Here is a 144179-nt window from a genome sequence, read left to right on the forward strand (position 1 = left end):
GCCATGCTCTGCCCCACCCCACACCCACTCCCCCATCCCCGTCCCTCACAATGGATAATGGAGTAAACCTCTAGAACTGTTAAATGCTTTCTTTCATAGGCGTTGCCTTGGATGAGGGGTCAATTCACAGCAATAGAACAATGACTAAGACAGTATTGACTGTCAACTTGATGTAACCTAGAGTCACCTATCACAACCTCTGGGCATATCTGTGAGGAAGTTCCTAGTGTTGGTTAATCTAGTGTGGGAAGACCCACCCTAAAAGTGAGCAGTACCATTCTCTTCCTGATAAGAGCCGCAGTGCTATCGGCTGCCTCTGTCCCCATGACAGACCCTGAAACTATGTGCCAAAATAAATACTCCCTTAAGTTGCATCTGTCAAGTATTTGATCATAGCTAAGAGAAAAGTAACACCAGCTGGGTAGTGGTTGCTGCAGCTGTGGGCCTTCCATCCCAGCACTTGGGCGGCAGAGGGATCTGTTTGTGAGTTTGAGGCCAGCCTGGTCTACAGAGCCAGTTCTGCACAGAGAAACTGTATCTCAAAAAAAAAAAAAAAAAAAAAGGAAAGAAACTTTTATCTAAGGTAACTTGGTATTTTTCTTGTTGTTTTGTGGTTGCTATTTTTGTTGTTCTAGTTTGGTCTTTGTTTTGTTAAGACGGGTTTTTTTTTTTCATCCTTTGTAAATATTTATCTGAAAATGAGATATTTTTATCAGTTAGTCTTTTTCCCCCAATTTTTATTAAATTGTGTATTTCTTATTTACATTTCAAATGTTATTCCCTTTCTCAGTTTCCTGTCCATAAGCCTCCTAACTCCTTCTCCTCCCCATCCACCCCCGGCGTTTCTTTATATGTAGCCCTGGGTGTCCTAGAACTTAAGCTGTAGACCAGGCTAGCCTCGAACTCACAGAGATCTGCCTGCCTCTGCCCCCTGAGTGCTGGAATTGAAAGGCCTGTACCACCTCCACCCAGCTCTGACTTGACTGTTTTTTTTTTTTTTTTTTTTTTTTTTTTTTGGTTCTTTTTTTTGGAGCTGGGGACCAAACCCAGGGCCTTGCGCCTTCCTAGGGCAAGCGCTCTACCACTGAGCTAAATCCCCAACCCCTGACTTGACTGTTTTAATTGACTTGTCGAGGATGGATACCCGAACCTGACTTGGAGCACTGATTGTGGCCCACGAGTTCAGTAACACTGTTCTGAGAACAAACAAACAGTTTAAAAAAAAAAATAAATGTTTTTAAACAGCAAACTCCTTCTTGGGCAGCCCTCCTGGACTATAAAAAGAAAAGTGTGCAGGGGAACATGGAAATCCTGTTTCAGGGCACATTTCCTTTGGGGTCTAAATAAGCAACGTGCAGAGGAAGGGAACCAGCCCTGTACGCTAGACCTCAAAGCCTGGGCTGCTCTGCTTTCTACACAGGAACGTACAGCTTTGGCAATGAAGGATGTGATGCGCCCCAGGGAGGCAGTGTTCCTGTTGACAGCTGTTTCCATGGTAACAACAGGCCTGGCTGCAAAAACAGGTAGAAACAGCTGGTCTTACTCACCTTGGAGCTCGCAGGGAAGCTGATTACATTTCCTCAGACTTGCAGTCTAGAGGGAGAGGCTTTATTCTCCTGAGACAACTGATTTTCAAAGCTGCCATGTTGGACTAGAGACTTAAGGTCTGGCTCTCCAGGCTGCGCTGACATTGTCTGTGTTCCTCCTCAGGGATCTCGGTTCCTCTTTTCCAGCTGCAACTGGAAGGGTTCATAGAACCGTGGAAAAGCCCTTCCAGGATATCATATGGTGTCCTTCAGAGGACAACTTGAGTATTCAGTTAATATTGACCACCACTGCCACCACCCCCTACACCACCCCTGCGAAGGTGTGTGTGTGTGTGTGTGTGTGTGTGTGTGTGTGTGTGTGTGTGTGTGTGTGAGAGAGAGAGAGAGAGAGAGAGAGAGAGAGAGAGAGAGAGACTTTTTATTTTGATCACATAAAATATAAGTTTCGGGCTGGAGAGATGGCTCAGTGGTTAAAAGCACTAACTGCTCTTCCAAAGGTCCTGAGTTCAAATCCCAGCAACCACATGGTGGCTCACAACCATCTGTAATGGGATCTGATGCCCTCTTCTGGGGTGTGTGAAGACAGTGACAGTGTACACACATATATAAAAAATAAATAATATATATATATATATATATATATATATATATATATATATATATATATATGGTTTCAACCAACCAAGAATATCACAGGAAAATGGCAAAAAGTGAGTGGACCAGGTCTGGGGGTGCATGCCTATAGTCCCAGCACCACAGAGGCAGAGACATGAGGATCTTGGCTCAACATAAAACAGAGAGGAAGGGGAAGGCTGGAGAGGCACTCATTGGGTAGGGTGCTGCATAAAGGCAGCTGGGTGCGGGGCACCTTACTTGTTAGGTGAGATCAGAGGGTCAGATACTCAAGGTCATTTCTTCTACACCTAGAGTCTGAGGACAGCTTGGGCTACGTGAGTCAGCAGGCAGAAGGCATGGTGACCTCAGTTTGATCCCCAGAGTCCATATAAAGGTGGAATGAGAGAGCCAGCTCCACAGGGGAGGTCCTCTGACCTCCTTCTACACAGACTCAGCGGAATGTGCAACCACACATGAACACGCGTGCACACACACGTAATTAAAAAAAACATTAATACTGTGTGCAGGTAAAAGCAAATGCGTGTGGCGTCTTGAAAAGGCTGTCTTGTCTTGGCGCTGCAGCGCTTGTGGTTCTCTGTGTATCTCTGGCTGTCCTGGAACTTAATCTGTAGACCAGGTTGGAATACTTTCTTTCTTTTTTTTTTTAAGAATAAAAACATCATCTTGGCAAATGCTAGCAAAATTCCTCGTGGCAAAGCGAAGGACAGCTATGTTTGAGAAAAGACCCAGACTGCCCTGCTATGGGTGACAGGCCAAGGCACCGAGGCACTTGGAGGGGTTTAAGGGGGTCCTAGGAGTTACTCTTTGCTCAAAGGGGGCCCTTACTACTTTAGTCCTGATCAGAGGAGGGAAAGGCGGCCTGATAAGCTTGGGGGCAGGGCAGAGTGAAAGGCCAGAGGGAAGTGGAGGCAGCTGAGTGGAAGATTGGGAACCCCCTCACTTTCGGGGGGTGGCTGAGTCCACTGTGCCAGGTCTGTGCTACCCCAGGGAGTTTGCTCGCCAGAGTTCCTCAGCTAGCACATATTTGCACAGGGGTGGAATTCCCCAGGGCATGGGATCCCAGAAGTCTTGGGAACACAGATCTCAGATAAACCCTTCAGCTTCCCCAGGCCTTGGAGCCAAGCGCTAGAGAGGGAGGGGGAGGGGTGTAGGAAGACACTGTCAAGGCTTTGGGAACCTGGAAGGCCATCTGGCATCTGAGTCACCTGAAACTGTCCCAGTGCCTGGGCTTGCCAAGGGATTGACCTTTCACAGAAGTTGCTGGAGGGACACTTCAGCCTGCTTTCAGGATGTGCGGGCCACGGGGGAGCTGAGATCTTGTTCCCACAAAGGAAAATCTGACCCTCACCTGGGCACTTCCAGAGTGGAGAGAGGGACCACCTTCCACTAGGCGTCTCCCTAGCTCTCCTGAGCCAGAGATCTAATTATTCCTCTAGTCAGGGGCTCCTCATGCTGCGGCGACCCGGCACCATGAAATTATTTTGTTGCTACTTCATTACTATAACCTTGCTACTGTTATGAATCATAACATAAATATCCATGTTTTCCTGACAGTTTTAGGTGACCCCTGTGAAAGGGTTGTTTGACCCTCAAAGGGGTCATGACCTACAGCTCGATAACTAGCTACAACAAGCTACCAGAACAGCACAACCGTAGTGAACTCAAAATAAACTTGCTGCAAGACTGCCGGAGCCTCCTCAGCTAAAAATAACCAGAACAGAGCAAAGGGGACCTGGGGGCCACTCGTCCCACTCAGGGATAAAAGCCTCAGAAGAGGTGGCAGAGGCTCAGAGAGGTTTATTAACCAGACCACAGCAACTCAGCCAGGGCCGGCTTAGCTAAGGTTCTATCCTGAGAAGTCTGGCCCCTTCACTGTCCCAGATGGTACCTGTTCTAGCCGGGAAAGTAGTGAGAGCTAAGCCCTTTGCCTCCGAGAAAGATCATGGCTTATATAAGAAAGAGAAGCTAGGGGAAGGAAGCCCATGAGCTGGAGAAGTTTACGGTGGGGGTAGGGCAAGAGGAGCTGAGAAGAGGCAGCATATAGCATGGGCTCTGTAACAGGCACCTGTGATGCTGAGAGAGCCTTGAGGGGCAAGCATGGGCCTTGGAATACCGTTTCTTTTGGATCCGACATGCAGGTTCTCTTGTGCATGCACATCGAGCCCACAGAGGTCAATTTCAAGTGTCTTTCCTCAGGAGCCATCCACCTTGCTTTGCAAGACAGGCCTCTCACCGGCCGCAGTTCACTAAGTAGGCTAAGCTAGCTGGCCAATGAGCCCCGGGGGTTTGCCTATCTCTATCTTATAGGAATTACAAGTGTGTACTCCCATGACCAGCTTTTTCCACACACATTTGGGGCACTGAATTCAAGACCTCATGTTCCTATGGCAAGCACTTTACCAAACGGGGCAATCTCCTGATTCCCTCCTGCATTTGCTTTTCTTGAAGTTCTTAGATCCTAGACCTCATTCAGGGTCCACACAGAGTCAGTCACTTCTACAAGATACCCAGATTTCCCCACTTAGAGAGGGATGGAGCTCAGGACGATGGGGAATAACCTTCCAAGACAGAGCTGCCTCCGGATGCCTTCCTGTCTAATTGCAGGTATGATGACCAAGAACATGGGGGAGAGATAGCCCTCTAGTGGTCCACCAAGTCCAAGGTTAAAACTCTGCTTTTTGACTTCTGAGTAAAACAATCTATGCATAATCAGAACAGCCACAGCCATCTACAGCTATTTTTAAAAAAACGACCCCATTGTAGTCAATCCTATGTTTTTTGTGGATTAGGATCTCAGGTGGAAATCAACTGAGAGTAACTTGGCTGATGGACAGGCCTGCTGGAAGGTCCCAAAGAGCTTCATTCACAGCTGGCACCCTGCAGGGTGACAATGCTACCAGACCCTTCTCAGTCTTTATGGGCTCTTGTCACCTTTCCACACTTGGGGGTTGGACTCCGCTTCAATGGCCTTGGACTGATGCCTCCAGTTTTCATCAAGTCTAACCCCAGGGCTGGCACAGTGACTTCTGCCATCTGTACAAATCACAGCAACCCAGGGTCAAAAGAAGAACTAGACCTCACCCCCTAAGGCATAGATCATCCCCCTTGGACAGCTCAGAGACTTGAGCGTCTAGGGCCTTAGAAAGGATGAGACAGAACCAAGATTGGCCAAGACTACAGCTTGGACCCTGAGTAAGCCAGCGCTCCCCTCCCCCACCCCACCTCACCTGCCCCAGCTGCTTCAAAACAAGCTGTAACAAAGTGGACAGGCAGGGACGGACGAGCCAGCCTCAACCCGGATCCCAGCTGAGGTGCATACTCGTTTGTGTAGCCCTGGCCATCAGTGCTTTCATACCCTGCCTGCAGGGGGCGACGTCCCTCATTCATTAGACTCTAACATGTGGAGGAATTTGTAGGTGATCTTCATTGCAGCCACAAGACCAGACCCCTGATTTCAGCCCAAAAACAACAGTTCCCTTGTTTGTTTCTGCCTACTCCCTCAGTGGTTGTGAGCACATCAACTCTGGGCCCTCCCTTCCTCAGTCACTTAAGAGGGAGGTGGGACCCCATCATGGGGTTTCCCAAGGGTAGCTGGGATAAGCATAGGGTTTGGGGGATTGGAGGTTCCCTTTCTAGCTCCACCACTTATGTCCTGAGGACTTCTTAAGCTCCAGTTTTCTGATCTATAAAGCACGGCGAATAATCACCATGATACTTCACAGATGGCTTTTAAGATCTATGGAGGGAAAATATATAAAACGAAACACTTGGGGCTGGGGAAATAGCTCAGTCAGTTCACACGCTTGGCAGATGAGCACGAGGACCTGCACCTGATCCCCAGTACCTACATGAAGGGCCAGGCACAGTGGCATGCATTTGTAGCCCCAGTGCAGAGAGAGACAGGAGAATTCCTGGCATTCGCTCACCAGCCAACCTCGCCTGACTGTCATGTGCCAGACTTAATGAGAGGCCCTGACTCAGAAATCAAGGTGAACAGCTCCTGAAGAATGATACCCGTGGCCTCCAAGTGCATGTGCACACACATGTACCTGAGAGTGTGCACACAGGCACATGCACGCATGCACGTATGTGTAGAGAAAGGCAAGGCTTTTACGTGGAAGAGCCCAAAACATCATTGATGGAAATCATGTAAATACCTAAACTAATAAAAAGACATCTTGTGTTCATGGATTGGAAAATCTGATACCATAGGGTTTTAGCCATTACCATAGCTGTCTTCAAACACACCAGAAGAGGACGTCGGATCCCATTACAGAAGGTTCTCTGTGGAGAGCTGGCTGTCCTGGAATTTGCTCTGTGGACCAGGCTGGCTTTAAACTCACAGAGATCCACCTGCCTCTGCCTTCCTAGGGTTGGGATTAAAGGCATGCTCCACCATTGCACAGCTAAAAATATTCTTATTTATTATTACTTTTTTTTTCTTTTTTCTTTTTTTCGGAACTGGGGACCGAACCCAGGGCCTTGCGCTAGCTAGGCAAGTGCTCTACCACTGAGCTAAATCCCCAACCCCTTATTATTACTTTTAATGTCTGTGAGCGTTCTGCTTTCATGTATGTCACACATACATGCCTGTTATTCATGGAGGTCAGAACAGGGTGTTGAATCTCCTAGAACTGGACTTGCAGGATTGCAGAGATCACGCGGGTACTGATACTAGGTCCTCTGTGAGCCACCACATGGGTACTGATACTAGGTCCTCTGCTAGAACTACACATGCTCTTAACCACTGCATCATCTGTAGCCCCAGGGCTTTAATGTCATTAACACACCCAAACTGTGACAGGGTCTCACTGCTGAACCCTTCCCACGAGGAGAGGACTGTATTCTCCCAGAGTCTCACCCCCGTCTCCATACCCAGGAGACTTTTCCAAGGGTCTGTCTTCCTGACCTAGGGGCAGCATATATGGAGACTGAGCCAATATAGCTTGTATACATGCCTGATGTGTGAAGTGTAGGAGGTATGTATGTGTGCTGTATGTATGTATGTATGCATGCATGCATGTGTCCCAGTGATTAACAATGTGGGGGTGGGAGCAGACAGGAAACACACAGAAGCTGACCACCTCCCACATTGCTGTGGTACAGTGAACACCACCCAGGAATCCAAGTTCTAAATCCTAACCAGGTCCTTCAGGCCCCTTAGAAGGTATATTTGTCAAGGAAGAAGAGCGGAACACATTTTTTTCATGGCGTGAGTTTGATGTATCACTTTCAAATATTCAGACACATAGTGTGTCAGCCTTAAACTATATGCTTGCCCTGAGCCCTGAGACTGTCTCAGGAAGGTTAACTACATTCTGACAAACTTTCTTCTTTCAAGGATACCCCATATGTCTGCCGGGTCCACCCAGTTCCCCTCAAATTCAGCTGAGATTCCCAATTCCCCTAGACAGATATAGGCCCTATTGTGTCTTCTTAACTCCGCTGCCCAGGAGAAACCAAGGGCTCCTTGGAGGCTCTGAGTTCTCCAGATTTGCTCCAGTCTCCCCTCAACGTCCCACTATGAGGATGGAACTGGGTTGGTTTACACCCAAGGGTATTGGGACCAGTGGAGACGCACTTCCAGATCTTGCCACCAGAGGGCAGGCACACACAGCACCTGGAATATAGCTACTCTCCTGAGGAAAGTGGGGCTTTGTAGGCACTTGAGCGTCTAGCTCCAGTGCATGTGTGGGCCAGGAAGAGAAGAGAAAAGAGTAGAGGACTATGGTAGCTTCTGCAGGCTCCGTGAGGCTCCAGTTTGGGCTGGAGAGAGCTCCTCTTCTTACTCTGCTATCCTCCCTCCCATCTTCCTTCCCTTCCTGCTATTTAGAGGCTGGGATGTAGATTCAATCCTGACTTTGTTAGTCTTAGATAGGTTTCTCTCTAAACCTTAAATTACCCATCTGCAAAATGGGAGGGACAATATATCTAATTTAGTGCACATCCCCTTTCCCTTTTCCTTGGGTGGCAGGGAGTGGATTGGGACATTTTATATAGGACAACCCATTCCTGCTGTCAGGAAGGAGCTCCGGGCTATGTCATGAGCAAACCAGTCCCTCCCTCTACCCCGGTGTGAGCTGGCTCATCAGGCCTCTGTTTCTGGTAGAGGATGCCACAAGGTTCTGTTCAGTGGTGCAGGGCAGGCTGGCTGAACTAGTCTGACTGGAGTGACTTCTACCCCAGCCTGGGAACTTTAGCAACGTTGGGATGTACCCTGAATCTCTGTAGGTCCTGCTACATGTCAGCATAGATATTCAGGTGTACAGGAAGGATGGATGGGTGGGTGGGTAGGCAGAAGTGTGGGGAGGAGGAAGGATAGAAGGAACAAGGGGAGGGTGGATGGGTGGGAGGGAGGAAATAGATTAGTTCGAGTATTACTTCAGAGCGCTGTAGCAAAGAGATTTCCATGCGTGGTTCTAGCAGAACCCTAAGGACTTCTTAGAGAACCAAGGTCTTGGCAGTCAATTGAGGGGTGTCCCATTTTGAGGGTCCTTGTCTCTTAGAGTCAGCCCTGATAGTAGGTGTAGGGGTTTCGTTCTAAGCTTTCAGATTCTTCCAGACTGTGGGGCTTGGGTTATGTTCACATTTATTTCTTCATCCAGCAAATACACACCAGGTCCTTCCCACCAGGGGTCCCAGTGACACAGGAGGACACCCCAGGAATGTCTGAGCAGGCAGCTCTGAGGAAATGGTCTTAAGCATGAAGTTGGTGCATAGAGGACCCAGGATAAGGTAAAGACACACTTGCTGAAAGTCCAGCTCTGGGGTCCTGAGCTCCTGTTTTCCCCGCTGCATAGCTTCCAGGGAAAGGGTTTCTGGGAGGGCCCGGAAACGGGGATGTGTCATACGCGTGGGTGCTCTCTCCCCAGCTGGCCTGGCCTTCTCTCCTGGCACTGGGTCACACCTGCAGGGCCTCACCCACTACTGACCTAGATTTCCTTGCCACTCTGTCAACAGTTCCAGGGTGGAGCAAAGCGTGGCTTCAATGGCCCAAACAGAGTCCGTGACCAGCATCACAGAGACCTAACCCCACCTCCTCACCGGGGTGGAGTTAGAGCTGCATTTGTCATGGTAGGAGCGAGTCTTCCGGGAGGCTGCTTGGACTCAGTCCTGGTTCTGACCTTCCCAGCAAGGCCATGCTCTGGTTGACAGGGCCTCCCAGTGGGTGGGAGTGGGTGGAGCTTGGTTTAGGGACAGGGACCACTAAACACCTAGAGCAAAGGTGCAGTGTAATTGAGGTCATTGCTTCTTTAGAAGTCTTCTAGTTTGCTGCTTATAGATTTACAAATCTGCCCAGGCCAGGGTAACAGCAGGATTCTCTAGAGATGCCCAGGCCCCTATCTGCTAGAGTCTGGTCCTTGAGAGACCCAACCTCTCCATATCAGATACCACCCCACCCTCAGCACCTGTTGTGTTCTTGGGATGGTTGCTCTTGTGGTCACGTAGCCTAGAAAATTCCGGTGTGAGGCCTGGGTCTCTGTCTTTGGAGCCAAGAGGACCCGTGAAACCCTGGCTGCGGCAAAGCACCTGTGGACTCACAGGCTGGTGGGATCCTGTAGGCCTTGAAGCTTCCACCCAGGCTAAGCCCTCATCCAGGGGTGAGAACATTGCCGCCAGCTCCTCTCGGCTCTTCTCTTCCTAACCTGCAATAGTTAAAGTGGCCCCAGTTGGGCTGTCAGAGCACAACCAGACTGACAGCCCCAGCGGTTCCTGGGGTCAGGGGTTTACGATAATGATCCAAACTAGAAAGTACGATTCTTTCTAGATCGTTCTCAGACTGAAAACTCCCAATTAAAGATCTTTCTAAGGAACCCCAGGACTTTTAGGTTGTTGGAATGTGTTCCCATAGTCCTGGCACTTGGGAGGTGGAGACAGGGGAGTGGGCGTTCAAGGTTATGAGTAAGGCTAGCCTGGGCTACTTCGCCTTGGAAGAGAGAAAAGAGGAAAGAGGAAAAGGAAAAGGGAAAGGAAAGGATCTCAGGACTCTCAAATAACCACCTGCTTACCTAGGGGAACACGATTTGAAAATGGCTAAGAACTGAGGCCATGGGGTAGGACTCACTTGCTGTTGCTCTCCTGACCCCAGTGTGAGGGCCCTGCCTGTGAGCCTTGCTTCCTAATCTGAAGTTCTTGGAAGTGATGACATCGTTGCCTCTGATTCTTCAGAGATGGCCCAGGCCTGTGGCCTGTCAGATATGGAGCTTGTGTCTGAGCTCAGAGGAGGGTGCGTGACAATGTGAGGCAGCAAGTGGTTCTGAAGAACATGCGGGGTTCCCATCAGGGACAGGGCAGGGGTCTAAGTTGTAGAGGGTGCTGGCTTCATTGGGAGCCCTAGCCCAGGTTTCCAGGTACAAGAGCATCCCACTGTTTATAGAAAGATACCAGCTGGATCCTCTTGGTCCTGGTAGAGAATCCTAAACCTTGCATATTTCCCTGGCATACCTGAAATTGGATCTGGCTTCCTCTGAAGCCAAGGAGAGGACTGGCCTTGGTCCCTTCTCCCTGTGGGGAGAGGATGCTATAAGGAGATTTTGAACGGGAGAGTGCACTTTGGAGGCCAAGTCCAGCGTTCTCTCTGCAATCTGCCAGTATGGACATCTGGACTGGAGGGCTGAGAGCACACCTGCTCCAAACGCTCCAGGTAAAGAGGGCTGGCCCGTGCCCAGGACTTGACCAGAGGTGTCCGGGACACCTGGGCCTCCTGGATCCCTGCCAGACCTGGCAGCGGCTTCTATACCTGTGGAGCCTGCTGCTCCCAGCTGGGAAAGGTCTCTGGGCCAGGACACCACACTTGAGTACCTCGACAGGTAGGACAGCCACTTGAGAGAGAGCTGGGCACATTTTTCATTGGCTTCTACTCCCTCTTCTCAGCCATTCGCCAGTGTGTAGATCAAGAGTCAACATTTCCACACAGTCTACTGGAATCATGGTTAAGGAGGCTCTGCTATCCCTGTCTAGACAAAAGGACAGGCCCCTGGCTCAACCAGGCCATACAAGGGCTCCCTCAGGAATGTGAGCAATAAAGAGGGGATCAAGATGCTAGCCATGCATGGCACCCCAGTCCTCTGGAGAAGCGAAGAGTTAGTTGCATTGGCTTCTTGCTTGCTGATCATAATCAAGCCTGTTTCTTCCCTCCTCTGAGCCCATCTCTGTTGTTAGCCTGTGAACTGCATTCCTATTATAAACTGAACGGGTGCCTTTCTCATTTATATGTTGAAACCCCAACCCTAAGGTTAATGATGGTAGGAGGCAGAACTTTGAGAATTAAAGATGGTGGTGCCCGTGTGCTGCGGTCAGTAGCCCTGTGAAGGATTCTCAGCCTGGCATGGTAATAGAGATCTGTAATCCCAGTGCTCAGGACGCAGAGGCAGGGAGATCAGAATAAATGTGAGGTCACACTGGTGTGCATAGTGAATTCCTGGCTAGTCAGATTTACAAAGGAAACTGCCTCAAAAACACCAAAAAAGATCATCATATGAGCACACAGGAAGATACCATCCGTGACACCCTGATTCTGAACTTCTCAGCCCCCAGAACTATGGGGAATGACTTCATTGTTTACAACCATCCAGTGTATGGAAGCTCTTTAAAGCAGCGCCCCAGAACGAGTGAGCTTATGATCCATTAGTCCTGGCTTTCTGTTACGAATGGGAAATGTGGTCAGGGCATCTGTCTACTCAGGGAACCATCTGGGCTGAGGACACTACCTACAAGACAAGGAGGGAGTTGTGACAGAACCCTGTTATGACAGAAGGGTTTTTATAGCCTCAGAGCAGCCACATGCCAGCAGGTTCTGGACTTCTAAACTCCGCAGCTTAAAATTCCAGTTGAGAAACACTGAAGAATTCTCAAGACTGCATCCCAGAAACCCAGCCTGGGTTCCCAGCCTGTCACCTTGAAGCTCAAGCATCCATGTCATCTGTTGCCCCCCTTGTCACTTGCCAGACTGCCTTGAAAATTATGGGCTCGCCAACCACTGTCAAGAGAGACAATTCGTTAGGATCAGTCTCTGTTCCTCGTGACAGCTCTCAGCCAGGCTCCAAATAGCTTTCAGATCAGCTTTCCTTAACATACCCTGAATTTCATCTGCTCTCCACAAAGAAGAGAGAAAAAGAAGTAAAAAGGAAAAATGAAAATTTCTGTTTTTTAAAACGATTTATTTTATTGTTTTTAAAGTATATGTAAGATGTGTGTGTGTGTGTGTGTGTGTGTGTGTGTGTGTGTGTGTGTGTGTGTGTATCAATGTGAATGCAGCCTGCAGAGACCAGATTTATTGGGTCCTCTGGAGCTAGAGGTACTGGTTGTTGTGAGCCACTGGACAGCGATTCTGGGAACCAAATTCAGGTCCTCTGTAGGAACAGTAGAAGTCTTAACCACTGAACCATCCCTCTAGCACGAAAGCTTTCCTATTTTAATTGAATTTATTAACACAGCTTTAGAAGTACCAATTTACAAGAGAGAGGTGCCTCATGGGAGTGGAAAAAGGAGGATATGAAGGTGAAGGGACTGAGTCAGTGACACTGAAGGGCAGTTGGTTGTCAAGGTAACCCACTGGCAATGACCGTAGCACCCAGAACAGTCTGATGCCTTAGATACCCAAGTGGTTCAATTTTAATATGCAGCTTCATTTCACTAAGTAGATGTTGCTTACTAGAAAGGAAAATGGACCCCTGGATGCTAAATGTGGGTCCATGTGACATGGGTTTCCCACTAGGAATCCATATGTTGACATTTTGTATCATGTGAGTCTGACATTTTGTATCACTTGAGCCAGGGGGTCCTCCCTAGATCAGTGGCTCCCTCCATCTTGTCAAGTTAACAGATCGGCTTCTCAGGCTGCAAGTCTGACATGCACGGCTCTGCTGATAAAAACCCTTTAGGATTCAGTGTGCTGGGCCCTGTACCAGCCTGCCGGCTCCTGGCTGACAACCGGCCCTCCCTGGTCTGCCTTGCTGGTCACTAGCCGAAAGGTCTCTGCTGAAGAAAGCACTAAGAATGGGTTGTAGTCTAGTGCACTACCACTGCAATAATGGATCCCTGAGACTGAGCAACTGTCTTAGAGTTACCATTGCTGTGATGAACCCCAATGACTGAAGCCACCTGGGGCGTGGCTTACTTCTGCTACATTGTAGTCCATCAGGACAGGAACTCAAACAGGGCAGGAACCTGGAGGCAGGAGCTGATGCAGAGGCTATGGAGGGGTGCTGCTTACTGACTTGCTCCTCGTGGCTTGCTCAGCCTGCTTTTGTACAGAACACAGGACCGCCCACAGTGGACTGGACCCTCCCCCATCAATCACTAATTAAGGAAATTCTACAGCTGGATCTTATGGAGGAATTCCCCTCCTTTCCCCGCAACTCTAGCTGTGTAACATCCAAATAAGACTAACTAGCACGGCAACAAACAGTGAGCAGAAACTTAGTGGCCCACAGTGTTAGAACCTGGGAGTTCAGGGGCCACATCTGGTGAGAGCTTTCATGATGTAACATCGCACGGTGGAAAGCAGAGGGGTAAGACAGGACACTTGCAGTAGGCACACGCAAGAAGGGGAGGGGCAAACAAGGTAAAAAAAAAATCCTAACTCTCATACTTAATCCACACCACAGGCAACAGCATCAATCCACACACGAAAGGCAGGATCTTCAAAAGTCCCATGTATTGGGCTAAGGAGATGATGGGTCAGTGGCAAACCTGATGATCTGGGTTTGGATCCCTGGAACTCACATCTACAATAGTGCAAGCATCTGCACTCCTAGGTTTTCCCACAGGGATATGGGAGGCAGAGACAGAACACGTGACATCCATAGTGACAAAGAGATCCTATTACAAACAAGGAAAGCTGTCCTTTGATATCCATGTGTGCATGCTTGCGCACAACATCCATGAACAAGCATGATGCACGTACATGTACACACACACACACACACACACACACACACACACACACACACACAGAGCCACCTCTTGATTTGCAATTTAGGGCTGTGGCCACTTACTCCTGTGTGTCTGTGAGCTTCTGAGAAGCAAAGGTCCATCCTTCCCATGATGAATCCCCAGTTACAGGTCAGGTGCCAGTAAGTGCTTGCTTCTGTGTGGGTAAATGGGTGTGGACAGATCAATACAATAGGCCGCCTCCCTATTCATTCCACTGTAAGTCATTCCTCTTAGAGATGTTCAAAGTCCTGGCTGGAAGCCACACTCCCTTTAAGAAAAAAAAAAGCCACTGAACTGACTTTTAAAATAAAGAGCGCAGAGCAAATATCACAGCTATGTGCCACCTACAGGCACTTCTGTCACTGTCACATGGCATGCATACTGGTGTTCCCACGTGGTTCCGTCGCCCAGTGGCATTCATGGCTGTTATGGTTTTTGCGAATACACACTACAGAACAGATTGCCTAACAATGCAGGTCTTAGAGATGTGCCTGTCCCTCCCCCACTCCCACATGAAAGCTGAAGGCCACGTGCCTTTCAGTGTTTGGGTATGGCACATCTGAGCATGCTCCAAGTGGGCTTTCTTTGGTATCGTGGCAAATTGCTAGTTTCAGAAGTCACTGATTTCATAACAGCCACCAAACAGACAAACAAACAACCATTCCTGTCCACATTTGAGGGTGTGGGAGGGGACATGATGCTCTCTCCTGAATTTCCCTTATCCTATGCCTCCGGTACAGAATCTGACCAAGCGGCTTGAAGAATTGAGCTCCTGCTCTGGCTATGGGATAAACGTGGACTTTTCCTCCACAGAGTCAAGGCATTGAAGACACGGTTCTCATATAAAGACTAACGTAATAGAGAATAATCCAAATACACAAAAACCTTTACAATAGAGCTTAGTGTTGCCTGTGCCCGGATAGCTCAGTCAGTAGAGCATGAGACTCTTAATCACAGGGTCGTGGGTTTGAGCCCCATGTGGTCGCCAGACGTTGCCCGTGCCCTGGACTGCTCGCTGCCTAACCCTACCTGCCCTCGTGGGTTGGAGGTGAGGTGGCACAGAGTCAATGACACAGACTCCAGGAGCAGGTGAGAAACAGTCCAGCAAGCTCAGCTGAGCACTGCTCCAAGCTCCTTTAATACCCTCCACCCACGCCCACATTGGTCCCAAGAAAGCATCTCTTCTAAATAGCAGTTCTCAAATGACTGGCATGTCTACACCGCAATCCTTGGTCTCTCAGAGAGTCCTCCATTAGGTCCTCCTGCAGGAGATGATTTTGTGGCTGCGCAGCCCCCAGAGTTTACATAGAGGCAGCCCGGCCGTTCCTGCTATAACTTAGGAGCTGGAACTCGGCTCCTAATACCTCTTAAGCTCAGTGTTCCCCATTGTGAGGTGCATTGTGATCCCCTAGAGAGATGTATGACTCTATGGCCTTGTGTAAAAGATGAGGCCATCCAGATGTACCCTATGGGGTGACTGTGCCTTCACCAGAAGGAAATGACACATAAAGGCAAAGTCACAGGAAGGATGACACGCAGGACAGAGGCCAGGCCTGAAGTGATGCAGAGCTGGCCAAGGAGCACCCAATGACTGATGGCCACAGAAGCTTGAGGGATGACGAAGGGTTCCAGCTAACCACCGACGGCCATGTCCCTTCTGACCCCTTGATTGTGAACTTCTAGACTCAGAACTGTGAGGAGTACTGCAGATTAAACTCATCCCACCTGTGGCTCTTTGTAACAGAAACCAGAGGGAACTAGCATGTCGCCTGACAGAATGAGAGAGCCTGGGGCTGGCTAGAGGGAACACGGAGAAGCCCTGGGAGGGTTTTAATTCCTAACTCGGGCCTCAGTTCTTCTGCGCTTGGGCCTGGCCCAGACCCATTTCTGGTTGACACTTTCTCTTGTTGTCCTCCCACTAGTGTGCTGTAACAAGGACCCATGCCTAGCCATCACCCAAGGGTGCTAGACCTCAGCTGGTAGGCTCTACCCTCTGTACTTTGATACACTGGAGAGGGGACAATGTCCGGCAAGAAGCTATGGGATCATATAGCCCCTGAGCTCAGAGGAACTACTCAGATTCTCACAGCCCACATCTACTTCAGACACCTGGGCCTGAGGCAAGCAAGAGGCACCCATGGCCTGCATTTAGGGCCGTGTTCTAGTGTTGCTCTAAAGATAGCAGGGGACACGCACCTCTAGCTGGAGCGCCAATCACTGCAGCCTTGTTGAGCAGCCCATGATATCCTGGGTCTCCCTGTCAGGATGGTGGCAAGGGACGGGGGAAGCAGGAAGGTGTCCTGGAGGAAGTGGGGTTTAGGCTGCCCCAGGGAGGGTTGGTTTAGCCAATAGAAATGTTTGCCTGCCTGTGTTCTCTGCATCTGTCCCTATGATGGGATGCCATGACCAAAGTAATGTGGGGAGGAAAGGGTTTATTTGGCTTATGCTTCCCCATTCATCAAAGGAAGCCAGGAAATCAAAGCGGCAGGATCCTGGAGGCAGGAGATGATGCAGAGGCCGTGGAGGGATGCTGCTTATTGGCTTGCTCCTCGGGGCTTGCTCAGCCAGCTTTCTTAAAGAACCAGGACCACCAATCCAAGGATGGAACCTCCTGTAATGGACTGGGCCCTCCCCCATCAATCACTAAGTAAGGCAATGCTTTACAGTTAGGTCTGATGGAGGCATCTTCTCAACTGAGGTTTCTTCCTCTCAGATGAGCGGCTCAACCTGTGTCAAGTTGACATAAACTATCCAGCACGACAACAGCTGTGTATAAACTTTCACAAACAGACTCAGGATGCCCAGCCCTGCACCAGATTCAGGTGACTCTAGTCCTAGTGCAGAGCAGCTCATCAGGAAGGGGAAGGCAAGGGAGCCAGGCCTGGGACTGAGAATTAGGTGCAGAGCCCAGGCAGAGGGTTTTGCCTAGTTACTAGGGTAGGAGGAGGTAGCAGGGACCTCCTTTCCTCATCTTGATGGAGACCCAAAGGTGTCTTGAAACAAATGTTCTCCTCCCGCAGTGCAGTGAAGGTCCCGAGGGATAATCCAGAATATTTGTGGTTCCAGAAGAGAAGCACACCTCCCAAACACAGAGACAGCTTTGCCATATCTCCTCACCTGACCAGGAGGACACACACACACACACACACACACACACACACACACACACACGCACACACGCACACGCACACATGCACACACATACACAAATACATGCATACACACATATGCACACGCATGCACACACATGTGCACACACATGCACACACATGTACACACATGCATGCACACACATGTACACACGCATGTACACACGCATACACATATGCACACACATGCACACCCATGCACGCACACAGACACACACACATATGCACACACACACATGCACACACACACATGCACACACACACACCCCACAGTTAATTTTGATATACCTTGACTAGCTCAATGGCCTGGCACTCCTAAACCTTCCCCTGCTAGCAAACTCTCCCCTCCAGTACTCCTGAGTTAACATCTTTTAAAATATAGATTTCACCTCTGCTACCTAGGCCCAGTCGGGGAGTGACCTGTAGCCACTTACATTGATTCTCACGTGTCAGAGCGCCTTTAGATCTGGTCTTTCTTCTTCCTCATTATGGCGAGCTCTGCTTCCTTCTTCTCTCCTAGTTCCTAGCCCTTATAAATCTCAAAGTCGGGCACACAGAGTGGGGCCAGACTATTCAAAGCATTAGAACCAATTCCCAACATCAGAGCAGCGAGGGCAGCCCTGGTCCTGGCCCTTATCCTAAGGAGGGTAGTACATGCAGGGAAGCTGCAGGCTTTTCTCCTGGCAGCAAGATTGTCACTGTCTGGCCTGGCTCTCCCTCCCCAGGAATTCCTCCTTCCTGAGTGTTACCTATCATGCTGCTAGGTACCTAGAATTATCCAGGAATCCTGGTGAGGGCAAAGGTAGGCCCCATTCTCCTGGTATGGCCTTCTTTCAGGGGCCACCAAGGTCTGGAAGTTTCACTGAGCCTTATGTAAAAATGGTGGGGTTACCTATTAGATCTCCAGCCTATGAATTCTTCTGTTCTCTTGCCTTTCTCCTTCCAACCATCCGGAGTTGGAGGGTCATGTGGAGGAAATCAAGGAAAAAGACTGGTATGTATGATGAATGTGTGTGTGTGTGTGTGTGTGTGTGTGTGTGTGTGTGTAAGCTCATATGCACATGGAGGACAGAGGTGGACATTAGGTGTTTTTGTCAATCCCATTGAACCCAGAGCTCATGGGTGCAGCTAGAGGAGCTGACCACTGAGCTTCTCTGCCTCTCTCTACCTCCCATCCTCGTGCTTGGGTCACAGCTACTGCTCCTGGCTTTTTATATGGGAGCCGGAGATCCAGACTCACAGTGTGAGCACAGCAGGCACTTTACTATCTCCTTAGGCCCGAGTGCCTTCTTCTCCAGAAAACCCTAGAAGCAATCCCAGTCTACTGGCCTACACAGACCAACGCTCTTTCCCAGCTGGTTCTCAGCAACCCAGTGGCTGACATGGTAGATCCGGTGTGTTCTCTGCGTCGTTACTGTAGTGACACCCAGGATACTTCTGTCCCTCTAACTGCTCAGTCAACACCTAGGGTGTCTCGAGAGAAAAATGGGGAAGCCTCCCAATACCCTCCTTTGGGATTCTTAGAATGCCTCAGGTGACCTGATGTACCTTACATTGGGATAACAGCTCCTGGGGCAGGATCTCCCCACCCCCAATTAACCACCTACCCCAGACCCTAATCCATTGAGTCCACACGGTCCTTTCAAAGGGCTGAAAACTTCTCCCTGAAGAAGAGTATGGCATATCCATTGTCTCTCCTGGTAGGGATGCACATCAGGAACGGGGTGAGTGTTGTTCGTAAAGCCAGGAGAGCGGCTGGGACTGTAGGCTGTTTCCATTGAAGTACCACTAGGTGGCACTCTCAACCCTCACTTAGGACTAAGCAGTAAGATGGGGGAATCAGCTTGTTAAAAGGGGCAACCAGGCATTTCAGGAAGACAGTCGCTGAGCGGTGACCAGGAAGCACCCTCAAAGCTGAGGAAGCCTTGTGTTTCACAGACACAGCACCTCGTCCCCCTGCTTTTGACCTTTAAAGCTCCTAGAATCAACACATTTCTTGGTGATCAGGATCAGTCTTGAACTCAACGGGCACAGTAGCTCTGACGTATCATCCCAGCATTTTGGGTTCCGAGGCAGGAGGATAGCTACAAGTTTAAGGACAGCCAGAGCTACATAGTGAGTTGCTGCCGCCCTGGGTTATGTAGTGAAGAGTCTCATTCCACTCCCCGCCTCCCGCTCTTGTCAGTTTGTTCATTTCAGTACTGGTGTTCAGAAAGGTCGGTCCGTTGACAGTGCTGGAGAGACGGGCCTTGACTGAGTAAGTGCGGGACTTCATGACTCGCTCTGTGTCAAGGATGCCTTAGGGCTAGCCCCACTAGAAAAAGGATGGGAAAGGAAAGAGGAGTCAGGAAGACCAGCAAAGAAAGTGCTACATCCTCCCTGGGAGTGTATCCCGGTCTGAGCCAGGAGGAGGAAGTGAGGTAAGAGGGACAGTTCCCAGACACCAGGCTATCACGCATTCCCTGAAGGGGGCTAGCCCATGACCTTCTACTAATGTCTGTACTTTCTGACCCATATCCTTCCTCGATGGCCACACAAGGGCCGGCCCTCCCTCAGCGAAGTCTGCTCTTGTTTTGTTCTTAGACCCTGTCAAGACCCTGTCATCTGATCAACCTTCCTGTGTGTCATTTTGCTGTTGATACTTCTATATATTTTTAATTCTTTCACACATGTAATATTGGTATTACACTCTTATGTATAACTCTGTACGGTTTATATCAAGTTTTATATTTATACCTTTTTCGAGGACATGGATGTTGTCTTTGAAATATACAAAGACGTATATTCAGTACTTGGGAAACTGTAGACTTTCTGATCTAACCTTTGGGTTTCTTAGCTCATGGATGATATATCTGGGATCGTCAGCATCAGTTCTGCCTCTTTAGAAAGACATGGTCTTCTCTGAGCACCTACTATCAGTTTTATTTACAAGGAAGCTCTTTCAGTCAATTTTTTGGTTTTTTTTTTTTTTGTTTTGTTTTTTTTTTTTTTTTGACACGGGGTTTCTGTATGTAGGCCCTGGCTGTCCTGGAACTCTCTCTGTAGACCAGGCTGGCCTAGAACTCAGAGACCCACTTGGCTCTGCCTCCTGAGTGCTGGGATCCAAGGCATGTGCCACCAACATCACCGGGTTCCCTCAATCATCTTTTTCCTTGTAATTGATTGTCGTACAATCGTTTCTGCTTCTTATCCACAGTGGGATGAAACTGAAAGACCCCGTGATGTCTTTTAGTCTTCTCCTTGACCCTACGCTACCGTTCTGCCTGGCTGCTTCAGGGCTTTGATAAGCGAGTGGGCTCCTCTCGAGGCAACAGTGAGAACGGAGGCAGCCATCTTTTGCAACCACACTGGGCTTACCACATTATATTCCAACTTTCCAAACCTCCGAGGGAAATCCAGAGACGCTTACAAGGCCACGGGGCTCTTGAGTTGCAAACCTGCCTAGCCGCATGAGTCATTCAACATCTTAGTTCAAAGGAGTGGCCAATGGGGATGGTGATGGCAAACCCAGCTGTCGAGACACCACAGTGAAGAGAGTCCAACAATGCCTGAAAACGGTACATATTCAGGACCAACAGACAGGAGCTGTGAGTTTGTGTGTGCCTAACCCAAGGTGTTCACCGAACAAGAGATGTTCTCTGCACTGGGGGGTCACACACTGGAGTTCACTCCTGACTTTTCCTTCCCATGACAGGCTGGGCAGAGGAGCCCATCTAAACAGGAAGCTTGCTTTCTTAGGAAGGCAGATGGGCATGTGAACAACACCAGGTGACAGACACAGCAGGAGTTTCAGTTGGTCAGTGGTAGCTACCTGGGGTTCCACTATCTATAGATTCCAGACTATCTCCATTATAGCAGGGACCACTGGAAGTTTTTCCTTGGATCTCAGGACACCATACACATCTGTGTCCTAGACAGAGGTCCTCTTCGGCCATCGGCTTTGTGGAGGCAACAGAAGAGACAGAGCAAGTTTGGGGACTGGGGTATTCCGAGCATCGACTCTACGACTGAGACAGGCAGCTCCCTCTGATGCCCACAGAGGAATATCTCAGTGGTGAAGACACCAGGATTAGAGCTCTCTACGTCAAGGATCCAAAGTCCAAGAAAGCAGCAGCAACGAGCCCATTGTATCATGGTGACAAGGCTCTTTAATGTAACCCTAACCCTAACCCTAACCCTAATCCCTAACCCTAACCCTAACCCTAACCCTAACCCTAACCCCTAACCCTAACCCTAACCCCCCCTAATCCCTAACCCTAACCCTAACCCTAAACCCTAACCTTAACCCTAACCCTAACCCTAACCCTAACCCTTTATGCCCTGTGAGAGAAATCATTTTCTCCCATTCTCACTGATGAAAATCAACAGCAGGAAGAGATCCAGAGGTTTAACCATGCCACAGTGTTCTCAAAGGCTTGTCATGTCCCTCAGGGACCCTCAATCTCTCCATTCTAGAACAGGCTGGTCTATTCCTGTCATCTGCCAATCACTTTTTAGACTTACAGGTTTGTATGTTTCACCTGGGCCCTATCTCCCTGGTTTCTTATTCCTTTTTCTCCCTGGTTTAGGCCTGATATTTATTACATTCCTCTCAACTACACCCAGCCCTGACAAAAACCCTCTTTGTAATCTTCTGGATGGACCTTTTTTGTTTTCCTTTTAAGCCAAACTGGCCTTAAACTCATGATCCTCCTGCCTCGATTTCCCATATGTTAGGACTGCAGGTATGTGTCCCCACACCTGTTCTGGCCAGACTTTGAAAAACAAATATTAAGACTTGGCGGTATCCACTCAAGGGAGCGGATGCGTACAGTCTGACTCAGTGATTCCACTCCTGGGTTTAAGGCCAGCGGCCAAGAGATGGTGAAGACAGTGCCAAGAGCAGCCACAGCTTCCCCACATGGGAGAATAGATAAACACTCTCGCAGAGCGGAATGCCCCGAGACAATGAGTGTAAACAAGCTACCAGGACACCCGGTAACATGACTTCCACAAACATGGAGGTGAATCACAGAGGACAAGCACAAACCATTTACATAAAATCATAGTTACATAAAACTTACAGCCAGGCAAAACAAGTATCTGAGTGGCAGAATTCAGGGTTCTGGGCCACCTTTGGAGACGGTAAGCCTTCTCATGGCAGCCTCTTTCTTAGCACACATAGTTACTTATGCTAATATGTTCTACTTTGAAAAAAAAGTTAACAAGTTGTATACTTATAACGTATGGGAGATTTTGAGAATGTTTCACAGACCTTGATTTTTAATAAGAACCAAGTTTAAGGAACAAAGATAAGGTATTGGGGATATAGCACAGTCAGCAGTGGGTGCCTAGAGTGCTGGCTAGTTTTTACTGTCAACTTGACCCAACCTGAAGTCACCTGGCAGGAAGGAACCTCAGTTGAGCAATTGCCTAAATCAAACACAGCCTTGTGGCCGAGTCTAGGAGACATCATCTTGATTGATGGCTTGGTGTGGGAGAGCCCAGCCCACTGTGGGCGGCGCTTCCCTAGCAAGGTATGTCTGGGCTGCCTAAGAGAGCTAGCTGAGCCCGAAGCAGCATTCCTCCAAGGCTTATACTTCATCCCTGACCCCAAGTTCCTGTACTGACTTCCCTCAAGGATGAATCGTGACCTAGAAGTATAAGCCAAACAAATCCTTTCCTCTCCTAAGTTGCTTTCCGTTGCGGTATTTATCACAGTAACAGGAAAGCACACTTTGAAGGGAGGCCTGGCTTTGATCCTCAGCATTGTGTAAAGCTGAGCACCAAATATGGTGGCTCATGACTGCAGAACCAGTAAGCAGGAGGTAGAGGCAGAAAGAGCAGAAGTCTAAGGTCATTATCGGCTATATAGCAAGTCCGGGCTAGCATGGGACACAGGAACCATGTCTGAGGAAGAAATCCAAACAACCAACCAACCACCAGAGCTAGGAGTATGCATCCTTCACAGCCTCCCTCTCTCCTATAGATGACGAGGATGCCTCTGAGGACTGTGGAGACAGAGGATCCCTGGGCAGAGGAAGTTGTATTCCCACAGGAACATCAACCTTGGGGGGAGGCTGGGGGAGGTTCACAAGGTGACAGCAAGGGACGCAGAAACATGTTTTGTTACCAGCAGTGATTTCCTGGGAAGAGTTCAACAGCGTGGAAATGAACAGTGCAGGAATAGTGGGAAAGTCCCTTCAGCTGCTAACATTAAGGTTGTTTATGCTCCAGGGCTGCAAGCACCTAGTAAGTCATTGACTTCAGGGTATTCTCTGCTCAGTCTGCTTTAATTGACCCATCCCGGAAGCTACCACACATGGCAATATGTCATTTTATTGAAATGCCATGGGTAGCTGAGACACAAAGTCAGGGCTTGAGTGTCAAGGCTTGATTTTGATTGGTAGTGTGGAGGGATTCCCCCCATGGGTCCTTTGTAGCAATACTAAAGACCCAGGGTGGGTGGCCGGTGTTCCTAACACTTCTAGTTGCAATATTTGAAGTTTGTTTTTGGAACTTATTCATTATGCTGTTATTTATGGATGTGAGAATTGTAGATGTTTGTAGAACTCAAACCCATGCAATTCTTCAGGGCCTGTTTGACATGGGCCCATTTGGATCTGATTCTTCATCCATGTTGGTCTCAGGGGGACCTACCATCATGCTGGAGTTCAGGATGCTAACCTGTGGGACTTCAGCCATCTTCCTGTCTCCTTGCCCAGGACAGACCAGGAAGTCAAGTCCAGTAAGGGCGAAGATCACACAAAGGAGGCCACTCTATTCTGTACGTTGGAAAAAGTGTGAGGTCATGAAAGGTTAAGAGGTTGACATCTAAGCCTAGCCTACACCCGGTGATGTCACCCATGCCTGGTAATGTCACAGATTCAGCTGCTGGCTCTTCCAGTACCAGGGTTGGGAGGTCAGGAGTTAAGAACTCAGAATCCAGACTCAAGTTAACAGTAAAGATTCCAACCCTGGTGGCTATGTAAAACTGGGTGACCAGTTCAACGTCCCTGTCCCGTTTTCCTGTCAGTTAGATAACCCATGCCTCTGAGGGGATCATAGAGAGTAAATGAGTAGATGACTACAATAAATATGGTTCATAGTATTGTGGGAAGAGCATTCTCATGGAAGATTCTGGAAGCTTCTTTCATGCAAGCAAATTTAGAACCAAATAGCCTTGATGCAGTGAGGGTGTTCCCATTATCTAGGGTCTTCCCCCAACCCATTCTCATAGGAGAGAGAAGCAAAGCTGAGAAGACTCATGGCTTAGCCTTCCTTGGGGCTTCTACTTGGCTGGTACCCACCTGCTTTCTGTATCTATCTGACCTTCATCTGTGAAGTCTGCTCAAGCCTAAGTTATTCCATTTGCCTATACTCCTGTGCAGGGAGTCAGTCATCTGAAAGGAGAGAACCTCACTAGAGAAGATACTTTCATGAGATCCAGCTGTAGGGCATTTTCTTAATCAGTGATTGATGGGAGAGGGCCACGCCCATTGTGGGTAGTCCTATCACCAGGCGGGTGGTTCTAGGTTCTATAAAAAAAAAGGAGGTTGAGCAAGCCATGAAGAGAAAGCCAATAAATAGCACCCATCCATGGCCTCTGCATCAACTTCTGCCTCCAGGTTCCTGCCCTGCTTGAGTTCCTGTCCTGACTTCCTCCAGTGATGAACAGTGATGTGGAAGTGTAAAATAAACCCTTTCCTCCCCAAGTTGCTTTAGCTATGGTGTTTCATCAGTGACAGTAGCCCTAACAAAGGTAACCCTCAACCTCTCCTTTCCCCACTCTAACCCCAGTGAGCTTTCTTCAGGATGTATGACCTGGGTCTCTTGTGCTTGAGGACAAGGCAGAGGCCTTGCTAGATCATAGGATCCAGCTACTGTCCAGCTGATAGTATGAGCGGGTCCCAGGGCCAGCCAGAGATGGGAAACTGCAAAGCTAAAGGGGCAGAATCAGATGAGAGCAGACCCTGGCAGCTGTCTAATTCTAAGCTTCCCTGCTTCATAGAAAGTCCAGGGTGTCCTCAGAGGATCTCCCACGCATCTCTCTCCTCAGTCTGTATACTTGCTTTGTTTTGTTGAGGGAGAGTTTTGATTTGTAGCTCACCCACGGTGGCTTTGAATTCACAATGCCCGGCCTTAGCTTCTGAGAGCTGGGGTGACAGGAACCACGCCTAACAGCTCTGTCCTCTTTCAATCTAGACTGATATTGATATAGAAATATCCACTAATTAGGATTGGAGAGATGGCCCAGCAGTTAGGAGTACTTATGTTTCTATCAAAGGGCCAGAGTTTGGATCACAGTACCCACATCAGGCAGCTCACAAACACCTATAATTCCAGCTTCAAAGGCTTTGATGGCTCTCTCTCTCTCTCTCTCTCTCTCTCTCTCTCTCTCTCTCACACACACACACACACACACACACACACACACACACACACACACACACACATACCTGAGAGCTTTTGAAGGTGGAGTGTCCCGGCCACTGTGCCTACACAATGGATGGAGAAATTGAGGCATGAAGTAATGAAAGAACTGTCTTGGGCTGGAGAGATGGCTCAGAGGTTAAGAGCACTGACTGCTCTTTCAGAGGTCCTGAGTTCAATTCCCAGCAACCACATGGTGGCTCACAACCATCTGGAATGGGATCTGATGCCCTCTTCTGATGTGTCTAAAGACAGCAATAGTGTACTCACATAAAATAAATAAAACTCTTTAAAAAAACCTGTCTCAGGGGCACACAAAGCCCAATGGCAGAAACTACCATTTACTCTTAGCATCTATGAAATCGACTTATTTTAAATCCACATACAAGTGATCATGTAGATCTGTGCTTCCAAGCCTGACTTATTTGCTATCTATAAGACTCTCCAGGTCCATTCATGCTGGATTCCATTAGCTGGATCCATAACTGGATAATATTCCATTATGTATACCCAATGTCTTTCCATTGTCCACTCTCCAGTGGGCAGACTAATTAGACTGTATTCATCCTTTGGCTATTGTGAGTAGTGTTGCAATGACCATGAAAAGGGAAGATGCCCCTCTAACACACTGGCATGAATCCCTTTGGAAATATGCCCAGGAGTGGGGTTGTAAACCATATAAAAGTTCAGTTTTTAGTTCCCTGAGGATTGAGCAATGGTATTCTGAATCTAGTGTTCCAGAATAAGTTCAACAGTACATTTCTGGGTTTATGTGTCTTAAACTTAGAGGCCTCTAACCTTGGTGTCTTAGAGAGCTTGTAACCCTAACATTGTGTGTTATTACTGAGTCTATCACATTTACGATGGACTTTCCTTCCACTCTCTTGCTCAGCCCTGCCAGCAACCCTACAGGGTCAGCATTGTGGTGAACCTGAGCTTGGACAGGTGGAGTGGTTATCTTTGCTAGAACACACTACAGAGGCCTTGTCCTTGAGAACCTCCTACACATATGGAGTATCTTTATTTATTCTGGAAGATTCTCTTCTAGAGCCAAAGGTTGAGCCTCAGAGAAAGTTTCCCTGGGTCTTTGCACACAACCAAGCTTTGGAGGATCAGCTATGGTGATGGGTACTGGAAAGAGCAGACATTCAGCTCCCTGACCTATCCCAGATGACCTTCCCCGCACTGGGTAAACTCTTATACTGTCACTATTACATGCAGTAGGCATGTGGTTTTCCTCCTGGGTCTTCAGGGTCCCCTCAGAGGAATGACAGTCATAGCTTAGTGTCTTTGTTTCTTGGAGCCCACTTAGTTGGGACTGTCAGACTCAGCTATCTGTTCTGTTCTGGGCACCACATTCCTTTTATGGATGGGACCCTGCCTGGGGCTCCTGGGCTGGCTCCAGTGTGTGCCTCTGGTCTATAATTTTCTGTCTTTAATAAAACGGAAGAGCATCTCTAGGCTGGGACCAGGCCCGTTGATTGTCACTTTCAAGGATCCCCAAGTCCTGGCAACAACAAAGGAAAATCTATCATATCTGACATATATGTATAAGACATAACATACTACTAATAAATAAAACAAAATAAATTAAAACTCTACAGTCATTCTATAAACAGTGCAAGAGTGTGTGTATTTGTGTGTGTGTGTGTGTACGTGCACAGGCTTTGCGTCTCGTACATGTATGTCAGTCAGTACTCTATGGTGTGTGGGTGGAGGTCAGAGGATAACTTTGGAGTCCTTTTTTTCTACATTACTGTGGGTCCAGGAATCAATTTCAGGTTATTGTACGGTTAGACAGCAAGTGCTTTTACCCACCAAGCCATCTTGCCAATCCCCAGATTTTGTGTCTTTGACTCTTTGTTGTATGACTTTTCCTGGGGAGAGATGAAATAATGTCTATTTACTCCTAGATAATGCACCAATGAGAGACCAAAAGAATAATTCCACCCAAGTCTATCTTAGTGAACCAGTGAGTTTACTGGGGTTCCTTGCAGGACTTTGGGAAAGAAATTCCTTCAAGAGCAGAGATGACTCAAGGAAGCTGCATCACCAAAAAGCCCACTCTAGTTTGAGTGACAACTCAGAAAAGCTTGGTCCCCAGTTTCATGTTGGTTAAGAAGTATCCTCTTCCCTGCAACTGTTACTGATTTTATAGCACTAGAGAAGGGCTTTGTGAATTTTGTAACTTCAGGAGCTTCCTGAGACTTGTGTGCTTTATTAACTGAACCTTAATGGAATGTTTTAGTATGGAAGAAATAGTTAAGTCCACTATGTAGCCCAGACTAGCCTTGGTTTGGAGAGCCTCTGGTTTCAGGATCCTAAGTATTAACATACACAGGAGCTAGAGTTAGAGAGATGGTTCAGCAGTTACAAATGCTTAGTGTTCTTGCAGAGGACCTGGGTTCAGTTCCTAGCACTCACTTGGCTGCTCTTAACTGCCCATAACAGCAGTTCTAGGGGACTGGATGCCCTCTTGTGGCCTCCAAGCAATCGTCCATGCACTTATACAAATAAATAAATAAATAAATAAATAAATAAATAAATAAATAAATAAATAAATGTAAAACCAGCAGCCATGTGTCAGCAGTGTGGGGCTAGTTGGCATCCTCTAAACAATACTATTTAAAAGCAAAAAGCAAGTGCATCTTAAATGTTCATCTTCTCTACAGATTCCGAGATTAGAAAGATCAATGAGAGGGGAGGCCAGGATCAACCTGGTCTTCTCACTCCAGACTCAGTTCTTTATACCATACCATGAAACCTGTAGATATAATGAGACAGATATGACACACAGGCCAGAAAGTTAAAAGAAGAAAAGGCAAAACAAAATCATAATTTAAAAAAAGAAAGTATTTGTAAGAGACATAGGGGTTTAAACGTATGGTGTTTCTCTCTTTTTTTTTTCAACATGTCATGACAGATGATTTAGAAACTATAATAAAATGTGAAGGTGGGGGTGGAGGGTGGACAAACATGGGGCCTGCAAAATGGTTCAGCAAGGAAAGCCTCATGTAGCCCAGCGTGTGTGTGTGTGTATGTTTGTGTGAGTGTGTATTTGTGTGAGTGTGTGTGTGTGTGTATGTGTGTGTGTTGAGGACACAATCCCTGTATAATTTAAATATGGATTTTTGCTTTAACTTACATTTTATCATGGATTTCAAGCAGTTGAATTCCAACAAAGAGTGATGGTGCAGGGTTAGAAAATTCTGGGCCAATGGTAGACAAGAAAACTCAAGGGGGTTAGGGAAATAGTAATTCTTTAAAGCTAGAACTTGTGCCCCTATCATGAACTGAGGGCTAAGGATGAATCAGAGAGATAAGGTCTATCATCTGGTGAGGAGCCCACCACAGCCAGGACATTTCTGTTTATTCATGTTTATAAGAGCTATACATAATAAACGTGGAAATAATTCATAATCCAAGTGGCCACGATTCACTCCTATTAACGCTATGGTGCTTATATAGCATTTCAGGTTTTCCTTTCTGCCTTTCTCCCAGAGACATAAAAACACACATTGATTTCCAAACCCATTGTCAGCTTCATTAGTCATTAAGAGAACTTTGCAGTAATAGTGTTTAATTTTTAAAAGAAATTGTTATTTTATTCTGCGTATTTCTGTGTGTAGAATGTAATGTATTTGCAGCCACTCACATGCCATGGCTCTTATATGCAAGTCAGAGGACGACTTCCAGAGCCAGTCTTCTGCTGTGGTCTTGGGGAATTGACCTCGGGGCACCAGGCTTGCATAGTAAACACTTTTACCTACTGAGCCATCTCACTGGCCCCAATAGTTTTACATTTTCTTTATTGCAGCTGGGTTTTCTTTTCTTTTTGTTTTGTTTTGTTGTTTTAATCCTACCAGGAACTGTAACATTGAGAAGAGGTGAGAATAGAGCTAGTGTGATCAGAACATGAGTGGAGCCGTAACGCCTGTCTGGACGTGTCCAGCAGTCTGACCCCATTCTAAAAGCCACATTGCACAATGTCACTCTCCAGGCTATGCTGTGAGTCTCTGGCACCTTTCTCTTAATCAGCCTGCTCTGCTCAGTGGCTTCCAATTTTTCCCTTTGTAAATTGATACTCTATTCTTTGACCACATCCCATAATTATTTCCCAGTGAAGGTTTTTGAAACACCGGGGTGTGACATGATCAGGTCTATTACTGTGGCTACCAAATGCAGCCGACTCTTACTTAACTGGATTTCAGCTAACCACAACTCCCAATTAACCAATTTTGTTTTGCTCAACTTTGGGAACATGAAGAGAACTCTCTGCACATCACTGTCTTTTTGCCTCAGTTTCTCTCACACACAGAGAATTGGGCATTCAAGGTCTCAGTGGGGCTGTGTGAAAATATTTTAGTAAGTGGAAAAAAATTAGTACACAAATTTTCTTTGTGTCTTTGTTTCTTTGTTTTTCCCTTCCTTCCTCCCTCCCTCCCTCCCTCCCTTTCTTCCTTCCTTCCTTCCTTCCTTCCTTCCTTCCTTCCTTCCTTCCTTCCTTTCTTGCTACAGAATACTGAAACAATTTTGAAGCAGTGCACGCTTGAACAGCTTATTCTGCCTTGTTTCAAGACCTACTATGAAGTTCGTCGAGACCTAGGTGGTTTGGTATCCAGACAAAGGATGACACAAAGGCTCCTGGAACAAAACAGAGAAGCCAGAAATAGACTCCCAGCTTCACGGTCAATCGGTTTTCAGCAAGGCACCAACACAGCGAAATGTGGGAAAAGATAAAAAGATAAGTCTTGAGGAAAGTGCTGGAGAGGTTGGTTGGCTGTCCAACGAAATCGAGTCTTAACTCTTATCTCACACTTGCTGATAATTAACTTGAAGCAGATCACAGATCTAGAGGTAATTTCTCTCTCTCTCTCTCTCTCTCTCTCTCTCTGTGTGTGTGTGTGTGTGTGTGCTTGTTACATGGCCTCTGGGCTCTGGGCTCCCATCCTCACACTCAGTGAGCACTTCTTAGCCCCTGAGCCATCTCCTCCAGCCTTTTCCTCCATTTTTTTTTTTTTAATTTTGTTTCAGTTTTTTTTTTTTTTTTTTAAAACGCATGCGGGAATGTTTTGCCTGCATCTGTGTATGTGTACCATGCGTGTATCTGGTTTCCTCAGAGGAGAGAAGAGGGTGTTTGATTCCCTGGAATTGGAGTCATAGGTGGCTGTGAGCCAGTGTGGGTGCTGGAGCTCAAACCCAGGTCCTCTGCCAGAGGAGCAGGTGCTCTTCATGGAGGCACCTCCCTGCCCACTCTAAGTGTCCCCCCCACACCCTGCTTTTTAAAAAAGCAATTCTTCTAGGACTGTTCAGTTGGTTCAGCAGGTAAAGGTGTTTGCTGCCGAACTCAATGACTTGAGTTCAATCCCAGGACCCACATGCTGGACAAAAAGGAATCCAGTGAATTGCCCTCTGACCTCCACGGGGATACTACGGTATACACACATCCATACACATGAGCAAATAAACCCTAGCCACGCAGGAGCTTCACATTTAGAATGGGTGAGTTATGACATTTACTAGTGCATTAGGGGTTTTTCTCATTCTTGGGGCCAAGTGCCCAGCAAGAATAACACGGACTCTTTATCTTGGCTTACAGTTTAAGAAGAAATATAACCCATCATGGTGGAAAAGGAATGGCGACAGAGTGCACACTGCTACCACAGTCAGGAAACAGAAAGACAGAAGGAAGTGGAGCCAGGCTCTCAAACCTGAGGGCCCCGCCATAATGATTCACTTCTTCCAACAAAGCTCCACCCTTCAAGTTTCAGCACCTTCCCCAACAGTGCCACCTGCTGGGGGACCAAGTATTCAAATGTGAGTCTGTGGGGGACATTTCACGTACAACCCACCACGGCTAGTTTCAAGTAAAGTTTGTTGTTATGGGTTTTGTGGTTTCGTTAGATGTGGTATTCGGTAAGTTTTCTATCACTCAAGTAAGCCTTGTTTTGCTTTGAGACAGGTTCTCACCTCATCCTCCAGGCTCACAGGTCCTACTCTCACTAAGTTGAGATCAATCCAACTGTCTCAGGCTTCTGAGTAGCTGGGACTACACAGGCCTGGCTTTGTATTTAGTTTTGTTATTTTGCAGTGATTTTTGAAGCAAAACAAAAGCAAAAAAAAAATCTTTCCCTCATTGTCTTGGACACGGAGTCTCCTAGTCAGTGGTCAAAACCATTTGCCACACCTTTAGTGTCTACCAATTAGCCTATATGTCTTAGTAATCTCCTTTTGGGATCTCTTCCCCTTGCCTCTGGAATCAACTCCAGGGACAGGACTGCTGCCTTGACATAACAGCCTCTGAATCCCAGGTCCTGTACTCAGAAGGGCTCCTCACTTAGTTCCGCTCCCCACCCCACCCCTGACTGCTGCCACCTTGACATGCCTACACATTTGTTGGACAAAAAGCTCTACGTTATTATCCTGTATAAAGTTTCCAACAGAGGTATGCTGTCCTGGATGCAGAATGATCAGCAGCCAGAGTTCTCACTTCAGGCCCTCCATGCCTGTGGCCAGAGCCATGATGTCTGCTCATTCTCCTCTCTAGGAGAGAGGCAAGAGAAAGACCACATTTTCCTTGAGACTATAAATGCACAAACCAGCATGGACAGGTTCTGCAATCTTATCACTCAGAAGTCTGGGGTAACTCCGGGGCACCTCACGTGAATCTTAGAAGGTTACTTTGTTTCTATTGAGTTGTAACAACACCTTCATTACCTGTTGATGTCCTCCTTTGACAGAGTGGGTTTGTATCCAGTAGGTATGCTTCATACTTCTCATTCACTAAAGAGCCATTTGGAAGCAGCTACTCCCTCAGCAGGAAGTCTAGGGAAGAACTGGCTTCTTGCTTGCCATGTGACCTGATTGACCTTCCAAGCCTCAGTTTCCCCTTTTGTAACCAGACAATGATTACATTCTAGCTTAGTTATGAGATGATTTGAGTAATGGACTTGAGTGATGTTAATGTATGAAATAAATGCCTAGCAAATATTCTTTCCCTCTCCCTTTTCTCCAAGCCTATGCAAACTACGGAGGGGTTCAGCCAGCGGTGCACAGACCAGGCCACAAAAGCAGACCTTGGAACAATTGGAGAACCCACTTAGTGAAAGATACTCAGTGCCTTTCGTACTCAACAGAGCCTTCTCTCCAGCAGGAATTTTGAGGGCATCTGAGAAGAAGGCTCGGTATGAGAAGTCTCAAGGCTGCTGTTTGCTCTCTGAAATATCCCTGTGCTTTGTGATTAACATTTAATAAGTTCCCAAGAAAGCTTTGAAGATAATAATATGTCTTCCCATTCCTTTTAACTGGTGATCTTGAAGCGATACATTTATGTCAGCGATGAAACTGGGAAGCTTTTGCAAGGAGCCAAGACTCGCTCCTTATCTTGAAAAAAGTAGGCTAGTTGTGAAAATCAAGCCCACAGAGGGGAGTGGCACAGGAGGCTCTCCTTACACACGCATCCCCTGCAATGTTCTGTGGCACACATAAGGGAGTATACAGTGCACCGACAGCAATGACTGATGATAGAATGTATCTTGTCCTTCAGTTTTTGACATTCTGACAAAGGTCTGCCACTATCCCAGCTATACCTTGTCACCTCACGAGGTGATGGTAAACGTATCATTCTGATAATGTAGAGGAAAAGTGAGGCTCAGCAGAGGGACTTGAGAGGCTCGTCTCAGTCACAAACTAGCATGGACCTGTCGGGGCCAGGATTCCGGGACATATATGGTGCCCTTTGTACTCAACAGAGCCTAAACTCTGTTTAGCCAAGAAATCCCGAGCTGCAAGCCTTCAAGATGTTGGCAGCCTCCTGGGTAAAGAAGAGGCAGAAGGTGGCTCTGACTCAAACGGCCATGTTGGCAGTGCAGGCCCCAGTCTGCTGCATGGTGGCCACGTTCACTGAATTCCAATGATCTGGTCACTTGAGGTAATACAGCCCCTCGGGGTGGCCTCGTCAGGGGTCAGATCTGTCCCTCTCACCCACTTAAGTACGTGCGTGTCATCTTCCTCTCCTACGGGACTGACATTTCATTTACCTTAGTGCACGGAACACTGCATAGTTCCCAACCTCTCTTGACCTCTGTCTACAGCTCTCCTGTGCTACTGCACAGTTCTTGGCTCTTAAAAAAAAAAAAAGAAAAGAAAGAAAGAAAAGAAAAACAAAACAAAACAAAAACAAAAATAGGGACTTGTGTAAAGTCAGCAGCCAATCTTTTTCTCCTCCTACCCTACCTCCAAACCTCTCTATGCAAACTTTTCATCCCTCTCCTCGTCTTAAACTCCTCTTGCAAATTCTATGCCACGTTTGCTCAAATTCCTCTGCGTTTGGTGACTCTGGACTTCATAATCCTGGGTTTCCTCCTCGTCCTCTATCATCTTTGCTGGATCATCTTACTGCCAGACCTCTGAGAATATAATATCCCCTATCCCAGTACTGTGATTCCCTTCTCTCTTTCACCGTCTACTTTCATTTCTGAGTTGTCCTCACTCCCTACCCCCCATGGATGTAGCACTCCACTCACGCCCCAGAACGGCTCACTCGTCCACATTCCCACTCCTAACTTGCTGTTCAATATCACCTCTTGTAGTCACGTTCAGTGTGACCCAGATCTTGATGTTCATCCCTGCATCTGCTGACAGCCGTGGCGGTGATGGACTCCACCTTTACCCCAGTTTACCATTTTGGTCCTCTTTTTTTCTTTCTCACAGGTACATCCACTTCAATGTTGGCACCACTTCAAAAATAGATTCATCAGGGCTTGAAGCAATGGTTTGGTAGTTAATGCCTGTCACTCTTCCAGAGGCTCCAAGTTCAGTTCCCAGCATCCATGATTGGTGTGTGTGTGTGTGTGTGTGTGTGTGTGTGTGTGTGTGTCTGTGTGTGTGGTGTGTGTGTACATGTGTCTGTGTGTGTGTGTCTGTGTGTGTGTGTGTGTCTGTGTGTATATGTGTCTCTCTCTGTGTGTATATGTGTCTGTGTGTGTGTGTTTGTGGGTATGTGTGTGTGTGTGGTGTGTCTTTGTGTGTGTGTGTGTGTGTGTGTGTGTGTGTGTGTGTGAGTGTGACCACTGTCTGTAGCACCAACTCCAAGGAATCCAACACCCTCAACTAGCAGAAAACATGAATTTGTGTGAAGTTCACCTTGTAGAGAAGCAGTACCTGCCTAACTATATCCCAACTAACCCAAGTGTCTGAGGAGGGTTTGGAAGGTGTCTGGAGTTCTGCTTTCCTTGTTTCTCTCTGGCTCTGGGTCAAAACCCCGAGAAAACTGCTAACTGCACGTACAGGCCCAGAGTTGGTGGGGACTAGGGGAGCTGTGACCAGTTACATGGCACCGGCTGATCCTGGAGTTCCTTCTCCTGCCCTTCCCTGCTGAGAACCCATGAAGGTGGCCAAGCACAGAGAACTTCAGCAAACAAACAACCAGGCTGACTGTAAATCCTGGCTAAATCAGGCCTGCAGGCCAAGAAGATCATTAGCAATGAGGTCTTGCCCATCTCTCTGACCCCATGAGACTGCCTCTTACCCCCAACCTCAGGCCACAATGGTCTCTTCAAAAAATTCCATCTGGGATGTGCCTCAAGTCCTTTTTATTTCCCTAAAGCATGTTTATTTCTCCCTCCTCCCTCTTCTCTTCCTCTCTTTCTTTCCTGTTCCTTATTCCTCTTCATGTTTATTTTTTTTATTTTTACTTTTTAGTTATTTTTTTTTCTATGAACCCAGGCTGGCCTCAAGTTTGCTATGTAGCTCAGGCTGGCCCCAAACTTGCAATCTTTCTGCTTAAGTTTCCTGTGTGGTAGAACCACTATGTTTGGTTTCCCCTTATTCTTTGTGTGCATGTTTACGTGGTGTATGCATGTACGCATGTTAGTGTGCCTATGTGTGTGCACATGTGTGTGTGTGTGTGTATGCACGAGTGTGTGTGTGTGTGTGTGTGTGTGTGTGTGTGTGTGTGTGTGTGTAGGTCAATGTTGAGTTTCTTCTCTCTTGTTCTCTACTTTATTTTTGCCAGACAGGGTCTTTCACCCAATCTAGAGTTCCCCATTCAGACTAGACTGACTGGCCAGAAAGCTCCTAGGATCCATTCACCTTTGTGCCTCCAGTGCCGGATGAAGTTTTAGGCGTGTGCTGCCATGCCTGGTTGCTAGGGACCCGAGCTCAGGTCCTCATGCTTACATAGCAAGCTCTTACCCACAGAGCTATCTCCCCAGCCCTTTTCTTACGAGGCTCTCATACCATCCCCGTCTCTGCTCAATGGGCCCATCTTTAGAATTGTCTTACTGACCACTGCGTGCAACTCTCTTCATGCCCCATTCCCAGCCATCCTAAGGACACAGCCCTCTCCATTGTCACAGCATGTACATTCATCGAAGTGACATTTCATACTTGGCTGTTTTCTGTCATTTGTCCCATGATAAACATGGCCGAGATCCCAAACGACAAATGCTGTCGGAAGACCTAGAAAATACTGAAGAAACTTCCAAAGAAACAACTTTTAGATTAGATCATATAGGCCCATTGAAGGTTTGCTAAACAAGTGGATAAAAATATCAATGCTCCCAATTTTTGCTCTGCATTAAAGACCTTAATGAGATGCAGAAAGCTTCCTGTGGTGAGCATCTAGTGATAGTGTGCACTGAGGAGCATATATTCCACAGTAAGTATGTGAGGCCTGGAGAGAGAGCTCAGTAGGTAAAGCTCCTGCTGACCCAAACCTCAGGAACCACAGTGTGGAAGAAGAGAGTCGACGCCTACAGAGTTGTCCTGTGACCTCCACAGGCATGCCATGGCACTCCCATCCCCCAATGCATTTTTCTAATGTAATGAAGAATTTGCGAACAGCGTTTTGTGGTACATTTATATTTGTGTAACCACCGAAGGAGTTATTGATTTAGTTATAAAAATAAAAGCATTCTGAGGCGATGTCAGCAGGCAGGCCTGTGGGTGAGAGTCACTCCCCTGTCTCCCTCACCAGCTTGAAGTACCCTAGGAAGCTGAAGGCAGAGGGCACATCCTGCTGCAGGCAGGATTCTTATTTTAGACACACAGACTGTGCAGATATACTGGGGTCATTACCGTCATCCTTGATGAAGTAGTGAAGACTTGATTTCCCACAGAAGGCTTTGGGAAGCTGAAGGCAAAATACTCCAGAGACTCACGAGGTCTAGGGATGAGCCGAGCTGCCTACTTTCCTTCTAAGTGAGAAGTGCTCATGGGATGACGTGGAACTTCATGTAGAATAAGTCCTGGAGGATACGTTTGAAACACCGAATCCCTCCATTTGGGACAAAGGGAAGACTTAGGAAAGAGAGCATCGAGTGGAAGCCGGGGACTACTTAATGCTGAGAGTCATTGGCAATATTTCTTATTCAATTCTCTCTTCTCTCATACATTTATACCTGTGATCTCTCCCCCTCTACGTGTATTTTCTCCTTTGTATTGGTTTTTCTCTAGTTTCGTAGATTTTATTTTCCTTCTTTAAAAAAAAATCGTGTGTTTGCGTTTGTCCGTGAGTATGTACATGTGAATGAAGACACTCTTAGAGGCCAGGAGACAGCAATAGATCCCTTGGAACTGGGCAGTGCCACTGTGAGCTCCTCTAAAAAAGTGCTAGGAACCAAACTGGAGTTCTTGCAAGAGCAGTGTAGCCTCTTGGCCTCTGAGCCATCTCTCCAGCCCTCTGTAGATTTTTATAATTATATTCTATCTATCTATCTATCTATCTATCTATCTATCTATCTATCTATCTATCTATCCATCCATCTATCTAGTGTGTATGTATGTAGACATGTAAGTGTCATTACATGTGTGCCAGTCAGAGAACAAGTTGTGGGATTTGGGCCTCACTCACCTTCCGCCATGTGGGTCTCAGGGATTGCACTCAGATCATCAGGCTCCAGACTTAGCAGCAAGTGTCTTTACCAGCTGAGCCAACCTTGCCGTCACCTTGTGATGTCACCTTGTGATGTCACCTTGTGATGTCTCTTGAAACCTCTCACAGCTTGGCCTGCTCCCAGCTCTCAGCTCCCTATGACCCGCTTTCTGTTTCACTGGAAACAATCAGAGCTGGCCTCTACCATGTTCCCACTCATACCTGCCCTCCTGAAGCTCTGGTCTCCCAGTCCTCCGAGAAGCCCTTGTGTTGCTCTTCTGTCTCTTGGTCATCACCATTTTTCTCTTTATGAGAAAGTCAGGAAAAGAACAGAAGGGGCTGGAGAGATGGTTCGGTGGTCAAGGGTACGGATTGCTCTTCCAGAGGCTCCCAGTTCAGTTCCCAGAACCTATCTCAGCTTCTCACAACTGACAGAAGGGGCCTCTGAAGACACTGCACTCATGCGCACATACCCCTGGCCCCACCTCCACCACACAAAACACACATAATTAAAAAGAGAAGAGCAGACAAACCAATAAAAGTCTCTTAATTGTCTATTACCCACGAGTGACAGCAATTGTTCCTATTTGCAATAAAAATCATCACGAGAGTGGTCTATGTGCTTGCCTCTCTCATTCTGTTTTTAAAACACACTCTTACAGGCTTTCATCTCCAACACTCCACCGAAGCTGGTTTCATGACTCAGGCTTTTCTAGAGGAACAGAACTGATAGAACACACACACACACACACACACACACACACACGCACGCACGCATGCATATGATAGGGGATGCATTGAATCAGCTCACAGGCTTGTCTGTGGGTCAATGTGGCTCGCATGAATTCATATGAATGAAGCGTAACGCAAAAATTTGAGGTTATTTAAAGCATTATGTGTGTGTGTGTATGTGTGTGTGTGTGTGTGTGTGTGTGTGTGTGTGTGTGTGTGTTTTAGTTCAAAAAGTTCTATGGATTTATTATTAATCTAGCTGATTTGTTCCTGCAGTTAAACATGCTCCTGTCTCCAGAGGTGAATACTTTGGCAATCATTTGGTAGGGTGGATGATCGTGATTCAGCACAAGCAGCTGTGTCACTGTGCACGCATCCTTCGAGCAGGTGTGGCTCTACCCCAGTGTCTTGTCTTGGAACCAGCCCTGATTTTGTTTTGAGTTTTCATTCCAGTCAATTAGGGAATGTGGCCGGTTTTGCTCCTGTCTCTCTGTCAGAGATAGTTTGATTGCGGAAGTCTTACAAAAATATAAGATGAGAAAATTTGTCGGGCGTGCAGCTCACAACGCTGGGGGCCGAATACAGGATGTATTGCATCCGCTTATGGCTGTGGTATTTTGTTTTTTCCTTCTGGCAACTCGACTGCTCAGCTCTTGAGTGTGAACTTTGTAGATGACGGTGTCAAGCTGCAGCGTCAAAAGGCTGAACACTCTTAGTGTTCATTGGAAGCTGGGTGATTCAGCAATGACCATCTGCACACTGGGACCCTGATAACCTGGTGGCTTCTGAGTCTGAGAAGCTGGATGCTTCAGAGCAAAAAGCTCAAAGATGCAGCCTGAGCATAAGGTTAAAGGCCTGCAGGCTCCCCAGAGGCCTGCTGGTGTGAATCACGTTGAAAGGCTGAAGCGGATGGGGTCTGATGTCTGTTGGTAATGACAGCAGCAAGAAGGGTTTGCAGGGAAGGACGATGGAATTTGCATGAGCTGGAGGCTCTCTCCTCCCACTTTGGATTCCTCCAGGTCCCTAGTTTATTAGGATGGAACTGCCCTCTTTCATGAGGGTCTTTCCTCACTCCGTTGCTATCGCACATGCTAATCACCTCTGGAAACGCTCTTACAGACATAGGCATATTTCACTGATCTCCCAACCATTTCTCAATCCAGTCAGGCTGACAATCGAGATTAACCAGATCACTGCTTGCCTCCCTAGTGACCCCTGTGGCTAGATCCATTAGTCATCCAGTGGACGGGAAGGTGAGCCCATCTTCCCCTGACTGCAGGTCTCAAGAACATCTGCTGGGGGTGGTGGTTCTTCCTCAAGGACACTGCTAGCTTCCAGGACACTCATGCTGCTGGTTTTCCTTCTGTGTCAAGACCTGCACTCTCAGTCCTTTTCCTGTCTGGAAGCCCCTACCCTCAGTGATCTCACCCAGTCTTTGTGCCACATTCATACCCACAGTTGTGCCTTTTCCCTGAATATCCAACTCTCATATTAAGTGTGGTATTCGGGGTCCCCACACGGACGTGGGACAAGAACCACTAAGATACACACCCAAACGAAATCCTGCTTTCTCCTCCACTGCACTGTGTGCTGATGCCAAAGACTTTCTGCCTCAGTAAGGGCTAACTGTTCTCACTCGGGAGGTCAGATGCTGACACTTACAGAGCACCTTAATTCCTCTCTCATCCAGCTCATCAGGTGGGGCTTTTGCTTATATCCGGAACTTACTCCTCTCTCTCTCCCCGTCGCTGCCATTCCTTGTGAGCATTCTGTTCTGTTTCTTTTCTTTTCTTTTCTTTCTTTCTTTTTTTTTTTTTTTGAGGCAAGGTATCATTATGTAGCCCAGGTAACCCTCAAACTCATGATCCTCCTGCCTCAGCCTCCTGAGTTGTTTTTTTGTTTTTGTTTTTTCTTTTTTCTTTTTTTCAGAGCTGGGGACCGAACCCAGGGCCTTGTGCTTGCTAGGCAAGCGCTCTACCACTGAGCTAAATCCCCAACCCCGCCTCCTGAGTTTTGAAATTAAAGACGAGTGCTCCCACACCTGGCCTAACATTTAGTTTTACTGCAAAAATTTCCCCCCAAAATGTCTTAACCAATTTACTCTTTGTTCAGTAATACAGAAGAGAGCTAGTTTTTCCATAGTCTTGCCCAGTCTCGGTATTATCATTTTTTTAACATTGAGGCCACCTGGTTGGATGTGTGATAGTTTCTCCTTTTGGTCTTAATTTGCATTTTCTTATGAGTAATGAGCATGAATACATTTGCATTGATTACCTATTAAAACCCTGTGTGGTATTGGGATTGGATTTAGGGATTCTTGTTCTACTACCCAACTACATCTTCTGTTTTCTCTCTCTTTTTTAAAGACCACATGTCATATAGCCCAGGCTTTGTAGTTGTACACGACTTTCAACTTCTGGTTCTCCTGCCTCAGCCTGCTGAGTGCTGTGATTTCAGGTATGTATGTATGTGTGGCACCATATCCGGTTTTAGGCAGAACTTTGTGCTGGCTTGGGAAACGATCCATCAACGGAGCTGCATCTACCATCTGTTGAGCTACCCCCTTTTTACTCTGCATTTTGCTCAGTTGCCCAGGCTGGCCTTGAACTTATGATCCTCCTGCCCCAGAGGGGCTGGGATTAGAGAGCTACAGCACTGCCGTACTCTGCTGTCTTGTCTCTTGCCCGTTTTTAACTGTTCATTATTGGCTCGTATCGAATCCTGGTTCCATAAGTCTGTTCCTGAGCAGAGTATCGTGAACACTTTTTGTCTTTTCTTTGTCTTGCTGATATTTCAATTACTGATTTATTTCCAGCCTCAGAGCCTGAGCTCATAGCCTGACATCGTAGCCCTAAGACAATTTCTGAAGTAGCTATCGGATTATTCAGATTTTTCTATTTCTCTTTGTATATTCTTTTTTTTTTTTTTTTTTTTTTTGGTTCTTTTTTTGAGCTGGGGACCGAACCCAGGGCCTTGTGCTTCCTAGGTAAGCGCTCTACCACTGAGCCAAATCCCCAACCCCTTTTTTTTTTTTTTTTTTTTTTGTTTTTTTTTTTTTTTGTTTTTTTTTTTTGGAGCTGGGGACTGAACCCAGGGCCTTTCGCTTCCTAGGCAAGCGCTCTACCACTGAGCTAAATCCCCAACCCCCATATGTTTTCTTTAAAAAAAAAAAAAAGTCGCTTTTTTGAAAAAAATCCCAATGCAGCCTGGCAGTGGTGGCACAAGTCTATAATCATTTGAGAGGCAGAAGCAGGCAGATCTCTGAGTTCAATCTGGTCTATAGATTAAGTTCCAGAACAGCCAGGACTACACAGAGAAAAGGAAAGGAAAGGAAAGAAAATCCAAATGTACAGGCTTAGGGTTTCCATAAAACAGCCTCTCTCTCTCTCTCTCTCTCTCTCTCTCTCTCTCTCTTCTCTCTGCCTATGTCATTTCTGGTGATATAGATTATACTGGCCCATATTTTACTCTATATTATTCTATCTTGGTGTTGGTAATTCAACCCAGGGACTTGCAAATGTGCTTCTCTTCTTGATCAGTCTTTCCAGAGTTATTAGAATTGTCACTCTTAGAAAGAGCTGATACTGGTCTGTGGCAGCTTCCTGTCGAATGCTTGCTCTCCCTTTCCCTTGCTTTCTTTCTCAGTCTAACCTTTGTCTTCTTAAAAAAAAAAAAAATGTGTGTCTGTATTAAAGATCCTTCTCGGTGAGACCTTTCCAGACCGCTGAGTTTCCAACTGAAACCACCTCTCTCACTGCATTTAACATGTCTCCCCTATTTCATTTTTATTTTATGTGTATGGATGTTTGGCCTGCAGGTATGTGTATACCATGTCTGTGCCTGGTATCCATGGAAGTCAATAGATGGCACCTGATCTCCAGGAACTAGAGTTACAGTTTTGAGCTGCCATGTGGGTGCTGGGAATCAAATTGAAACCTTGCAAGAGATGCCAGGGCTCCCTTAGCTGCTGAGCCATCTCTTCAACCCCATGAATTTCTTATTATTTTTTTTTAAGGCTTTACTTATTTTATGTATGTGAGTACATCGTCTCTGTCCTCAGACACATCAAAAGAAAGCATCAGATCCCATTACAGATGGCTGTGAGCCACCATGTGGTTGCTGGGAATTGAACTCAGGACCTCTGGAAGAGCAGTCAGTGCTCCTAACTGCTGAGTCATCTCTCCAGCCCCAATTTTCTTATTTTTGTCTCTTCCTACCATAGTATTGATATCAAAGTCAATCAGCCCCACTCTATCTAATACCTTCCATAAACTTCCAACTCCTAGCACATGGCGGCCCCAACATGAGGGGAGGCACAATAGGTTTAGCTTCCTAAATAATGGGGCTTTATCCTTTTTAGTGCCTTCATTAATTTGCAAAAGGAAAAGTCCTCCTCTCCTAAGGGCTTGGAGATCCTTTCCCTCTAACATCTATAATATCAGGAGTTTCCTTTGTTCTCCAGGGTGCTGCAGCATCTTTGACCCACCTCAGCCACCCCTGCTGGGAGCCTTATCACCTAGAATCTATATCAGCACTTCTCTGTGTCCCTGAAAGAATTTTTAGTGTTAAAAAAAAAAAAAAAAAAAAAAGCCAGACTCTGGTGGCACAGGCCTTTAATCCCAACCATCTGACTTCGAGGACAGCCTGATCTAAAAAGTGAGTTCCAAGACAGATAGAACTACTCAGACAAACCCTGTCTTGAAACAAACAAAAACAAATAAAATCTTCACAAAGGTGGAGTCTTATTCTGTTCACAGATCAATCTCTAAAAAAAAAAAAAAAAACCCAAAAAAACAAACAAACCCAATTTTGTTTACAGAATGAAGCAAGGATTAATGTGTTCAACGAGGGAGCAAGAGATAAATTTATCAAGAATTTATTATATGAGACATACTTATATTCACAGGCCGATATATACTTTTTACACAGGAGGAGGTGGAGGTACAAAAAAGTCAAGTCATAATTAGAAACTTGGTCTGAGAGCTGGGATGTCGCTCAGTGATGTGGAGTACTGATGTGGAGTACTTTGCTAGCATGTAGGAAAGTTTGGTTTCTAGAATCAGGGAAGAAAAAAAAAAATCCAAATAGAAATCCAGTTCTAGCTCAACAATCTGTGTTCTCTACTTCAAACATTGAGAATACATTTTGTAAAATCCAGAAGCAGGAAGTGCTAGCACACGTCTTTAATCTCAGCACTCAGAAAGCATAGGCAGGTGGATCTCAGTGAGTTCGAGGCCAGTTTGATCTCCTGAGCTGAATTCCAGGACAGCCACAGCTACAGAAACAAAATTCCAGAAAACCCTTGTAGGTCTGAGCTCCGTCTCTGGGGCCTGGTCTCGGTCCTGTATTGCCTGCTTGCAGCCTGGTTCTTGAGCCCGACAAAGACAGCACAGAAGACTCCTGGAACTCAAAGGCAGAGGCAGTGTTTCTTGCCGGAGCGCTCTCCCCGGTTCTCCCGGAAGCGGTGCCTGGGTAGCGGTGTCTGCAGCCATGGACGTGGAGCAGATGGTAAGTACCTAGAGGTATGGGTCGAGCTCCGACTCGGGTTGCCTAACTGAAATGACCAAGGACAACTAGGAGGAGGAGGAGGGGAAGGAGCAGCGCCCGGAGGACGCGTCGGCTGGGGGCGGTGACCCGCATAGTGGGCGGAGCGAGGGGCGGCGGCCACGCGGCCCGGAACCTGGCTTCTAGTCCGCCCTGGGAGGTGCGGTGGGTGGAGTGTTTGTTCACATGGACCGTGGGCCAGACAGAGGATGAAGTTGTGAGCTTGTGGGATAGCCACCCACATGGCTCGTCTTCCTTAGAGGAGACCATCCAGCAAAGCTCCCTTTGGTGCTGGGGCGCGTAAAGGAGAGCAGGACCTGGAACTTGGGATGCTTCCAAGTAATTCCTGTCAGTCTGTCTAGAGTACAAATTTCAGACCTTCTAGTGCGCTTGCTATTTAGGGTTTCTATTGCTGCAATGAAACACTATGACCAAGAAGCCAGTTGGGGAGAAAAGGGTTTATTTGGCTAACATTTCTACATCATTTGTTAATCATCTAAAGAACAGGGCAGGAACTTGGAGGCAGGAGCTGATGCAGAGGCTATCGAAGGGTGCTGTTTACTGACTTACTCCTCATGACTTGGTCAACCTGCCAGGGTCTGTAAAACTTAGAACTACCAGCCCAGAGATGACACCACCCACATTGGGTCGGACCCTCTCTCACCAATCACTGATTAAGAAAGTGCCTTACAGGCCTACCTGCCACCTGATGGTATGGAGGTATTTTCTTAATTGAGCTTCCTTCCTCTCAGATGTCTTTAGCTTGTGTCAACTATCCAGCACATGTGCCCATACCTCATCATAAAAGTGGTCAGGATGCTCCTGAACTTTGCCTGCACTTTTAACATGATAGACATATTCAGTAATTGACCCATATGTCAAACACCAAAGAATTAGGAACCAATTAGGGACTCATGGTAGACAGTCAATACTATGTGTATTTATTACAAATGTAATAATGTGTCTAGATAATAAGTTGATAAAACTAAAATTATAACCCAAAATGATCCGTCCATATAGACCAGGACCCTATGCTCCTTTTGCTTACAGTAGAACCCCCAAGTACCCAGTTAAACATCTAGTACACATGTAGTTGATATACCCTTTATATTGCTGGATGAATAAATCAAAATTTGGAACATCTACCTTATGATACATTCTCAGTGCCCCAAAGGGAAAGCCAACAGTGTTTTTAATCTTTGTGTGTTTGTTTTGCCTATCCATACACTGGGCTATCTTTTCCTCCCTCAGCTCTTTGGGAAGTTTACCTATGTCTTTGTTTCCAATTTAGCCCCGCCCACCTTTCCTTCTTTGTTCTCACACTGCATATTTCAGTAGTTTTAGTAACAGAATAGTTATAGCATTTCTTACTACTAAAGAAATTAAACTCTCCTTATTTATAATACTGTCTGATATATTTTTAGTTTTTTATGATTTTTTTTTAATTGGGGGGGGGATGATGAAATTGCCAGGAACACTGGAAGTAGAACTTAGAACCATGGGTTGGTTTAAGGTGCAGTGTGTTGGCCTGACAGTAACAGATTTCTGCCTTCCACAGAAAGCATTCACAGACCGCTGTTCTCAGTGTGCCGCTGTCTCCTGGGGCCTTACTGATGAAGGCAAATACTATTGTACCTCCTGCCACAATGTCACAGATGTAAGTAACATGGCATTCACGAACTTGATTATGTTTTTAAAATTGCAGTTTCAACCTGGTACATGGCCTGACTCCTAAAAACAATCCACATCACTCACTCAGTGGCTGAATTCCAAGAATAGAAACAGCCTTGGATAAGAACTTTGCAAATTAGACTGGAGATGAACTTTTCAAGTCAGCATCGAGTCACATTTTTTTCATTTCATTTATACTGTGTATGTACGAGGTTTTGTTGTTGGTTTTTTGTTTGTTTGGTTTTGGTGTTTTTGAGACAGGTTTTCCCTATGTAACAGCCTCGGGTGTCTTGGAACTTGCTTTTAGACCTGGCTGGCCTAGAACTCACAGAGATCTGCTTAACTCTGCCTCCTGAATGCTGGGATTCACACCCAGTTTGAAGTATTTAGCATTATACTTGAAGGATATTTTTATTAGTTTTTAACATGTTGTACCAGCTTAGAGATTTGGAGGACAGAATGTTAGAATGGTGGGGGACTGTTGGGTGTATTGGAAACATGCTTCCTTACCAAGTATCTTTGTGTAGTTCCTTACACCCTACCAAGTACTTTCTCATCCATTATGTAATTCCTGCCTCACAACAACCTGTGAGATACAATGTATCTCACAGATAGACAGAGCAAGCAGGGCTCATGAGTCATTAGTGGTTTTTGTTGTTCTCGTTTTAAGACAGAGTCTGACTATGTAGACCAGGTTGGGTTCCCACTCAGAGATCCAAGAGAGCTAAGATCAAAGCCATACACCACCACACCTGACACTAGATGAGTTCGTGGCTAATGCCAGAGGATTGCAAAGATTTTGGATAGAACTTTGTATTAGTCAGGGTTCTCTAGAGTCACAGAACTCATGGGTAGTTTCTATATAGTAAGGGAATTGGTTGATGACTTACTGTCTGTAGTCCAACTCCCCAACAATGATCAACAGCAGCTATGAATGGAAGTCCAAGAATCTAGCAGTGGCTCAGTCCCACAAGGCAGGCTGGTGGAGAAGAGAGAGAATATTCCTTCTTCCAATGTCCGTAGGTCTCCAGCAGGACGTGTGTCTCAGATTAAAGGTGTGTACCACCGTGCTTGGATCTGGGACTTGGTTTGTCCCAGATGACCTTGAACTCAGAGATCTCCTTGCCTTAGTCTGCTGGGATTCATAGCCACTATGCCTCATGATTTCCATGCCAAGATCCAGGTCAGAAACTTATATCTCCCAGCCTCAAGGTCTGGATCACAGGTGAGCCCTCCAATTCTGGATTGTAGTTCATTCCAGATATAGTCAAGTTGACAACCAGGAATAGCCATTATAATCCACCCCTTGTCAACTTGACACAAATAACATCTCATGTCCACCTGAAATAACAAAGTCATGAATACACCTAACATGATATAACTATTCCCTGAACAATTGCAAATGCATTTGTAATTTACAATGGGGCAATGTCCCTTGGGAACATTCCTTTAGTATCTCAACTTAAATACCAATTGATGTTAAGGAAATTGGAAGAAAGACAAATATATTCGTTTTATTTTAAAGATTTATTTATTTCGTATACATGAGTAAACTGTAGCTTTTTTCAGACACACCAGAGGAGGGCATCAGATCCCCATTACAGATGGTTGTGAGCCACTATGTGGTTGCTGGGAATTGAACTCAGGACCTCTGGAAGAGCAGTCAGTGCTTTTAACTGCTGAGCCATCACTCCAGCCTGACAAATATGTTCTTAAGGAAATAAAACAGAAGTATTCATATTACTTTATAATTCTGGTCATGTAGCCTTAGCTGGCATTTATAAAAACCTTTCTCTATACCCATTCTGTATTTCTTCTATGCTCTGCAAGCCCCTCAGCAGATCTTGGCTCTTTTCCTGGAGGAGTGACCCATACCTTCATTCCTGATGGGTCTGTGCCCTTTACCATACTGCTTGGATTAGGCTGTTGTAGTTTTCCATTGACTTTAATCACAGGACATGGTAGTACCAAGAGACGTCCTAAGGGATCTCCTGCACTCTAGACATATCCTTCTTACCTCCATTGTGGAGAGGCAATCCAATTTCCCCTTGGTAATCTGAATCTATTACCCCTCCTAATACTGTTATTCCTTTCTTAGCCTGTTGGTTTAAGGGCATTAAAAGCCCAAAATGACCAGGGGGATGTCTGAGCTTCCAGTTCAATGTGGTGGTCACTCCCCCCTCTGGAACCAAAACCTCTAGGCCAACAGAACCTAGAGTTGTGGGGACAGGAAGCAAAAATTTTCCTAGAGGGTCACTAGGCATGATCGTGAGTGGAACTATTCCCTTTTCCACCCCTTGATTCCTGGACCCATGGATTCTGGCTATGGGAGAAACTGTACCATATATTGAATGCTGATTCAAAGCATATACTCCCTTCTGAAGAACTTTGCCCCGCCCTCCATGCTGCTGCCACCTAATTGGTTGTAACTGTATCATTAAAAGGCCATTCCATCTTCCTATCAGACCAGCTGCTTCAGGATGGTGGGGAACATGGTAAGACCAGTGGATTCCATGATCATGGGCCCACTGTCACACTTCTCTGGCTGTGAAATGAGTTCCTTGGTTAGAAGCAATAATGTGTGGAATACCATGATGGTGGATAAAACATTCTGTAAGTTCATGGATGGTGGTTTTGGCAGAAGCATTATGTGCAGGAAAGGTAAATCCATAACCAGAATAAGTATCTACTTCAGTAAGAACAAAACATTGTTCTTTCCATGGAGAAAGTGGTCTAATGTAGTCAACTGCCACCAGGTTGCTGGCTGGTCACCTCGAGGAATGGTGCCATATGTGGGCCTCAGTGTTGGTCTTTGCTGTTGGCAGATCTGGCATTCAGCAGCAGCTGTAGCCAGGTCAGCCTTGGTGAGTGGAAGTCCATGTTGTTTAGCCCAAGTATAACCCCCATCTCAGCCACCCTGGCCACTTTGTTCATGTGCCCATTGAGCAGTGACAGGGATGGCTGGGGGAAGAGGCTGACGGTCCACAGAATGGGTCTTCTTATCCACTTGATTATTGAACTCCTCCTCAGCTGGTCACCTTTTGGCGAGCATTTCAATGGGACACAAATATCTTAACATCCTTTGCCCATTTGGAGAGATCTATCCACGTACTTCTTCCCCAGATGTCTTTCTCACCAATTTTCCAGTCATGATCTTTCCAAGTCCCTGACCATCCAGCCAATCCATTGGCTGCAGCCCATGAGCCAGTGAACAGTCATACATCTGGCCATTTCTTCTTCCAAACAAACTGTAATAACATGTGTACTGCCCGATGTTCTGCGCACTGTGAAGACTTTCCTTCACCTGTATCTTTCAGGGTTGTCCCAGAAAGGGGTTATAATGCTACGGCTGTCTACTTCTGGGTGGTGCCCACATAACGTGCAGAGCCATCAGTAAACCAGGTCTTAGTCTTCTCTTCTTCAGTCAGCCGATCATAGGGAACACCCCAACAGGCTATAGGCGCATGCTTGGCAGCAGATGGCCTTGTCACAGGAGTAGAGACCATGGGCATTTGAGCAACTTCTTTATATAACTTCCTTGTGCTTTCAGGACCTGCTCAGGCCAATCATGTATATACCACTTCCATTTGATAATAGACCGCTGATGTGCGCGTCCTACTTTATGACTTGGAGGGTCTGATAACCCCCAGCTCATAATCACAGTTCAGGTCACGTGGTAACCTGCTGTCCTATTGTCAAACATTCAGTTTCCACTAAGGCCCAATAGCAGGCCAAGAGCTGTTTTTCAAAGGGAGAATAGTTGTCTGCAGATGATGGGAGAGCTTTGCTCCAAAATCCTAATGGTCTCTTCTGAGATTCACCTACAGGGGCCTTCCAGAGGTTCCAAACAGCATCTCTATCTGCCACCGACACCTCAAGTACTATTGGGTCGGCTGGATCACATGGTCCAAGTGGTAGAGCAGCCTGCACAGCAGCCTGGACCTGATGAAGAGCCTCCTCCTGTTCCAGGGCCCACACAAAGCTAGCAGCTTTCCGAGTCACTTGGTAAATGGGCCTGAGTAACACACCCAAGTGAAGACTGTGCTGTCTCCAGAATCCACATAGACCCACTAAAGGTTGTGCTTCTTTTTTAGTGGTGGGAGGGGACAGGTGCAATAACTTTACCTTAGAAGGAATATCTCTGTGTGCCCCACACTTTGACTCCTAAGAATTTCACTGATGTAGATGGTCCTTCAATTTTGGCTGAATTTATTTCCCATTCTCTGATACACATTTGTGTTACCAATGAGTTCAAAGTGGTTGCTACTTCTAAGTCTTCTAACCCCATCACACCTATTTCTTTTTTTTTTCTTTTACTGGATTATTTTTATTTACATTTCAAATATTATTCCCTTTCCCATTTTCTTGGACATAAGCCCCGTATTCCCTCCTCTTCCCCTTCTTCTATAAGGGTGTTCTCCTCACCATCCACCCTGCCTTCATGCCCCACCCCCACCAACATTCCCCTACACTGGGGGTCCAACCTTGGTAGGACCAAGGGCTTCTCCTTCTACTGGTGCCCAACAAGGCAATCCTCTGCTACATATGCAGCTGGAGCCATGGGTCAGTTCATGTGTGGTCTTTCGGTAGTGGTTTAGTCCCTGGAAGCTCTGGTTGGTTGGCATTGTTCTAATGTGTTTGCAGACTTCTTCAGCTCTTTCAATCCTTTCTCTAATTCTTCCAACAGGGAAGCCATTCTCAGATCAATGGTTTGCTGCTAGCATTCACCTCTGTATTTGACATGCTCTGACTGTGTCTCTCAGGAGACATTTATATCCGGTTCTTGTCAGCATGCATTTCTTAGCTTCATCAATCTTATCTAGATTTGGTTACATGTGGAGCAGGCTCTGAATGGCCGGCTGTTCCTTCAGTCTCCCCTCCAAACTTTGCCTCCATATCCCCTCCTATGGATATTTTTGTTCCCCCTTTTAAGAAGGACTGAAGCATCTGCACTTGGTCATCTTTCTTCTTGAGCTTCATGTGGTCTGTGGATTGTATCTTGGGTAATTCGAGCTTTTGGTCTAATATCCACTTATCAGTGAGTGCATACCATGTGTGTTTTTCTGTGATTGGGTTACCTCACTCAGGATGATATTTTCCAATTCCATCCATTTGCCTATGAATTTCATGATGTCATTATATTTAATAGCTGAGTAGTACTCCATTGTGTAAATGTACCACATTTTTTGAATCCATTCCTCTGTTGAAGGGCATCTGGGTTCTTTCCAGCTTCTGGCTATTATAAATAAGGCTGCTATGAACATAGTGGAGCATGTGTCTTTATTGTATGTTGGGGCATCTTTTGGGTATATGCCCAGGAGAGGTATAGCTGAGTCCTCAGGCAGTTCAATGTCCAATTTCCTGAGGAACCTCCACACTGATTTCCAGAGTGGTTGTACCAGTTTGCAATCCCACCAACAATGGAGGCGTGTTCCTCTTTCTCCACATCCTCACCAGCATCTGTTGTCACTTGAGTTTTCGATCTTTGCCATTCTGACTGTGTGAGGTAGAATCTCAGGGTTGTTTTGATTTGCATTTCTCTGATGACTAAGGATGTTGAGCATTTCTTTAGGTACTTCTCAGCCATTCGATATTCCTCAGCTGAGAATTCTTTGTTTAACTCTGTACCCCATTTTTTAATAGTATTATTTGGCTCTCAGGAGTCTAACTTCTTGAATTCTTTGTTTATTTTGGATATTAGCCCTCTATCTGATGTAGGATTGGTAAAGATCTTTTCCCAATCTGTTGGTTGCTGTTTTGTCCTAATGACAGTGTCCTTTGCCTTACAGAAGCTTTGCAGTTTTATGAGGTACCATTTGTTGATTCTTGATCTTAGAGCACAAGCCATTGGTGTTTTGTTCAGGAAAATTTCCCCAGTGCCCATATGATTGAGGTTCTTCCCCACTTTTTCTTCTATTAGTTTCAGTGTATCTGGTTTGATGTGGAGGTCCTTGATCCACTTGGACTTAAGCTTTGTACAGGGTTATCACCTGTACAAAGAATGGATCAATTTGCACTCTTCTACATGCACCATTTTGTTGAAAATGTTATCTTTTTTTTTTTTCCATTGGATGGTTTTAGCTCCTTTGTCAAAGATCAAGTGACCATAGGTGTATGGGTTCATTTCTGTGTCTTCAATTCTATTCCACTATCCCCCTGCCTGTCTCTGTACCAATACCATACAGTTTTCTTTTTTTTAATAACTATTGCTCTGTAATAGAGCTTGAGGTCAGGGATGGTGATTCCCCCAGAAGTTCTTTTATTGTTGAAGATAGTTTTCACTATCCTGGGTTTTTTGTTATTCCAAATGAATTTGCAAATTGATCTTACTAACTCTATGAAGAATTGAGTTGGAATTTTGATGGGGAATTGTATTGAATCTGTAGACTGCTTTTGGCAAAATGGCCATTTTTACTATATTAATCCTGCCAATCCATGAGCATGGGAGATCTGAGATCTTCAATTTCTTTCTTCAGAGACTTGAAGTTCTTGTCATACAGATCGTTCACTTGCTTGATTAGAGTCACACCAACGCATTTTATATTATTTATGACTATTGTGAAGGGTGTTATTTCCCTAATTTCTTTCTCAGCCTGTTTATCCTTTGAGTAGAGGAAGGCCACTGATTTGTTTGAGTTAATTTTATATCCAGTCACTTTGCTGAAGTTGTTTATCAGGTTTAGTAGTTCTCTAGTGGAACTTTTGGGGTCATGTAAGTATATTATCATATCATCTGCAAATAGTGATCTGACTTCTTCCTTTCCAATTTGTATCCCTTTGACCTCCTTTCGTTGTCTGATTACTCTGGCTAGGACTTTGAGAACTATATTGAATAAGTAGGGAGAGAGTGGGCAGCCTGTGTAGTCCCTGATTTTAGTGGGATTGCATAAAGTTTCTCTCCATTTAGTTTAATGTTAGCTACTGGTTTGCTGTATATAGCTTTTACTATGTTTAGGTATGGACCTTGAAATCCTGATCTTTCCAGTACTTTTATCATGAAGGAGTGTTGAATTTGGTCAAATGCTTTCTCAGCATCTTTCCAATTTTAGTATATGTGCTGCCGAAGCGAGCACGCTTTCTCAGCATCTAATGAAATGATCATGTGGTTTTTTTTCTTTGAGTTTGTTTATATAGTAGATAATGTTGATGGATTTCCGCATATTGTACCATCCTTGCATCCCTGGGATGAAGCCTACTTGATCATGATGGATGATTGTGTTCTTAGATTCGGTTTGCAAGTATTTTATTGATTATTTTTGCATCAATATTCATAAGGGAAATTGGTCTGAAGTTCTCTTTGTTTGTTGGATCTTCGTGTGGTTTAGGTATAAGAGTAATTGTGACTTCATAGAAGGAGTTTGGCAGTGCTCCATCTGTTTCAATTTTGTGGAATAGTTTGGATAGTATTGGTATGAGGTCTTCTATGAAGGTCTGATAGAATTCTGCACTGAACCCATCTAGTCCTGGGCTCTTTTTGATTGGGAGACTTTTAATAACTGCTTCTATTTCTTGAGGAGTTATGGTGTTGTTTAGATGGTTTATCTGTTCCTGATTTAACTTTGGTTACCTGGTATTTGTCTAGAAAATTGACCATTTCCTCCAAATTTTCTAGTTTTGTTGAATATAGGCTTTTGTATTAGGAACTGATGATTTTTTTTTTTTTTTTGGATTTCCTCAGATTCTGTTGTTATCTCTCCCTTTTCATTTCTGATTTTGTTAATTTGTGTACACTCTCTGTGCCCTCTGGTTAGTTTGGCTAAGGGTTTATTTATCCTGTTGATTTTCTCCAAGAACCAGCTCCTGGTTTTGTTGATTCTTTGTATAGTCTTTTTGTTTCTACTTGGTTGATTCCAGCCCTGAGTTTGGTTATTTCCTGCCTTCTAGTCCTCTTGCGTGTATTTGCTTCTTTTTGTTCTAGATTTTTTTAGGTGTGCTGTCAAGCTGCTAATGTATGCTCTCTCCTGTTTCTTTTTGGAGGCACTCAGAGCTATGAGTTTTCCTCTTAGCACTGCTTTCATTGTGTCCCAAGTTTGGGTATGTTGTGCATTCATTTTCAATAAATTGTGAAAAGCCTTTAATTTCTTTCTTTATTTCTTCCTTGACCAAATTTTCATTGAGTAGAATGTTGTTCAGTTTCCATGTGTGTGGGGGCTTTCTGTTGTTTTTGTTGTTATTGAAGACCAGCCTTAGTCCATGGTGATCTGATAGGATGCATGGGATTATTTCTATCTTCCTGTATCTGTTGAGGCCTGTTTTGTGACCAATTATATGGTCAATTTTGGAGAAGGTACCATGAGGTGGTGAGAAGAAGGTATATCCTTTTGTTTTAGGATAGAATGTACTATAAATATCTGTTAAGTCCATTTGGTTCATAACTTCTGTTAGTTTCTTTCTGTCTGTGTTTAATTTCTCTTTCCATGATCTGTCCATTGATGAGAGTGGGGTGTTGAAATCTCCTACTATTATTGTGTGAGGTACAATGTGTGATTTGAGCTTTAGTAAGGTTTTTTTTATGAATGTAGTTGCCCTTGCATTTGGAGCACAGATATTTAGGATTAAGAGTTCATCTTGGGGGTTGGGGATTTAGCTCAGTGGTAGAGCGCTTGCCTAGCAAGCGCAAGGTCCTGGGTTCGGTCCCCAGCCCCGAAAAAAAAAAAAAAGAGTTCATCTTGGTGGATTTTTCCTTTGATGAATATGAAGTTTTCTTCCTTATCTTTTTTGATGACTTTTGCTAAAAGTCGATTTTATTTGATATTAGAATGGCTACTCCAGCTTGTTTCTTCAGACCACTTGCTTTGAAAGTTGTTTTCCAGCCTTGTACTCTGAGGTAGTGTCTGTCTTTGTCTCTGAGGTGTGTTTCCTCTATGTGGCAAAATGCTGGGTCCCCTTTATGTATCAAGTCTGTTAGTCCTTGTCTGTTTATTGGGGAATTGAGTTCATTGATGTTAAGAGATATTAAGGAATAGTGATTGTTGCTTTCTGTTATTTTTGTTGTTTGAGGTGAAATTATGTTTGGTTTTGTTGTAAGAAGATTACTTTCTTGCTTTTTCTAGGGTGTAGTTTCCCTCCTTGTGTTGGAATTTTCCATCTATTATCCTTTGTAGGGCTGGATTTGTAGAAAGACATTGTGTAAATTTGGTTTTGTCATGGACTATCTTGGTTTCTCCATCTATGTTAATTGAGAGTTTTGCAGGATACAGTAACCTGGGATGGCATTTGTGTTCTCTTAGGATCTGTGTGACACCTATCCAGGATCTTCTGGCTCTCATAGTCTCTGTTGAGAAGTCTGGTGTAATTCTAACAGGTTTGCCTTTATATATTACTTGACCTTTTTCCCTTATTGCTTTTAATATTCTTTCTTTGTTTTGTGCATTTGGTGTTTTGACTATTATGTGACAGGAGGAATTTCTTTTCTGGTCCAATCTATTTGGAGTTCTGTATGCCTCTTGTATAATTATGGGCATCTCTTTCTTTAGGTTAGGGAGGTTTTCTTCTTTGATTTTGTTGAAGATATTTACTGGCCACCACACCTGTTTCTTAAGCTAAAGATTGTCACTCTGCACTGTGTAATCATGGTAAACAAGGCCATCTCCACACTGAAAGTTCTAGGTCCTGTTCTAGTCAGCACATCTTACCTTTAGGCCAGTACCCAAAGTGCGGACAGCCTGATGCTGGACTAGCTAAACATGCCTCGACTGTTCTTCTTCACAGGGAAGGATTTGCTAGAAGTGCAGAGCCAAGAAGGAGTAAGCACTGCCTTCAGCATTTAATCAGAAAGTCTAGTTGGGGCAGAAGAGAGACTGTGTCCCAACATAGAGTATGATAGGGGCTGACTTGCCTTCCTACCTCAGACAAAGATGCGAAACAACAACAGAAGACCCTTTAAGATACATAACTAATTTAGCAGATGACTCAGTTCCACAAACCACTTTGCTTTTATAAAAAGTGTGTGTATGTATGGGTATGTGCATGTGCATGTGAGTGTAGGTGCCTATGGAGTCCAGCAGGGGGAGCTGGGTTTGGGATGTTTGTGAGTTGATGATTGGTATGGAACCCAAGGGTCTTCTGCAAGACCCATGCATGCTCTCAGCCCTGAGTCATCTCCCCATCCCCATACAGGTGTGTTCCTTTGAGGTGGCTTCTTCAGTCGATAGCTCAAATGCTTGTTTGCTTCCCTGTTAGTCAGACAGGATATTACCCCAGTATATACTTAACCAAAAGCACTGGGGAATGGTGGAGTGATAATCTCCTTGATCATGGCAATGGAGACACGTCCCATCAAGATATGCAAATACTCAGGTACACAAATACATCAGATTGGACACTTGAAATGTGTGCAGTTTATCCTGTGCTTTGATGCTCACTGAGGCTCCAGTGGTTTAGTCAGTGTTAATTTTATAGTGCAGTTCAAATGTAAACATAGTGAAGGAGCCTCCATTTGCAGGTGGAGTCAGGGCACTAATTTCATAGGAATTGAACAGCCGTAACTAATAGCTTCTTTTATTTCTGTCTTTGATGTTTCTTGGTTGGGACTGATTAAGTCAACTACCATCATTTTTAGTTTGAAAGAATATAATATTACTACCAAGCTTCATATTTAAGAGTCTCAACCCAAGGGAGTGAGAATGTACAGTTCTTAAAAGTGGATGACATTTTTTTTCTTTTCTTCCTGTTTAGTGGCATGATCTAGAACATTCTGTGTGCTGGACAAGTGTCCTATTAACTGTATCCCTGGTCTCAATGTGTTTTTGTAAAAGGCTGTGTGAGTCTGAGAGGCTGCCCTCCACACCATAGGCAAGCCTGAGTGAAGTTATACAACTTCAGTGGTTACTCTGGGCTTTACACTAGCCCAGGCATAGTCAACACATGGAAGAGTGTATGGTTGTGCTTCCTGGAGTGTGGTGCTGTTGAAATCAGTGGGTGAAGAATGACTAGTGAGTCAGTAGCCTGGAACGCCTGTTCCAGAGGCTGCGATAGAGCTCTCCTGTCCTGACAGTCTGCTTCTCTCCTCTCCCCTCAGTTCACTGTGTGTGATTCTTCAAGTTCTTGGCACTGTGTACAATCCCAGGAAAGCCTTCTGAGTGGAAAGCTTTTTTCCTGGTGTGTTTTAGTCAGGAAAAAGAACTTAGGGTCCTTAATCTGGCCAGTTTAGATGGCACATATTTTTATAAGTCCTTAAGCATTTAATATCAAGTATGGGCTTAAATTATGTGAGTTTAATAATTTTTGTAAGAACAGTGCATGTTGAAAACTATGTAAGTGGAAGCCCAAGTGCCCAGCACTCTGAGCAGCTCCTGTCCCAACCTTTGTTTTTCTGTGTAGGGAAAGGGAAAGGAAACTTTAAGTCTCACTGAGTATTTGTCTTCATGGTTTCTACTATGTTGTTCAAAGTATCACAGATTTCTGTTAAGTATTGAATATGCCACAGTCTAATTATGGGGGTGTTTAGCCTTCCCTAGTTCTTGTTGTTCTGTGTCTTACATAGTTTGAGAGTAACACTTCTTACATGTTTTACTGTCTTTTCTGGATAATGGTGTTGTGCTATTTTGGCATGTCTTATCTTCTCACCATATCCTCTTTAGTATACCATAGTGCTTTGAAAACAGTATCTGCACCCAGAAATGTATTGTTAGAGGCATGTCTCTTACTGTGTTTGAGATGGGTTTCATGTAGCCCATGTAGCTGGCTCTTGGGGCTTGAACTAGTGTTCGGGCATGTTAGGTTGGTGGGGTACTCCTCAGCTTATGCCTTTTACTCTTATGAGACTCACTCTGCTGCAGGTGGTAGAGCCTGGAATGAGAGCTCAAAGGACAAGGGCGTTCCCAGGCTATCAGGAACCCTCCTCCCCCACAAAAGATAAGCTTCATTCTCAATTTTTAAATTTAGAAAAGTTTATTAATATTATTTACTATTTAAAATTTTTTACTTTTATCCAGAAATGAGACTCAGTATTTTGTTTTTAGTTGCAAGAAAGTCAGTCTGAAATAATTGCCCTTGATAGCCATTGGTACCAATCAGTTTGTTATAAACGGTACTATTACCATTTTAAAGTGCTTTTATTGGAAATAAAAAGTGCTTTTATTTTATTTATTTTATTTTTTTCAGATAAGGTCTTACTTTGTAATGCTGTCTGGCCTGGAACTTATTTATGTAGACCAGGTTTGCCCTGCCTCTGACTCCCTAATGCTGGGATTAAAGGCATGCTCCCCACACCCATGGTAGTACTTTTGTAAATGAAATCCTTTCTGAATTAATGTTCACACAACCATGCTGAAAGAGGATGAGCCTCCCTGTGTGTCAGGCATTAGCCGTGGCAGGGAGTCAGGGAATTGGTTGTTTTTGTTGTCCCTTGTTTATTTTCAGGGAGGGTCTATGTAGCACAGGCTGGTCTTAAACTCTTGATCTTCCTGCCTTCACCACCTAAGTGCTTGGGTTATGAGCATGTGCCACTATCCCTAACCACACATTGTTTTCATGTTAAAGTGTATTTTGCACAGATAAAACATGAGTATATTTTATTTTTGGTTTTGTTTGATTCCCCTTATTTTTTAAAAAATTAAATAAAAGCTTTTAATACATCTTTGTTTTGCTGTTGTTTTCAAGATATGGTTTCTCTGTGTAGCCCTGGCCGTCCTGGAACTTGCTCTGTAGACCAGGCAAGCCTCAAATTAAAAAATCTGACTGTCAGGGGTTGGGGATTTAGCTCAGTGGTAGAGCGCTTGCCTAGGAAGCACAAGGCTCTGGGTTCGGTCCCCAGCTCCGGAAAAAAAAGAACCAAAAAAAAATCTGACTGTCTCTGCTTTCCAAATGCTGGGATTAAAGTCATGCACCACCTTGTCCAGCTTTTTAAATTCAAATTTAATTGCATTGTAATCTCACAGTTTAAGGTAAAGGTTTGTTTGTTTGGTTACTGTGTAATTGTCTCTTTTAGGAACCAATGTTTTGAATGAGAAAGTAGAGTAAAGATAACTATCATAGTAAGGCTTCGCAGTCCTGGGTCCAGGCACTCTCAGTGTGCACTTGGGAGGTGAGCTTCAAGGTACAGAGCTTTTCTCCTCATGGCCTGTCTTTGTTTCCTGCAGCGATCCGAGGAAGTCGTGAGCACCGCAGTTATCCCTAACACCAAGATCAACTCCATTAGCAGGGGCCTGAGACAGAGAAGCAAGCATGGTGAGCACCAATGCCCACAGCAAGGCTCCCTCACACGTTCCTTCATGATGTGAGGACATAGACGAAAGACCAAGTTATTTAAAGTCCAGTCACTGCTGGGGGTACACTCAGGAGCAAATGCGCTGAAGTATGTGTTGTCCGTAGGCTGCTCTTCTGCAGGGGCAGCTGTCCCGCAGAAGGTAGTAACAGTGTCAGCTGTCTGAACCTGGCCTGTGTCTTGTGCTGTGCCATAGTGATGCGATTGTCTGGAATGGTTCAGCTGAGTGCCTTTCAGATTGGGCTAGCTCAATACCATCCATGTTCAACTTTTGAACACTATTTCTCACGTTGAATTTTGAACATACCTTTTTAAAACAGGAAAGATTATTTTTTCCTAAGATAGCTATAGCATGAGTACTGATTCAGTGAATTCTTACAGTGGGCCATTATTGAGAAGGATCTGAAAATATCCAGCTGGCGTTTTTATATTTTTGTGACTAACTAGGACCAGATAGATTGTCAAGTGGAAGCCCACTGACATAATGGTATGGTAAATAGTTCTACAAAAGGTCGCTGTCAAGGTATGCATCCAAATGTATATGTGGAGACATGTGTATGAACATACATATATGGATATACATGAAATATATATGTGAAATCCTTAGATAAATAACAGAGAGAATGCTCAAATACTAACACAGATTTCTGTTTAAGCTTTAATAGTAACTTTAAAAGAAATGATTATTTTATGTTTATGTATGTTGGTATTTTTCTGTATATGCAGGTGCCCTTAGAGGGCAGAGGACTGTGTTATAGATGGTTGTGACCCCACCATGTAGATGCTGGGAATGGAGCCCAGGTCCTCTTCAAGAGCAGCTAGTGCTCTTTCATCACTGACCCGTCCACCTCTCCAGCCCAATAGTGACTTTTTAATAGGCTAAAACTTGGTTTTATTCAGTTTTATTAGAGTAAAACATGATTAGTTGTAACTTAGATATGTAAATAGTTAAAGTGTATAGTTCAGGTTTAAATGTCTATGGAACCTTGGATGGTGCATTAGGTGGTGTCTCCTAGTCAATGCCAGAGTCATGGCATTGTCACCTGTGAAAGAAAACCATTTACCAATATATGTAGGAGAGTACAGAGAATGTTAAATGCAACATCGTCAGTGTCTAACTTTGTATGACAGTATGTGGGAACCTTGTCCATGCATACCACGTGGAGGGTTTATCCGGTTCGCCTCTGCATGCATCAGAAATGATTGGCTTTTTTTATATTTAAGACTCTGTCCTTCACTGATGTTCTGGTGAGTGGAAGGAGTTGGAGTCTTCAGGGTGTGCAGAGAAGCTGTGTGGGAGTCAGTAACAAACTTCGGAAGCCATGTGTGAGAAATTTTGATAGTGTGCTTTTGAATGAATTTCTGTGTTTGCCTGGCTATGGCAGGTAAAATACAAGGGTCTTCACCCACTGTAGCATTGTCTCCAATTGGTTGTTACCATAGCTAAACATATAATTCTGACTGCTCTGGCAATTTCTTTATGATCTCTTACCTCATAAGAATGGTCCATTTGAAATATTCAGGAGCTAGGAAATGGCTCTCTCAGTGAAGTACCTGACATACAAGCACTGGAGGTAAGAGCCTCAAAACACATGTACAAGTGGCTAATTATGCCATGCTCCTTGTGACCTCAGTACTGGGAGGGATGGATTCAGGTAGATCTGCAAAGCTCACTGGCCAGCCATCCTCACCAAATTCACTGGGAAACCCCATTTTAAAAGCTAAAGGTGGAAGGGCTGGAGAGATGGGACAGCAGGGAAGAGCATTTTGCCAACATCCACATGATGGCTTACAGCTGACAGTAGTTTGAGTTTCAGGGGATCGGATGGTTTCTTCTGGCTTCTGTGGGCACCTGGTTTTTTTATGTGGTACATATACATACAAACAGGTAGAACACCCATATACATGAAATGAAATAATAGTAATTTTTAAAGGATTTAGAGTGATCAAGGAAGACCCTGTCATTGATTACAAATCTACACACTCCCACACATAGCCACATGCAACCCACTTACATGTGCACACACAGTAACAATTACACACACTGCACACAATATCACACATAGATACTTAGGATACATCTGGTACCTAGGCACTGGTGTATCAGATTTCTTAGTTTCAGTTTCTCTCTCCAGAACCATTTTCATAAAAGCAGAGTGCCATTTTGAGTTTGTTTTCTTAAATGTGTGGATTGCCCTTTCCTGACCTCTAGGCATCATTTGTTGGATCATGGCATTGCATATTCATCAACTAAAATACTGTTGAAATGGAACAGAAAACTGGTGGGTGCAGTGACCAAGTATTTCCACATAGGAATGCTTTGGGCACTGTAAAATACTCATTTACAAACTTAAATGATGGCAAAGCCTTTGATTCTAGCACTAGGAGGCAAAGGCAGACAGTTCCATGCCGGCTTGGTCTATGTATTGAGTCACAGGGCAACCTGGGTTACAGTAAGACACTGTCTCAAAACCAAACAAAAACAAAAACAAAAACAAAAATCTCAAACAAACAAATTTCACCCATTTTTAAAACATACCAAGTAGTCAGTTTTCTGCCTCATGGATAACTGAGAAAATTGAGTATGATAACAAAATGTTTAGCTTTAGCATCTTTATACAAATACATCCAATTAGTAAAAAGAATGTACAGATAGAAACTATCAGGCTGGGGCTGGAGAGATGGCTCAGTGGTTAAGAGCACTGACTGCTGTTCCAGAGATCCTGAGTTCAATTCCCAGCAACCACATAGTGACTCACAACCGTCTGTCATGAGACCTGATGCCCTCTTCTGGTTGTTTGAAAACAGCTACAGTGTACTTATATATAATAAATAAATAAATAAATAAATAAATAAATAAATAAATAAATAAATAAATAAATCTTTAAAAAAAAAGAAAGAAAGAAAGAAAGAAAGAGACTATCAGGCTGGAGAGATGGTTCAACAGTTAAAAGCACTGGCTACTTTTCCAAAGTTCCTGAGTATATTTCCTAGCAACCACATTGTCCTAGGGTTTCTTTTTTTTTTTTTCCGAGCTGGGGACTGAACCCAGGGCCTTGCACTTGCTAGGCAAGCGCTCTACCACTGAGCTAAATCCCCAACCCCTGTCCTAGGGTTCCTAATGTTGTGATAAAGCACCATGACCAAGAATCAAGTTGGGAGGGAAGGGCTTATTTGTCTTATACTTCCAGATTATAATCTATTATTGGAGGTAGCCAGGACAGGAACTCAAGCGAGGTCGGAACCTGGAGGCAGAAGTTCGTCCAGCGGCCAAGGAGGAGTGTTGTTGACTGGCTTGCTTCTCCTGGCATGCTCGTCAGCTTTCTCATAGTACTCAGACCACCAGCCCAAAGGTGGTACCCACAATGGGCTGGTCCCTCCCCCACTGATCACTAATTGAGAAAATGCCATCCCTACAGCTGGATCTCATGGAGGCGTTTTCTCAACTTGGGGTCTTTTTGTCCCGATGACTAACTTGTGTCAAGTTGACACAGAAGTTGAGCAGCCACTATACACATGGTGTACTTACAACCATCTATAAAGTGATGCCTTCTTCTGTCATGTGGGCATATATGCAAATGGAGCACTCACATACATAAGTAAATAAATGTTAGAAGAAGAAAGAAGCTATTCATGGTTGAGTATAGTGATGGATGTCTGTGCTTTCAGCACTTAGGAGATGGAAACATAGGCAGGGAAATTGATACACATCTGAGGCCACCTCATGTGCATAGCAAGTTCCCTGCTGGGCAGAGTCACATAGTGGGACCTTATTAAAAAAACAAACAAAACAAAACCCAAAGCATGTACACATATATAGCATACAAAATCACATATACAAAATGTACATACATACAATATGTACAACACAAATAGACACAAAATCCACATACATACATACAAAGTATACACACATACACAAAGAATACATGCATATTCATAAAGCGTACATGTGTACACACAAGAAAACTATTTGAAGTACAAAAATGGAAGTCTTTCGGCACATGTAAAGAGAGATGGCATTATGTAGAAGCATTGTAGTGAGTAGGAATCTATGCGTCTAAGGCTTGTTATTTGTCCTTCAGAGAAAGGCTGGGATTGGTACGTGTGCGAAGGCTTCCAGTGCATACTTTATCACCAGGCAGAAGCCCTGGAGACCCTCGGAGTAAGCCCAGAACTAAAGGTAAGTGACGTGTGTCTGGATGTTAGCTGTTGTCGTTTGAAACGTGGGACTTGAGTGGACCCTCCCCTAACTCTGAACTTAGAAGTCTATCTTGAGGTCTGCATTTAATCCCCAGCACTGAAAAACAAAATGGAACATTATTTATTTGGTTTTCCCATGTGCCCAGTAAGGAGAAGCATGTGAGAACGCATGTAGATGAGGGGCCATCGGTAGAGTGTGAGAGCTTGTGTGGTACATGTGCCTGTGCGTATGTCACCATCACCTGTTTTCCTTCCTTGGTAGAATGAAGTCTTGCACAGTTTTTGGAAGCGCTACCTTCAGAAGAGCAAGCAGGCCTATTGTAAAAACCCAGTTCGCACAAGTGGAAGGAAAGCCAAGGTGAGCCCTGGGCCCTGACATGAGGCACTAAAATTCACTCGCGTGGCAGAAAAACAAGGGTGTTTCTCATGACTGCTTGAGTCTGACTGTGGTGCTTGTCTGTGGATTTTCAGGAAAGAGGCGTCTGGTGCAATCCAGAATGATCTAGACTTCAAAATGAATTGTGGCTGTTTATTAAACTAGTTATAACATGAAGGAATTAAAATTTATCTTCTGTCTTAGGGTTTTACTGTTATGAATAGACACCATGACCAAGGCACATTTTATAAAGGGCAATGTTTAATTGGGACTGGCTTACAGATTCAGAGGGTCAATCCATTATCCTTAAGGCTAGAACATGGCAACAACTAGGCAGGCATGGTGCAGGAGGAGCTGAGAGTTCTACATCTTCATCTGAAGGCTGCTAGTAGAATATTGGCTTCCAGGCAGCTAGGATGAGGGTCTTAAAGCCCACATCCACAGTGACAGACCTACTCCAACAAGGCCACACCTACTCCAACAGGGCCACACCTCCAAATAGTGCTACTCCCTGGGCCAAGCATATGCAAACCATCACAGTTTCCTTTTGGAAATTTTTGTTGTTTTGGTTTTGGTCTTTTGAGGCAAGGTCTAACTTCCTAGTCGAGACTGGCCTTGGACTCTTGGTAATCCTTCTGCTACAGGCTTTCAAGTACTAGGATTACAGCCACCAAACCCAACTCATGCATTTTATAGAGAGAACTTTAAGGAATTTCTTATTTGCTTTGTAGCATTGGAGTCAAACTAATATGTTGGGTAAACTCTGTGCCTCTGGGCTTCCTAACTGGCCTAGAAGAGGGCTTTTGAGGGACATCTGTCATTTGGCTGCTTAATTTGTAGTATTTGTTTATCTTGTTTTTTTATTGTTATTAGAATTTTTTGCATATGATAGTCCTATGATGATGATGATGGTGGTGGTGGTGGTGGTGGTGGTGGTGGTGGTGGTGGTGGTGGCGGCGGCTGTTTTTGAGACAGGATCTGATTATTTCTCCCTGGCTGGCCTTAAACTCACAGAGATCCACACTGCTTCTGCCTCCCAAGTGCTATGATTAAAGGCAAGTGCACCACCCAGCTTATTTTATTTTGAGACAGGGTCTTATGTATCCTAGGCCAGCCTTGCTGTATAGTCGAGGATGACCTTGGCTTGCCTTCGCCTCCCGAGTGCTAGATTGACAGATATAATTTTATGTTTATGCTGTATTCAGAAGATCCAAGCCAGGGCTTTGTGCATGCTAGGCAAGCATTCTAGCAACTGAACTGCATCCCCAGGCCCTGCGTGTGTCACTCCTTCAGTTGGCCCCCTGCTTACTTTACCTGGCATCTCCATATCTGCCCCTTACTGTCCCATCTCAGAGCTTTGAAGTGAAGGCCAGGCAATCTGGGTGTCCATCCAAGCCACTCTTTGAGCAGTTTTCTCTGAATTGCTTCCGAAGTGTGTTATGGCACTTTTGCTTGGAGTAAAGGACAGTTCCAGTGCTGAGGTGTGTCTGAAGAGTGGCAGCTACCCTCCAGGACTGAGGCAAGACTCAGTCCTCATGACTCACGTTTGCTAGAAACTTGGGAGGTGGTCCAGCATTTCCTAGTTTGGCAAGGACCTCATAAGTCTGTATGCAAAGGTCAGTGATCCAGGACTAAGATGCCTGGGTCAAAATGAAAGGAATAAGTTATAGGTGAACAAAGGAGGGGCCTCAGAGATGCACATGGGTCACTAACCTGTCCAGGTATAGGAGCCCACATGCTTGTCACGAAAAGCAAAAGGTGCTCTATGGTTTTATGATGCCATAAAAAAGAAAGAAAGAATTATTCAAAATAGTCAAAACATGACTTTTAAATTTCATACTTGGTGTCTCTGGTTGTCTTTGCACCCTGGGATGCTGCCTAGCACATAGAAAACAGAAATGAAAAATTGGGGTTCTCTATGACACTTTAATCTTAGGCTAACTGAAAACTTAAAAAAGTTTTGTTGATGTGAGTAAACACCTGGTGGATAGTATCACATTAAATCCTAGCGAATAAGAAATGAATTGGAAGCCCATTGGTAAATCACATCATTTCTGTCACACTAGTATCGCAGTACTGTTTCCTGAAAGGGAGAGAAAAATATATTTTAAATTAAAAATGTGTTTGGGCTGGTACAACCACTCTGAAAATCAGTCTGGAGGTTCCTCAGAAAATCGGACATTGTACTACCTGAGGACCCCGCTATACCCCTCCTGGGCATATACCCAAATATGCTCTAACATATAACAAAGACACATGCTCCACTATGTTCATAGCAGCCTTATTTACAATAGCCAGAAGCTGGAAAGAACCCAGATGCCCTTCAACAGAGGAATGGATTCAAAAAATGTGATACATCTCCACAATGAGTACTACTCAGCTATCAAAAACAATGACTTCATGAAATTTGTGGGCAAATGGAATGAACTAGAAAATATCATCCTAAGTGAGGTCACTCAGTCACAGGAAAACACACTTGGTATGCACTCATTGATAAGTGGATATTAGCCAAAAAGCTCGAGTTACCCAAGATGTAATCCACAGACCACAGGAAGCTCAAGAAGAAGGATGACCAAAATGTGGATGCTCCCACTCCTTCTTAAAAGGGGAAAAAAAAAATATCCATAGGAGGGAATATGGAAGCAAAGTTTAGAGCAGTGACTGAGGAACTGTCATTCAGAGCCTGACCCACATGTGGCATATATATATATATATATATATATATATATCTCCAGCAAAACTAGATAAGATTGATGAAGATAAAAAATGCATGCTGAAAGGGACCAGATATAGATCTCTCCTGAGAGACACATCCAGAGCATTTCCAATACAAAGGTCAATGCTAGCACAAACCACCGAACTAAGAACAGGAACCTCCTTGGGGGGAATTAGAGGAAGTATTGAAAGAGGTGAAGGAGTTTGTAACCCCATAAAAACAACAATGCTAACCAATCAGAGCTTCCAGGGACTAAACCACTACCAAAAGACTATATACATGGACTAACCCAGGGCTCCAACTGCATATGTAGTAGAAAACAGCCTTGTTGGGATACCAGTGGAAAGGGAAGCCCTTGGTCCTGCCAAGGTTGGACCCCCAGTGCAGGGGAATATGGGGGGGGATGTATAGGAGGCATACCCATATGGGGGAGGGGGGAGGGATGGGGGTGCTTATGGACAGGAAACCAGGAAGGGGAATAACATTTGAAATATAAGTAAAGAAATATATCTAATAAAAAATTTTAAAAAATGTGTTTGGGGAGTCACTTACAGATAGAGAACTTGCCTAGTGGTTCTGGACCACAGATCCCACCTTGGAATGTAGGGACCTCAGTAACTCTGCAAATTCGACCTTAGGGCTTTGGATGCAACTGTTCCAAGTAGAGAGGCCAGTGTCTGCACCCTAACCTACCGTGTTTGAGCTATGGATAACTATTGATTCCAGATCGAGCAAACGAATGTGTATAGTAAGGCCTTGGGAAGGATGTTATATAACCCAGACTGGCCATGGAGGACTTACCAGTATGGTGAAGGGTCTTGGGAAATGAGGTTAGCATGAGGTGTGGAAAAGAAGCAATGCTGAACTTCAGGCCTCCCTGGACCACCCACCCAATCCTATATCAGGTGAGCGGCAGCGGATGGGGCTGGCAGCACACAAGACAGGATGAGCAGTAGGCTGTAGAAGGGTTTTGGTGAGAGATCCAACGGGACTTCCTGATGGTCTACATGTTGGGTGTGGGAGGCAGGAGTCAAGGATGCCTGTAGGTTTCTCAGCCTAAGCAGGTAGAAGGAAAGAACTGCCACAAACAGAAAGGACAGGTGGGACCAGGGGTAGGGTTTGGGACATGTTAAGTTTGAGACAGCTGTTAGACATCCAAGAGGAGAAATCACATATGTAGTGAAACAGACAAGTCTGTAGTGGAAAGGATAGACATTTAAAACTGCCAGTGTACATTATAGCCATGAAATAATCAAATCCAGGCTCTAAGCATTCTACCCCTGAACTACAGCTTCCAAACAAGTGCCTGTTACTCTGTGATAAAACATCACGACCGTAAGCAACTGGGGAGGAGAGGGTTTAATTCTCTGATACTCCACATCCTAGTGCGTCACTGAAGGAGGTTAGGCAAGAGCTGCAGCAGCGACTCTGGAGGAACACTACAAACTGACTGGCTCCAGCTTGCTCAGCCTCTTCTGTTATTGTTTTGTTTTACATGGAAAATGGTAGCATTTATATGAACCTCCCTGTGTGGCTTCGGCCGGCAGGACACAGGCAGACCCAGCACCCTTCATCTTTTCCTCAGCTCTTCTGATGAACACTTTGGCCTTGAGGACGACAGGCTGCTTAGGGACCTCTCCCTTCCCCAGGACTTTGCAGGATCCTGATTGTACCACAGCAGTGATGGCAGCAGCTCCATTCTTGTTTTTGCAGCACTCCACCTGTGTCTGCTCAGCAAGGCAGCAGCTGAAAGGCAAAAGGATGGCATCAAGTCTCCCAGCCTACTTTCCTATACAGCCCAGGGCCATCTGCCTGGGATAGCAGCACCCAGAGGCTGGGCCTCTGTAGCATTAATTTCCAAATGGCACACATGCTTGCTCACTGAAGTTCCTTCTTCCCAAATGACTCAAACTTGTGCTAAGTAAGCCAAAATTAGCCAGCATACTGAGATACCCCAACATTTTAAGTACCCTTAAGGAAGAATGCTGTAAATTAAACTGTGCATGCTAATGATTGTATGAGTTACCTGGATTTCAGGGGTTTTAAAATGTGGGTGGGTACATCACAAACGTAAAACACAGTAGCTATGATTTAAACCCTAAGTTTGTTGGATGCTACCAAAATGCAGACACAGAAGAGGACCAAAAACCTGAGCTCTGGGCCTTCCCAGGGTTACTGTGTTGTGAAGTCAGGACAGCTGAGAGGAGGGATGTTCTAGAAGCCAAGGAGACAGTGTTTCATAGGAGGACAATGGCATCTGGTGATGCTGCTGCTAGGTTAGGGAGAGAGGGCTGAGACTGATCAGACAACCCAGTGAAGCTGAACTGGAATGGGGTACCAGGCAGGCAGACGGATCAAAGGCAGCCTATCTTCACTTCCTCAAGGCATTTTGCTTCAAAGACATTCAGAAAAATTGGATGGAAAAGTTTTAAGTGGGAGAGATGATAGTGTATTTAGTATTGACAGACTGCTACAGTAGAAATGAGTGATTTGAGGCGAGTGTACAAGTGGAGAAGTTGGCTTTCAGTGGGAAATTACATAGCCCAGAAAAACTGGGAACAGGGCAGAGTCTATGACAGAACAGCAGGCAGGTAGGTGCCTTGCAGGAATCTGTGGAAGTCCTCTTCTGATTGCTTCAGGTTTTCTAAGTGCATGCTTCTCGGTCAGCTTTGTGATGCACCTTGCCTCATGCAAGGGACATTTAGTTTCCTTCAGGATTTTTTGCTTCTGTGTTCCATATGCTTCTTCAGTACATGAGTTTGATCTCCTTGTGATAAGGTCATGTTTCTTGACCTGCGGGGTGAGGTCATAGGACTGAATGTTATCAGCTCCTCGTGGCCATGTAAGCTAATGAGATCTTTAAGTAGCTGGTCCCCTGACTATTCTCCAGACACTGACTGCCATCTCATTAGTTCACACGTGACAACAGTAGTATGAAGTAGTCCATCCTCCTTAGGTACTGGTTATACACAGAAAGCGCTATGCGGGGAAGTAAGAAATCAGGAAGAAGAGCGGTTGGAAAGGCAGCACAGTGGAGTAAAAAATCAATTGAAAAGAGAGAAAAGGCAGTTTGGGCAAAAGAAAGGAAGGGACAAGACACAAAGTTAAAATTCCCAGGCAGATGTGGTAGAAAGCAGCCAGCATGGTGGATCCAAAATGACATGGGCATGGGTGCTTTCTTTTGATCCTACAAGAGAGGCACACCTGGGGGGAGGGGGAGGAGTGTGTGTGTGTGTGTGTGTGTGTGTGTGTGTGTGTGTGTGTGTGTGTGTGTGTGTGTGTGTGTCTGACTGTTTCCTTACTTAGCCTTGTTTGTAGTCCCTCTCTGGGAAACATTGCTGATCAGAGCAGTTCCCCAGAAAGGACTCAGTGATGGGCAGACTATTTAGAGTCACAGAAGTTAGCTTTCAAACTCCAGCAGTAATTTCTGTTTGTGTTGCTTGTGAACAGGTATTAGAAGACAATCTGCAGTCCTCAGACTGGGGCAGTGATTTTGAGCTGCTCAGTGACACCACATGTCCTCCTGAAAGTGGAGCAGAGTTCCAGTCTGACTCCCAGACTCCAAAGCCTTTCCCTGCCACCAAACGATCATCAAAGTCAGGTAAAATGGAGAAACAGTCTACCTAGAGTCTTTTAAAACCGTAATTATTTATTGTGTGTGTATAGGAGACTACATATGTGTGACAGTCACTGGCTGTTCTTCCAGAGGATCTGGGCTTGATTCTCAGCGTGCACATGGGCAGATCATAACTGTCTATAACTCCAGTTCTAGGGGATCTGGTGTCCTCTGTGCCCTCTGCAGATACCAGGCACACAGATGGTGCACACTCATATACAGACACACATGTACCAAAATAAAAAATAAATCTTTTAAAAATGATGATTTCTGGAGCGTTCTTTTAGTTTTTACACTAAAATTAAAACTATAAAGTGCCGACCATTACAAGGAATATAAAACACCAGCTACCATCCCACTCAGAAATAAACATGACTGCTATAGGTGGCATCCCAGCCACCAGAAAGCTGTTGATTTGCATATGTAGACAGAAAGTCAAGGGTTCTGTTTTGTTTTGTTTTTTTGTCTAAGACAAGGGTTTCTCTTTGTAACAGTCCTGGCTGTCCTGGAACTCATTCTGTAGACCAGGCTGGAATTGAACTCATAGAGGCGAGAGGGTCTGCCTCTCAGGCATTGAGATTAAAGGCATGGCCACAGTGCCTAGCTGAAAGGCAAGATTTTAAGTACATATAATTCAAATAGTTCTCCATGTTATAAAAAAAATTGCAGAGAGAGAGAGAGAGCGCCTTAGTATACCTTGTCTTGTCTTCACTGCTGCTGGCATGCTGGGATTTCCCCTTAAGGTAGAATTTGTCAGCTTTCTGCTCAGATATCACCTTTTTTTTTTTTTTTTTTTTCTATTTTTTCTTTTTTTCGGAGCTGGGGACCGAACCCAGAGCCTTGCGCTTGCTAGGCAAGTGCTCTACCACTGAGCTAAATCCCCAACCCCAAGGTATCACCTTCTTAAAGAGGTCCTTCTGACCACCTGCTCAAAAGAGCCATCTTGCCCCCTTTCTAGAAACCTTTGGATGCCCCTGCATTGCTGTTTTTCTGGACAACACTTTTCTCTGTCCACCATAATTGTTTATGGCTTAGTAGAGTGTAAATTACTGGAGAGGTGAGACACCGGTCATTGTCATTTCCCCAGGCCTAGGGGAGTGGCACAGAAAGTGAGGTGGGTCTCTGTAGAATAAGTAGGCTTGGCTATAGTGTCTGCTGGAGGGCACCTGGAGGGTAGGTGGGGGTAAAGTGCTACCTTATCCAAGCAGTTTGGAATTTTCCCTCTGATTGTTTGACCTTTTATTTTATTTATTTATTTATTTTTTTGATTCTTTTTTTCCGGAGCTGGGGACCGAACCCAGGGCCTTACGCTTCCTAGGCAAGCGCTCTGCCACTGAGCTAAATCTCCAACCCCTGACCTTTTATTTTATTTATTTTTTTTTTTTTTTGGTTCTTTTTTTTTGAGCTGGGGATCGAACCCAGGGCCTTGCGCTTCCTAGGTAAGCGCTCTACCACTGAGCTAAATCCCCAGCCCCTGACCTTTTATTTTTAAAAATAGCTTGTGTTCACTACATAAAAATTTACATCTCTTTTAAAAATCTCATTCCACCCTACTCCCACGATAACCCTAATTAGATTGAATACATGAAGGGAATCAGTTATAATTTATTTTGAATGGCCATTGTTTTGTTACTCGTTTTTAAAAGTTTCACTGTGTTTCTGAATAAGCAGCATCCGTCTGCTCTGGATCTGTTGATGGAGTGGAGTACTCAGAGCGGAAGGAGAAGGGGCTCCTGAAGATGACTGTGCCCAGGACACTTGCCCTCTGCTATCTGTCCTTGCTCTGGCAGAGAGAAACAATTACACTTTCAGACCTTTTGAGGTAAGCTGAACTTACTTCCTGATTATCTGTGTGAATTTAGGAACATCTTCTAGATATTTTTAATTTTATAAGAAAGCATAAAAGCTTGGGTAGTCATTGAACAAGTCTGTAAATGTTTCTCTGTTTCTGCATCCTTCCAGGTAAAACGGGTCTGTCATAGTAATGGTACCTTAGGGTTGTAACTGCTTCCACCACTGGCACTGTGTGAGCACCTGAGCAATGAGTGCAGCATCATTAGTGCCCTGGCAAGTCAGCATGGAGTCTCACAGTCACTGCTGTCATCATCGGCACTTGTCCTTCTATTAAATAGACTGCTCCTCATAAATGATGATAGTGCCTTTGATTTTGGCATATTAACCAAATAATAAAGCTGGTCTCAGGTGTGAGCAGCTGCACATAGACCTCTCGCGATTCAGTGAACTTTGCTCAGTTGAACCTTGCCTTGCTTTGTACCCTCAGTAGATGACATCATCTTCTCCCAAGACTAATTATTATCTCTGTGCTGATGACTCCACACTCTATATCACCAGCCCAGGCTTGTCTGCCGAGGGCCAGACCCATACATTCATCTGTATAGCTGCCCATGGTCATGACTACTTGATGCCTTTAGTGTTAAAACCATGTGACTAAAAATTGCCTCACCATCTGCCTCCTTGATCCTGCTCTCCTCCAGTGTTCTTAGCACATGCTATGGACCCTGGTGGTGGCAGGAAACGGAGGGTTTCTCCTGGACACTCCTCACTCTACATATGCAGCCCGTCATTGTACTGTAGCCCTTACATTTCCAACACAGCTCTGTAACTCATCTTCCCCCCCTGCCTTACCTCACCTCACCCGGATTGATTGCCTACCGATCTCTCACTTGCACTCTGTCTGCAGGCTGTCATTCCTTTCCATCTTCCTGCTGATAACCAGAGGGTCTTTCAGAAAGATCCCTAATCATGAGGACGTAATCCTGTCCTCAGAGCTGGGTCAAGGGGCCAGTCATCCCAGGGCAGTTGTAAGTGGGCAACAGAACTGCCCTAGAAATTTAACAAATGAGAGAAGTTCTTCTCAGGGAAAACATTGTGTGGGTGGAGTAAACAGTCCCAGTCTTCAGCCTCCCTTGCTCACCCTCCTCCCCACACAGGGAATTATAAAATGCCTTCAAGATTAGACCCAGCAGTCGCCCACCATGCTCCTTGGGGTACACAGGCTGAGTCCCTTGGGCAGTAGGAGAAGAGGCCGACACCACTGCTTCTCTGTGCTCTGTTTTGCCCCCAGAAGGAGCTCCAAGTCAGATTCTCAACTGTCTCCTCTTGACCAGCAGCCCCAGCGTTGACCGGGGACTGCAGGACTCAGACCCTGGGGTAGGGCCTGTTTATCTCTGCTGAGTTGCCCTCCAGGTTCTCCAGAGCAGTCTGAGCTACTGCTAGAAGCTGAAGAGCATTGCTCTGCAGGGAGCCATGGCTAGTTTGGCTGGAATCTATATTCATCCATTCATCCCCTCCTTCCTTCTTTTTCTTTTTTTTCTTTCCTTTTTTTCTTCCTTCTCTCTATTTCTTTCTTTCTTTCTTTCTTTTTTTCTTTCTTTCTTTCTTTCTTCTCTTTCTTTCTTTCTTTCTTTCTTTCTTTTTTTTTTTTTTTTTTTTAAAGACAGGATCGCTCTCCTCACTCTGGCCTCTACTCAGAGATCTGCCTGACGCTGCCTCCAGTGCTGGGATTAAAGGTGTGTACTACCACACCCAGCCCTACATATTTTGTAGTTGATGGTGAACTGTTTCCTTATTTATCTTCAGAGCAGCATCCATGGGCTTTAGGATTAATTCTTCTCATCCCTTCACATTTACTATAATGGACCCTCCCCTGCTGGCAGCAACAACAGACAGTAACAGCAGCCAACATTGCTTGGACAAGTCCTTGTTGAGCAGCTGCTGTACTCGTGTAAGTGCTCTAGAGTGCAGAGCCTTGAGAGGCAGTTGGGAGCCTGTAAGCCGTGTCCACTTTCACGATGACCATGGATAAAGGAGAAGGTGATGAGCCACGCACGTCAGAGCAGAACTAGGGTGCCGGGTGGAGCCTGACTGAGCTGCTCTTGGAGTGGAAGAGCAGCCAGCCCAACCCGCGCTATCCCAGCATTCCAGGGGGGCGGGCACCTAACCAGGACAGGGCTCTGGAGGAAGAGCCTGACAGGAGGGGAGGACTGAGAGTGAGCAGCACAGAGAGCTTGGTAAGCCACGCCAGGATCAGGGAACTTTTCCCCTTTAAAGATTTCTGACACTTTCATATGCATTTATAATAAATCTTGGTTGTTTTCACCTCCAGGCCTCTCATTCCTATAACTTAAAAATATTGACGTATAATTTCCATATGATAAAGTTCCAACCATTAAGAATATGCAGTCCCTTAGGGCTGAGATATGGCTCAGTGAGTTAGAAGCACTTCCTGCTCTTTCAGAGAATCTGAGCTCAGTTCCCAGCAAGCCCATGGTATCTCAGAACTGACTGTGAGTCCAGTTCCAGGGGATTGGTACTCTCTTCTAGACCCCATGAGCACTAGGTACACATGTATTACATACATAGATGTGCAGGCAAACACTCATATGCATAAAATAAATACATCCCTAGAAAGATGCACAATTTGCACTAGTGTGATGGTGCAAGCCTTTAACCCTCTGCATTCAGGAGACAGAGAGGCAGGCAGAAGTGTGACGTGTGTTCCAGGGCAACAGTGCGACCGCCTCACATAACAAAACAAAACAGGAAGTAAAATGTGATTCAGTGGTTTCTCAGAATACCACAAAAATATGCACTGTCACTTTGATTCACTTCCAGGACATATTTTATTACCTTAAAAATGCCCCGTGCCCATTAGGACTTTGAGTTTTAAGTCCTATAGTAAGTGGTGGGGAGACTGTAGCCGGAGCGACCATCTGACTTTAAAGGGTCACCCAGGTAGCTCTGTGGAGTGGTATTCTGTGCAGGGAAGGGAGACAGGTCTTTTCCTATACCGTAGGCAAGAGGCGGCTGCTTGGATGAAGCTGTAGTAAGGGAAATGGAAAGGATAAACAGACCAGGACTGTTCCGCAGAGCACACAGCTCTAATATGTGGTGTTGCTTTGATGGTCTACAGCCAAGAGCCGGCTTGTTAAAGTCTAATGTGTCTCAAATCAAAGCTTCCAAATACTGCGTTAAAATTATGAGCAGAGAGTGTTTCCCAGAGATGCTGCTGAGACCTTTGTTGGGCAGGAGAGGGGCGAGGGATGCTTTTTTCTTGTGTCAGTTCCTTTTCAACAACTTCCTGGCTTGATCCAGAGAGGCTGCTGATAATACCCACTAAAGGCAATAGTGTGTTAGAATTTTGATTGAGCTGCCATCCATTGTAGGGGTGAAAGGTTTTCTAAAAGAAATTTCAAATTCAAAAGTAAGCCAACATTGAGAAGTGGTTAGAACAGGGCTGGAAACTGTGTCATTGTTAGACCACACTGTGTCATTGTTAAACCTCCAGACCTGCTCTGGGTGCAGCTCTGCCTCCCTGAGTCTCAGTCCTCTTCCTTGCCTCTGCTTCAGCACCACTGAATGAGCCTCTCTGGCAGCCCATGTGGGCACGATCCTTCTTTCCTGTCTGCCTGAACTGGTAGGGTGAGGGTGGGCCAACCCTTCATCTCTTGTCACTCTCTCTTCTAGCACTGGACCTGCTTTGAGCATGTATTAGTACATTTATTAAATATGTATAGTATGTGTGTGCACATATCAAGGAGTAAATAAATGATGCACATGTTAGCGTTTGGAAGTCTAGCTGTTTGGAATTGATAGGTATGTATTATATCATGTATATAATAATGTTAAACCAATTTTGTAGTTTACTATGCATAGATACCTTATGTAACCTAAAGCAACTAATGAAAACCCAGCGGGAGAGGCTTTCACCTATGTTACCTCAAATATTTTTTTTCAGAGAGGCCTTACATATGGCATGAATTTAATACAAAAATAGATAGACATTGTGGAAGTCTCCACATTTTCCTCATAATTCCATAAAAAACCTAGACACTCATTGCAAGGTTTCACCACAGAAAGAAAGGGGACAGAGTCTGTTATTACTTCTGTTTCCTTGGTTTCTTCGTTTGTCCTTTTTTCTTTTGTCCTTTCTTCTTTTTCATGAGAACTGCCTTTTCTCCAATAAATGCATTCTTAGAATGGAATTTTCCTTCTTTAGAAGTAAAATTAAGTCTTTGCTTAGATTTACTGACATCTTTCTTCAAGCTTGGATTTGAATTCTGTTGCTTTAGTTTTTCTTTATTAACAGAACCCATGACTCTCAGTTTTCTTCCCATTAGCTCAGAATTATTTAACTTCAAAGCAAGATGAACAGCATCTGTGTTCTAAAGAGCATGTAGCCAAACCCTCTGCCGACTCCTGTGAGTGGGTTTCTCACGGTCCTCACTGCCACAATGCTCCCACAGTCCACAGTGTTCCTCCAAAGCAGACTCTTCCACTTTGTAAGGGAGATTTCCCACAAATACTGATCTCTTGTCCCTAGAGGCAGTTTCAGATGCCAGATCAACTCAATACGAAATCCTTCTGCAGTCTGGGCCCCATTTCTTGACAGTGCTTTTGCAGCAGTGCTCTCCTCCTTAAACACTACATATGCATTGATGCTTTTCTGGTCAGGAGGAAATTTACGTTTTATTGCAGCCAACTTCTTGGATAGCGTCCCCTCTGCTGGCATCACAGAATGAAATCGTGTGGATTCTACTTGTCCATACTCTTTTAAAAACGACTTAAGCTTCTTCTTATTACACGTGACAGGCAAATTACCAACAAACACAGTCCTCTCATTTTTTAACTGCTCCTCTTCGGGGTCGAGTGGGACTTTTGTTCTTTGGCCCCCATCCTCACTGAGGCTGACATCCAGGGCTTCTCCATCAGCCGCTTTACCACGAGACTGAGACCTTCTCCTTCCCTGCCCTTGGTCCTGATGAATCTCTTCTAAATCAGCATTCGCTAGTGCACTTTCCCTGTTTGCCAGCCTCTTGTCTGCATCGGAGAGTTTCTTCACTTTCACTTTTCTTGCAGGCTCTTGCAAAACTGGCTTTTTTTTTTTTCATATTTATCAGGTGGAATTTTAATTCAAAGGAGGTAGCTGTTCAAACAACATCATCGTCATCATCATTATTTTGAGAGAGGATATCACTGTGAAATTGCAGCTGGTTTTGAACTTGCTATATACACCAGGCTGACCTCATACTCACAGTTATCTATCTGCCTTTTCTGAGTAAAGGGCATGTGCCCTCCCACTTGGTTTCTGAGAAAGTTTTATAAGATCCAAGAAGTTTCTCTTATCAACCCAACTGGGACACACTGTTGCATCCTTGTATCTTCTTTTTCTCTGCCCTTTATCCCCCTTATGTCTGAGGTCTACTCTGGAGGTATTCTTTTATGGTGAACTCTTCCTGACAAGTCCTGCCTCAGAGAACCCAGGAAAGGTGAGCATAGCCCACTCTGTACCCTGTCACTCCAAAAAAGGAATAAAGATTTACAAAACAGGCTTTTTAACGTGGGCCACACTTTCTTCTTCATCATCGAGTTTTCTTTTTTTAGATGTTTCCTGGGGCACAGGCACAAACACAGGGGGAGCTGATGTCTCCGGGGTGCTGAAGAGAGCTGCCAGCTGCCCTGTCCCTCCTCCAGGAGGATGTGTGCTGGCCACAAGCTGTTGGCGAACTGTCCCACCTGGTGGTTGGTGGCTGCATTCAGAGCTCTGTCTCCGTTCCTTCTTTCTCTTTCGTCCCTCCCCTCCCAAAGCCATGCTTAAAAACTCTACCTTGAATATTTAATCCTCAAGTTTCAATATACTAAAAGAGGAATCACATTTTAATTTTAAAATTAAGTTTAGGTCAACACTTCCTTTTCTAGGAAGCTGGTGACAGTGGAGGCCGAGGCAGTGTATTCTCAGTGCTTATTCCCACCTGGCTTTCTTATTGTTTGGGAATTTACACAGGAGACCCTGTCCTGCATTCTCTCTTCTGTTTCTTTCTCTGCTTTGTTTTCTTAGCATGTTGTCATTTATTGACTGGCTGCCCACATCTTCTAGCTAGAATACAAGGTCTGTGAGAGCAGGAATTTTACCTGTTTGGTTCACTACTGCTTCCTCACTAGTGCTCACGGTACCATAGCCTAACCTTTATTTTACTTGATGAATGAGGTATAAATACATGTTTTAGTCCATTTTTAACATTTGGAGTTTTCTTAAGACTCAACATTTGACTAAAATGTTTGATCTCTTATTGTATACAAGGTATTGGGATGAAAACCTTAATAGTTGATCCATCAGCAAGCATGCACTGGGCTAGGTCCTGAAGGCAGAAGGGAGACAAAGAAATAGGGACCAAGGAAGAGCTTCCTGAAGAAGGGACTCGCAGGGTGAGCAGGAGATAGTCATGTGATGGGAGCTAGAGATGAAGGAAGGCTGTGGGAGCCTGGTAGTGAACTGGCAGATCCATGCTCCTCAGACACAGCATTGATTAGAGTTAAACAGTCTGTAGACAGGCAGCTGACTGGTCTTCGTGGGTTCTGGGGACAGTAGCTTTTGAAATATGTGGGAGGTACAATCCACTGAGTGTATTCTTCCCTTGTGAAGGGGCTAGATTTTCAGAAAGAGTTGACTCAGAGCAAGTGTATAGCTCTCATTGAGATGTCCTTCTGAAAAATGCAGGTTTGTTGAAGAGGATCATATTCCATACATAAATGCTTTTAAGGTCTTTCCAGAGGAGATGAAAGTATATGGTCGAGACAAAGGCATCTTTGCTGTCGAGGTAAGTTAGATTCTTTTGTGTATAACAGTTCTTTCTACGTTCTCTCGCGCAGTATCTGATTTTTCCGTTTTCAAACACATCTAAAGTCTAGTTTCCGTAGTTGTAATTTAATGATGGGTAGAGTGTTCTTTTTTTTTTAAATTTGCTCATATGATGGCTCTGAAAAAGATGTGGTTCTGTCCCTGCCTCACACAAAATGGTCTTTAGGAGGAGCTGGCTTAAGTTTGCTACTTGTGTTAATTCCTCTCCTTCCTGAGACAGGGTCTCACTGTATCACCCAAGCTGGCCTTGAACTCATTACCCCTCCACCCCAGCCTGCTGAGTGCTGAGATTACAGGCAGGTGTCTTATGCCTAGCCTCCGTTATCTTACGTTAGACCTGTTTCCTAGTGGAAATGCTTCCGTCCTTCAACAGTGCATCTTTATTACTATTAGAGTACTCAAAAGTTTTCCCTTGTTCTTCATTAGATGGTTGTAGGTATGCTAAATATTAACATTAAACATTTTCTTCCATTTTCCACTTAAATGATTGTACTAGGCTTGCGTGGCCTCTGTGGCAATGGCACTGTTTGCAGCTTAAGAGATATCTGTGGAATGCATGCCCGTGGTTTCTAGTAATGCTGTGGTAACGTAATAAAGACAGTGTGCTTTGTAAGATGTGGAATTAAGTCTAAAACATCGTAACTTTTCTACAGCCTTATATGATAGGCAAATCATTAGACCTAGGTCTGGACTGTATCTCCCATATCAGAAGTCTTCTGTGCCGTGATAGTTTCTCAGTCTTGTAGAAAAAGACAGCTAAAGAAGCTCCAGATCTTTTCTTTCAAAAGCCACTATCGGACAGCAATGTACAAAAACTCCCAAGAACGTGGGTCTTGAGTAAAATTAACCAAAGTGAACAGTGCATTGAGAAATATTACTTATGAAAAACAAAAACATACAACAGCAACGGAAAACTCTCCATAACTTTGGGTGAAAACACTGAGTCAGGAACACTTACTTGAGGTTGCTCCTACCTGTCACCCGGCCTTGACCCAGCGGGTAGGATGGTGCTGCCAGAATGCTGCTGCTGTTCCTGTTAGCGTCATTGCTGGAGAGAAGCAGGGCCCGGTGAGATAGGAAAGTCCATAGGGGATGTTCAGGAAAGCCCACATCCTATGGACCTGAGACTGACTACCGATGGGTCAAGCAGAAGAACCGTAGTTACCAAGAGGACAGCTCGGAATCTGAGCAAATGTCCTAATGATGTCACTGTAGGTGGCGAGACATTGGCATCAGTCAAGAAGTCTTTTTTTTTTTTTTCCATCTTTATTAACTTGAGTATTTCTTATTTACATTTCGATTTTTATTCCCGGGCCAACATCCCCCTAACCCCTCCCCCTTCCCTTCTACATGGCCTTCCCCTCCACATGCTGCCCCCCATTACCACCCTCCCCTCAACAATCACGTTCACTGGGGGTTCAATCTTGGCAGGACGAAGTTGATGTCTTATACCAAAAGTTAAGGCATACACTGTCCCATCTACTTGTCTGTCTGTCTATCTGTCATCCATCTGTCATCTATCCATTCATTTGTCTGGTTTACTTTGATTGTTCAATCTTTCAAAGGTAGGTAGATTCCCTTCTTTGGAAATAGAATTTAAGGCAAAATAAATAAAAAACATTTAGGACCAAATAATTGTAAGAATTTTTTTTCCTCAGTTAATTCTCTTAGAAAATACTTCCTTTGTTCTGTGGTAGGCTACATCAGTAATCATTATTTGGTAGTACATAATGCAGAGGACCTCCCACCCACTTTGGTCTCACATTTCAGAAAATCCTTTCTAATCAAATGCCCTGTGATGTAAAAGTATGCTGGCTTGTCTGTGTTGATAACATACTGACATAATGTTGGAGAAGTCTCAGGATTTTACCTCTCTCTGAATTAGTCGGGAACTGACTGCAGTTTGTTGCCCAATCAGGGTGTAGCAGGACTAGAATGTGCCAACCCCTCCAACCCACTGTTCTCATTACCTGCAGCCAGTCACAGCACAGAAATATTAGATGAGAAATTAAAATGTTAACTCAAAAATTTTGAGAAATGTAATGGAACATCGTGTGTCTTGAGTTTTGAGTGATTTGATGGCCGTCCTGTGTACTGCTGCCAGGGTGTGAGTCATCCCTGTGCAGCCTGAATGCCTGGCATGTGACCTGCCCACTCATCACTTGGCAGCCATTCCTTATCAGACTGACTATCCAGGATCAGTCACAGTGCCTAGATTCAGTAAGCACTAGTGTACTCAACAGTGACCATAAGATACTGGCATGGTGATGTCAGCAATTCAGAGGTGTCTAGGAGCAGTGGTTAGGCCAATCCCATTTACATCACTAAAAAGTATTTATTATTTGAATTATGTATGAGGGATAGGGTATGCACATATGAGTGATTCTCTCTGAGGAGTCCAGAGGCCCAGGATCCCCTGGAACTGCAGTTACAGGTGACTGTGAACTACCCTTGTGGGTTCTGGGAATCAAACCCAGGTCCCCTGGAATGACAGCTCTTTTTTTTTTTTTTTAATTTATTTTACACATATGAGTACACTGTCGCTGTTTTCAGACACACCAGAAGAGGGCATCAGATCTCGTTACAGATGGTTGTGAGCCACCATGTGGTTGCTGGGATTTGAACTCAGGACCTCTGGAAGAGCAGTCAGTGCTCTTAACCGCTGAGCCATCTCTCCAGCCCGGAATGACAGCTCTTACACTGCGCCTGCCATCTTCAGCCCTGCCACCTTGGTTACTTGTGTTGCTGTTTGTTGCGGTTATTAGCACTAATCTCTTACTGTGCTAACTTTTGAATTCAACCATAGATGTGTGTGTGTATATAGAAGAAGAGAAGCTCAGGGGCTTTGAAAAGAGCAATTTGATGTCAGAGGATTAGGAGCATTCCCTGGCAAGCCACTAGAGCGCCTGAGTAGTTTGTGAACTTCTCTTACTTCTTTAATGTGTGAGGACATGCATGTGGGAGTGCGTGGGTGTGCGCATGTACATGTGCATGAGTGCATGGACACTTGCTGTTTGTCTTCTTTCCTACAAATACTGGTATGTCAGTGGTGATGGGAAGGATGTCATATTGTGTTGTATAATTTGTTTGCTAGCAAAAATAATTCCAAAAAAGAAAGTGTTTCATTTGTTCTTTGATAAGTAAAATTACAACTTAAAAATTGTTCAAAATAAGATAAACTCATTTATATATCCCCTTAGCCATATCTCCTTACTATTTACAAGTAAAGTTTTGGTCTCCATTTTTAAAAAAATATTTTTATTTTATTTTATTTTATTTTTATTTTCTTTTTTTTTTGGAGCTGGGGACCGAACCCAGGGCCTTGCGCTTGCTAGGCAAGCGCTCTACCACTGAGCTAAATCCCCAACCCCTATTTTTTATTTTAAATTGCATGTATGTGTCTGTGTGTGAGTATATGCACATGAGTGTAAGTTGGCCTCCAAGTTTTAATAGATTCACTCTGAGTGGCTTTTATTAATATGGATTATCTTTGGATAGTACTAATAGTAGGATGAAAATTTACTGTTACCCCAAAAATCACACTTGAGCTAGTGAGACTGCATATTGGGTAGAGGAGCCTTTTGCCAAGTCTGACAACCTGGGTTCGATCCCTAAAACCCACAGGATATGAGGAGATAACCAGTCCTTCAAGTTGTCCTCTGACTATACACGCTCTTGCACATACACACACACAATAAATAAATAAGTAAACACAAAATCACACTTATGATCTAGAATCCTTTAATACCTTACTTTCATTTCTGCAATTGTAGCCACATTTATTCTTATTTTCTGTCGCGGTTGTTGAAGACACTGTTCTGTATCTGAGCTTGTTCTGTTTTTGTGAGGTACTAATTTGTAGCATTGAGCCAGATGAACGTATATGACTAGAAAGACAAATAATAAGCAGGCCATGTCATGTGACCAACATCTCAGGTCATTAAATCCTCAAAGCTTCCTGTACCAAGTTGAGATGCTGTGAGAGATTTGTCTAACATGTGATGCTCCTTGGCTCTAGTGTCTACACCTTAAAGTCCAACCAAATTTGTGAGCAGCAGTCCCTAAAATCCTTGGTGAGCAGAAAGCACACTTTGAGGTGGGGTTAGTCCAAGGGCAGCTATCTTTCCTCTTTAGTTGCCAATTTCCATCATGGCAGGCAAGGTTGTGTTCCACATGTGTGTGCATGTGTGATGGTGAGTATCCACAGAAGAGAAGCAGAGAGCATCTGCAGCTCTCACTCGACATGGAGAAAGCAAAAGGAAATCATACTAGTAGACATTATGTTTCAGACAGCCCTGGTTTGAAATCTTTATAGTTGATTCTTCATGCCAAGCCCATGAAGTAGTTTTCATGTGTTGTTATTGTCTGCTTTACAGTAGTGTCTGTGGCTATGGTTAGATAACTGGCCTGGCAATCTTACTCTGTAGGCTGGCCAAGGCAGCCATAGTTTGGAGGGGCTGTAGGAATCCATGAGTATGAGAACAGAGGGGAGGGGGCAGAGATAGTATACTGAGCTAAAAGGGAACTCCACACTGGTCACGGAGACCAATCTCAAGCCCGAGGGGGAGATGGCACTAGGAACAAAAGGCCTGCAATAGAGGCGAAGCTGGAAGCCCTTCAGGCTGGTACTTCCAGTGGGAGCTGTTCTGTTTCTGCTGAGGCAAGGCCTGCTAGCCAGAGCAGCCACCTGAAGTGGGCCTCTTCCTGATAAAACAAGTGAGTGTCTCTTGTCTTGGGTGAGGTCAATGGTATAAAGGACAGGACATTTGCTCTCCAGCAAGTACTCTAGGCCTCAACTAACTTGTCAGAATGTTGGAGAACAGCCGAACTGGAGTGACACCAGGGGGAAACACCGTCCTGGGAGTCTTGTTTCAGTGTGGGGGAATGAAAACCTAAGCTCTTAGCTTTAGAACTGACCTGGACTCCAAGTTGGTATTTATGTATATGTGTGTGTAGGTGCCTGCACCCATGTACATCTATGCAGAGGCCAGAAGTGCCTTCCAATATTGCTCCATGCCTAATTATACTGAATCAGATCTCTCAGTGAAGCTGAAGCTTGCTGTTTTGGCTAGGCATATGATCCACGAGCTTCCAGGATCCATCGTCCCCAGCTACTAATGCTGGGCCTTTAAGCACATACAACCATGCCTGCATTTCACCTATGTGCTGGGGACTTAAACTCAGACCCTTGTGCTTGCACAGCACATGCTCTTTCCTGCCAAGCCATCTCACCAGCCCTTGTTTATATGTCTTCAATGGCATCCCACATAAACTGAGCAAAGCCCTGACTTTCAGAGTAGTAAAGTTCCTGAAATCATCACATAATAGGAAGCTTGCTTTGAAAAAATAATTGATTTGAAAAGTTTAACTTTAGACTTAGTGGCTGAAACATTGTTTCTGGTAGTCACCTGAGCCTTACTGAAATGTCCTGCTAAGCCAGCCAGAAACCTGCTGCCTTGTTCTAGTGTGTGTCTCTATGTCATTATATGTTCGACTTTTCTGGAAGGCTAGTGACTGGCTTATCACCTTTATGTTAGTTCTCTGCTTAGCTTTGGTTTGTAAAATCCCCCCTCCTGAGCCCTGGCTTATTTCCTTTCCCTTTCCACCTTTCCCTATGGCCAGCATGTCATGCGGCTCACCTCCTGACCTGCTAGGCTTCCATGCTGCCTCACAGCTGCTGCTCACTGAGTCCTCGAGTTTCGATTGGGCAAGACTGTGTCCATTCTGCCAGTGCCTAAAGATATTCTGTCCTTAACTCTCCAACCAAGTCGCAGTCCAGGACACACACCAGCAGCTTTATCATAGATTGATGGGAAACTCCAGTGTGAGGAGAACTGAGTAATCGCATGAGCCCACTTGTCATGTTTTCTGACATGGAAACAGACCTATGAGTTAGGCTCTATGAAGAAATAGCTCATCCTTCAGTCCATAAGGACTATCTGTGAAGTCCAAGTATGTGACAGGCGTCCACACAGCAGCTTCCTTCAGGCCCCAGGAAGGGTGTTCCCTCTCTTGATGAGAGTGGAGAGAATGATAAGCTGTTGTAGGGGAGAATTAGTTTTGAAAAAGAAGGGTTTCAATATACATTTCTGTTAGTCTTTGGTCACGCCCATTTCTAGGGCTTCTCACACCTAGAAAGCACATGCACATCCATTTGCTCCTTTAGTATTTTATAGTCTTGGTTTAGAGGACATTGCTTTTTGATCTGAGTTTATGTGTTGAGATTAATATCAAGATAGTTCTTTTCTTTTTAATTAGGAAGTGTAGTTTTACTCTTTCTCTGTGTGTGGTATCTACATGTGTTTACCTATGTGTGTGGCCAGAGTCAAGTGTCTTCCCCCCTTCTCCCTCTTTCTCTCTCTCTCTAGGGGAGGGGGGAGGGAGGGAGGGAGGGAGGGAGAGAGAGAGAGAGAGAGAGAGTCTCTCACTGAACCTAGGACTTCCTATTAGTCAGGCTGGCTGTCCAGCGAGCTCAAGGTCCTGTCTTATTTCCTAGTACCCACTTCAGGCCCTCATGCTTGCACTGAGCCTCCTCCCCTATCCCCAGGGCTTCTGTTGCTATGATAAAATGCCATGACCAAAAGTAACTTGGGGAGAAAAGGGTTTTTAATTCAGTTTATAGTTCCACAGCACAGCCCATAAGGGAGAGACATCAAGGCAGGAACCAGGAGGCAGGAGCGACGCAGAGGCCATGGAGGGGTGCTGCTTACTGGCTTGCTTAGTTTGCTCTCATATACCATCCGGGACCACATGCCCAGGGATGACTCCACCCACAACGAGCTGAGCCCTCTCACATCAATCATTAAGACAGTTCCCCATGTGTAGACAATAGATTAAAACACACATACACGTGCGCGCACACACCCACACCCACCCACCCACCCACCCACACACACACACACAAGTATAAAGGATACTGTCTAAGGAGTGACAGAGGCGATGGGAGGGTGACAGGAGCAGTGACTGTGGGGAGAACACGATGACATAAGTGCACTGAATATCATAAAGGAACATTGCATATCTAATGAGAGAGATTAATAACTAAAATGTATTTGTATAAAGAGTGAGGGGGAGTAAAAGTAGGTGTGCTGCTTGGCTTTTGTTCTTTAGGACTCTCCACATTACCTTGCACAACGGCTGCACTAATTTACACTCCCACCAACAGTGTATAAAGGGCACCACCTTCCCCATCCTTGCCACATTTTGTTGGTTTTGTGTGCGTATGTTATTAATGACAATATTAATTACTGATTGGAATAAGAGAAACTAGGTACTTTGATTTGTGTTTCTCTGATGTTTTGAGAGACATGTTTAGTAGGTGTCAAATTTGAACTACTTTTTATCAATATAAATAAAAATGTTATTTAATGATTTCAGGTCTGTTTGACTTTAATCCACATAATTAATTGTACATATTTATGAGGTATGATTTCTTACTTCAGTGCATGTGTGCAGTGTGTGGTGATCAAATGGGGCAGTTGACATGTTTGTCTTTGTGTTGGGAACATGGGAATCCTCTCTACTGTCTGTTTTCAGATACTCAGTTTTCATTCTTTTTTTTTTTTTTTTTTTTTTTTTTTTTTTTTTCCGGGCTGGGGACCCGAACCCAGGACCTTGCGCTTCCTAGGCAAGCGCTCTACCACTGAGCCAAATCCTCAACCCCCTCAGTTTTCATTCTTGAAAGGTGTCCTGCTGTGCACTAGACAGTCACAAGTCCCAGCCTCTGGCTGTCCCTGTTACTCTCGACCTCTTGAGCCTCCACATGGGAGAGCATGCCATAGCATCTCCTGGGCCTGACTTTAATCCCATGCCAGTGCAGGCCACTGCAACACAGGGTCTCATTCTTCATGGTTGAACATATCCTGCAGTGGCTGTAGACCACATTTTCTTACCTCCACGCATGGGCTGCAGTGAGCTGTGCTGCAGTCAGTGTGCACGCGTGGCCTGAGACTGCTTGCTTTCTTGTGGGTGCACTCTACTGTGTGACTTGCAGACTCCAGTGCTGAGCTTTCGGGTTTTGGAGTTTGGTGTTTTCTTTTGCTGCTTATTTTCCAGACGGGTGCTTTTGTTGTAGCAAAGGCTGCCAACCTCAAACCCACAGTCTGCCTCCCTGTCCTGATGCAGAGTGCCGCTGTACCAGCTTCTGTCTCCATCCTGAAACGGAATGCCGCTGCGGCTTCTGCTTTAGTTCACGGTGGCTCGTCCAGTTTACATTGCCGTGACGGAGTAGATGAGTTCAGATCATCAATCGGGGTTTTTGTTTTTGCTTCTTTTCCTTGGGGGAGGGTGTTTAAGATTTTTTTTTCTTCTCCATGTACCATGTTATGAAAGAGAAAGAAAACATGTTTCCATCTTTTAGTAGGAGTCATCCTTACTCAGGGGAGATGTTTGGTATTGGGTTTTCCTTTGCATTTCTTGACAGCTGATGGTGGTGAGTGTTTTTCATGCATGTGTACATTTTCATGCATGTTACCCACTTGTATGTCATTTGAGTTGTTTGGTTCAAATCACTTGCCCATTTAAAAACTGGTTTGATCTACACTATTCTGCTATTTCCTTCTTTATATAGTCTAGCCATTTATCTTTTGTCAGATGAATGGTTCATAGGTATTTTCTTCCATTTTTATAGGTTGCTTCTGAATTCTGCTGTTTGGAGTCTGATGTAGTTGCATTTATCTTTTTTTGCCTTAGTTACCTATGACTTTGATGTCATATCCAAAAAAATCTTTGTTGCAACTAATGCCCAGAAGCATTTCCCTTTGGTTTTAGAATCTACTTAATTTTGGGTCACATCTTTAAGCCTTTGATCCACTTTGAGTTGCTTTTTTTTGTTTTAGTTGTTGGTTATGGTGAGAAATAAAAGTCTAACTTTTTTTTTTCAATATGGGTCTCTAATTTTCCAGGTGCCATTTATTAGCAACTATCTTCTGCCCACCTCTTGGTTCTGGTATTTCCATCAAAACCAATTGGCTATTGTTCATGGGTTGTCTCTGGGGTCTTTGATTTGTTGCATTGCTTTTGTGTGTATTTCCTGCTACTGCCGTGGTTACTGTGGATTTGTAGCACAGTCTTGAAGTTGGGTGTACAATCCCACTAGCTTTGTTCTTGTTAGTGTTACTTAGTTATGGAGTCTTTGTGGTCCCACACACACTCAGGAGGTGTGTTTTCTCTATGTATGTAAAGACTGTCATTGGTATTTGATAGAGATTGCACTGGATGTGTAGGTGAGTCACGTTGGGTCACTTTGGGTTGTATGGACATCAAATAATTTCCTTCAATCCACAAACATGGATTGTCACCTCCCACACCTCTACCCTCACCCACCCCTTTTGGCGTTCTCTTCAGTTTCTCAGCAGTGCTTCCCAGTTTTATTATGGAGCTCTCTTGTCTCTTGGTAAATCTGCAGTGTAGCTCTCTGCGGCTTTCTTGACTTTTTGGTAGTTATCAGTGCAGAGAAATGCTACTAATTCTTGTATGTTGATTTTGTGTCCTGAAAATTCATTGAGTTCGTTTATCAGTTCTGATCTTTGGTGGGCTCTAGGCTTTTATATGTCACGTGCAAGCAGGGAGAGTTTGGTTTCCTTTTCCTCTTTGGATGACTTTTCTTTCTTTGCCTTGTCCAGCGGTCCTGGGTGGAATTTCTTACACACTCACTAGGAGATGCGGAAGTAGGTGACCTTGCCCTGCTCCAGATCTTTCAGGAAATGTTTTCAACTTTGCCACCTTTAGTTTGATGTTAGCTATGGTTTGTCTGTCCTATACAGCCTTAATGAGTTAGAGGTGTGCTCCTTGTGTACCCGAATTGGGGAGACCTGTATCATGAAGGGCGCTGAATTTTATTTACTGAATGCTGTTTCTGTGTGCATCAGGATGGAGCACACTGTTTTGTTTTCTTTCTTTCTTTCTTTCTTTCTTTTTTTTTTTTTTTTGGTTCTTTTTTTTTTGGAGCTGGGGACTGAACCCAGGGCCTTGCGCTTCCTAGGCAAGCGCTCTACCACTGAGCTAAATCCCCAACCCCTTGTTTTGTTTCTTTCATTCTGTTGGTGAATGTGTCATGCTTACTGACTCGTGTGTGCTGCACTGTGTATCCCTGGGGTGCCGCTGTGTATCTTAACGCGCTCCTCCATTCAGTTTGCAGGGCTTTGTTGAGAGTCTTCTCATCTCTGCTCATCAGTGACACTGATCTGTAACTTTCTTTTTGTTCTTTTCATCTTGTCTGTTTTGGCAGGAAATGCTATTCTCCTAGAATTTTCCCCCATTTCAATTTTTTGAAATGGTTGGCAAATAATTAAAGTTAGTAAAATTAAAATACAACAGTGAATCTTCCCAGTCCTGGATATATTGTCTTACTGATTCCATTGTGTTGTCTCCATGTCTTTTTAGCTTGTCTGTTGCTTAACCCTGCAACCTTGGGAGCTTATGTTCGTCCAGGAGCAGACCATTCCTTCTGGGCCTTCTAATCTGCTGGCAAGCAGTTGTTTGTACACGCGAGTCCCTAATGCAGTGTTCTCATGGCTCCTATGGCTCTCATCCCCTTTAGGAAGTCACCTGAGACCATCCGCATATCAGATATTTACATTATAACTAATAACAGCAAAATTACAGTATGACGTAGCAACAGAGGTAATTTTTTGGTTGTGGGTATGTGTGTATGTTTCTGTATCAAAGGGCCTTGGCCTTAGTAAGACTGAGAACCACTGTCCTAAGTCCTCACGTGGTAGTTGTTCACCAGAGTCCCCAGTGCTGCCTATATTTCTCTTGTGTCAGTTAAAATGTCTTCTTTTTCTCTCCTGTTTTATTTGAGGCTTCCCTCTGTTTATTTCTTTGTCCAACTAAATGTTTGTTGACAAGATTTTAAAATTTCTTTTAAAAAAAATATCACTTTTTTCTTCTTTTTTGGGGTGTGTGTGGGAGAATGGTGGTATGTGTCTGTTAATCCCAGAATGTGGGAGGCTGAGGCAGGAAGATCGAGAGTTTGAGGTCATCAGCCCAGGCTCAGTCTCAAAGCCAAACCAAATCAATATCAACCCCTTTTTGTTTCATTGACTTCCTTTTCTCCTCCTGGTGCTGAGAATCAAACACCAAGCCTGCACTTAGCCCTGCTGTTCCTAGTGATCAGTGTTGTCTCTCACTGGCCTTTAGGTGGTTTGTTTCTGCAGATCAATACTGCACTTGACAGATCTCTGCTTTCACTATTAGTTGGTTTTGGTTTTTTAGGGCTGTGTTTGTATTTTTGCCATGCTGGTGATTTGGTGTAGACCTCGTGGGTCTTCTGGTGTTTTATAGTCCCTTCCATCAGCTATGCTCTCCTTCTTTATTAGTATTCGTTGCTGTTCTTTTCAGCTGATTCCTCACACTTATATCCTAGGCAGGCCTTGAACTTAAAGCATTCCTCCTGCCTCATCTCCCCTAGTGCTAGCATCACATACAGGTATGTCTGTGCCCCACTTCCTTGTACAGGTCTCTGAGCTTTCTCTCCATGCAGCTTTATCCTCTCTGGGATCTGACTGTGAACTTCAGCCATTTTACTTCTGAGAATCTACTGACACCTGGCTCCCCCAGGCCACAGGGCTGTTGTACCCCAGTTTCTCACAGTGTTGGTGGACAACTGCTCTAGCAGTAAGCTGGGTTCCTTGGGTTCTTTGCTCAGGGTTCTAGCTCAGTGCAGCCTGTTGTCCCTCACCTGAAAACTCCTTTGCATATTCCTTCTACTTCTCTGTTGTTTATGGTAGGTAAAAGAGCACTTCCCAGTGTAATTAACTCCCAGGGCAGAAACAGGGGTGTCCCAATGATGGGTTTCTAACATATAGAATGGAGTTAGTGTTCAGATGCTGAACAGTTCTTTCCTAGATGCCTACAGGCATCTCAATGCTTACTCATTCTTAGATTCTAAAATCCTAATTGTAATCTCTATTCCTGAGTATCTCCACTAGTGTAATCTTTTCATAATCAAGACATCCCCTGCAAAGGGTCATCTGAGTGGTAAAGCACTTACCTAGAAGACTTTTCCTTAAGTGGGGTGTGGTTTTGGACGCCATGGTTTTGGATATCTACATACTTGTTTTATAATCCTCTATCAGCTATGTTTTTTTTTTTTTTTTTTTTTTTTTTTTTTTTTTTTTTTTTTCGAGCTGGGGACCCCGAACCCAGGGCCTTGCGCTTCCTAGGTAAGCGCTCTACCACTGAGCTAAATCCCAGCCCGTTTTCTTTCTTTATTAGTATTTTAATTGACAATCATGATTTCATACATTTATGAAGTTTATTTTCAGTTCCCTGTTTCTGTCCTTCTTCCCAGTACCTAGCTTATGGTCATTATTCCCATCTTCTGTGAGTATAACTTTTTAAAAATACAACATGCAAGTAAGATATTTGGTTTCTGAGACTATTTCACTAAACATAATACATTCTGGACTCACTCGTATTAATCATGAAGAGTCAAATTTTCTTTTCTCTTAAAGTGTTTGTTTTCTTTTCATTTATGTTGCTTTATAAAATATATTAATAACTACTTTAGAGGAAAGGATGTTTATTTTGGCTTACATTTTCAGGGTGTAGTCTGCCCTTGTGGGGAAGCCACAGTGACAGGAGCTTGAAGCAGCTCTTCACATTACATCTGTCACTGGAAGTGAAGGGAATAAAGGCATGCGTGCTGCTTGCTTATTTACTTACTCGCACTCAGCTGGACTTCTCTACTCTTACACAGTCCAGGACCTTTTGCCTAGGGAATGGTTCCATCCACAGTGGACTGAGTCTTCCCACATCACTTAACTAAATTAAGACAGTTTCTCATAGACATGCCCACAGGTCAAGTCAATGTAGATAATCCCTCACTAAGACTCCTTCCCCAGTTTCTAGATTATATAAAGTTGACTATTGAAGTTATCCATCACACTCTACTTCTTGTCAGTTTGACATACCAAACATCACTTTTAAGCCATAACCTTCCACATCTTGTCTTCAAAGTCTCTTTTTAAATATAATGTAGCCCAACTTTAAAAGTCCAAAGTCTTTTAACTATGGGCCCCTGAAAAATTAAAAACAATTTATATACTTCCAATATATGATGACACGGTAGAGTATTTTTATTCCAAAAGTGATTTTTTAGGACATCACGGGGAAAGATCAGATAAAAGCAAAACCAAAATCCAGCAAATATACATTCCATAACTCAGTGTGCAGCATCTGGGGTTTGTCTTCTGGGCTTCACGGAACCTTGGTAGCCCAGTCTTTCCAGCTTTGTAAGACAGCTGAAGTTTCAGCTTCACTGTTGGCCTCTTAGAACCTTTTTGCAGGAACTCTGGTCCTGCTACACAGTGCCAGCCTCAGCTGCTCTCTATGAGCCCCCAATCTTGCATCTTTCATGCCTTCAAACCAGTACCATAGGCGGGACAGTGGTGGTGCACGCCTTTGATCCCAGCACTTAGGAAGCAGAGGCAGGCAGGATCTCCAGGTTTGAGGTCAGCCTGGTCTACATAATGAGTCCCAGAACTACCAGGACTGCATAGAATAACCCTGTCTCAAAAAGAAAAGAAAGAAAAATCTGGTATTTCCTGGAACTGAAGTTACAGATGATTATGAGCTGCCATGTGGGTGCAGGGATCTGCCAGAGCAGCCAGTGCTCTTAACCACAGAGCTGTCTCCAGGAGTGACCTTTTTCCTTTAATATAGTCTCATTGCGTTTATTTGAGGGTTGGGGGAGGGCACTGTGCCATGGTGCTTATGTGGTGGTCAGAGGACAATTTACAGGAGTTAGTTCTCTCCTTTTCTCTTGTTGGTCCCAGGGATCAGTCCCAAGAGGGGACTACTTGCTCTGCTGAACACCAGTTCTTAGTTTCTTTCTTTTTTTTTTTTTTAAGATTTGTTTATTACGTATACAGGATTCTGCCTGCATGTACACCTGCATGCTAGAGGTAGACACCAGATCTCATTACAGATGGTTATGAGTCACCATGTGGTTGCTGGGATTTGAACTCAGGACCTCTAGAAGAGCAGAGAATGCTCTTAACCTCTGAGCCAGATCTCCAGGCCTAGTTCTTAGTTTCTTATAGTATTAGGCTGTGACACTGGAACACAGTTCCAACAATAGTCCGCATGGTCCAGAAGTCACCAGCTCCTGCAGTAGCAAGTCCACCTTGGTCCTCAGCTCCTAATTTGTATTTGCTCACACAGCTTAGATTTGCCTGTACAAATATTTCTGAAAAACTCTCACTCTCCCCGCCCCACTGGGGGCACCCACGCTGTACTCCATATAAGCACCTCATTCACCACCATGAACCGATAAACATAGGAAGTACCTTTTGTTACTACACAGTAAATGTGTAACCATTAAGATAATTCTAGCAGTATAAAATTGGCTGGTGAGCCCTTTTATGAATCATAATATATGTGCAATTCATTTTATCCTTTCTCTATAAAGAATACACATTACAGTGCTTTGTCTTTTATAGTGATAATGTTACTCCTTGTCAGTTTTCTTGAGACAAAAGTCTTGTAGTAATAAATTTGTATTCACAGGTGCATCCAGAACTCACGAGCATGTTCTTAGCTGAATTTTAGCTTCATAACAACAGTAGGCAGGGTGTGGTCCGCACCTCTTTAGTAGCTGAGCAGGAAGTCAGCTCTGACGGGGTATTGTAATCTGCTTTATCACGGGAGCCTGATGTTGTGTAACAGAAACTCCAGCTTGTCCTCGCCTGTCCTAAAGCATTGCTTCATGAAGGGAAATAAACTCACTGGAATATTTGTGAAATTCAATTAAAATGCTTTCCCAAGCACTCTGTTTTTAAATGCATGCTGGAACAATTTATTATAGCCTTGTGGTCTTTTACAAACCATATTAATTGAGTGATTTCTTCAGTTGTAATTAAGTGGATCTGTGTTACTGTAGAAGCCCTGTGTCACTTCTGTGTCAGGTGGAGTAGTGGCCTAAACCCAGCCCTTTATTTTTCCAGGAGAAGAGGACGATCTGGCTGCCACGGATGCAGTGTTTGTTTAATGAACAGGTTGCTTTCGTCCACTGAGTGCTTTGCCTCTGCTCACAAAAGTGCATTCACTCCACTGTAGTGTGTTGAAACTTTTCAATGGAAACGGCTTTTCACTAACAAAGGAAGCATTTTCTCCCCCTTCCCATGTCTTAGCTTTCCCCTCAAAGTCTTGGCTTCTCCAGCAGCTGTACCTCCACCAGCAATGACAAAAGGTGCGATTGTACTCGGAGATGGCCATGAAGATAATGTCACTGGAGTTTGTGTGGGCTCTTGAGGACTCTTTTCTTCTGTGTTTTGTTCTACTTTTGTTATTTCAGAAGGTTTAGCATGCCTTAAGAACAACAAGAACACCCCCTCCCCCCATGCCGCCCAAAGGCGTTAGAACCCCTTTTTAAATCCTTATCCTATGAGGCTGCTTCCTTCCATTAGATGTCTATAGCTCTTAGGGAGCAGCCTCTGCAGCAGGTTTGAAGACATCCACCCAGACGTAGGAATGGAGTGGGATCCCGAAAGTGGTGAGTGGGTTGCTTTCTCGCAGGCAGGCCAAGAGAGTTTCAGTCTGACTTGAGGGCAGTAGGCAGTGTGCACAGTAAGCTTCGTTACCTCCCTTCATCTTCTGAGTTGTGACTCCAGCCCCAGGCTGGCAGCCTTCATGCTCTGTCTGTTTACTTAATTAACTCGAAGATAACATGTCTACATCTTTTTTGGTTCCTTTTTTACTTAAGGTTCTGGGCAGTGGTGCTGATTCTGAAGCACCATTTACTTCTAGCAAAAATCTTTCAGGTTTTCTGATAGTTAGGCTGAACACCTAATCTTTTTCAGGGGTTCTCCGTCCACCCAATAGTCAAGCCATCAGTGGAACCAAATCATAGGACCTAGCCACGATGGTCTCCATGAGATTCAGTCCCACCTATGAATGACCTACCTTTTAGGCTGTGATTCTTTTGTACAAATAGATACCAGGTGGTGTACGTTTTCAACCACAGTCTCTGGCAGCCTTTCTAAATCTTCCTCTTAAGATTCAGCCATCTTGTCATTACTCACTAGACTCAGCAAGTGTGGATAAAGAAGCCACCAGAAAGTCCTTCTGAAGTACAAACACACATTCAGAATACTGATAAGCAGCATTCTCCTCTTCCCTCCAAACAAGCAGAGAGAAAAGATGTAATGCCGGTTCAGCCAAGCCCACTGAGTGGCACTCTGCCACGATGATTCATTTTGCCTTGGAGCAATCTTACACCCTTTGTGAAACTAGGACTCTTTTGGTTGAAGGAAGAAAAAGACTCCTCCAGAGCTGTCAGTCACTGCTTAAGCACTACCAAATGAAGGACTTAGTGGATCAAGTTTAATACACCCCAAGTGTCCAAACCTTCCTCTAGATCTGTTCACCATGCCACTCAGTCACCTGTGTCCCTGCAGCATGCTTGTGCAATAATGCTTGAGTAATAATCTGACAGCTTGAAGTCACCTGGGGGAGATGAATGCAGTGTGGTGATTCCAGCTGTGCTCAGCCCCTCGGTCCCACTCCTCCCTTGGGGAGGGAGCACTACTGCTAGACAGCATGAGGAGCCGGCTGAGGACTTCTGTTCCTGACCTCCCACATCTTAAAACACCACCAGTATGTGTGTGTGTGTGTGTGTGTGTGTGTGCTTCTCAAGCTTGTTCAGTGAAGCCACCTGAGGATTTCCACCATTCCAGAAGAAAAAGGAGAATGGGAAGCCACTGGGCTTTGTCTATTACTGTTGTTTCCCCCTGCCAGTGGCATACGTGCTCTCTGGGGATCCATTAGAGACTCCACAAACCCATTAGAGCATCTCAAACTTAAAGATGCATAAGACAGTGTCACACACCTGTCACTCAGAAGGATGAGGCAGGGGAATTGGGAGACCTGAACCAGCCTGGGCTACACAATAAGTTCTGGGACAACTTGCATTATTTACTGAGAGATATTGTCTCAAAAAAAAAAAATCAAATAGATACAGTAAGTTCTGGAGTAGTTGTTTAGCCTGTGTCCTCTCAGACCCAGACTGAGTCAGGAAATCTGGGTATGAGATCTAAGCAGACGCCTCAGTAATAAGCATCTTGCTGGTGGTTCTGGTAGAGATGCTGCTCTGCGCAGTGCACAGGAGTCTTATCTCTCTGCTATCTGCCCTTTGTATTCCACACTGAGCCGTGTAGAGTTTCAGGTTCGTAGGTGAGAGTCAGAAGGTGACCCAAGGGTTAGTGGGAAGCACAGTGCCTCGGCGCCTTACTAAACAAGTAAAGCTCTGAGTGCTGGGCCCCCAGAGCCTCTGCCATGTCAGTCATCGTGGGCTCTGCTCCTCAGTGAGAACATGCTACACACACCTGCACCTCATGCAGGACCTTTCCCTCGGGTGTTCATGGTGCTTATGTGCTGGCTCTCTGAACCTTAAATCTTGTGGCTGTCAGAGGCTGACTTCGCTCTCTGGACTGAAGGCAGTAAGACAAAGGCAAAGCGCTTCGCAGTCCTCCTCCTCTAAACTGTGCTAGGGAGCAGTGCCGGCCTTCCAACAGGCTTAATCCCAATGTCAGTGGGGCTGCGGTGTGACCATACCCTGCCAAACCCTGTCTCGTTGATGCCTCCCCTGGGACAGGACCAAGTGTTAGTGGTGACACAAGTCTTTATCCCATTTGAGACACTGAAGGAAAACACTTTGTCCTACTCTGGGCTGAGAATAAAAATCAGATGCACTGACCAGAGTCTGCAGCTACTTTTCCGGCCTCATTCAGTGTGACTTTGTCATCTGGAAAGAAAGACCCATATCTTGGGTCACATAGCTAGCGGTTGAGTTCACGTCTCTCCTGAGGTGTGCCTCCGCTGCAAACATCAGATCTGTAACTGTCAAGTGGTGTACATTTTATACATACTGATTTTTTAAAATTGTCATTACAGTTACCAGCTAGGCAATAAATGTTGTTAGCAGATAGCCTGTGAGAGAGGGAGGTGACAATTTGTCTGGGATGTTTTAGCCCACAGGAGAGCTGTCCAAGTAGAAATGTGCAACAGGCTACTGGGGTGAAAGCCCCAGTTGAGTCTGCCCAAGATGGCTAAGAGAGAAGCTCTCCACATCTGTGTCACGACTTTTCATTGGGGGTTTTGGGGTGTGTGTGTGTGTGTGTGTGTCTGTCTGTCTGTCTGTCTCACTGTAGCCCTGGATAACATGGAATTTTGTAGATGAGGCTGACCCTGACCTCACAGAGATGGGCCTGTCCCTGCCCGCTGAGCATTGAGATTGAGGTTGTATACATCGCACCTGACTTTTGTGGCTTTTTTGTGGTTGTCTCAGTACAGTATTCTGTATTGCTGAAAGTTATGATTATACACTAGTTTTATACTCAAACTTAAATGTTGCTGAAATATTGTAATTTAAATATATAGCAATGATGGTAGACTGTTTTAAAAAATAATGGAATGACATTAATATCCTTTAGTCATCTTTAAAAACAGTTTGGGTAATTCATAAATTTAAAAATTGACTCTGTTTAAAAATAATATTACCTAAGAGTGCTAGCTCACACCTCTATTCTCACACCTACCTTGGGAGGTAGAGGCAAGAGCATCGCAAGTTTGAAGCCAGCCTGGGATACGTAATGAATGCAGGCCCCCTTGAGCTGCAAAGCACACCCAAAGGCCAAGGTAAATACTTAAATAGGAAAATTTAAAAGTGAAATCTAAAATGCCAGATTGAGATTAGGTAAATTTAAAATCTAAACTTAGTATAAAGGAAAGCTTAACATTATGTGTATTTTTTTTCTCCTTGGTTCATATTTGGAAAGATGGCAGCCGACTCATGCCTGGCTGTTGAGATTGACGGATCGCTCTTTTGTGTGACGGTTTTGAAAACATACTTAGTCTATTTAGCCTACCAAATTGCTGCTCATTATCGACCTGTTTGTCAGGAATTTGTCATCTAGTAAATCACATTTTTGAGGGAGGTGATTATTCTTCTAAGGGGACATGTACTGCTCTACTGCTTGGCTTGCAGGTAAGAAGAATTCACTTGTGTCTCCTCCTTGCCTTATTTAAAAGGATTAGGGCTGCTGTAAATCCTGTCAGCCATGCTAAAATTGTCTTAACTTCAAAGACACTCCAGGCTCTGAAGGGAGAAACAGAATTCTAAATGAATTATTTTTTTCTAAGGAAATAGACACTTCCCTTCCAAAGATGAGTGAGAATTTGGTTTCCTTTTTTTCTCATTTAAATTGGCAAATTAGTATACAGTTAATAGTATGTTAGCATATAAGTAGAATTAATTATTTTTACCTCAACATTAAAAGGATTTTAAAAGAACACATTGCCACTTGGAATTGACAGCAGTGCCCTTTGTATTCCCCAGCTGTGAATTAATTATGTGTTGGTAGCACATTAAATGATAATCATGTTAAAATACATATGATACAGAGACAACTGTAGCTTCATGAAGAGCACAGTCAGCATAGGAAGGAAGTATAGACAACAGTGCATGACCGTGTCCTGTACACCTACTCCCAGACCCTTGGAAGGCCTCACCGCAGCCTTTACATCTGTGGAAGAGCTGGATTTAACAAGAAGGTTCATAAAGAAATCATAATTCCCTCAGGTGTCTCCCGAGCGTGTCCACACATTTAGAAGGTGGGAAAGATCGACTCAACAGCAGGCTGTCTAAACAACTCCCAGTCACTGGGAGCTCAAAGTGGGCAGCTATTGTTTCTTTAACCAAAGGAGAAGTTTTTAATGCTTAGCCCCTAAAAGTAGAGTGTCTGGAGCTGGAGGGGTAGCTCAGTGGAAGAACATGTGTCTCCCCCACCCCGCTCTGCCCCCACCAAAAAGAGGAAGCAATGGAGTGAGCGTCTGCTTGGGGAAATGTTGGCAGGCATCATTCAAGATTTGCAAAGAGGCCAGGCACCTTCCCAGCCCACAGGGATTTGTACATTTCTTTTGAGTACTGTCTTTAGTTTCTTTCACGAAACTGATCTACTGATTTGCTGAAAGTGTTTTCACCTCCTCCTCCCTTTTGTTTTTGCTGAGGTAGCTTGAGGTCTGGGAAATGCTTGTCATAGAGTGGGTACAGCACAGTGGGTTCCTTCTTTTAGCCATGAGCCAGCCCACCATGGAGTAGCACTGTTCTAACTTAACTGTGAATAAAACTAGGGCCCAGACTCTTGAGTCCTTTTCTCACATCTGACATCTTTCTTTGAAAATAGTTTAAAAACTCACACTGTTGTGTGTAGAGTATGGGTTTTACTGCTGATTCACGTTGCCCTGTGAGATACCCAGATCCACTCATGTCTTATCCCTGACAGGCATCCGTGTCGTTTCCTGCTTGGGCTCGTACAGTTTCCTTATACAATGTCTAGTATGTGCATCTCAACAGGCTTGCAAAATTTCTGTCAAGATCAGCTTAGCCTTAATGAAAACTTGGGGTTTCCTGAAATCCCATGAAATACTTGTTCATATCACTAGGCATGGTCATGAGCTTCATGTGAACAAATTATATGAAAAAACAAAAACAAAACAGGGGCAGAGTGTGTTCTTAAGAAAACTCCAGACTTTTCTAAGAGTTCAAACAGCACTGCATATGCCTTTATGTGGAGGCGTTAGATGGAGTTGAGCTGCAGACTTCAGCTTGTAGATTAGAGCGTGGCATTATCTCCCCACAGAAGCACAGATATTAGGTTACCATGAGTTGCAACTGTTAGTGTGATTTGATGATAAATGGGTTGTGTGTGAGAGCGGTTATGAGAACACTGTGACTTGGATTGATTAATTGATTGATTGATTTGGGATACTGAGAATCACACTACTGTCTTGCTAAGGCTGGACAAGACTCTATCTCTGAATTGTATCTCACCCAGTGTGTCTTTAGATGAGTCTTGGCTTTATCTTCCTCCAGATCTAAGGCAAGAAGTAATGCTTTCACTAGAGTATAAGCAAGGCCAGGATGAACTTTATGAGCCAAGCAGAACTATATGGCATTTTAACTTCTATCACTACTGTTTAAAATTATCAAACTTGGAGGCTGGAGAGATGGCTCAGTGGTTAAGAACTCTAGTTGCTCTTTCAGAAGACCTGGGTTCAGTTCCAAGACCCACATGGCAGCTCACAACTGTCTATAATGTCAGTTCCAGGGGATCCAACACCCTCACACAGACTTACATACGCAAAGGCAAAATACCAATGCACATAAGATAAAAATAAATAAAATTACCAAACTGGAATAGTAAGGATCTTTCGTATTTTCTCCATATTCTAAATTTTATTTAATGAATATATAATACTTTTTTTTATGTGACTGGATCTTGCTATGTAACCTTGGCTGGCTTGGAGCTTACAGTGTAGACCAAGTTGGCCTTGAACTTAAAGAGATATGCCTGCTTCTGCCTTCCAAGTGCTGGGGTCAAGGTGTGCATTGCCATACTTAACCTTATAAATATATAGTACTTTTATTGCAGTTACTTGTGTATCTTGTAGGGGAGGTACAGGTGTCACAGTGCACATGTTATATGGTATATGTGAACCTCATAGAACAGCTTGCCAAAGCCAGTTCTTTCCCTCCATCATGTGGGTCTCAGGCATTGAACTCAAGCCATCAGGCTCAGTAGCAAGCACTTATACCCATTGAGCTATCTTACCAAGCCACATACTGCTTTTACTAAAAGATGTATCGTGTGTGTGTGTGTGTGTGTGTGTGTGTGTGTGTGTGTGTGCATGCAGGTGTCCATGGAGACCAGAAGAGGGTGTTGGCTCTCCCGGACCTGGAGTTCTAGGTGACTGTGAGTCACCTGATGCAGGTGCTAGGAACTGATCATTGGTCTTCTGTGAGAGCAGCAAATGATCTTAACTGCTGAGCCATCTCTCTAGCCACCCCCTCTTCTACATAATACTTTTAAGTCAGAAGATATCTTTCAAATAATTTTAAGAAAATCTTTAAATAATTAACATTGCAAAGATTACTATCTTAATTATGTCTTTTTAAAATTTCAGTCTTGGCCTGACTATGAAGACATCTATAAAAACATGATTGAAATTGCCGTGTTTTTAGATTTGCCTCGTTTCCCAGACATAACTGAAGACTGCTACCTCCATCCCAACACCTTGTGTATGAAATACTTACTGGAGGTCAATCTCCCTGGTGAGCTGGGCTGTGCATGGGGAGGAGGCCTGGCTGCCAAGTTATGTTAAGCAGAACAGTAAGGCCTTTCTTTCAGCTGCAGACTACTTAAACCACCTGAAGGAGTCCATAGTAACAGGAACTTCATTCAAATGCTTTCTTAAAATAATTCACACCATATAACACAGTTAAAGGGACACTGCTCAAAAACCAAGTTCTGTCTTTGTGTGACTTATGCTTGGGAGAACCTACGTAGTTTCGGTGGCAAGTTGACTGAGTACAGACAAGCAGTGAGTATCTCAGTATGGGCTGTTGATGACCTGCGTGGAAAAGCTCCTCTATCCCCGTGAGGACAGTAGTACTGCATAGTGACTTCTAATAAAGAACAAAAATACCAGCCAAAGGTAATGTCAGCCTTTGAGAGTAGAGGAGAAAGACCCAGAGTTCAGGGCCCGACTAAGCTAGCAAGGAGACCTGATTCAGAACAACTACAGCAGTCCTGGAGGCTACCTCGCATGGTGCTTGAAGCCTGATAGCATTCACAAGCCCCAATTTCCAAAGCCACAGAGAACAGTGTGGACAATACAGTGAACTTTTGAGGGCAGCGAGGACTGTGATAAGAGCTTTAGACACTCATGCAGAGTACATGTGTCAGGTAATCCTGGTGCAGCCTGTGACACTAGCCAGTCCTGAATTTCATACTAGACTAGAAATACAAGAAACCCAGGACTTTTATTCTCTCCCTGATGTTTTGTTTTGTTTTGTTTTGTTTGGTATTTTGTTTGTGGAGGGAGAATGTTGAATCAGGGTATGTCTATGTAGCCTGCAAGCTCACTAAATAGACCAGGCTCACCGTGAACTCATGGAGATCCTTCTGCCTCTGCCTTCTGAGTGCCGAGACAGTGGGTGTCAGTCACTGTGGTCACCTTAGAGTGACTTTTGCTGAGTTACCACGATGCATGTCATTTCCCCTTGCTTTGCTCTATTGTAGATGACCTCTGTTGAGTTCCTCGCACAGCAGGTGAGGGGAAGCAGTACAAAGTAAGATTGTAACAGTCCCTGCATGCTAGGATTCAAATTACAAACCATCCATTCACTTAGGAGTTCTTGGGGAGCTGCCTTAGCATGGAGGCAGGTCTGACTGGGAAAGCCTGCTGGTGTTCCACAGGTCTCCTTAGAAGCCATATAGTTACAACCTGTGACCCGAGAACCAGCCAAGAGAAACTTGTGATGTGAAATGGGGAAGGAACTGTTGAGGTGAAGAACCAAAGAACTGTGTAAATAGAGGCAACGGACAGTGCAGGCTTTGGGGACATTTGGGAACCTTTTGGGGATGGGAGCTAAAAGCTTTAGTGAGTTCATGACCTGAGTCTGAGATGGCTGATTACACCTTATAATCAGAAGAAGGGAGCCCAGTTCAGGAGGGGACAAGGACACTCAGTAATGGAGAGGATGATCAGATGCGTGTCAGTCAGCACTGACTTGAGTACTTTAGGCAGGTTTGTTCATGTAGTGTTCATAACCATCAAGAAGACACTGTGGTAGCTCATACTTTAGTGTAACACATCCGAGGTCATATGGAGCTAGTCCCAAGTGACAGGATTCCACACGCTGGTTTTTCCTGCACCATGTGCTCCATGGAGGGAAAGAGGTCTGTAGATCAGACCCATGTAGTATTCATTCTATCTGTTAGAAGAGGCTTCTATGTAGGTTAGTGAGGGATTTGCTTAATAACTTAGAGTTGTCAAAGTATGCCTCTGTATAATCTTATTTTATCTCACTATATTCTCTCATAACCCACTTAACAAGTAAGGAGGATATTGCTAGGTACAGGGGCTCATGCTTATAATTCCAAAAAAGAAAGAAAGGTGAGAAGGCTGAAGCTATGTGGCTTTACCATGCAGCTACCGATGAGAAGCCTGAATACAGGTCCTAGGGTTTCAGGTCCCAAGTCTCACATTACTCAGCCTTGAAGCCACAGACATAGCCCATGCTGAGCGCAGAACTTCTTTGGGGAAGCAGAGCATCTAGTGAAGAGCTTTCGGAGCTCCAGAGCACTCTTGAGTTCCTGGAGAGGGTTGGCTGGACTCCTTAGGTATCAAGTGGCCAAGAGTTGCCCATTACTATATCCACACTGGCCTCAGTTTTTAAAAGTATTATTTCATTAAAAAATGCTCTCAAAATTCCTGCATGACACCATGTTTTAATGAAAGGTTCCTGGGTAATGTGTTGCAACCCTGTAATCTCAGCCTCCACACCAGAGGCTGAGGCATGAGATGCGTGAGTTCAAGGCCAATATGGGCTATATCGAGACCCTACCTTACAAAGCAAGTGTGTAAAGATAACTTATAAATATGTATATTACTGTGACCTAGTTAGCCAAGTAATTTAATTGTATTTAACTGTTTTGTTTTTCAACAGAGGAAATGCACACTTTAACCTGCCAAGTAGTAAAGCTGACTGGAATTGGAGAAGTAGATTTTCTGACGTTTGATCCTATAGCTAAGATGACAAGGACAGTCAAACATGATGTGCAGGCTGTGGCTGTCATCGTGGTTGTGTTGAAGCTGCTGTTTCTGCTGGACGACAAGCTGGAATGGTAGGTCAGGGGCCGGCGGCTCATTATTGCACTGACTCCAGCTTTGAAAAAAAAACAAAACAAAACAAAAGGGGGGAACCCTTGCTTTTCACGGCAGGATGTGGGGTCTGCTGTGCTGATGCCATAGGGCTTTCCAGAGAGCACTCACACCTCTTGATCATGAAATGCTTCTGAGCGAGCAGCATTTCTCATCCCAAGGATGTCTGGTTTTTAAAGCACCATACATTGAAAAAAAAAAATAATTTGGCACCATATGAGGATGCCTTTAGGCTTCGGGCATCATATCTCTGAGATTATTTTAGATTATAAAGGCGCTCTGCAATGTAGAGAGTAGCAGGAATGAAGGCCTTCAGTGTCTTCTTCCTGGACAGTAATTGCCTCTCCAATTTTGGTGCTTTCTCCTCAGGGTTCAGATTTAACTGTCCAAGCTGGATATGGTGGCTACCCCTTTAATCCCGGCACTTAAGAGACAGAGGCAGGAAGATCTCTGTGAGTGCAGGCTAGCCTTTTCTCCAGAGAGTTCCAGGCCAACTGGAGCTACACTGAGATACCCTACCTCAAAATTTTTTTTATTAATTAATTAATTAAAAATTAAGTGTCCAGACACATGACGTCTAAAGAAGTTGCTTTGTGTGTTGTCCCCCCCAGGTCTTACTCAGATCTTGCTGAAGCATATAACGAAGGACACAGAGAAGGTACTTGGACTTCTTTATTAGTCAGATTCAAAGTGATTGTAAATGACGGGTTAAAGGGTAGTTGACGTGGAGGAAAAAGATGGACAGTCACATATACAGGGTCTGTATGTGCACAAACTGCGCACATGCTTACTTTTCTGTCTGCAGATTTAATTGTAGTGTCTGTGGCTGCCAAGAGACTTGGGTGATGTCTGTGGTCAAGACCCACATGTTCGCTCATTGTTGTTTCTCTCTTGCTGCTTAGCCAGACCAGACCAGGAACTTCCACAACAGCTTGGTTTCTGTGGCTGCCTGTGCTGGGCCCTCTATGTGAAGGGCTCTTGTTTCCTACCTCCACAGCTTTCAGATTTAGCAAGTGCCTCTTTATTCTCCTGTGAGCAATATTCTCCCTGCTTTCCCCACCCACTCACTGCATAGCAGCTCCCCCTTTCCAAAGCCAGAGCTGATCGTGCCTGCCACCATTACTGCTGTCTAGACTCCACTAGATACTTAGCACATGGGATTACAAGTAGTGGCCTGAGCACATCTGTCCTTGCAGGGCTGCCTGTGTTTGTAAACTCTGGTGATTTGTCTTGTATGCACTTTGTAAAAAGACAGATAGTTACCGTGTATTGAACACGGGCTTTATGCATGGCTTTGCCAGCTCTCTTCCACTGAGCTATATCCTCAGCCTCTTTTTTCTTTTTCTTTCTTTTTTTTTTTTATTCTTCTTATTTTAAAGACAAGAGCTCAGTAAATTGCCCAGGTTGTTCTGTGTTACTTTGTACTTGATTTAAGTTCCTCCTGCTTCAGCCTCCCAAGTAGCTGGGTTAGAATCCAGTGCTACAGTTTTGGTTCATATTTGCTTTTTATCTGATGTGAAACAGAGTTGCTGGCCCAAGAATAACTCAGTGCTTTTTTGTGTCTATATGAATTCTTACATCCAGATGTAGTTCCATTTGCAGAAGGATTTTTGTTCATTAGTTTTAGGAGTTTATTATTCTCAGTTCATTTATGTTTTTCATCACATATGTTTTCCATAACATATGTGGAGTTAAACACTTCTTACTGTCCCATGCTTATAGGAACACATACATGGGGTTGAACTAGAAGTCTTCTGATGTTCCTTGAATGCTGGAAGTGATGTCAGGAGAATGGGGGTCAGAGAACCCAGAGTGGACTTAACTGTTAGCTGTTCTCAGATCTCACAGTTCTCTGGTTAGTTCCCCTCGGCCCCCTCTGACTATGCAGTCTACAAGGCTATATCATTTGGTTATATTGGCCATTTGAAAAGATTTGTAATTAGACATTAAAGAGGCCATTTTTATTAGAGGATAATGGACAGTAATCCTGTTTATACTTGCCATGTCTTGGTCTGTTGTCTCTCTAGCCTATGTCTCAAACACACTCCAGCTCTCCACTACAGTCCACTTTCTTTCTCATGGGCAGAATCTCTGCATTAAGAGTAGGAAGAACAGAAAAAGGTCCTGAGGAGAATGGGATTCATCCACCACAGACCACTCCTCATGCTTATCACTCATTGCTTATCAGCACCATGGCTGAGTACATTGGAGTTCTGCCAGGACTAGGCTGTGCACGCCGGGTGTGGGATGGGGAAGGAGGGGCTGGTTGTATGGCAGCTAGCAAAGTGTGGGATCCCTTCTCCAGGAAGCAGTGAAGCCTTCAAAGCTGAGGAGAAATATGTAAAAAGACGGTTTTGGGACAGTCTTGTGGGCTACAACATTGTCACACCTTACAGCAGAGAGTGATGGCAGTTCTGCTCCTCTTCCTCACTAAGAGACTTGATATAAGTGTTCTGTTCAGTCATTAACTCAGATGTGAATAATGGATGCTGTTTTGATGTGATGGACTCCACTACAGAACATGGATTTCATTTCTTTCAGAAACTCCGCAGTTTGATTTCAGAAAATGGTACCAAGTTATGAAGAAAACTTTTGATGAGAAAAGACGAAAATGGGAAGAAGCAAGGGCCAAGTATGTCCTCTGTCTTCTGTGTCCTGCTCTGTGTCCTCAGCTCCACATCCGTCAGTATGTGCTTGGCAGCCAGTGACCTTTCTCTAGAAAATTTTTTTTAATTTTTTATTAGATATATTTCTTTACTTACACTTCAAATGTTATTCCCCTTCCTGGTTTCCTGTCCATAAGCCCCCATTCTCTCCCCTCCCCCCCATAAGAGTATTCCCCATATACAGTCCCCTTATTGCCCCCCCATATTCCCCTGCACTGGGGTCCAACCTTGGCAGAACCAAGGGCTTCCCCTTCCCCTGGTGCCCCAACAAGGCTATTCTCTGCTACCTATGCAGTTGGAGCCCAGGATCAGTCCATGTATAGTCTTTTGGTAGTGGTTTAGTCCCTGGAAGCTCTGGTTGGTTGGCATTGTTGTTTTTATGGGGTTGAAACTAGACGTAGTTGGCAGGATTCGAACCTGCGTGGGGAGACCCCAATGAATTTCTAGTCCATCGCCTTAACCACTTGGCTATGACTACAGAACCTTAGAAATTTTGGTCCTGTATGTTCTAGTTAGGTTTTTCCCCTGGTGTTGGGATTCCAGCTTAGGACTTCACACACCATCCTCCAACCCCCTCTTACATCACTACTAATTAAACATGTTCATTTTTAGACTTCCCCGTTTTTCTTTTTCTGACCTCTAGGATCTAGCCTAGGCACCACACTATACTTTGCACTTGGGTTTGTGCAGTCTGTGTGAACCTTGCCTGTGTGTACTACTCTCCCCATGGTTTTCTCAGAACTGGCCCTGTCCCATCGTGGGCCCCGTAGTGCAGAGACTTTAAGTGCTCTCCTGTGGCGTGTGTAATGGAAGGTTCTCTAAAACACTGACCTCTGAGAAAACCAGAGGAGGACACAGTGGCACCTATCTCAGTTCCCCTCAGTGCTTGTCCCTGGAGCACACAGTTCAGGACAGGCCCATGACTGTGCAACAGGAAGAGTGTTGCTTTAGGGACAGAAGTACAAGGTTTCCGTCCTCACGGACTTGCTCTGTCACCTGCTCACCCCAGCTGAAACTGAGTTCATTCATAGAAGTCTAAGTGTTAGCTGTTTAGTTGGGAGCACATCTCCACTGATGTCCAGCACAGTTTCATTTCTATTAAAACTCTGAGTCCCACAAGACAGAAGAAAACCCAACATCTGTTTATATAAATTTACACTAATATTGATGTAATCAAATCATTTTATATTGTTTAAGAAAAGGAAGTCTCTAAAGTTCTTTGAAATGGAAAGTCACTTTAGTTCCCTGCTGAGCAAATCAAACATGGCCGACCCTCATGGACTACTAAGAAACCATTTTCAAGTTTCAAGGTGAAGCTTTTATTTTCCCCCTAAACTTCAGAGAAACATGTGCAAAGGGAGATAATGTACCATGGAGGAAAAGAAGAGTGACAGGTTTTTGCTAGGCGGCTCTGGGAATAGGAGCAGTGGGGACAGTGCATCCTGACAGGTAGGTGGACTCAGGTTCTGGCAGTAGAGGACAGGGTGTGGAGTGTGCTCTGACAGCCCACTGAGTCCTCTTCTTTGTTGGGTCCCCGTGTTCTATAGTAGATGAGTAAGAGTTGTCCTGGGCACTTGGGGAGTCAGCCTCTTTCTGTGGTGTCAGCTGGGTGACTTTGCTGATCCTGAGGGCTGGGTGTTGCAGGGCCATGCTGTACAGTCTCCTTGACTTGCCCCAGCAGGTCACCCCTTACGTTTCAGACACTCCCAGTTCATGCTGCAGTGAGAGTGAGTTAGTTACCCGTCTAAAAGTCCTGACATTTAGCTACTTTAGGGGAGTATTTAGCAACAAAAAGGAGTAAGTATTTTTAAAAATCCATTTTTTAGAGAGACATTAGACCCCCAGGGAAGAGGTTGTTTATAGGATCCCATACCAAAGCCATCCTCCACACAGTGTTAATAGGCACAGGTGGTGGTGTCAGTCACTGCCACCTGATGTGGGCATGGAGTCCCTAGGCATGCTGAACACCTTCTTAGTGTCATCTATGCCAACCCATTTTCACATATTTTTATTTTTTTGTCTTCCTTTCTAAAGGTTCTATCTATCTATCTATCTATCTATCTATCTATCTATCTATCTATCTCAGTTTATTTATTTATTTTACTTGGGATAGAACCCAAGCCTCCCTGTTGCTCTGGGCATCATCTTTTGAGCTGTCAATGATCATTAACACATTTTCTGAAGTTAAGCATACTACTTTGCATGAGAGTTTGAAAAATGCTAGTAAAAATAGTAGTATAAAGCCAGCTTAGTGGGCTGCCTTGATGGCTGTCAGTTTATCACAGGGGTTGGGAAGAACCTGGGTGAAAATTTCAAAGCACATATAGAAAAGCTCATTGCCAGGTTAGGGAGATGGTAAGCATTAGGACATGCATTCTAATCCCCAGCCCCCATGTAAAACCCGGAACCACAGCACAGCACTGGGGAGACAGGGACAGGAGGAGCCCTAGGGCTTGCTGGCTGCCCAGTCTAAGCCAATCAGCAAGCTCTGGGTCCCCATGAGACAGACAGACAGACAGACAGACACACACACACACACACACACACACACACAGAGGGAGAAAAGATGAATGATAAAAAGAAAAAGGTTGCTGATCTTTTGGGTTAGGTAAAATTTTCTTTGATATAAATCAAAAGCATGATCCAGAAAAGAAACATTGGTAAATTGGACTTTAGAAGTAAGGATTCCTTCAAAAGTGCTTAAGAGAAAATGAAACCCTGGGCTTAGAGAAAGTAATTGAAAGCTAGGCATAGAGGTGCACACCTTTAATCCCAGCACCGGAGAGGCAGAGAGACAGGTGCTTCAAGGTCTGCATAGTGAACCCCAGGGCAGCCATTCCTGCACAGTAAGACCCTCAGCATGGGGGAAAAGCCAGAGAGAGAAGGTGGGGGGGAGGGAGGGAGAGGGGGAGAGAGAGAGAGAGAGAGAGAGAGAGAGAGAGAGAGAGAGAGAGAGAGAGGAGTTGCAGATCTACTACATATCCCATGAATATCAGACAGAGATATCTGATAAAAGATTTTTTATCTATAAAATATAGAGAATTAATAAAACTAGGAAAACAAGTCAAGTTTTCAAATGAAAAAACTGAACATGTACAGGATACACAAGAAGAGACACGTACCATAATTAGAAGGGGGTCTACTCTCAAACTACAGTTGTTCCTGCAAGTATAGGATATGGAATGTACAACTACTTTGAAAAGCTCAAGTGAAATAAAAATGTATGTTTCTGCAGAAATCCATATAGAAATGTTTGTAGTGATCTCCGCTAGTGACTGGGTAAATAACTGGCATATCAATGCCGTGCAGCCCACTGAGCAGCACAGAGCAAAGCCTTCTGATACACAGGAGTGCGACTCCTTACATGATAGTGGAAGACCCACAGGTTGCATAGGGCATGAGTCTATTTTGTAACATTCCCCAGTGGCCAAGCTTATAGGTTGCCCAAGATCGAGGGTGTGGATCTGACTAGAAAGGGCCTGGCTTTGGGGATGATTGGACTGTTCCGTGTATTAGTCACAGTGCTGATTACATAGCTGTGTGTGAATGCTAATTGGAAGTGTCCTGAAAGAGGTTTCATTATATGTAAATTATACCCCGATTCTCTTTTCAATCAGTGAAACAAACCATATCAAAAAGAGGGAAGCATCTAGAAAGGGTCTAGCTAGAGTCCAAGGCCTCTGTGGTATGTCTGTTTGGGAACTTTTTTGTACTGTGAAAAGCAGGCAAAAGAAGGCAAACATCTGGAGAAGACTGCATTTCAGGAGGCTGTCCAAACAGTTGGAGCATTGTAATCCCCAACCCATGTTCTTGGGGTGTGGCCTGGGGATGGTAGTAATGCCTCCTTGATTGTGGTGGCCACTTGTTTAGGTCTTCATTATCAGTGCACAAGAAAAACCTGTCCAGACCTGTCATTCCCAAGGAAAGCTTAACAGTGAGCATCCCTCGGGATTTGACTATACAGGGCACTTGTAAGAAAATAAATGATAATTTTTAAAAGTTATTATAAATAAAAATAAAATAAAATAAAAATAAAAATAATAATTAAAAATAATTTAAGAAATTCACCAGAGATCTAAATGACAACCTTATCAATGTTTTAAGTGTGGTATAATTTACCTAAATTTAGTTTATACATAAATTACAGGAAGACAGTATTATATAATATTGACTACACATCTACTTCTGATGCTTACAGAATTTTCTGTTCTTAACATTTTAAATCACTGAAATTCAAAGTAAAAAAATTGACATCTATATGATTACAGTTGTGCTAATTTGAAATTTTTTTAATGTTTGAGAAAAAAATCTGTTCTTAAATTGGTTAAAATGACAATTTGTTACTAAATCATGTTACTAAACTGTATGTTTACATATATTTTTCTTAACTAACATTTTAAAAATTAGGGGAAATTACCAATCATTGAGTTTTATAGGGAAAATAGAGATATTTGTTTCTGGTTTTCTGCTCCTTACTGTCTTTTCTAGAAAGTTCTGGTGGCCTCATACCTACCTGTGAGCCAGGCACTTTGCCCAGCACTAGATGATTGCTCACATCTCAGTGACTGCTCAGGGTTTGTCCACTATCATTTGGTGGTTGCTTCTCTTTTTAAGACAGAATCTCAATGCACTGGTTGGCCTCAATGCACTGTGTAGCTCAGGCTGGGGTTGAACTGAGATCACAGGGTGTGCCACCCCCCTCTGCAGCTCTGCAGCACATAGCAGCGCACATTGCCTGTTTGTAGATCAGTCTTACCATGTAGCTCTGGCTGGCCGGGCACTCGCCTCTGCGTGCTGAGCACTGGGATTAAAGGCATGTGCTACCCCCACTGCGAGCCTTACGATGTAACAGTCCTGTAAGAGCAGGAAACGGCACAGATGCTAAATGTGTCTGTTGGCTCCTGTATTCATCTAGTCATTACTAATGAATACTTAAGTTGAATGCCTACTATGTGCCACCCCATCTGTTATTAGCAAGGAACCTAAAGGGGACAGGGACCCCACAAGAAGACCAACAGAATCAACTAACCTGGACACTTGGGTCTCCCAGAGACCAACCCACCAACCAAAGAGCATACAAGGGCTAGACATAGGCCCCCACACAAATGTAGCAGATGTGCAGCTTGGTGATCATGTGGGTCAAGAAGGTGGATTTTTTTTTAAACTGTGGTTTCTGGAAGGCTCCTACTTAAGGAAGTGAAGAAGAACGGAAATGAGCTTTGAACCATGGAGTTATGTTGTCCCACAGTGGTATCCTCTGCTGGGACCAGAAATGGGGTGTGTCACTATTCACTTCTGGTCACCAGTCAGACATAGGATGCCAGGTAGCATTTAGCCTGTGGCCTGGGGTGGGGGTGGGGTGGGGTACCCTGTGGACCAGATCATCCCAGCACCCCCTCTGCACTGAACACGCCTAACTGGCTCCCTCAACAAGATCAGATTTAGCTCTGTCTTGCAAGCATCTGGATCTTTCCTTCCTATTCTCAGTAGGAAGAGGGTGGTTTCCAGGCACTGGATAACAGAGAAATGGGTACCCACTGTCTATTTTATGTGAGTTTCCAGAATCAGAGGGCATAGACCTCGGTGATGAGCACTTAAAGCAAAGAGAAAGAGCAGTGAGAGCAAACAGCAAGGGAGTGTGGTGACGGAAGCCGACTCCGCTGTACGCGGTTTAGTGGCCCCTAACGGCCTTGACTCCTAGGAGGAGCACACCACTGGCCGCTCTCTCGGGGGTTTCCTTCCAGAACAGAAGCACTGACAGAGTGTAGACAACCACCCAGAGCTGCGGACTTTCAGGTGCTGCCTCTGTCCCTGAGCATTGGTGACCCACTTCTCATTCTGCTTCGTTTCTCTTCTGCCTTGTATAGGTATGTTTGGAAAACCAAAAGGCCACTCTACCGTTCACACATCGATAAGTCAGTCGCATATAAGAGAAGAGGTGAGTCTGTGGTTTCCTTTCTGTGCCAGGCAGCAGCACAGTTGGGATACCAACCATCTCCTCATGAAGAGCAAGGGCATGCACGTACTTTCCAGTCAGGGGGATGCTTTTGTGTCCATCTCCTTCCAAAGGAGAACTCACATAGGAATCATACTCTGGGAACTTGCCTGCTTCTTATAGCAGAGCTCAATTTCTCAGCAAAACTGAGCTCGTCTGTTTCCATGACTGTGAGAGCTCTGTCAGGACGCCCTGAGATCGTCCTGTGCTCTTTTAAAATCGCTGTTAAGTAACTTCCTGAGCCCCTCATGCAGCTCCGGCCTCACCTAATGCTCCAGCGTATGTTACTGCAGTTAGGAAACCAGCTGGGTGCGAGTGTGCACTAAGGACGCTGAGGAAGGGCTCCAGAGTGTAAAGTCAGACTGCCCACCACCACCCCTAAAGCAGTCCGTTCCCGTAACCCCAGGCTTTCCTTGTGCACTAACATTTGTCTCTTCCTCCATCTCTAGAAATGGTGGAGAATCTTCAGAAACAGTTTAGTGCCCTGATTGGTTCAGCACCCATGGTGGAAAAGCAGGCCCCTTCAAGTTTTCAGCTCAACTGGACTGGAGAAGGCACTGGTAGCCCTTGTTTCCATGGACACAGCCTCCAGGGGCTCCTGATATCGAAAGGCCAGGCCTTGATAACCAAGAACTCCCTGTACTGGCTCAGTACCCACAAGTTCTGTAAAAGGTGTGCATGCTTTTAAGACCCCAGAAGCATGAGGCATGATGACGTCTCCAACTCAGCTTGGAGTTTCCTTCTCTTCCTTTTGGAGGCTATGATACAATTACACTATTTCTCATCTCCCTTTCTTCCTCTAAACTCTTCTATATACCTCTTCTTGCTCTCTTTCAAATCCACTGGTTTGTCTCTTTTCCCATTAATTGTTACATACATGTATGTATATACATGCCTGTGCCTTAATGCATAAACACACCCTGCTCGGTCTGTATAGTATTATTTGTACATGTGTTGTCATGGCTGACCATTTGCTGTTGGATAACCAGTTGCTGTGTCTTTCCCTGGAGAAGTCTGTTCTCCCCCATCTCTGCATTCCTTAGTTGCCTGTAGTTCTTTGTGTAGGGCTGAGTCCTCATGGGCTCCCCATCCACTTAGGCATCTCTATTGTCATTGTCCTTGTTCAGTTCTGGTTGAGGTAGCCGTGTGAGGCATTATGTGTGTAGCTTCTGACGTTAGGAGATACGGCGTCACAGCAAAGGCTTGATCCTCTGCTCTCGCAATCCCTGTCCCCTCTGTGTACCCTGAGCCTCAGGTGCCTGAGTGCCTTGGAGATGCACCCATTAGGACTGGGCTCCACACCTCTGCATCTTGATTGATTGTGACTTTCTGTAATAGTCTCCATCTGCTGCAAAGAGGAATTTCCTTGATGATGAGGAGGAGGAGGAAAGGAGGGGGAGGGGGAGGACTACACTTACCTGTGAGCATAAGGACATACGTTTAAGAGTAATTAGGGGGTTGGGGATTTAGCTCAGTGGTAGAGCGCTTGCCTAGGAAGGGCAAGGCCCTGTTCGGTCCCCAGCTCAAAAAAAAAGAACCAAAAAAAAAAAAAAAAAAAAAAAGAGTAATTAGGAATTATGCTTGTTTAGTGTAAGTGGTGATGGTGGGATTTTCATTCCTTAAAAAAACAAAAAAAACAAACAAACAAAACCACCCAGGGTTGGGGAGATGGCTCAGTGGTTAAGGGCACCTGTTGCTCTTACAGAGGGCCCAGGTTCTGTTCCCAGCACCCACATGGGCATCAGGTGTGCACATGATACACGTACATAAATGAAGGCAAAATAGTTATGAAATAAATCTAAAATAATAAACTACCTCAGGAATCTAGGACCACATGTATAACAAGGCTCACACTGCTCCAAGCGTTTAGTGTTTACCTGTCTTTAAACTTGACTGTGGGCTAGGTCAAGCATGCCAGAAATAGAGATTGATACAGTGAGCCCTCCTGTCCCAGCTCAGTGATGATGGACAGTGTGACAAGTTTTCTCTTTTATAATTAAGGAGCTCAGCAGAGTTCCCAAGTCTTTCTAACCATAATAGTGCTTAAAGCTAGCTGTATCTACTGGTGAAGGGATTGGGGGGTGGGCAGTGCAGTGGTGCCAGAGCTTCTGAATTACTATCTAAAGATAACATGCCTTTTCCTCTTTCCATTCTAGCTATTGTAAACATGTGACAACTTACGAAGAATCAAATTTTTCTTTGAGTTACCAGTTTATACTAAACATTTTCTCCTTCTTACTGAGAATAAAGACCTCTGCTCTCCATGAAGAAGTGAGCCTACTTGAAAAGAAACTTTTTGAAAAAAAATACAATGAATCAAAAAGGAGCTCAAGATCCAAGAAAGTGAGAAGACATTGAGAAGCCAGAGGGGCTTGCTCTGAATGGTGCACTATTGGATAATGATGTCTTAGTACTATGTTCCAGGGAACTATGTAAAGTCTATTGTTGGACAGGCATACATTTTGACACGTGTCTTTATATGCATTGTAAAATAGGTGAACTTTGAATTATTTTCATGAACACTTTTTTCAGAAAATTAAAATATTATATAAATGATATCTGAAACTTGTATTCATTGTATTTACACTTTGTTTTTACACTTTCCCTTTCTAAGATGGAAACTAGCTATGTAGTTGAGACATAGAACTGGATGTGCAGCTCAGGCTAGCCTGGAACTCACTCTTGTAGCCCAGGCTGGCCTCAGTGCATCTCCATCTTGAATCTGGGATTATAAGCATGCACCATTGCAATTGGCTTTGAATTTACCTCTTACTTAAACTTAATCCCAGACTGACCAGAGGTCTAACATAATCATTCACCTACACATATATGTAAGTGTTCTGAGGAATAGTATAGATGCCTCGGTGTCCCTGAGGTTGCAGAATCCTTCCAAGCATATCTCCAACCTAGAAGGCAGAAGAGAAGGTGGGCAGCATCGCCACGACAGACAGCAACCTGGGCGACACTGAGTCCACTGTGGGCAAAGGAACAGGTTATTAACGTGGCCAGGGTGCTTGCAAAGCGATAGGCAAAAGGCTAAGGAAATCCAGAGGCCAAGCCAGAAAGACACGAAGTGCTGTCCCACGTAGTGAACTGGTGGTGTTTTAAAGAAGTGAAACACCTGGAGGATATCGAAAAGTCGCCATTCCTGCTCAGAGTCCATTTTCTCAAGGCACACCGAGAATGGCCATGTTTTGGTGATGATCTAGGCATCAGAGGTGCAGCACCAAGCCACCTGCCTGCTTTAAGGGTAATGTGACCTAGTTGGGTGCTGACAGAAAGTCAGTATGTCTTATGGGGGATTAAATCAAGCAGGAAACAGTGGGGGGGGTGATCATAATAAGAAGAGGAACTCTAAAAAGCATGACCGAGGGGGACCTTCTAGGGAGGTGACATTTGAGCAGAGGCCAACTAGCATGAAGTACAGTTTAGGGAACAGGCTGTGTTCTCAGGGAAGATCATTCCGGAGTGACAGAGGGAAGGGACAGAAGAGGTGGGCATACCATTCAACCCAGGGTAAGAACCGGGCTTTTATCCTGTGCTCTCGTCCCAGGAAGCTTTGGAGAAAATGTCAACAAAAGCCTGAGGGAATTCTTTCCGTGTTTGCTGAGTTTCAGGCCTTGATTTGTTGATCAGTAATAAATCCTGCATTTTTTAAACATATTTTTGGCTTCTCTGAGGGAAACCCCATGGTCTCATTATAGTTACTTAATGTAGTACTTTACATTGACTGAATTTCAAATGTTGAGCCAACCTTTTATTCCTAGGATACCCCTCACTTGGCCCTAATCTGTCACCTATTTTATACATTAAGTCTACTTTCTGGAAAATATGTTTTTAGATTTAAGACAACATTTTGATATGTAGCCTGGGGTGGCCATGACTCAGTTCTCCTGAGCCTCCTAAGAAAGCTAGATAGAGGCATAGCTAATAGGCTAAAATTTTGTTAGTAAATCTTTGTTCTCTGTTCATGAGGGACATGCTGGAGTTTTCTTTTGTTTGGTCTTAGACTCCTTGAGATCATGTCACGTTACCATCACTCATGAGAAGTGAGTTCAGCTTCCATCAATTGGACTGACAGTACTCAGCTCTGACCTAATCAGTGGGAGTTAGGTCCAAGATGGCCATGTGGCACAAACAACGGAAGCACTGGTCCTCCTCACCTGACAGTCAAGTGCGCTGATCCTTGGGCACAGGGGCTTGGGGTCTGGAGTAGCACCTGTCCTGTCGTCTGAAAACCTAAGGAACCAATTCAGTCAGCCTCCGAAATGTAAAGGTTTTCAAAGCTGATTACGCAAGCTACCATGCAGCAAAGACCTGCCTCTCCTGTGTTTCAATCTCACCAGTGAATTCTGACCAGCACAGCTGCCTTTTTAGTTAGTTCACAAACAGCTGGGACAACTCAGGCGCTTCCTCTGCAGACCCTGGCATGCGGCCGTCCAGCCTCCCCACTCTGAAATACATGTGTTCTTCTGCAGTTTGAGGCTTGGCATGGCCCTTAAGAAAAAACAATGCCTTCCTGCAGCTCTGGCTTCCATGCACAGGAGCAGTGGGCATTACTCTGGGACTGCAGTGCTGGCACAAGTGGGTGAAGGGCCTCATCCCCTTGGAGGGCAGCTTCTGAGGGCATGCACGGAGCCTGCTTGCCACTGACACATAGCAGAGGAAACCACTTCAAAAGCTGAAATGGAGGAACAGAGGCCAGGACCCAGCCCCTGCCTCCTGGCAGCCAACAGATGGTGAGTTCCCCTGTAGAATGCCTATAGCTCTTAGCCTCACGCCCCAGCCCCATTCACTGGCAACATACTCAACTGCACAGACACAGAAAGACGCTGGGAAGGGGCTGCAGCCAGATCTCCAGAAGACTCTGGACAGGATTTCTAAGCATGGCTGTCGTAAAAGGTTGCAGGGTGCTTTAGTGTTGCAGCTAGTTAAGAGTGAGGTTTTTAGTTCAAGAAGCTGGTGAGGTTTTTTTTAGTTTTGGGGGTGTTTGTTTGTTTTTTAACTTAAATGCCTTTGACTTCTTGAAAACTGAGTAAACTCTCCCAGTTCAGTCTCTCACAAAACACACTCAAGAAGTTCTTACTGTGTGTTCAGTTGTTTGCTGCCCTTGTGGAGTGCCAGGTTGACCTCCTGACCCCAGTGGCCAAGAAGCCTCAGCAAACAAACAGCCTCTGTTTGGGATCACTGGCCATCTGCTCTTCTGGGGCAAGTGTTTCCTTCCGAAACAACCAGTGCCTGCCTTATGAATCTCTGCAGGGAACTGGCTGGCTTGGGAGTACTCCCAAGGGACTGTAAATGCTAAACTACCCTCAAATATAATGACCTCATGTCACCATTGTGGCGTACATTAACTGCATTACATGATTAAGGATTACATAAAGTGGGACAGATAGACTTTTAATTAAAAAGCTCCCAGGATTGGGCTGGGGATATGGCGTGGTGGTAAGAGTACCAGCTGCACAAACACAAGGCTCTGAGTTCGGATCCCCAGCTTCCAGGTAAAAGCCTAGCCTGCAGCACACAGCTGTGACCCTAATGCTGGGTGGGAGGCTAAACAGGTGGGTTCCCCAGGACTCACTAACACTGGGGGCTGGGGGTAGGGAGGAGATTCCTAAATCCTAGGAAGAAAACTAGCCCTGAGGCCAGAAACATCAGGAGAGTGGAAGATGTATGTAGTTTTCTCTTTTTGAAATTCACACCAGAAGAAAAATCTTTCTGGAAAGGACCCTGTCTGTTAGAGCATTCTGTCCTCTCCCTCCATGGTTTTAATGGCCCCTATCCTCTAGATGATGCGATTCCCACAGTGCATCAGTGGAAGGGGGCGCACAGAAGGACTATACCAGAGTCCTGGTCCTTCTGCTCTCCCAGCAGGAAGGGATGCCCGCCCCCTGCATGTGCCCCACATGCACCTCTTCTGGTGCCTAACACTGTACCCTCCTCCCTGACTTTGCTCCCGAGCCTTTCCTTGGCACCTGAACACTCCTGTCTTTGACTTACCCAGGACCTACAGTATATCCTGCTTGGTGCACTCTGTGTTGTCGGCTTGCCTGTGTCCTCCTGTATGAGGTCATTTCTTGAGGCGCCTTAGAGAGCCCTGTAGCTGGTGGATCTCCAACTGTGTAATGACTAAAGGGGGCCATTGCTAACTGCTCCATTGGTCACTGAAGGCACTTGACATGTCTAATGAACAGACTCACCTGTGCCCTTTCAAGTACTGGTTTGGAATCACTGTGAGCTCTTTAAGAGACAGGGAAACTGGGGTTGGGATTTAGCTCAGTGGTAGAGCGCTTGCCTAGGGGCAAAACGCAAGGCCCTGGGTTCGGTCCCCAGCTCGAAAAAAAAAGAGGAAAAAAAAAAAAAAAAAAAAAAGACAGGGAAACTGGCACCCCTTTCATGGTCATCAAATAGCTGTCTCCCACTTCGTGTTCCAAGGCCCTGCTCATGAGGCTGCTTGGCATGGCACCACATTACTCCATGCTCAGCCTCATAACTACTGTGACGTGGCTCCCCTTCATTTTACGAGTGGGGCTATTGAGACACTGAGTTCATTGATTGCTTAGGATCAAACAGGAAGCCAGAGAACCAAGATCTGATCGCAGGCAGCCTGGCTCCAGAGTCCTTGAGCTACATTTCCTCACAGCGCTGCCTTTCTCATCTGGGGGTGGTGCAGATGAGAACACTGGCCTCTATCTGCAAAAATCATCAGAACCTTGTCCACCTTCGCCCCGAACCTGGTCTCCCTCAGAGGTGTCCCCTGCCTCCTGCTCAGCTACAACTCTAGCCTTTGCTGCCTGTGGCACCAATCTCCATCCCGCTCCAACACAGCCCCACAGTGTCACTGCCCAGACAGACAGACACTCTCACCACTCTTCAAGGGGGATTGCAAAACCTCCCGTCTCTTCAGGCATTTATCATACCTCAGCCAGCAATTTCCCAAAAATAGATTTACTAGCAGTCTGGGTTCCAGGTCTTCTGAGGCTCCTCGCTGTCTAGAGGCCCAGCGGCTTCTCACTGCACCATGGCTTCTGTACCGTTTTCCACCTCCTGCCTCCCGTGCTTGCTCAGCTCAGGCAAGCCATGACATCTCATTGCCCCAGGCTCTTGCCAGGGCTAGAGTTGCTGTCAGAATTGTCCTCTCTCTCCCAGAAGAATATTTTTCCTCCCTTAAAACCCTGCCTAGATGTCGTCTCCAGCCAGCTTTGCCCACCTCAGCTCCCCAGGGAGAGCTCCTTGTTCTCAGAGCATACACTCGGCCAATGAATACACGACATTTGAGCAAGATATGGCTTTGGAGAGTGAGGGTCAGGTCAGCCATGCACACGAGTCCAGTGCCACAAACCAGTAGGCCAGCTCAGCATGTTATCCCCACGGCTCTAAGGGTACTGGAGACTTTGGGCTAAGAAACTCAAGACCTTGCAGGAGAAAGAACTAGAACTCCTAAGAGAGCAGGCAGTATTCAAAGTTGGGCACCAAGGACACATCTCACTTTTAAGTCAAAATGGACTCCAGTGATTAAGAGTGTGGCTACTCGGGGCTGGGGATTTAGCTCAGCGGTAGAGCACTTACCTAGGAAGCGCAAGGCCCTGGGTTCGGTCCCCAGCTCCGAAAAAAAGAACAAAAAAAAAAAAAAGAGTGTGGCTACTCTTCCGGGGGACCTGGGTACAATTCCCAGCGCCCACATAGCTCCTCACAACTATATGTAACTCCAGTTCTAGGGGATCAGAACCCTCTCCTAGCCTCTGTGGGTACTAGGCATACAAGTGGTGCTCAGACATACCTGCCAAACATCAGAACCGATAAAATGATGAATTTTTTTATAAAAGAGAATTAAAACTTATCTAAGCTGAGTGTTGCTGGGTGAGACCCCCTCATCCAAAGCAGTGGCACAACATGTGCTCACACTTCGTTCACACCAAGCACGTCTGCTCCCAGACAGCCTTCGCAAAATTCCTCAGACAGGCTTCTCCTCGCTGACACTTATCGCCAAGGACCCTACATTTCCCTCTGTCTCCAGTCTGCAATTCTTTATTCTAGTTAGCATCAACAGACGTCACTCAATACCCCAGATACTGGTCTGGGTGGGTTCATGGTTCAGAAAGGACGTATAAAATTGAAAGTAAAAAATAGGCAATTTTTCAAGCAAAGGAAGTTGTCCGAGCAGGGAAATCACTGTAAGAACTGAGTCAGTGAAGCATGAACTTAGAGCCACCAGAGCCATGATCCATTTGACCCTGGCTTGTTCTTTGTCTACAAAGCAAGGTTGTCCCCCTGCCCCTTGTACAACGATGTATGAGTTGCTCCAACGATTTTAAATAGATACGTATTTTTGTTTTCATTAATTTATTCCCTCATATATTACTGCAGTTTCCCCTCCCCATCCACTCAGTCTCTGTTTCCCTTAGAAGAGGGCAGGCCTCCCAGGGATATCAACCAAACATGGCGTGGATATATATTTTGTATGAGCTCTCTGATCACTAGTTATTAGTGACTACTACTTCAAGAAGTAAGTGTGGCCGTGTGAAGCAGCAAGCAGACCCCATCTGGGAGTTTTCTTCACGTGCCACCAAATCCAATGGCTACACCCATTCACTGTTAGTCACAGGCCAGAGGGCTTTCTGGAGGTTAAGGCCTGTGCTTCTGAGCCCAGGGCTTTCTGGTAGTTATGTTGCAACCGCTGAGCCCTCGCTGAGATGATCAATTGACAGCGAAGCCACGGCAAAAGAATGTGAGGTATCCTGGTTCTTGTAGTTGCCAGCAAGCGGGTGCCGCCCTATCCCACGGAGCCACTTCTCCATTCACAAACAGGGGCACAGCTGACTGCTTGGGTGACTAGAGTCTGGATGAAGTCCCAGGCACCTGAGAAGACTCACCCGAGATTAGGAGACCTGGCAGTGGCAGGCAGGATGGGGGAGGGGGCAAGCCTCCGGCAAGCATGCTCAGGACAACAGTCACATTTGAAAGTAGAGCATACGGGCGACCAAACTGAATACAACCCCGAGAGTGAGTGGTCTCAAGGTCTGAACTGCTTGGGCAGCCACAAAACCAGAGACCATCCCTAGAAAGTGCCAGCTACCGCTCTTCCGGATTGAACACGCCCAGGCTGCTCTACAATGGGGGCCATGGGTTAATCTTGGAATCTCAGGCAGAGACAGCAAACCTTGGAAAGTGTGTTGTTAGGAAACAAGCTGCCGAAGCACACATCCCACACTTCCCGGCAGACTAATTATCTCTCTACAGCGACTTCTCCATCTATGACAGACGACGACCTCAAACTACCTCCAACAGCTTCAAGGATCAGAGGTTCTTGGGTGTGTCTGATGGGGGACACTCGATATTCCCCAAGGAGGACCAGTGTCACTACCGTCTTGAATAACAATGACCACTGATACTAATATGGTTGACAGTTTGAAAGAAAATGAAGTAAAGTTTTTGTGCTCTAAATAGCTTATGCTAGGATAAGGAAAATTTGAGGAGGTTGTAAGTTTATTATCTGTTAAACTCCTGTTATGTGCCTGAAACTGTAAGGGACATCTAACTTTTCTTTCTTTTTCTCTGTGAGGGTCTTACTGTACCGCTCAGACTGGCACTGACTGTTAAACCTCCTGCCTCAGCCTTTGGACATGATGAGACTACAGGTATGTCCCACTATGAGCAATTTGTGGTATTTTTCTTTTAAAACTAGCAAAAGTCTTTAATGTTAGTAGTGATTACAGCCTGATTGCTCACAGGGAACTCAAAGGTTGGGCAGCTTTCTACATCTCAGGCTGGAGGAGGCGGGGAGAGTCAAACTCAGTCGCCTCCCACACCCTGTTCCCTGGAGTAGAAAGTCCTTCATCTGCTGCTGGCAGAGGTCTGAGACGGTGAGCTGGGTGGGGCGGATGGAGTTCTGGCACCGAGGCTCTGCCATTATTATTGAGCCACTTAAGATGTCCCTTCCTTACCAGCCTTTTCATCGGGCCTAAAATCACTGAAGGCAGTGAGCCCCACAAATGGCCGTCGGAGGCAATGGGGTGGCATTCCCGAGGACTAAGTACATAGATAGGTTCCTGCTTTTAGAATATTTCTGTTGTCGGGGTGCAGAAAGAGTACTCAGGAGACTGAATGCCAGTCCTAGCACTTTCTGCCAAGTGCTACTATAGAAGTCATCTTTAAATGCCCATGTGCCAGGCAATGTGGGTTTTTTAAATTGTATCTTTATTAATGTTTAGATCTAATGCACAGTAATGGGGTTTCATTATGACGTTTTCATACAAACGTGACATTCTGCTTTCCTTCGATGCCTGCTCCCCTCTTCTGTCCCCTCTCTCTGGATCACTTCCTTCTCCCAAACAGCCTCACCTCTGCTCTGATGTTACACTCTCTCACACAGCCTCCACTGTGGGAACTCTTGAAATCCATCATTCCAGTTAACTTCACAACACTCAAACCTACTTCCCTCACATCCCACATGGAAACTGAGGACCATGAGGAGCGCAGCCTGCTCAAGGCAAGAATGAGATGCTGGCCTAGGATTTGAATCCTGGTCTCTGAGAGTCATTTGGAACTGAACTAAGGAGAGCACATTGCAGTCTGAGGTGTGGGCTAATAAGGGGCCATGAGCAGAGCCCCTGGGAGTAATTGGAGTGACACAGCAGGTTGGCCTTTAAATCCAGGGCAAGATGCTAAAACAACGCATGCCCAGAGGACACAGTAATAAGAATACAGTGTGTTGGAAGCTTCCAACTGAGGCATGGATTAGGAAACAGGTGGGAAAGGAACTGCAGTGGCTAGGGTGCTTCTGATCACAGCAACAGTTTTCTTTTACTGAGGCTCAGAGAAAAGAAACTGTGCTGTGAGCAAACTCACTAGCCGGGAGAAGCATCTGTGCTAAGACCCTCTGGATTGCAGCCAACTTTGACACATTGTTTTCAGACTTCGTTGTTACCACAGAATCTGCACTGGGGATTGGGAAGAAGCCCAATGAGTCCCCTACTCTGACACCCACCACTTAGGACACAATCTTCTTTTCAAAACAGTGCCATTGACTGGGTGTGGTGTGATATTTCCATAACCCCAGCTTTTGGGGAGCCTATGACAGGAGAATCATGAGTTTAGGGGTACACAGTGAGACCCTGTCTCAAAAAAAACAAGCCACAGCAGGAGAGTGGTGGTGCTTGCCTTTGATCCCAGAACTGGGGAGGCAGAGGCAGGCGGATCTCTGTGAGTTGGAGGAAAAAAAAAAACGAAGAAAAAAGAAAAAAAGGCAACAAACACATCCCCACAAAACAAATAAATTAAAGGACAGCAGCTGGGCTTCATGCCCGCATCCAGCTACTCAGAAGCCTGGGGGGAGAAAATTGTCTGAGACCAGTCGAGATTCTATCTCCGAAAAGCAAAGCAGAAAACAACAGGGCTATCCCACTCTTAAGGTTAAGAAGGCCCTCCAAAAAGATAAGCTCCACTCATAACTAAAAACCAGTAAGATAGTGTTTTCTTATCAGTCTCTGACCATGCCCGGTGCTGATGTAGTCATAGCTCGGGCCAGTGTGAGCCCTTAATTGTCTAAAATGCACAGCCTTCTGGGAAAAGGTCTGTAAAGATCAAAAACATTCCACCTGTGGGCTGCTGTGAGCTAGATCAATGGCTGAAGGACAGGCCTGCAAACCTGAGTTTCATCCCCGGAACCCAAATAAAGGCAGAAGGAGAGAACTAACACCATAATGTTGTCCTCTGACCGCCATGTGTAACCCTTAGTGTGCACACATGCATACACACACATCATGTACACACATGTAAAATAGTAAAAATGCTAATTTTAAAGTTGCAACTCCAATTCTAGGAATCTATCCTGTGACCATACTTGGCCTAGCAACAAAATTGTACTCGGGAGGATGCTTACTGCGAATGTTTGTGACTGTGAAAAGCTAGGGGAAAACCTGCTGCTCACCACTAGCCTCTAGCACACCCCAAACCAAAGAAACACAGACATTCCCGCAATCACATGAGAACTGTGGAAACCGTAGGAAGTGATCATTTGTCTTAGCAAAAACCCTATATGCTTACAATTACATAGAAAACCTGGAACTATACACACAATCGTCACAGTTCTCTCAGGGAGCTGGGGATGGTGGATGGAGGAGCCATTTCAACTCTAGCTCTTCCCAATTGCTTAAATGTCTTTCTCCCCTCCCTCACTTGTTTCTTAGTTTATTTATCTCAAACTATGAGTACGTATTACTTTCTACGATTGAAAATAGTGTTAACATATAAATAAGGGCTTTCGAGTAGGCTCGGTGGGTATGGGAGCTTGTCACTAAGCCCAAGGACCTGAGTTCAATCCCCGGAACCCAGATGATGGGAAGAGGGGACCAACTCCCACAAGCTGCGCTTTCATCGCCACACACAAGCTGCAGCTCATGCTCCCACACATAGCCCCCAATCACGTCAGTGTGAATAATTTATAACAAAAATAAAGGCATAATGCTCACAGCTCACAGATGTGGACTTGAATTTCAGAGTATATTAGAAATAAACAAAATAATTCTATCTTGAAGTTTACTAACAAGACCTAATTTTTTCAGTGTTTGTTTGTTTGTTTGTTTTGTTACAGGGTCTCCTATAGTCCAGGCTGGCCTGAGACTCACTCTATAGATAAGGACAACTGTTCCCACCTCCCAAGTGCTGGAACTATAATTGTACACCACCATACCTAAGTCCTATTTTTTTTATTACAGCTATGATCTAATACCAGTGGGCCTTCCTGTTCTGGTTCTGGTTTTATGGCTGTCTTCATTGGTCCTGTATATTTGGTACCTACCATGTGCCAGACATTGAGCCCAATGGACCAATGCTCCTAGATGTTCTCTATATTAGAGGGCCAGTTAACTTAGCCCCACAGGGAGGCCAAGGGACTAGAACGCAGGGCCTTGGAGGCCTACAGAAAACTGTGCCATTCAATAACCGTCTTCAGGACATTTTCCATGTATACAGCAGTGCTGGGGACCGAGCATTGACAGAACAACGCCCTCTCTGGGAAAGCTCACATAAGATATCGGACGTGGAAAACAGGGCATGGTAAACGCGCTGGAACTATGCTGGTGGCACTATGGATGGCTCACTGGCCCAAGGCTCTGGAAGGCCAGATAGGGGAGTGGAAGTACTGTGGTAGTTCACTCAGAGTCTGTGGTATCTGAGTGAAGTGGTGTCTGCCAACCTCCAGGGTAGCAGCTGACCTGGGAAGGGAAGGCTTTATTGGGAATGACATGGGATTGTGCTTTAGGAAGGGCCACCCTGGCAAGAGTATGGAGAGGTGTTTGTGTGGGTGTGCACTTGTGCCTGTGTGTGAGCATGTGCGTGTATGTGTGTGCGTGCATGCGTGCGTGCGTGCACACGTGTGTGTGTGTGTGTGTGTGTGTGTGTGTGTGTGTGTACACATATAATTTTCTTAAATTTGAGACTATCAAGTAAAGAAAGAGCAGACCCCAGGCCCAAGAGTTGAACCAGGGCTGAACACAGAGGCTGGAAACGGCCCTGAGCATCATGTCTGTGGTTACTGACTGACAGGCTAGCACCCCAGAGAACTGAGAACACAGGGTGGGGAGGTGAAAGGCAGCTAACACAGGACAAAGGCATGGTCAGCCCTTAGCAAGGGCACATCTGCCTCCCTGGCTCACCATCTCTCACTGGCCAGGAGCTTTCATTCTCCTCTCAGCTCACCTGTCTGCCCTCTATGTTCTCCTCTCTTCTCCCTCCGAGCCTTTGATGTTGGAGGCTCTGGGGCTTAGGGGCCATTGCATCTTATATGTTCCTCCCTGCCTTGGGGCTTCAGCCATTTTAAGGCTTTGAATTCTGCCCTCAGGATGACCATGCCCAGAGGTCAAATTTTGGTCCAGATATGCCCCTGGACTCCAGTCTAGTATCCATCTGCATGACTCATGTATTCAGATGGAAAATGAACTTTAAACTTAACACATCCCAAACAGGACCCTTGCCCACTTATAAACTGCCAAGTCTGCTGTCCCTCACCATCTCAGGGGACAATAGTCATTCTATCCAGTTGCTCAGCTGAAAACACCCCTGGTCATTCTTAACAAGAATGACTTTTTTTTTTTTTTTTTTTTTTGTTGTCAAAGTTTTACTTTGGGGCTGGCCTGAAACTGGAGGGCCTCCTCCCTCAGCCCCTGAGTCCTGGGATTGTAGGCACACCGGCTATTGGAGCCACCCTTTAACTTGCTTTTTGGGACTCAGAGAATCCCGTTAGCTCTAATACAAAGGCATCTAGAATTCAAACCCTTCTTAGTGCTCCATCACCCCGGCCATGCTCTGGCTACTGTTTATCTTTTGCTTATATTTTTGAAATTGCCGCCTACCGATTCCCTACACCATTCAGTGGCCAGCTTATTTTAAAAACACAAGTGAAGTCTGTCTATACCCTACTCCCAGCCCTTTTAAGCTTCCTCACTTAAGACCTTACAGAAACCTGTGGGGCTCTAGAGTTGGCACCGGTGCCCAGTTACTCTCTGGTCACAGTACTCTCTCAGCTTTGCAGTGGACACGCCGATGTCCCCTCTATCTTAGTCCACGGCTGTGCCTTCACCCTTATGAAGTACGTTGACTGCCCATCATTCACCATCTTCATCTCTAAGCCCAGAGAGCGCCATTCTGCTTTCCCCATCCACCTGCAGAGATTGCCATCTCTGCACACCAAAGGAGTCATAGTGACTCCCAAACTAGGATGATCTAGGAAGCAGGAAAAATTGTCTGCTCTGTCTCTGCCTTGTCCTCTACGGTGATCCGTCTGCACTGTAGTAAGCCTGAGGCTGAGGTTAAAGCCGACCCGTAGGGGGAAAAAGATTTTTTTAAAAAGTGTGAAGGATATGGGAGGAAGATGTGGAAACCAATCTGGAGCTAGCCAAACCGGAAGACCACACAGGTAGTAGCTAGGAGTTGAGGATGCTAAAGCCCAAATACAGCTCTGATAGAGCCAAGTCAGTACAGACGCCCTTAGGAGGCTGGTGAGGAACCCTGGAGCTTGGGGAGGTGGCTTAGAAAGATGCTATTGACACTTGGTAGGTGCCCAATAAACAGAGACCGCTGACTGGGAAACATGGGTTATTAAGGGGCTGTGCAGATTTGCGACTGTCACACAGTGGACACTGAGGGATGAACTAGCAGGAAAACTCCAAACCTGTACAGCTGCAAAGAAATTCCCTAGGTATTTCCAGGCAGAGGCCTTGGGGCCGGGGAACTGACCGCGAACGAGAACTGGAAGGTGAGACGCGCCCACGCGGGTGCGCGCCGAAGCTTTTCGGCGCCGGCTGCAGCACCGGCCGGCGCCACCGGGGCCAGCGGCGCGCAAGCTCCCCAGCACCGCCGAGCACCGCCGAGCACCGCCGAGCACCGCGTGGCCCCCGCCCTCCGGTCCGGCCCTCAGGCTCCTCCCCAGACCTCCATCTCACCAATCAGGAGGAGGTCCCCGCCTCCTAGCTCCAGAAGCTCCGCCCTGGGCCGGCGCGCCGCCAGCCAATGGGAGGCCGAGCCCAGCGCCCAGTGCGCGCAGCCCGCGCCGAGCCGGCTCAGAGCGAGAAAAGCGAACCCAACCCGTCGGGGCCGCCGCTCCGGACCCACCGCCTGCCGCCGTACGCCGCCCGCCGCCGCCTCCTCCCCCCGGATCGGGTGTACTGTCCCAACCCGAAAGTCCAGTTCTGCGGCCCGGCAGCGGCGAGCGAGCGAGCGCGATGACACAGGAGTACGACAAGTGAGTGAGGCGCGGGCGCGAGTCCGGCCAGGGCCCGGGGGCCACCGCACCTGCGGCCGCGACGGCGCGGGCTCCGGGAGCTACGAGGCCAGGCTGGGCGGGGCAAGGCGCGGGGGTACACCCGACCTGCCGTCGGAGGGCTCCCGGGCCCCACGCTCATGGCCCGGTGGGGACGGGTGGACTCCGGGCAGCCTGCTGTCACCTGCCAAGCTGCCAAAGCGAGAGATCTAGGGGAAGGTTGAAGTGTCCGCTGCCCCGCGTTTTCTAAGCTGCGGCTGCTGTGTGAGAAATCTGCTGTGGGTGTTCTTGGGCCCTTGCATCACCGACGGTAATTACAGAAGACTATTTTTGCCGTTTGGGAATATCAAGTGAAAGAAACTGCAAGTCGAGTGATAAAGCTAGAGGCTACTCGCGAATCGGGATTGCTTTTTGGAGTTTGGGACATAAGAAAGTAGCGAGAAATGTTCAGTGATGATGTAAGATGTGATCAAACATTGGCAGAACTGGGGGGGGCAGTTCTCAAATTTACTCGCAACTTTTCTATAAATAAGAAGATGTCCTGATAGAGTCTATCTTATCTCAGCCCAGTAAATCTGGAGCAGTGAATTGGTTTCATAGTTAACTTGTTAAGGGTGGCTTTCTCATGCTTGTTTTCTGGAAGGTTAGCTGAGTGTGGAATCAGCAAGAGATTAATCTTGTCTTTAGAAAATGAAGTTCAGTTAGTGCTCCGCTCTCATTTTAGAATCCTGACCCATAACTCTTGAAGGTCTGAGGCTCATTTGAAAACACCCATGAACCTTCAGGACCGGAGCAACAACTTGCTGGTCTTGAAGAAGTGGGCTGCAGTTGTTCTTGTGTTTATTTCTCTGCTCACTGACTAGGCAAAAGCCCCAGTGCCAACCTCTTGGCCTTAGGCATACTTTGGAAATATAAAATGCCTTCAGGGTAATTGCAGACATAAAGCCGCTTGGAAAATATTTAGTTTCTGATCCTTGTACCAATGTTGGATGGGATGGGAGGAGGGAAGCTTGAAAAACTAGCATTACGAGTGTTGAATGAGCCAAGTGCTGTCAGTCTTCTGGAAGTGACTATTAGGCTATTACTAATAGCTCAGCAGTTCACCAGTGACTCTCACCAGGGAGCCACCATGGTCCGCCGCCTCAGGACCCAAAGGCTTGGGGGGTGGCTGTGGGGTGGGGGTGGGCAGTTTGTGTATTTCTTTCTTTGGACAAAACGTGAGGTTTGTAAAGATAAGTCTTAATTTTTTAGATTTCGAAATCGCTTGCCTGCGGATGTAAACCCTTAGAATTGTCTCTTTTCCTCCCCTTTTCAAAGATGCCCTTATTTTCTTCTCCTTCTAAATCTATATCTGTTTTTTGAAGGATGTGGGTGGTTGCCAAGTCCTCAGCTTTGTTGATTCCTTGAACAGATAATCAGACTTTCTCCACTCACTTTTAGAAAAGGTAGGTCACCTCTAGGCCATTTACATATTTCATTGGTGTGTTGCAATGAGAACTGGGCCTGGATAGCCGTGATACAGATAAGTTCCAGACACCTCCGTTCTTGTTCCTCCACACACACAAAAGTACTGCCTCGTCCTGCTAAAGTCAACGCTCCGTTTTTCCCTTCTATTGACTTATTAAATAGTGCCTGCTGAACAGTGGTCGAGACTGTTGACATTTCCAGTTTTTGGAATCAGTAGTGTTTGCCTGAATCATTTAAACTAAATCTCCTGTAAAGTGCCGGTAAAATCACCATTCATTTTCGGGATTTTTCCCACAAACTGCGCTGTTAACGTGAAATAGTCCTTGCCTGGTGTGAAAAACTAATAAAGGTTTTATTTATTTGGGGGGAAGGGAGCACTGGGGATAAAGCTCAGGAAGCCCCCAACCCGGAGCAGGGAAGTCACATGCTCAACGTCTTAGTAAAGATTTTTTTTTTACATTTTATTTATTTTATGAGTTTGTGTTTGTACTACTCTCATCCTCCCAGCATATTCTCTCTCCTCCCCCTCTCTTCTCTCTCTCTCTCTCTCTCTCTCTCTCTCTCTCTCTCTCTCTCTCTCTCTCTTCTCTGTCTCTCTGTCTCTCTCTCCTCTTTTCTCTCTCCTCTCTCTTCTCTGTCTCTCTGTCTCTCTCTCTCTCTCTGTCTCTCTTCTCTCTCTCTTCTTCTCTCTCTTCTCTCTGTCTCTCTCCTCTCTCTCTTTCTCTCTCTCTTCTCTCCTCTCTCTCTCTCTCCTGTCTCTCTCCTCTCTCTCTCTGTCTCTGTCTCTCTCTCTCTCTTCTTCTCTCTCTCCTCTCTCTCTCCTCTCCTCTCTCTCTCTTCTTCTTCTTCTTCTTCTTCTTCTTCTTCTTCTTCTTCTTCTTCTTCCTCTCTCTCTCTCTCTCTCTCTCTCTCTCTCTCTCTCTCTCTCTCTCTCTCATACACTCACACACTCAGGACAACTTGTAGTTAAGTCCTTTCTATCGACCCTGTGGGTCTTAGAAGTTGAAGTCAGATACCTTTATCAGCTGAACCATCTTAGCAGCCAATGAAGACTTTTAATTGATTAATTTGCCTCAAGTGTCTGTGTTTGTGTGTGTGTCTGTGTCTGTAAAAGTCAGAGGACAACTTGAAGGAGTCCCTTCTCCCACTGTGTAGGTCCCAGGGAACTTCAGGCCGTCACAGTCATGAGCAGGTGCCTTACCCCCGAGCCATCTTCCCCAGCCCACGTAAAGATTTTTTAAATCACATCTGTCCACTATTTTTTTTAAGGCTGGTTTTCATTCTGTGGCTTCATTTGTTGTAGGCTAAGTGTTTATCTCCAAGATGAGCAGTTCACGCCCATGCCAGAAGATTACCCCGCTTTATTGATTTATTGTCCCCATTGGCTACATTCCAGGCTCCTCCTGCTGGTAACAGCAGAGTCTTCTAACTTTCTCATATACCCTGAAGGATTAAGCGAAATGTCCCTTTTGCTTTCTGTCCCTTCTTCCTGCCCCTGTTTCTCGGAAGGAGCTGTTTTAACTCATGGCATCATCTGGGGAAGGGGGAAGTCACATGTAGCAGCGGGTCTGAGTGCGATTGAACAGTATCCGTGACTCGCTGTATGCCCCGTGTGTGCTGCTGTAAATATTTAAGTAGCCTGTGTCTTCTCGGGGCTAGTTTTGAATTTTGACAAGTGGTATCATCTCGGTGTCTCTGACAGGGGTCCTTAGCTCTGCCTTGCCTCCTGAGCCGGTCTTCGTCTGACTTACTAAGGTTATTGATGTAGCTAAAATGCTACAAGGTGGTTTAAAATATGCCTTTAGAAAGTGTTTTGTAAACCAAATGTGAATTTTTTAACTTTTTTTTTTATTTCAAAATGATCTTTAAGAGGAGTGTGGGCACCATTTCACTCACTTCATTGAGCTTCCTTTAGACGGACCTTCAGAAGCTGTTGGTATTCCATTGACTGTAGTGCAGGAGGTGGATCCCAGCACCCTGTCCGTGCTAAGCGGTCGCTCAGCCCGGGCTGCCTCCCACTTGTAATTATGTCCTGGCAAGGGCCGTGTGTCCTATTTTAGAGGAATGTCAAAGAACTGATTGTTCAGTTCCGTTTTGTTTTTTAATAGCTTCTAAGCTGTCTTGCTGTAGGAAGTATGGAGTTAACTTTTCACTTTCTTCCTCTGAAGCAAAAGGCCAGTGCTGGTTCTTCAGAATGAAGCCCTTTACCCCCAGCGGCGCTCCTACACCAGTGAGGACGAAGCCTGGAAGTCGTTCCTGGAAAACCCTCTCACGGCAGCCACCAAAGCCATGATGAGCATCAACGGAGACGAAGACAGCGCCGCTGCCCTGGGCCTGCTCTATGACTACTACAAGGTGGGCGGCGGGCTCTTCACTGTTCAGTTCACGCCATGCTCAGACGCTCCTGATTCAGCAGCCTATAAAGCAGTCACTCGCTGGCGGAATGTCAGGCTGCTTGCCTCTCTGGGGACTATAAAGGGTTTAATGAGTGCCCCAGCTTTTGGTGGTTCAAAGCCGAGCCTCTCCGATCATAGAATCAAAGGGTGGTTTTTAAACAGCTGCTTTGGCCCTTGCTGAAGGAGACGCTGCTAATAAAAGAAGGCAGTAGCCTGTCTCCCCCATTTTGAATATTTTAACTTGGTTCCTGATGTCATGGAAAGGGGTTATTGCTGACTAACCTACACTCTCCCCTTCTGGGTGGTCAGGGTCACTGCTATATTACCAAGTTGGGAGCTGCTGTGGGAAATGCACACATTTACACTTCTGGGGCCTGGCTCTAAGATCAGAGTACATTTTCTTGCCTGTTTCTAGACAGTTGAATTAGCCTTAACTCATGTGTACCAGGTGTGGGTTTTTATACCATTCTGCCTCATGGTTCTTAACGGAATTCTAGTAATTTCAGCTGTCATTCACTGGCGACCTATGGCATACCTGACACAGGTCCTGAGGCCGTCCTGTGGGTCACTTTTGACTCTCAAGCCCAGCAACTTGGATGCATTCAGTTAGGGTTTCAGTCCTGGTCCATTTCCAGCCACAGACTGGTGCTGGGGAGGGGCCTGTGTTTGCCTTCTCCTTGGTGTTGTCCCGCAGCACTTGCCCAGGGATAGCCATTTGAGTTGGTGGACTGAAGGCATCAGTTGTTATTTCTTGATAACTAGCCTTGCTTGAAAAACAGATTGCTAATAAGTCAAACAGAACTTAGCTTTATCTTTTTAAAAAAGATCTGTGTAGTTTTATGTGTATGCATATGAGGATGTATGGGCAGGTTCTATCCATGAGTGCAGGTGCCCTTAGAGGCTGGAAGAGGGAGAGGAAGCTGGATCTTCAGGTGGTGGTGAGCTTACCCACCGTTAGTGTTCGGTCCCAAACTCCTGTGCAGGGGCAGTGTGCACTCCTCACCCCTGAGCCCCTCTCAAGCCCCTTTATGATGTTGTTAGTAAGGAAATATGAAAGAATTCTTGCACGGCCAAGCACTGCACACACGTCAGCAATGAGTGTGCGTCTGTTTGGGCCATGTCTCAGGTAGGTTAATGGCACAGTGCACCCAGTGACGCGCTGAGCCTCCTGAGAAATAAAAGGTGGCTCTTCCAGGTGAAGGCTTCTCCCTTGGATAAGGACTGAATCCCTCTCGTTGGTATTGACGCCTTAGGTTCCCAGAGAGCGCAGATCATCGGCTGTAAAGCCTGAGGGAGAGCACCCAGAACCAGAGCACAGCAAAAGGTAAGTGCTTCCTGCGGTGGCCCGCAGACCGGAGGATAAACTGTATACACGTGAAGAGGCCGGCCCTGGCGGATCAGACAGTAGAGTGACCTGTCATCTCAGGGTTAGAACCTCTGCTACTCTGAGAAGTTATCTGTTTATTTAGTCTGTGTCCCCCTTCCTAGAAAACATACACATCAGCCTCTACTGTCTGGAGGGAGGGTTTTAGTTAAAAACCTGAAGTGTTTGCTCATGTGCGTTGAGACCCTCTAATGGGGTGAGGCAGGGATGTATCTTAAAACAAAACAAAAAAAGAACCTGGGTGTGGTGGCACATGCCTGTCACCTCAGCACCTGGGAGGCAGAGCAGAAGGCTCAGGAGTCCTAGCCAGCCTGGACTCTCGGGAGAGCCTGTCCTAGCTCAGGAGTCCTAGCCAGCCTGGGCTCTCGGGAGAGCCTGTCCTAGCTCAGGAGTCCTAGCCAGCCTGGGCTCTCGGGAGAGCCTGTCCTAGCTCAGGAGTCCTAGCCAGCCTGGGCTCTCGGGAGAGCCTGTCCTAGCTCAGGAGTCCTAGCCAGCCTGGGCTCTCGGGAGAGCCTGTCCTAGCTCAGGAGTCCTAGCCAGCCTGGGCTCTCGGGAGCCTGTCCCAGCTCAGAGTCCCTGTCCAGCCTGGGCTCTCGGGAGAGCCTGTCCTCAGGCTCAGCCTGGGCTCTCGGGAGTCCCAGCCAGCCTGGGCCTGGGCTCGGGAGAGCCTGTCCTAGCTCAGGAGAGCCTGTCCTAGCTCAGGAGTCCTAGCCAGCCTGGGCTCTTGGGAGAGCCTGTTGTAGACAAAACAAGGCTTGGCGTGCAGATTGGTGATAGAGAAGTTGGCCCTGAGAGGCAAGGTGCTAGGTTCAATGCCAGATCTGCAGAAAAAGAGAAGTTAAGTATCAATGGCTCCTGAATGGTTGTCTGAGTTAAAACTCAGTGAATTAATATCTGAACTCCTCTTGAAAGTGTCTTTTAAATATTTAGGTTGAAACTTTAATAATCAATTAAGACTCAACCATATAGCTGTGAAATGTTTTTAAAAGACACATTTTACACTCATTTGTGTGTATAAACCTGTTTGGGCCCCCCAAAGTGCACATATGGTCAGAGAATAGCTTAGGGAAGGTCCGTCTTGCCACTAAGTGGCTTCCAGGCATCAAACTCAAGTTGTCAGTCTTGGAGGCAAGCGCCTTTACCCACTGAACCATCTTGCTGGCCCTAAAAACAGCTTTTAAATTGACCCACGTTCTATTAGTAATAAAGAATAAACCAGCTGGGCATGGTAGCGTATACCTGTAATCCTAGGGACTCTGAAGCAGGAGTTCAAGGCCAGCCTGAGCTATGTAGCTAGATTCTATCTTGGGGTTGGGGAGAATGACAGAAATTGACTTAAGGAATGAGTAACAATTCATATTCCACATTCCAGACAATTATTTCTTTACTGTGGTTGTGGTCAGTTGCAGATAGTTTTTGGAAGTATGCATTTATTCCACTTAATTTGTTTCATAAATATTTTCCATATTGCGATTTAAACCTTAATAATTATTTCTGGCCAATGGCTTCTTTATATTTCTTTACTTCTTATTATGACTCTTTTCAAGCACAGTGACAGGAGAAATGGTGACACCAGCATCTATTCATTGCCAGACTCAACCGCTGTAATGCTGAAGTTTTTCTCTCTTTCTTAATGGTCAAATTAGTTCATGTTCTGTTTTATGTCCTTTTGCTGGAGTGTCCTGAAACAAACTCAAAATGAACTTATTTTTGCAGCCATGTCTAGTTTTTTGCTATGGCAAAGCCACAGTGAAACCTTCGATTTTTTATCCCAAGTTGCCCTGGTTGGCCTGGAGCTAGTTCCTGCCTCAGCTTCCTGACATTTTCTTTAGGATCAATCCTCAGGAGTGGATTTACAGCTCAAGGAATGAACATGTTTTGCTGATTTTTGAGATGTGTAAAATTGCCCTTGTTTCGTTCCTTTGTGTTCCTTCCGTTTGTAATATTTCAGGGGACTTTAAAGTCACAGTCATGGCCTCTCCCGCTCTTGCCTTCCTGCTCCCCTCAGTCCTCTTGCCCTTCCCCCTCTGTCCCCATTCCCCTCCCCCTTCTCTCCCCATGTGCTCATGGCCACCCTCCACTTCCCTACTCCTCTACTCTCTCTCTCCCTCTGCCTTTCTCTGTGCCCTCTCAACTCCCCCCCCCATGTCCTAAATAAACTCTATTCTATACTAAAACAAAACTAAACTAAACACACCCGCAGTCATGGACCCTATAGCTTGGTGATAGAACACTTGGGACGCACGGACAAGGCTCTGGATTGCATCCCCAGTATCAGGGAAAAAGTCAAAGCAAACACATTTTTAAAAAGCCTCCAGCTGAGGAGCCAGCGCAGCGGGTGAAGGCCGCGCTGGCCTGGGTTCTTTCTGCAGGGTCCAGGTAAAGGGAGAAGGACAGCACTGGCCACAGGCTTGACTTCTGACTTCACATGGATGACACTTGGCACATGCACACACAAGTGCACATGTGTACACAGCCATGTACACACATACACACACAAACACACACAAAATAATAATGAATTTTTTTAAAATAATCATTCATATCACCCAAATATTAGACCACAATTGATTTTCTGTAAAACATCTATTGATAAAGTGTGACTGTGAGTTTTCTTAGGGAAGCAGATAGTATCAGTATTAGAAAGTGATGCTCAGTAAGGCTTACTTGTGAGCATCTTCCCGGGTGTTGTTCCTGAGTTCCATCCTCAGCACCCATCTGAGAGGGCAGACACCTCCTGCGCTGGCTAGTTTTTATCAACTTGACCCAAACCTAGACAAACCTACCTAGGCAGAGGGAAGTGCAGCTGGGGAGTTGCCTCGAGCAGATTGGCCTATGGGCATGTTTCTGGGGTTGATTGCTGATTGATGTAGGGAGGGCTCAGCCCACTGTGGGCGGTGCCATCCTTAGGCAGGCAGACCTGGGCTGTATAAGAAAGGTGGCTGGGCAAGTGGAAACAAGCCAGTCAGTAGTGTTCCTCCACCGTTTCCTTGAGTCCCTGCCATGGCTTCCCGTGACGATGGACTGTGACCTGCAGGCCTTTCCTCCTCCAAGTTACTTTTGGTCACAGGGTTTTATCACGGCCACAGAGATGCAAGCCTGTTCACATTGTTTTTACTTTTCATAGGTAAGAATGGAGTCCTGAGAGACAAAATAGCTTGCTCAAGCTCACACAGAATTTGAACCCAGGTGATCTTGCTCCAGGATCTGTGGTTCTAATCCAACTGATCAGTTGCACTTAAAGCTTCAGGTTTATAATAAAATACGAGGATCTGCGTTAGGATTCCCGGGGAGAGCATGTCCTGGAGGAGAGCTCTAGGTCCCCGCAATTGAGAGCAATGAAAAGCTTTTGGGTTTGCTTGACCGACGTCTTCACCAGGAATGAGCCCTTACTTCATTCCTATTTAGTTGGTTTCTGTCAGGTGCATTGCTACTTTGGGGGGCCCAGATCCTCAGAGTGTGGGGTTATCCGTGCTAGAGCATGTGGTGCTAAGTATGTGTAAAGCCCTTGCTCCTCCCAGGTCATGGAAGCACTGTATCATCAAAGTTGCACTACAATGTCCTTTCTCCTTTCCTGAAGAAACAGCATACCAAATGTGACGGAGCAGCCCCTCATTTCTGCTGGAGAAAACAGGGTGCAAGTGCTGAAAAATGTACCCTTCAACATCGTTCTCCCCCATAGCAACCAGCTGGGCATTGATAAGAGAGGCCATCTGACAGCTCCTGATACTACAGTCACTGTCTCCATAGCGACCATGCCCACCCACTCCATCAAGACAGAAATCCAGCCGCACGGCTTCACTGTGGGAATCCCCCCGGCAGTGTACCACTCGGAGCCCACCGAGCGCGTGGTGGTTTTTGACCGGAGCCTCAGCACTGACCAGTTCAGCTCTGGCCCACAACCTCCCAACGCTCAGCGGAGGACTCCGGACTCCACCTTCTCTGAGACCTTCAAGGAGGGCGTTCAGGAGGTACAAAAGACAAAACATCTTCCTAAGACAGCGGCATGTTTGTCTGAGTATTGAGTTCCGCCTTTTCCTGGTTATGTAAGCTTGAAACCTAGCCCAGAATGAGTGGATCAGGAATAAAAGATTTTTTTTTTTTAAGAGAAAGGCCTGTAGGTATAATTTGTAAGCTAAACCTACAAATCCAAAAATTATCATCAAGGGCACATGGGTAATCTTACCAACAGCTGAGCTAACAATTATGGTTTCTGCTAAGAGATTTGCTGGGGGGAGAGAGGGAAAGGGAGCCCGTGCGTAATCATCCACCAACTGCAGTGCATTCTCATAGTATTTCTTCAGCTTTCACCCATGCAAGCTCCTGAAGCTCCTAGCGTGGCAGCTCTGTCCTGTCCTCACGGGGCGCTACTCCATTAGTCGCATGATCCGGAAGTGGAGGTGGTCCTTGGTACATCCTACAGATTTTACAAATGAGTTCTGCAGACTCCTAAGGGTCTGATCATGCACAGAGGGTGTTGGGAGCAGAACTCACTGCCGTTGCAGGGTCCCATAGGTGGAAACCGACACTCCCCAGGAAAGGGTAGCAGGCTTGCCCAGCCCTGGTACAAACGTGACTCGTGGCCCTTGTAGTTTGGCTGCAGATTCTAGACTTCAAACATGTGATATGGGAAAGATAAGGAAAGAGAAAGAGGGCATCTCAGGGACTTAGTGGAGTGTGTGTGTGTGTGTGTGTGTGCATGTGCATGTATGTATACATATGTGTGTGTGTATGCATGTATGTGTGTGCACATGTGCATGTATATATATATATATATATGTGTATGTGTGTGGTGACATGAATGGTATATACAAGTAGACATTTACTTTTTATTTTATCTATTTTTCATTCATTTATTTGTTTATTTATGGTTTTTTTTAATTTTTTAAATTTTTTTATTTTTTATTTATTTATTTTTTTGAGACAGGGTTTCTCTATGTAGCCCTGACTGTTCTAGAACTCACTCTATAGACCAGGCTGGCCTCAATCTTGTAGCTATCCTCCTGCCTCTGCCTCCCGAGTGCTGAGATTAAAGGTGTGTGCCACCTCCTGGCTGATAATTACATTTTTATATTTAATTTTTAAAAATAGCTTTAGGGTCTTTGTTTTGAAACGAGCCCTTGGACATTAGTGACCGTGGTGAGAGTTATTGCTCGAGGCTCACTCCGTTGGTATTTCAGGTTTTCTTCCCCTCGGAGCTCAGTCTTCGGATGCCGGGCATGACTTCAGAGGACTATGTGTTTGACAGTGTTTCTGGGTAACAGTTGTCTTTTTGTTTGACGTTTGGGTTTTTGGCATCTGTGGTCATGTCTCTTTGTATCGATAAGTTCTGACAAATCTGAGGTGGCTTTGGCGAGCTTTCACCTTCCTCTGACTCCACCAGCTGTCGTCTAATCTTGGGTAGGGGACTTTGGATGTGGTGATCGGTGTGGGACTCTGGTTTTCGGTTTCCTCAGCTCCTGGTGTTGGTACTTCTTCCTTCCCTGGCTCCCTTCTGTGGTGTTGAGGGATGGGATCTGAAGGAGGGATGGGGATTGAGGTAGATCTCTGTGGACCGACCCTTCTGCTCCCAAAAGTGTGCAGTTAGCTGACAGGTAGGGCCAAATGTGGTGGGCAGTGGACTTTATTATCCTTGTTAAGGATAAAATAAACAAGTGTAATTTTTTCCTGACCTTGCAACTTGGTTTTAGCTTAGCAAAACTGCACCATCCTCTGGAAATAGGAGCACTGTCTAGGTTCATGAGAAGTATATAAACACCTCAAGAGTTTTTTTAAATCTAGGGTTTCATTTTTTTCATTTTATGTGTTTAGACTTCCTTTATTAGCATGCCCCGAGGTACAGGAACCACAGACTCACAATAAAGCTTTGTGATAAAGCTGACAGGCTTTCTCAGTGACATGTCAGGTAGTAAATATTTTAGGCTCTTTAGCCTCCTGTAGTTTTTTCACTAGCAGCTTTGCTGTGGTAATGAAACGGGGTCCACAGATAAGGCATAAGTAAGTGGTGTGGCTATGTTCTAATAAAACTTTACTCATAAGGATACGTGTAAGGGCCACTTCCCACTGTAGGAAGGCTCTGAGTGGCTGTGTAAAGTAACAGGAAACAGGCGGTTGTGGAGTACCTGCCTAGAGACAGGTGCAGGCAGAAGCAGCAGGAGAGTGTTGGCAATTAAATGGCTGAATGCAGAACTCTCAGCCCATTTGCAGCCTTTGTCCATAAATTCCAGATTGGCAGCAGGCCCCATGAGTTCCTTCCACCACCTCCTCGGTTCCTGATGTCATTTGTGCCCAAGTGTCCAAATGTCTAATTGTTAACCTTACATCAGAGACCTTGTAATCAGTATTTTGTAGCCCACTGAGTTTGCTGGGTTAGGATGCTGTTTATCAAGTGAAGGGGCAAGTCTGCTTCTGACATGGCCTGGGCAGCTGGATGCTCGCGGGTGGTCTGCTGCCTCAGAACCTACCCCTCTCCTCACACACACCCTAGCACTTTAGGGCTGCACTAAAGTGTCCAGGAAGCTTCCAAAAGACTGGCCCAGACCTGTTGCTTCTTTGTCCTATAGGAACAACTTTGAGTATACCCTAGAAGCCTCAAAGTCACTTCGGCAGAAGCAAGGGGACAGCACCATGACATACCTGAACAAAGGCCAGTTCTATCCTGTCACCCTAAAGGAAGTGAGCAGCAATGAAGGGATCCACCACCCTATCAGCAAAGTTCGAGTAAGTTCTATACCTGATTCTGTTCTCCAGGAATTCTTGTCAGGTGACACTAGGCCCTGACACTTCTAGGTGTTTGTAGCTGAATAAAGGCCGGAAGTGCCGAGCTGTGGTGTTTGTTGTTTAAGGATTATTCTTACTTTTCTTCCTGTGTCTCCGAGTGTGCGTGCTTGTGTACGGATGCCCTTGGAGGCCATTGGATTCCCTGGAACTGGAGTTACAGGCTGTTGTAAGAGGCCTTTGAGTGCTGGGAATAGAACTCAGGTCCTTTGGGAGAGCAGCAAGTGTCCTTAACCACTGGGCGAGCCCCCAGCCCCCACAGCCTTGCTTTATACCACGACTCTGGTCTAATAACAAGTGCCTTTCTCTGGAGCTGCTCGCCCCTTCGGGTCTTCATGCTGTACCTTGTTCTCGTTCCCAGAGTGTGATCATGGTGGTTTTTGCTGAAGACAAAAGCAGGGAAGACCAGCTAAGGCACTGGAAGTACTGGCACTCCCGTCAGCACACGGCCAAGCAGAGATGCATTGACATTGGTGAGTGGCCACGAAGCCCACCGACATCCCGCAGGCTCCAGTACCCAGCTAGCCAAGTCCCATTACTTTTGGCAATAATCAACTTCCTGCTGAAAGCATTTGAATCTGATGCCAGCCACAGATGTGTTCCAGGCACTGTCCTGTGGCTCTTGGAATCAGGGCTCTGTCCTCACTTCCTCCACGGGCCCGTGCCCAGGCAGTGGTTTGCCATGTGACTCTGCAGCCAGAACGGTGGCCAGCCAGCATGAGAGTGTCCCACTTTCAGCCTGCACTTCTCTTTATCCTCTTCTCTGCTGCTCTGGGGGGACCCAGGTCTGCCCACATGGCAGCACTCAGCCACCGAGCTCCACCCCACCCCACACCCCAGTCTGCACATTTTGAGAGGCATAAATGTCTTCTTTAGGTCTTTACCTGGCTTCTCTTTAGAGATAATGACAAGGAGATTTTCTAATGGACCAAAAGAAATCATTTCTGCAGCTAGGCCCTGAGCTAGCTTGCTCATCTTGTTAGTCTGTGATAGCCCAGTGGTGGATGCCCAGGGTACAACCCTCCAACGCTTCTGCCCCCTCTGGTTTCCAGTCTTACCTAACAGTCATCTACATCACAGGCGGCTGTCGGTCTGAGGGCTTCCGCTCACCTTTTTAAAGTCTCAGGCTCTCTTTTTTGTAAGAATAAAAAGGGCTGAGTTTGTTGGGGCGAGGTCTTTCAATCTAGCTCAGGCTGGCCTCAGCCTTACTAAGTAGCTCAGGCTGTCATTGAATTCACAGCAGAAACTTCCTGCTTTGTCCTCCCAATTTCTGGATTGTAAATTTGTGTCTCCACCCCTAGCTTAGAAGAACTGAGTTCTAGTCTTGGTTCCACAGATACATGTTGGGCTTTCGGGACCATTGGTTAAACTTTTTAGACTTATTTAAACTTTCTAATTTTAACCCAATGATACAGAATTAACTATATCTAAGCTTGCCTCTACTTAAAAAAAAAAAAGACTCCTGTGATTATTTTTTTTCCTCCTCTATTTTTTAATTTCTTTCATCCAACAAAATCCTCATTTAACTCATCCAGTGGACGATGTAGAAAACTGAGTGTTCCTAGGCCTGCTGTGAGCTCACACGGAAGCTACCCATCATAACTTTCTTTTTCTTGTCGGTTGCCTCATGTAGCTGACTACAAAGAAAGCTTCAACACCATCAGCAACATCGAGGAGATCGCCTATAACGCCATTTCCTTCACCTGGGACATCAACGATGAGGCGAAGGTATGTCATAACACCCAGGGTGCGTCTCATCCCTTCCAGCTGTCCCAAGATGGGAGGAGCAGCAAGATTTCACAGCCGATCTGCTTTGCAGTTCTACATTTCTTTCCCTCCTAGATGTTATGAAACTGGCCTCTCAGTTCCCACCCTCCTCCAAAGCTGCATTTTTCTGGCCATCCCTCAACACACATGTGAACCCTCCAGGCTGAACTGTCACCTGCCAGTGCCTCCTGCGTGACCCCCAGTCCCACCCAGGCCCTCACTCATCTGGCTTTACTTCCTCATTTGCACAGTAGCATCTACACCTTCCCCTCCCTCCTGCACTGTAAGGATTAGTGCAATAGCATCCCTCCAACCAGCAGGGCTCCTGCACAAAGGCTAAGTCCAAGTTGCTAGCGGTTACCACACAACAGCGGAAGATTCTTCTGCCTCGGGCAGTGCACGGTTGCCTCAGATTCAGAGGGTCACTTGGGTGACTCTCTGGGACTTTCCAGCTCCTTTAGGGACAAGCGAGTATATTCTTAAGTTACATCTCCCTTCCCCAGTGCTCTCTCCATTCTCTTCATTAACATTGAGTTCTAGCAGTTGGTGATGGCGTACATCTTTATTCCCAGCTCTTAGGAGGCAGAGGCAGAGGCAGGGAGATCACTGTGAGTCCCAAGCCAGCCTCCTCTACATAGTGAGTTCCCGGCCAGTCAGAACTACACAGTGGGAACCTATCACCAAAAAAGTGGAAAAAAAGAAGGAGGGGGGAGAGGGAGTGGAAGGGGGAGGGGGGAAGAATCAAATACTGAGAGGTTCTTGAGAGTCGGGTGAAGTTTGTTCTGTCTCCTGTGACATGGTGGTTATAGCTAAGGCACAGACAGGAACACGCTTCCTCTACAGGAGACAGTGTGCGGGAGCTCTGGTGCCGTGACAGCCCTCCTGCCAGCCCACACCACTCCATGCAGATGTCAGCCAGCTGCTCCATCCAGAGCTGGGCACTACATTAATTTTAGAGGGGCTACTGTGGGAAGCCTGACTTCCTGAATGCTTGTCTCAGTTATGTGGAAATTTAAAACTGCAATAGGATTTAGCGCATGGCTTCTGAGAAGCCCTGTAAGAGGAGACAGCCGTGCTCTCTGGATGCTTCTGGTCTCGGGCTCCTGAGAAGTGCTTCCTGCTTCACGCTGGGCAACTGGAGTGATGAGGTTAACTACAGGAAAGCTCTAAGCTGTCTTCTCCGACTTCAGTGAGGCCTATCAGGCCCTAGCTCGGTTTTGGGTTCTGTGCTTTTGGGTTGGTTTTGTTGGTTGTGGGTTTTGTTGTTGTTTTTGTTGTTTTGTACCTTTATTACCACTGAAAACACCGAGAAAGCAAAAGGCTGATGGGGCCAGTTGTGCTGTCTGTTGGGTGTGGCCAGGATTAATAAGCGCTTGTCAGAGCCTGGGAGCTCTTGGCTGGAAGGACCTGCATATGGGCAGGGTGCTTTGTTTGCATGATGTGTCACTCTCAAGGGTGGGAGTAAGGAAGGCTGCGAAAACAAGGACAGCAGGCTGTGTGCTGAGGGCTGGCAGGTACTCAGCCTGACACAAGAAGTCGGTGAGGAGAGTCTTCAGTCTACTTAGAACAGGGAGGCAGAGCTGACGCCCTCCTGTAGCCAGTCCAGAACCCACACTCAGCCCTCTCCTTCTCCCTGGGCATGGTGGTGTGCCATTCTCAATGAAGCTGCTCCCGTTTGAAGCTGATAGCAGACATCGGTTTCAAGCCTGTGTTGGAATCCAGCAAGCAGAGTCTTAGCTTTTCCCAGCCAAGTCCGTGCTTCTGTTTTCAAATTTAAAGTAATTAATGCCTCAAGGTAACTAGAGTGAGTAGGTGTTGGTGCGGAACCCTGTAGTCGGCTGTTTTGTTTACTTACTTATTTTATGCAAGCATTTATCTTCTTAAGTGGCTCCCTCTCGTTCTCACGTAGGGATGCCTGTTTTTAATTAATTCGTTGTTTTCTTAGGAGGGCAGAGGATTAAACCCAAGGCTTCAGCTTGCTAGGCAAGTGCTCTCTGGGCAAGCTACACCCTAGCCCAGCAGCATACGTTAATTCCTGATTCTCTCCCACAGTCGTCCAGGTTGGTAGGCCATGTATGGAATTCTTTTGCTCTGATTTCTAATGGTAACTAGGGCATACACTCTTCGGCATACCGGTATGAGGACATCCAGAATCCTCACCCAGCATCTTCCTGTGAGTCCTATACATATGTATGTTCACTTTGATGTCACTGTTTTGAGAACAAACAGAGTCAAATCATGAATGTCTTGGCTCGTGCGGTACTGGGAAAACACTGCTCCAGCCTGGACTCAGCTCACAGTGCACCTCTGCACATGCAGGTCATGGGCGCAAGCAGGGGCCTGCTGGAGCCACACAAGCATCAAGGGGAAGGCTGTTCATTTTTAAAGCAACAGCAGGAAGAGAAATTACTTTGAAAACTAGGAATGTCTGGGTGTGGTGGTGCGTGCCTTTTATCCCAGCATTCAAGAGGCTGAGACAGGCAAACCTTTTGAGTTTGAAGCCACGCTGGTTTGCATAGCGGATCCCAGGCCAGCCGCATGATGAAGACACTCATTGGACATCTTCTAAAGACTCCAAAGTCTGCAGACAGGTTACAGTCCAGCCATTGACTTTCCACTAGGCAGCAGCCCCCATTTCTTCCTGAACACCGTGGAACCAAACCAAGCTGCTGGGTGTATATTAAATAGGAAAAGGCAGCATCTGCATTTGGACCTTCAAAGATAGGCAAGGTGCTAAAGTGTAGGGTTTATAGGGCAAAATATGAGGGGTCTCTCACCCAGAGAGGAGAGGGCAGGCAGTAAGGCACAGCATAGAACAAGGTGTGCAAGGACATAGGACAGTCCCTTGTGCAAGCAGGTTCCTTCCACCCTGCAGGAACCCGACTTCATCCAGATAGTGGCAACGCTACTAGCAAGGCTAGCTTCAGATTTCTAACTCCAGTTCTGGGGTTCCAGGCT

At 45.4% G+C, this 144179-nt stretch overlaps 2 protein-coding genes, 1 non-coding gene and 1 pseudogene across 3 annotated transcripts in view; 2 read left to right on the forward strand and 2 right to left on the reverse strand.

Annotated features, from left to right (window-relative positions):
- The first annotated feature begins 43482 nt into the window (after positions 1–43482).
- On the forward strand, positions 43483–114231 carry Taf1b (TATA-box binding protein associated factor, RNA polymerase I subunit B). Its single transcript, XM_032907521.1, has 15 exons — positions 43483–43796; positions 45391–45489; positions 58586–58673; positions 62796–62893; positions 63176–63271; positions 69456–69606; positions 71293–71443; positions 78140–78239; positions 100250–100397; positions 102798–102975; positions 103624–103670; positions 105554–105644; positions 111546–111616; positions 112123–112345; positions 113830–114231. The coding sequence occupies exons 1-15, from the start codon at positions 43779–43781 to the stop codon at positions 114029–114031; spliced, it is 1761 nt and encodes a 586-aa protein (XP_032763412.1). The 5' UTR covers positions 43483–43778; the 3' UTR covers positions 114032–114231.
- On the reverse strand, positions 75417–77233 carry LOC116904912 (annotated as a pseudogene).
- Trnas-aga lies at positions 106075–106156 on the reverse strand. The gene has a single exon. It is a non-coding gene; the product is annotated as a tRNA-Ser (tRNA).
- Positions 114232–127250: 13019 nt separating the features above from the next.
- The window catches only part of Grhl1 (grainyhead like transcription factor 1), a 43794-nt gene continuing 26865 nt past the window's right edge, over positions 127251–144179 (forward strand). The window contains exons 1-8 of the mRNA XM_032907522.1: positions 127251–127412; positions 131066–131252; positions 132547–132617; positions 136258–136648; positions 137858–137934; positions 139241–139397; positions 139816–139927; positions 141088–141182. Coding sequence (XP_032763413.1) covers positions 127393–127412; positions 131066–131252; positions 132547–132617; positions 136258–136648; positions 137858–137934; positions 139241–139397; positions 139816–139927; positions 141088–141182 — 1110 coding nt within the window. The 5' untranslated portion in view covers positions 127251–127392. The remainder of the gene's footprint in view (positions 127413–131065; positions 131253–132546; positions 132618–136257; positions 136649–137857; positions 137935–139240; positions 139398–139815; positions 139928–141087; positions 141183–144179) is intronic.

Source organism: Rattus rattus, chromosome 7 (genome assembly GCF_011064425.1).
Source record: "Rattus rattus isolate New Zealand chromosome 7, Rrattus_CSIRO_v1, whole genome shotgun sequence".
Classification (NCBI taxonomy): Eukaryota; Metazoa; Chordata; class Mammalia; order Rodentia; family Muridae; genus Rattus; species Rattus rattus.

Coding starts and splice junctions, on each gene's coding strand:
- Taf1b (XM_032907521.1), top strand. Junction 63,272..69,455: donor CAAGTGGAAGGAAAGCCAAG/GTGAGCCCTGGG, acceptor GCTTGTGAACAG/GTATTAGAAGACAATCTGCA. Junction 112,346..113,829: donor ACCCACAAGTTCTGTAAAAG/GTGTGCATGCTT, acceptor TTTCCATTCTAG/CTATTGTAAACATGTGACAA.